The following is a 144,179-nucleotide window of genomic DNA, read 5'->3' as shown; positions in this document are numbered from 1 at the left end:
AACCTTTACATTTAAGTATACTTCTTAACAAATACAAACTATAATTAAGGATTGGTTAAAGTAATCCTTTCAATTTGCAGATGTTGCACATGTTTGGTCCAATTATACAGATTAAGATGACAGCAGGACATTCATGCCACTAGTGTAGAAATTAATTCATGTAATATTTTAAAGGATTGTACTATTTTATACTTGTTAGTTGTAGCCATTACTCAAATTTGCATGATGGTAAGTGCCACGCAAACAAGACAAGCAAAGCTAAACCTGTTTTAGCCTTGTGAGCTAGCTTATTAGATTTCACCTTTAAAAGACAATCCCCAGGATTTAATAAACCCCATGTAGGCACCATGTACAGCCTACACATACTCTATCTATGTATATGGTTATGGTCCCCCCTTGGCAGCATGACATGTATATTAATGAAGGTGTGCTGCCTATGGAGAGCCAAGGAACATGGATATTGAATCAGTGTTGTCTGTTTTTTTAATGCATTTTTGCGCAGTGCAGAGGACAGCAATGCCAAGCTGTGCTCACGTGTAGACAGTGGCCACCTGCCAGACATCTAAAAATAGAAAACAGATGTAATTAATAAGCATAATGACATTTTATGTGCTTTTTTTTATTTGGTGTTTGCATGGTGTGGAGCACAGCTAAACCAAGCAGAGCTCATGCATACATGGCCGACACCTGTCAGGCATCTAAAAATAGAAACTGGATGCAATTTATTTATTTATTGTTGTGTTTAAGCATGTTTGTGTAGTGCAGCACAGTCTTCAGCACTGCTAACAGTTAGCTCAATGGTATATGTGAAGGTATATTGAATTTCTTAATAGCCACATAGCTAAATGGGAAGAGCTACGGATGTATGTGTAGTAGGTTCAAGTTTCAAATACATGGAAGTCAGAAGTTGTCTGTATTTTTGTTTCACACATTATGCACAAAATTTTAAAATATGGCTCCTCTGCACTCTTTGCACCTGTGCCTAAACCTACTAAGCACCACATAAACAAGGTAATGGCTGCCAATGTTTTTGCAGTGCTCAGCTTCACTAAAAGCATGACTGTGCATGTTTGCATGCTGCTCAGCTTTGCTTGGCTGGTTTGCGAGCTGCTAAGCAATGCAGAACTTTTTTTAATGCTGCTCAATGATGTGTAAGGGGTGGGAAACAGCCTATATAAAGTGCTCCAGGCAGGAATTCTGCAGAATCCATTGGAGTTCAATCATCTATAGATATGGCTGGTGTTGTTGGAGAAGGTGTGTGCTTTCAGGTGCAGCAGTGAAGCATTCAGGAGTCTACGGTCATGGTTGGGCTCCTTGTAAAAAATCATGAGGATAGGCTGCTCCAGAGTGATTTCTGGGGCATGGAGTGTAAGGCAGAGGCCTGGGATCAGCTGGACAGAAAACTCACTAGTATTACTGGTATCCCCTGCATAAGTGATAGGTGTCGCCACCACTATGACAACCTGAAAAGACAAAAGGGGAACCTTCGACACCTGGGTCCAAGAAGTGAGGACAGGGAATGCCCCACAAGTATGTAAGTACATTTTACTCTGTTTTGCCAATATGCAATCTGAATCTCTGCAAAACTTGTATGCATAATGGTGTGCTTCTCTCCCAACAACTTCAGCTGAGAGGGCTCTCAATGTTTAGTCTCATGCCAGGTGCCTGGCCAGGTTGCACTGTGAGTGTGGTGAGTATGGATGTATTATGCTAACTGTAGTGCAATAAGCAAGAAAGAGTAAAGTATTAACTGCAATAAAGCATATACAAGAAAGTCTGTAGTGCAATAAAGTCTGAATTAGAGCTGTATTGAAATAAATGTAGAATTAGAGGTGTAATGCAATAAATGAATAACAACAACTATAGTTCAATAAAAACAAGAAACAATGCCAATAACAGCAAGGAAAATGGGGTACATCAGGATTGTCTTGTCATAACATTGCAGCACAGCTGTAAGCACTGAGTTTGTAAGGTAAGGTTGCTGCAGTCAAGTATAACACTGTAATAGCTGTAGAATGCAAATCTAATGGCTGCAAACTGTATTGCTTAAATCATAGTACTGTTCAAGGCTTTCTCTAGGCCCAGACATGTCACATAACACTCTGTCTTTCACAGATGTCAGGCAATAAAGGTATATGGGTGAGGTAGCCTACTCTATGGCCAGATATTGTGTATGTGGATGTCACAGATATTGCAAACCAATAACAATAATATGTGTTCACCTGTATTGTTGAAAGTGAAATGAAGCTGTAGTACTATATGTAGTCTAGTTGTATACCATATATGTGTGTTCTATTAGCAATGCAGTCTAGTAAAACACTGTAACAGTACCCGAGAGTCCTGTAACATGTATTACACAATTCATAGTATGTTTCCAGGTGGTCTCCAGGTAAGTATCAGTCACCCTGTACTCAGCAGTGCCTCAGTCTATTAAATTCCTTGTACACTGTACATTTTGCCACACACAATCCTAGGTCTGAATCCAGTGCTATGTAGTACTGCATTTTCAGTATTAGGACCGTAATGCTCACAATTTCTCTATCCCCAAGAACACAAAAATGTGATGGGTGGATTAGCCTATATTATGTGCAGATATTGTGTTTATATCTTACAGAATGTTGCACTCAATAGCAGGAATGTCTGTATCAGCATTGTTGATTCAGAAATAAAACTGTAATCCCAGTATGGCTGTATCTCTTGCTTGTCCATAGTATGCTGCTGTAGTCAATTATTAAATTATTTGCAGATGTTCCCTGCAGTCCCAGCTAGTGGGCTCTACTCCCATGCCTGCCAACTAAGACATGACGACTGTCTAGTGTAATTACTGTACACAAACATGCCTCTAAAGTGTCAACATTTCTCGTAATGTAATTAGAACTGACTAATCCATCTGTCACATGTTTAACAGATAAATTATTACCTGGAATGTAATGTATTACTAAATCCATTTACAGAACACCCTGGTAGTTATATAAGTCCATATTATGTGAACCCATTCTGAGTAGTTCTGTACCTGCATTTGTTAGTGCTTGGCCCTTATTCTTTCATGTTATCAGCTTGAGAGGTATGTACATGTTACAACAGCTGTAAGAGAATTTTATTCACTGTAATCACAGCTGTCAGTACACACCTGTAGAAGTATGCATGACCAGTGTTGTCATGGATATCATCTGTAATGTCACTAATGGAATGTTTTTCTCTGGCTCTCTTCCTGTCGATATTATGTCAGTGTAATGGCATTACAGCGAATGCTGTTTCGCTGACACATATAGGCCAAACTCCAAAATGAGTAAAAGCTCAGTCAGCAATTTTTTTCTCAGAGAAAACAATGCTTGGCCTGAGCCATGACATTGCTTTTTAGGTTCATAGGTTCATAGGTAGGTACTAGGCTATCTGCCTGAGGGCATTTGTAAGCCTAGCCAGAGTGTGTCGGCTTTTGCCACCCCATTGATTAATTAACTGAGCCTCTGTCAAGAAGAGCCAATGAAGTGATCCCAGGGGTGTATTTTCTGTTACCCATCCACTCGTCAAGGTTTCTCTTAAAGAGTGTTAGTGAGGAGCTCTGCCTAATGTAGTTAGGAATTTTGTTCCAAAGCATGGGGAGTCTCTGTGACAGGAATCTATCCCTCCAGCATGCTCTATTTATTGTTGTGGCAAGGTTTAGCTCACTAGAGTGAGTGGCTCGCAGTGACTTGGATTTCTTTAGGTGGAGCATGTCCATCAATTCTGAGTTGGGCATGGCTTTGTAAGTCAGGCAGAGATCACCTCTGAGTAAGCGATATGCGACTGAGTACAGCTTGAATTTTTCCAGTTGGGCTGCACAGGACATATGTTTGAGGTCAGTAATCCTCTTGGTGAGGTACTTTTGTGGTCTTTCCAGCTGTTGGAAGTGTCTTGTGAGGTACATCCCAAACGGGGCATTGCACTCTATGATGGGTCTGATGAATGACGAGTAGAGGGACACTATAATCTCTTTATTTCTAGATGTGAACCCTTTAGTAATTAGATGGGCTACATAAAAGGATTTCCTAATTACTTTGGCAATATGATTGTCAAAGGAGAGATTACTATCTACCTGGGTCCCCAGATCTCTTATTACCTCTTCTGTATTAAGGGGGCTGCCATCTATGTGGTAATTCATGCGTGTTTTGTTTTTCCCAAACAGGATGACTATGCATTTTTTTGGCATTTAGTTTGAGACCATGACGTTGACACCAGGTGTGCGTCTCAGTAAGGCCCTTTTGGAGAATGTCCGTGTCAGCTGGAGAGTCAACTATGGCTCCCAGTTTGCAGTCATTGGCAAACTTGGTTAGCCATAGTCCTCCTGTGTTTTCCTGTACTTCTGAGAAGTATATGTCGAACAGTATGGGTCCCAGGAACGAGCCTTGTGGGACACCACTTGTGACTGGTTTAGAGTCGGACCTGGATCCCGCTAATTTTACCATGTGAGTTCTGTCTGTAAGCCAGTTGGCAGCCCATCTCATGACGTAGGGGTTTATGTTCAGGCTGGTGAGTTTTTCTATAATTCCAGAGTGGGGAATGGTGTCAAAAGCCTTGGTGAGGTCAAGGTAGGCTGTGTGAACTACCTTCCCCTCATCTATGGCCTTGGTAACTGTCTCAAAGATGTCAACCAGGTTTAGTAGGCATGATCTGCCCTTAACAAAGCCGAACTGGGTTGGGTCAAGTGTTTGGAGGTTCCCAATGCCTTTGTTAATGAGTTCCATGATGATGCACTCCATAGCCTTGCAGACCAGGCTAGTCAGGCTTATGGGGTGATAGTTACCAGGGTCAGTTGTGGCCCCTCCTTTGTGGAGTGGAATAATTGTTGCTGTGAGCCATTCTATGGGCACATAGCCTGTGGAGAGGTTGAGGTTGAACAGTGTGTTTAGGTGGGGGGTTAGTTTGTTCTGTAGTTCGTGCAAGACGCAGCTTGGGACACCATCTGGCCCCATTGACGCTGTGCTTTTGGCTTTTGATAGGGCTGCTTTCACCTGTGCGTCTGTGATTTCTGGGACACTACACTTTTGTGGTATTGTTGTGGGCCCTTTTGGGGGTGAGAAAGAGGTGAAGTTTTCACTGAATCTATCTGCCAGGATGTTGGCAATATCAGTGGGTTCAGTATATTTTGTGCTATTTTGCACTAGCTCAGAGCATATCTGCGAGTTGCCACTTAGATTCTTGACATACCTAAAGAAGGCTTTGTGGTTATCTTTTGAATTCTTGTCTATTTTTCATTTGAAGTTAGCCTTGGAAGATTTTATGAGGGACCTTAGTTTCTTACTGATACTGATCAGGGATGTCTTTCCTTCTTGGGATTCGCTTTTTTTCTGAACTAGTTTCCTCCTTCTATTGTATAGCCTGTTTATGGCAGGGGTCCACCAGACTGGTTTCTTTCTCTTAGGGGAGTGAGTCTTGGTTTTACTAGGGATGGCATGATCCATGCATTCTTGTAGGTGCTCATAGAGTGCATTTGTAAAGGTTCCTGCATCTTGGACACTGTTATCCTTTAGTGTGGGGGCTGTGAAACTTACCACCTTTTTCTTAAGTAAGGTGAAGTTTGCTATAGAAAAGTTTTTCACTTTGGTTTCCTTGGTTGGAGGTAGTGGTGTGTTGTGGACATCCAGAGTGATTAGTTTATGGTCTGATCTAACCAGTGACGGGTTGACCTCCAGTGTGGAACACCTGTCGCCCATGTTGGTGATGACCAGGTCCAATATGTTTTCACCTCTGGTAGGGGAGTTTACCAGCTGATCCAGGGCATTTGAGTTGATAAATTCCAGGAAGCGCTGGACCTGGGAGTTTGTACTTGAGTTGTTTTCCCAGTTAAACATTAGGGTAATTGAAACTGCCCAATATCAGGGTGTTCGGTAGGACCTTCATGTTTTCCAGTGTCTCCAGAAAGGCAGAGTGGTGGTCCTGGGTCATGGAGGGTGATCTGTAGCAGGCCAAAATTTGCATTGCAGATTTGCCTGATTTTAGTTGCACATGGATGATCTTGGAGGTATCATGCTGCGCTACTAACCTGGAGGTGTAGGTATCCTTGATGAATATGGATACACCCCCTAATTTTGTGTTTCGGTCCATGTTCTGTGGCCGAAATGTGTAGTATGAGTTGTAGCCCGGTAGTGCTGGGGTGCTCTGTGGAGCCTTGAACCAGGATTCAGTTACTGCACAGATGTCAACGTTCTCCATACTGAGGAGTGCTTTGAGCACGTGCATTTTGAGATTTAAACTCCTGCCGTTGAGTAGCATAACCCACATTTTTTTAGTTGTGCTGTTTATGGAGGTGGGTTTGACTTTTGAGCCTTGCCTAAAAAAGGCACTATGGGGGCAGCAAGAGCCTTGGCCAGTATTCGAAAGCCTAGGGGTGACAGGTGCAAGCCTTCTCTTGCAAAGCAATGAGGCTTGTCGAGCATGTCGTCCCAGTCTGACAGACACTGGATCCCCTTTGAATGACACCAGAAGCTTAGCCAATTGTTGAAATTGATCATTTTTTTCTTTATACTGCGGTATCATTCTTGTTGAGGGCAGGATGCTACTCAGAGTCAGGGTCATACCTGCCTGGGCTACATGATCAGAGAGCTCTTCCATGTCTCTTTTCATGTAGTCCAGGGAGGTACATCTCAGGTCATTCACACCAACATGAACAATGTCAGAGTCATATTTGTACTTGTTCTGGAGTGACCTGAGTGCTTGTGTTATGTGGCAGATTCTGGCTCCCGACATGCAGCTAACAGTAACCTTCTCCTTGTCCAGCCTAGTCAGTGGGACATCAGTGTGCCTGACTATAGAGTCGCCTATTACTAGTGTGTTAGGTATATTATTTCGCCTTAAGGGCTGTGATTGTGTGGCACACTGATTTTGTGTTTTATGTGTTGTCTGGTTTGTAACGGGAGGTGCAGGTTTTTGGGTGTCTGCTTTGGAGGTCTGTGATGCTTTTGCAGGTTTTTATTTAGAGCCTCTGAGTATGATTTTGTGTATTTATGTGTATTTTTTGCCAGTGCTGGTTTAGTATGTCTATGTAAGGCTGGAGGTGTGGTGCAAGTGTTAACCTTCTCCTCATGACTGCCTGTTCCAGTCTTGGGTGGAGAGAGCTTAGCCTCCAATTTAGCTATATAATTGCATCTCTTGCATATGTTAATGTTTTGTGGTAGGAGAGGGTTGTCTGTGTATATGAAGCAGTTGTAACATTGCCTCAGGATACCCAGGCTCACCAGCTGGACTGGAGAGTATACCTGAAATTGCCCTTTGGTCATGCCTGAATAGTAGGATGAGCTGCTTAGTCACTTGGTTGGTGAGGGGTGAATAATGAGCCTTGCCCTGCTGGGCAATCAAGTGTTGGGGTATATTAGTGCTTGCTATTAGGTCTGAGCAAGAGCTGGACTGTGGGATGCTTTTTAAATGCTTAGGTTGAGAGTTAGACTACTTTCTAGGGAAAAACTGAAGAGGAGACTAGGATGAGCTGGGAAAAATTTAGCCCTAAAAAAACTTCACGAACAAATGTAGACCAACCAAGAAAAAAATCCAGAACACACCCGTGGAGACAATAATTCAACTGCAGCAAGGTAATGGTAACAAGCAGGTTTAATACCAACACGAATCCTTCACAGAACAACTTGATGACAAGCGCTTTCGCCTGGACAATTCCAGGCTTTTTCAAGTCAGAGCAAACAAAGCAAACTGGAAAAACAGTGCTTAAATAGCTGAGTCACATGCTGAATTTAATTGGTACTTGGAAAGCAATTAAAAAGTAATTAGAAAGCATTTCAAGATGATGAAAAATTCAGTCTTGATAAAGCTCTTTAAAAACACATAGTGTTCAGTGTAACATATTCTAACACTCCTGATAGTATATACACTATACAAAATAAAGTAAAAAGATCATGTAGTGTGCAAATTATACATTTTCTGATAAATATTCCCTATCTGCATTAAAAACATCCAAGACTACAACTTGTATATAAAAAGAAATACCAAAACATAAATATGTATCAACAAGCTATAAACAAGCAAATAAGTACTGTTTGCATGTAAAAAGAGCACAACTATGCTTGGAAAATGTAATAAGAACTGTTGGTAAAGCATAAATATGCTAACAGCAAGTACTAAAAACATTATAAAAATACAGACTATAATCTAGCTCGTCTGAGCCTGAGAACTGGTCCTATGCTTAGCGTCTCGTTCATGCCAGGCATGCTGCCAGCATCAAGCCTCAGCTGCCAGATTAATTCCCTGACTTCAAGGTGGACTCCCAGTCCCCCTCTATTGCTGGGATGGACTTGTTCAAGCACCATGAAAGTTAACTTAAAATTGGGACAACTGAGGAGTGTTTATAGAATCGTTACTATCTTTCTTTTGTCTATATCATAGATATGTTCATATATCGCTTTCTAAACTCCTTTCAGTTTTCCCTATGTAAACACCAGGTCAAGCAACACCAATGTATACTACTCCTTTCGTGTTGCAAGTGTGATGACCATGTGGTTTCAAATTGACACTCGTGCTTTTAAATATAACTGACTGTTGTTGATTATAAAGAGCATTGTTTGCACATGCCACATTTAAAAGTACCATTCCTTTGTTTGGTGGTCGTACAAGTAGTGCTATGTTTTTGTTCAAAAACTTCTTTTAAATTACGGCCTCTTTTTCTAACAAAGGATGGTTTCTTAGAAATCAAATTCTTAAATTCATCATTGGTTTGTAATACAAACCAAAACTTCATAATTGTATTTTCTATCTCCCTTGAATTCTCTGAGTAAGTATAAATGAACTGACTCTGGTTCTCTTGGGTTTGTGTGTTGGGAATCATAGGGTTAAAAACCACAGCCTCCTTATTCCCAAATAATGGTGTGTATGCAGAATCCCTTTTACTAAGTATTTCATGGATGAGATTATTCACCAAGTAGTCTGGATAACCTCTATCTGCAAACATCACCTTAAGGTTGTTGGCTTCATCAATAAAATCAGATAACCTGCTACACATACGGGATGCTCTGATAAGCAAGCCTTTAACTATCCCTTTCTTTTGTTGAAAAGGGTGCTGGCTATTAAAATGTAGCAGGGAATTGGAGAATGAGGGTTTTCTATAAACTTTAGAATACAGTTCACCTGTTTGAGCATCTCTCAAGATTGCTACATCTAGATAATGAAGTTCATTCTCATTAATTTCATGGGTAAAGGATAGAAAATCAGTAGAAGAGTTAATATGCTCCAAAACCCTGTCACTTGTTCTCTAGTGCCATCCCAGATGATACATATATCATCAAGTAACGCAATAAAAGTAATATATTGTGCCCAAGTGGACTGGAATATAAACTCGTGCTCCCATCTGTGCAATACCGTGTTGGCACGGTGGCACAGGAAGCACCATAGCCACTCCTTTTGTTTGTTTAAACAATTCCCCATTGAAAAACACATAGCTATTATTTAGAACAATGTAGAGCATATCAGAAATTAAGTTAATGATGTTACTACTGAGACTAGTTTCAAACCTAAGAAAATCAGTAAACCATTCAACCCCAACAGTATGAGGTATGCTGGGGAATAGGTCTTTAATGTCCACAGTGATCATCAAAGAAGAATTAAGGCATTTTTCTTTTGGGAAAAGTTTGAGGAACTCCCAGGAATCTTTTATCACATGGGTCATAGCCAGGGTGTGCTTTTTAGTAACAAAATCTATAAATTTGGAAATGGGTTCCGTGACCCCCCCCGCGCCTGAGACAATTGGTCTAAACGGCAACGGATTAATATTTTTATGAGTTTTGGGGATTCCAAAAATAATAGGAACCCTGGGTTTGTTAACTAAAAGAAAATTGTACAATTGCTCATTAATGACACCTTGTAATAAGTGATCGTATAATGTGTATTTGATCTTGGCTACAGCTATATTGTACTCATTGCGGGATATGAGACAATACTGCTGGTCGTTGTGTAGCATGTTGTGTATGATTTCTTCATAAGTGTGGTCATACATAAGTACCACACCACCGCCCTTGTCGGTTTCATGACCTGGCGTGTTCCTTGGAACACGTCAGGATCATGAAACCGACAAGCGTGTGGTACTATATGACCACACTTATGAAGAAATCATACACAACATGCTACAACGACCAGCAGTATTGTCTCATCCCGCAATGAGTACAATATAGCTGTAGCCAAGATCAAATACACATTATACGATCACTTATTACAAGGTGTCATTAATGAGCAATTGTACAATTTTCTTTAGTTAACAAACCCAGGGTTCCTATTATTTTGAATCCCCAAAACTCATAAAAATTAATCCGTTGCGTTAGACCAATTGTCTCAGGCGCGGGGGTCACGGAACCCATTTCCAAATTTATAGATTTTGTTACTAAAAGCACACCCTGTGATAAAAGATTCCTGGGAGTTCTCAAACTTTTCCCAAAAAAATGCCTTAATTCTTCTTTGATGATCACTGTGGACATTAAAGACCTATTCCTAGCATACCCCATACTGGTGGGGTTGAATGGTTTACTGATTTTCTTAGGTTTGAAACTAGTCTCAGTAGTAACATCATTAACTTAATTTCTGATATGCTCTACATTGTTCTAAATAATAGCTATGTGTTTTCAATGGGGAATTGTTTAAACAAACAAAAGGAGTGGCCATGGTGCTTCCTGTGCCACCGCCAACACGGTATTGCACAGATGGGAGCACAGTTTATATTCCAGTCCACTTGGGCACAATATATTACTTTTATTGCCGTATTTGGATGATATATGTATCATCTGGGATGGCACTAGAGAACAAGTGACAGGGTTTTGGAGCATATTAACTCTTCTACTGATTTTCTATCCTTACCCATGAAATTAATGAGAATGAACTTCATTATCTAGATGTAGCAATCTTGAGAGATGCTCAAACAGGTGAACTGTATTCTAAAGTTTATAGAAAACCCTCATTCTCCAATTCCTGCTACATTTTAATAGCCAGCACTTTTCAACAAAAGAAAGGGATAGTTAAAGGCTTGCTTATCAGAGCATCCATGTGTAGCAGGTTATCTGATTTTATTGATGAAACCAACAACCTTAAGGTGATGTTTGCAGATAGAGGTTATCCAGACTATGGTGAATAATCTCATCCATGAAATACTTAGTAAAAGGATTCTGCATACACACCATTATTTGGGAATAAGGAGGCTGTGGTTTTAACGCTATGATTCCCAACACACTAACCCAAGAGAACCAGAGTCAGTTCATTTATACTTACTCAGAGAATTCAAGGAGACAGAAAATACAATTATGAAGTTTTGGTTTGTATTACAAACCAATGATGAATTTAAGAATTTGATTTCAAGAAACCATCCTTTGTTAGAAAGAGGCCGTTTAAAAGAAGTTTTTGAACAAAACATAGCACTACTTGCACTCACCAAACAAAGGAATGGTACTTTTAAATGTGGCATGTGCAAACAATGCTCTTTATAATCAACAACAGTCAGTTATATTTAAAAGCACGGTGTCAATTTGAAACCACATGGTCATCACACTTGCAACACGAAGGAGTAGTATACATTGGTGTTGCTTGACCTGCTTTACATAGGAAACTGAAAGGAGTTTAGAAAGCGTATATGAACATATCTATGATATAGACAAAAAGAAAGATAGTAACGCATTCTATAAACACTCCTCAGTTGTCCCAATTTTAAGTTAACTTTCATGGTGCTTGAACAAGTCCATCCCAGCAATAGAGGGGGACTGGGAGTCCACCTTGGAAGTCAGGGAATTAATCTGGCAGCTGAGGCTTGATGCTGGCAGCATGCCTGGCATGAACGTTAAGCATAGGACCAGTTCTCAGGCTCAGACGAGCTAGATTATAGTCTGTATTTTTATAATGTTTTTTAGTACTTGCTGTTAGCATATTTATGCTTTACCAACAGTTCTTATTACATTTTCCAAGCATAGTTGTGCTCTTTTACATGTAAACAGTACTTATTTGCTTGTTTATAGCTTGTTGATACATATTTATGTTTTGGTATTTCTTTTATACAAGTTGTAGTCTTGGATGTTTTAATGCAGATAGGGAATATTTATCAGAAAATGTATAATTTGCACACTACATGATCTTTTACTTTATTTTGTATAGTGTATATACTATCAGGAGTGTTAGAATATGTTACACTGAACACTATGTGTTTTAAAGAGCTTTATCAAGACTGAATTTTCATCATCTTGAAATGCTTTCTAATTACTTTTTAATTGCTTTCCAAGTACCAATTAAATTCAGCATGTGACTCAGCTATTTAAGCACTGTTTTTCCAGTTTGCTTTGTTTGCTCTGACTTGAAAAAGCCTGGAATTGTCCAGGCGAAAGCGCTTGTCATCAAGTTGTTCTGTGAAGGATTCGTGTTGGTATTAAACCTGCTTGTTACCATTACCTTGCTGCAGTTGAATTATTGTCTCCACGGGTGTGTTCTAAAAATTTAGCCCTAGCTAACCAGCGCTGCCAGGATGTGCAAAACCATGCAAACATGGTTTTTACAGCAGGGAAATGAAAGAGATAGAAATTAGCCCAAAATGGCCTACAAACTACTAACTTCTGGGCTGGAACCACTCTTCCAGGGACAGATGGCTGCTCAAAGCTCCCTCTCTCACAGGTGAACAGAGAAACCTCCCTCTATCTAAGTAAGGTATGGGCAACTCAGAAAATTGTAACACAGCTCTGAATTCAGCACTAGCCTGAAAACTGGACTATACTAGCTTAGAAAGGTGGGAAACAAGGAAACATTTTTTTTTGAAAAGATAAGGCAAAAACAGTAGAAAATACACTTAAAACAGCTTTAAATGACTACAAACAGTAAAAAATACACTTAAAACAGCTTTAGATGACTACAAGCAATCAGAAAAGGCTTTTAAACAAATTACCAAATTAACCAGTAAAAAATCTCAAAACTAAGCCCTGTTCCTGTAGTCTTCAATCAGACAAGTTCTAACTGCACACTCTTGCCACTGGGGTGCAGGGGAACCTCCTCCAAAAATGAAGGCCTGGATTAATGCTCAAGTTATGCAAACAAAGCTATATTCAGCAGGCCTGGATCTAGTCTATGCTACAGCAAACAAGGCACACCAATTTCAGTAAGAAACAGTTCAAATTTGCAGGCACTATAAGCCTTTAACCAGAAATTCCCAGATCAGAAGGGCAGAGTCCAGCCTCTCCTCCCACAAGAGTGCAGACCACAAACCTTCTTAATGTAACATAACTGGCCTGAAGCCCAAGTGCTTAAACCAGAACTAATACACTTTTAGAATAACAGACACTGAGCCTTCAATCAGCAGTTCCCAACTTAGAAGGATGTAAGCTACCTGTCCTGTCACAACAGTGCAGACCACAAACTGTCTTAATGTAAAACAACTGGTCTGAAGCCCAAGTGCTTAAACCAAAAGGCTTAGAATGATAGCTACACTTTAATCAGGTAATTATCAAGCAGTAATAAATACAATTGAATACTTTTAAGAAGGCCTGGATTAGTGCTCAAGTTATGTGAACAGAGCTAGATTCAGCAGGCCTGGATCTACTCTATGCTACAGCAAACAAGGCACACCAATTTCAGTAAGAAACAGTTCAAATAAGCAGGTACTATAAGCCTTTAACCAGAAATTCTCACCTCATTAGGGCAGAGTCCAGCCTCTCCTCCCACAAGAGTGTAGACCACAAACCTTCTTAATGTAAAATAACTGGCCTGAAGCCCACGTGCTTAAACCAGAACTAATACACTTTTAGAATAACAGACACTGAGCCTTCAATCAGCAGTTCCCAACTTAAAAGGATGTAAGCTACCTGACCTGCCACAACAGTGCAGACCACACAACTGGTCTGAAGCCCAAGTGCTTAAACCAAAAGGCTTAGAATGATAGTTACACAAAGCAGTAATAAATACAATTGAGTACTTTTAAGATGATGCAAAAGCAAAATAAAGTAATAAAGTAGGAAGAAACACAAATACAGTAAAAGCAGATGCAAAAAGTGAAACATTTTTTTTTGAGTGAGCAAATGAGATGGGCCCAGGAGGAGTATCCAAATGCAAATTTACAAGAGGGGCAGGCAGTTTCAAAGCCACCAAGATTAACGCCAAAACAAAAGCAGGGAGGGTGGGTGGGAGACTAACTGAAAAAAACAGAGCCACAACTTCCAGCTAGATAATATTCAATGCAACACAAATAAATCAATTTAAATGTTGTATTATTTGAAAAAAGTGCAGATAAAGATTTACTTAAATTCACTTATACGTCCAGTTGATTGCATGTAGGTCTTAGCTGGCCAAAGCTCAGAGTTTAAGCAGAAAATAATCCAAAATGTACCACTTATATAAGGCAGAAACCAAATAACAATGAAGTGAACTACCCCCACTTATCACTGGCTATGCAGAATTCTAACAAGCATTACATAATATAGACCCCTCTCCCCACCCCACATCTTAATTTATTCATTATTGTAATGTAATGTATTATTATGATTTAATATTAACATATGTTGTTAAACTATATTTTAGAAAATATGGTTGATTATTATCTTTTATTATGATTTAATATTAACATATTTTATTTATTTATTTTATTTTATTTTACATTTGTTAACCGGGCTAGTCTAGCTGGATATAAGTCCATTTTCAGAAGAGGCCCCGGGAGAAAAGCTCCAAACATGAACAGTGACAAAGTTAACAATGCATAGAAACATAAAGAATCACACTACAGGGTAGTATTAGTCTAAAAGCAGTTATAATAATAAATTTATAAACTATAACAATTTTAGTAAAAATTATACTAAATAATTATACAAAACACAGTAGAAGGTATGAGCAAGTCTCAGGTAGGGGAAGAGAACATAAATGTTATTCTCATAAATCAAAGAAAGAGTAGTAACTAGTTTTGGAGACATAGGTTACAGGAGTAGGGATAGGGGTAAGAGTAAAAGTGAAGAAAATATCAGTCTGGGTTAGCGCATGGACAAAGCCAATGAGTTTTCAGATGTTCTTTAAGATGTTTTTTAAAAAGAGAAGTAGAAGCAAGGGTAAATAATTCTGAAGGAAGCAAATTCCAGATTTTTCCTGCAGTGTTTGAGAAGAGTGAATCCCCAGCTTTGTTGTTAGCTTTATTTGAGGAAACTAGAAGCTTATTAGCAGAGTGTAGTGTGGCCAGATTTGTATATGGTGTAATTAGATTAGTGAGGATAGGGGTGTTGTTAGGGTGGTATAGGATCTTTTGAGTAATAAGTAATTGTTGACAGAGTATATGGTTTTGCAATTCTAGCCATCCTAGTTGTTTGAGGTTAAGGCAGTGGTGAGTTTTAAAGGGGGAGCATGTGATGAATCTAGCTATGCTATTATAACAGGTGGAGAGTTTACAGAGGTTGTTTTTGGATAGGTTAGTATATATAACAGAGGCATAGAAAAGAGTGGAAATGAGGTGGGTTTGGGCAATAGTTTTCCTTGCAGAAGGGGTAAGGAAGGGTTTGATTCTATAGAGGGTGCCAAGTTTTTTGTTAACAGACTTTATAGTGGAGTTGATGTGTTCATCATAGCTGAGACGATTATCAATTGTTACACCTAGTAGGCGGGTTGGGGTATCTGGGGTAATGTTGGTACCATTGTTAGAGGTTATAGAGGAGAAAGGAGTAGGTGATTTGTGAGTAGGGGTAAAAAGCAGTAGTTTTGTTTTTTTGGGATTCAGGAGGAGGCAGTGTTGAATAAACCAGTTTTCAACATTTTGAAAAACAGTTTGGGTAAGGGAGTGGAGAGAGGCTATATTCTTGGCTGTACAGATTAAGTTGGAGTCATCAGCGTATTGAATGCAGGTGGCTTGAGGTATGTTCATGTGTAAATTGTTAATAAATAAAGAAAAGAGTAAGGGACCTAGGATAGAGTCCTGGGGTACTCCAGTATTAACTGGGAGTAGAGAAGACAGATTGTTCTGCCAAAGTACTGCTTGCTGTCTGTTTTCCAGATAAGACCTAAACCATTGTATAGCTTGAGGAGCAAGAGAATGAATATTTAGTTTGTCTAGCAGTAAGTTATGGTTAACCATATCGAAGGCTTTTGACAGGTCAATAAATAGTGCAGAGGAAAAAGAGTTGTTACGATCTTTATATAGAGTCGGTAAAGGATAAGAGGGCAGTCGATGTGTTATGGAATGGCCTAAAGCCATGTTGGCAGTTTTCAAGTAGGTTATTTTGTAGTAAGTGGTTAAGTAGTTGTTTGTGAATACATTTTTCCATAATCTTAGCTAAAGGGGTAAAACAATGGAGCGAAAGTTATAAAGCTCAGTAGAAGGTCCACCTTTGTGTAGAGGGATGATGTGGGATATCTTCCACAGAGCAGGGATTTTGCCTTCTGAGATAGTTCTCTTAATAAGGATAGAGATGGGATAGGCTATGGCTTTTGTGACTATTTGTAGGTATTCAGATGGGAGACGGTCAGCAGAAGGGGTGCAAGGTTTCAGTTTTTGAAGTAGCTTACAGATGAGGGATGTAGATACAGGTTGTATTTGAAAGGTAGGCAATGAAGTATTGCAGGTATTTGGTTGGGAAATAGTGAAAGGTGGTAAAGAATCGGCAAGGGTTTGAATGGCTTCTGTAAAGTAGTTATTAAAGGCATCAGGGATCTGGTTGGAGTTATTATGGTTGAAACCAGTTGGGTCTGGAGTAGTGGTGTGGCCTGGCTGAAGACGTTTGTTTATTCCAGACCAAAATTTTTGTGGAGTTTGTTGGCTGGTTTGTTGTAGTTGAAGGTAGAAGTCTTTTTTGTCTCTAAGAATGTCCTTCTTGGTGGCATTTCTTAGCTGTTTATAGTGAAGGTGGTTTGTTGGACATTTGGTAGCTTTCCATTTAGCCCAGATTTTATTTCTGAGGAGTATCTTTTGCCTAGTTTGTTTTGTGAGCCATGGGGCAGATTTGGTTCTTATTCTAGTAGAGCGATAAGATGCATGGCAGTTGAGGATTTGAAGAAAGTTAGTATTAAAGTAGGTAACGGATTCATCAAGTTCTAGATGGGTTAGTGGTGACCAGTCACATGCTTGCAATTCGGTTAGGAAGCTGTCTGGATTAAAGAATTTTTTTAAGTGGGATGTTTTGAGGTTATGAGTAGTTGGAATATGGACTTTTTGTCTAATGTAGGTAAGCGTATGGTCACTGATATCGTCGGGAAGGGTTCCTGGAGTATCAGTTTCAGGGTGGATATTAATAAGGATCCAATCCAGAGTAGTTTCCTTGTTGCTAGGTTTGTGGATTCTTGTAGGAGTTGTTATTAATTGTGAGAAACCAAAGAGGTTTATGTGATTGGTAGGATTTAGAGAACTGCAAGTGGACCATTCTATGTTAAAGTCAACTAGTACAATGGTCTCCTGGGACAGTTGGGTAGAGAGGTGACTGAGTAGGTTCTCAAGAATATTGGTATTATTACCAGGGGGTAGATACATGCAAATTAGATAGATAGATTTGAAGTTATTGATTTGGAGTTTGGTGGTTAGGATTTCAGATTTGGTGGAAAATGATGGAAGCACATTAATGGGAGAAATTTGGAGGTTAGATTTATAGAGAATGGCTATACCTCCACCTTTTTGATTTTACGGTCATTTCTAAGGATATTATAGCCAGGAGGGGTAATTTCCTGGTCTAGAGTAGATGGTTTTAGCCAAGTTTCTGTAAGACATAGTATGTCAAATGAGTGCGCATCAAGGAGAGCATGCAGATGGGAAATTTTATTGTTAATACTTCTAATGTTAAGGTGAGCTATCAAGAGGGAGTTACATGGTTTAGTTAGTGTAGAAACTATATGCAATGCTAAATTGGTTGGGTTATTGGTGTAGTTAGTATTGGGGCCAGGGTTTGGATGAATATCACCATCTAGGTGGGGGTGTTGCTGGGGGTATTGTAGAGATTTAAGGAGCTAATAGAGGTTATTAAAAGTCTTTTTGGTGGAGAAGTAGATAATGTGGGTTGCTCTGTGAAATTTTGGTAGCATATAGTTGGAGTTACAGGTTATGTTACTGTGGTTAAGGGAGAAGATGAAAGAAGATGTTAAAGTTTGACAGATGTAATGGTTTTGTTCAGGGAGAGAAAGATATTCAAAGGAGGTGAGTGAGTAAGGTATGGTAAGACAATCTATTATGGTAGTAAAGAGTAGTATGTTTGTGAAAATATTTTTATTTGTCGGGGCCATGGTAAAAAGAAGGTTTAATTAGGGAATAGTTTGTGTAAGTAGGTGTTGTAGAAAGAAGAATAGAGTTACGGAAGAGATTGAGCAGGGTATACAATAAGCAGGTAAGAAATTAGAGGAGGTTTAGATAAGAGGTAGAACTGGGAAGTAACTTAGTGTAGTGGATGGTTAGTAAGGGCAGGAAGTGGTTCAAAAGAGAGTTAAGTAGTACTATTTAGGAGAGAGAGCTATGGAGGTGGCCTGGTGATGATGTGGTAAGTGATAGGATAAGATAGAAAGGGGAGTGGTTAGTGAAGTATAAGTCTAAGACCACTGGGGGTGGGTGGGAATTGGGGGTAGGGTAAGGGGGCGGAGTGAGCCAGCAGGGTGAACAGAGCGGGTAGAAACAGGCAATGGAGCAGCTAGAGGAGAAACAATCAGTCAGCAGAGTTGAATACTGAAGGTAAGTTAAGTAAGCCTAAAGTGGGAAGGAGCAGAGATAAGTATGGAGTCTATTAGAAAACAGGGGGAGTGTAGCATGTTAGAATAAAGGGTACAGTGTGAAGTTTCAGAGTAGTTCAAGGTCATAGAAGTATAGAGTAAAACAATCAGAATAACAAAGGGGTAAGCAGGAGAAATATTAGAAGGGATAGGGGTGCCACCTACTGGGCAAAGCTAGAATTACAAGCAAATACAGTAAGGGGGTAGGCTTATTGCCAGATTAGGGAAGGGAGAAAAGCTAGTAAGAGGGGCACTAAGAGGTGGTGTAGGAGTTTTGTGCACAAGGTAGCTAGTGGGGGGGTAAAAGGCTGCTGGCTGACCGGGCTCAGAGCATGCTTTAGAACCCCTGAAGCAACAGTGGATGGTAGTATGTTTTACAGGCAGGACATAGATAGCATACTTTCTTATTTCCTTGAGAGAGGGAGCAGGGAGTAGAGGCTGAGAGATGAAACCACAGATATTTGTTGGATGGGTCCTTTGTCACCAGGTAGGTAGGTTCTCAGAAAATTATAGACTGGAACAGCACAGTGAAGAGCAGGGTATTTCTTATTTCCTTGAGAGAGGGAACAGGGAGTAGAGGCTGAGAGATTAAACCATGGTTATTTGTTGGACGGGTCCTTTGTCACCAGGTAGGTATGTTCTCAGGAAATTATAGACTGGAACAGCACAGTGAAGAGCAGGGTATTTCTTATTTTCTTGAGAGAGGGAGCAGGGAGTAGAGGCTGAGAGATGAAACCACAGTTATTTGTTGGACGGGTCCTTTGTCACCAGGTAGGTAGGTTCTCAGAAAATTATAGACTGGAACAACACAGTGAAGAGCAGGGTATTTCTTATTTCCTTGAGAGAGGGAGCAGGGAGTAGAGGCTGAGAGATGAAACCACGGTTATTTGTTGGATGGGTCCTTTGTCACCAGGAAGGTAGGTTCTCAGAAAATTATAGACTGGAACAGCACAGTGAAGAGCAGGGTATTTCTTATTTCCTTGAGAGAGGGAGCAGGGAGTAGAGGCTAAGAGATGAAACCACAGTTATTTGTTGGATGGGTCCTTTGTCACCAGGTAGGTAGGTTCTCAGAAAATTATAGACAGGAACAGCACAGTGAAGAGCAGGGTATTTCTTATTTCCTTGAGAGAGGGAGCAGGGTGTAGAGTCTGAGAGATGAAACCACGGTTATTTGTTGGATGGGTACTTTGTCACCAGGTAGGTAGGTTATCAGAAAATTATAGACTGGAACAGCACAGTGAAGAGCAGGGTACAGAGGGAAAAGACACTGGGCTAGGAGCGGACAGCAGCTAGGGGCAATACTAGGGTATTAAAGATTATTTTGTTCAACTATATTTTGGAAAATGTGGTTGATTATTACTATGTTTTATTATGATTCAATATTCACATATTTTGTTAAACTGTTTTGTTGGCTGTATGGTTTACTTCAAACTGGCATGCTGTTACCATACTAACTGTTATCATTGCATTATGTTGTGTTACACATAATATGCATTAATAAGTATTTGGAGGAATAAATATGATGTTCCATTCTGTTAATACTAACAATGGTTTGGTTGTTACTAACTGTGACATATTGCTTTACTTCATGTACCACAGCAAGTCAAGGTAGGCTGGTTCTGGCTCATTCCCCCTACCTTGCCTCAACCGGCTATGGAACCAGGTCCCAGGACATCTGGGACCCAGACTGTGGTGCCCTCTCTGCTGCCCCTGCACTACCTGTGGCATCGGGTAATACCTCCCTAGGGGACGAGGCCCAGGCCCCTTCTTGGAGCAGTGGCAGAGGGACAGTGGTCACCCATGATGAGCTACCAGTTCTGGTGTGCAGGATAGTCCACAGTGGCTATGACCACCACCTGCACTGGATTGAGGGCATGGTGGCCAACCTGGTGGAGTAACATTGCCCTGGTACCCAACCTCCAGCACGGCCACCCTTGGGGCAGTGAAGGAGCAATGCTGATAGTCCCATGGGTGGGGACATGAGTTATGCTACTGTCATCTAGAGGCACATGGCATTTGGATTCCACAACACCTTCCCTGTCAACGGTGTTAACCCCCATGTGTCATGCACTGCAGCTGTCTTGTCTATCTTGTCTGTTTATAAATGCATCCAGACCTACCCAACTTACCCCCCACATGTACTGATGTCCGTTCCCCAACATTCCACTCTCACCTTAAAAAATGAGCACCTGTCCCAAAAAAATATATTGTCCCATACATAGCTCTCCATTTTGCACACATGTCCACTGGACACACATAATTCGGTCCAATTGGCTTGACAATGTAGTTATTTTGTTCTCACCTCTCTCTGTGGGGTTTGAGAATCCAAATTCATTTACAAATCTGTCAAAGTGCACAGTTGTTGCTGTACAAGAAATGGATAGCTATGGTTCTTTTCTACAAACTTCCTGCACATTCTTCCCTGCTTTTCAGTATGTTTTCCCCCCCTGTTTTCCCCCATTTCACCACTTTCCTATCACCTTTTCTTTATATTTTAGCACAGAGCTCCACAGTGTGCCACTTCATGCAACTTCGCCTAACTGAGCTAAACAGAACTATAATGAGTAGATGAGGTTTTAACATTGTAGGTCACATGTACAAAATAAACATATCTGCCATGTTTCGAACCCAAGCCCATCCCACCTGCAGCACACTGCATTAAGCCACCACACAACTCTTAATTAAAACAGGTGGTTTAAACAAAACATAGTAATTGCTAATTACAGTCATTAGGCATGTTTCAGTGGAGCTTCACGCTGCACCACACTGCGCAAACTGGAATAAACAGTAATGGAAAAATGGGAGTGTGCCTTGGATTCTTGTGCAATAGTACACCACTAGGCAGCCAAACGCATGATAATGGATGTAACTGAGGCCTGTGATAGGAGGTAAATGTGTCCTTTTATCAGCAGCATGTAGAAAGTCACCTGCTAAGGCATAAATAGCAAAATACATGTTCAACTGGGATGCTGGTGCAGAAATACATCCATATAAAGCCATGCACATACTGATGGATGTAGAAAATGTTTGTCACAGACTGCATGTGTGCACATATATCTTGCAAGTACACCTGCTGTAGCAGTGACTTAGTAGCTCAGTTTGTTAAATGACTTGCCTACAGTACATTTTGCCACACACATGCCTGGGTTCAAATCCAGTGTTGTGCTGCATTTCAATTACATTATTGTGAAGATAGCAATTAATGGATCACTAATGCATTCTTTATCCACACAAAGCATTGCAAATTAAATAACTGCTTTTCAGTGAATGAAGTCACAGGCCTGCAGGTAGGGACACACTTCACATATCTGTATAAAAGTACTATATGTGGCCTAGTACTCCGTTATTGACATATTTGCCTAACATACGTACCTTAAACACATGCCTTAACTGGCCCTCACCCTAGCACTGCTTCTACAACAAGGCTGACACAGCTGACACAGATACAACTATAGCTTGTTGTCTACCAAAGTGCTCACACTCTCTGCCTATATCTACTACCTGAAGCAGTAGCTGCAGCCTGTGGTACACACAGCTCTATGTAATGGTTTCTGCTATAGACCTACCCTCTGTGACAATGTAGTCTCCTCACCTCAGTAGTGTCCATCTCAATAGCTAGGAAAGGGGCCTAGGTCTACATGAAGGCCTCATATATTGTGCAGTGTTTGCATGTCATCGGCTAATGATAGTCCAGTTCAGCTGCTTTGGCTGCAATTAGCATTTCAGCACCATAGAATGGTTTAGAGGTAATCACCTGCTGATGGGAAGCATGTTTAAAAGTCAGGCAACTGGCTATGGGGAGCCATTCTGTATGAGACCTTACCCACACAGAGCATGCCTTTGTGAAACTTTACCAGACACACAGTTCAAAAGAAGAGGTGTTGGCCACAGTGGTGCAGCGGTTAACATTGTTGCTTCCCACCAAGAGGCTTTCTGGTTTGATTCTCAGCTAGAGAGATTTCTGTGTGGAGTCTGCATGTCCTCCCTGTGGTCGAGTGAGTAGGTGTGTGTGTGTGTGTGTGTGTGTGTGTGTGTGTGTGTGTGTGTGTGTGTGTGTGTGTGTTTGTGTGTGCCTTCTGTGAAGGTTGGGTACCAGGCTGGCAACTCAACACCATAAAAACTTCACTGCCAATCAATCTGTGGACTGGTGATCTGCTGTGGTGACTCCTAACTGGGAAAAGCCAAAAGACATTGCTTGCTTTTACAGTTCAACAGAAAAGTACTGCACTCTAGCAGGTATGTAACTGTTTTTGTCTATAACAGGATTCAGATGGGAGGATAGAGGTTTGGGGAATAGGGATTACAGCAGTAAGCCAGTAATAGACCTGTAGTAATGACATGTCAATGATATCCTGCTGATTTACACCTACAGGGGACATACAAAACATCATTGTGGCATTGTCTTTTGTCAGTGTGGCACACTTGTGTCAAACTGTCCCTATATAGTGGCTGTTATAGCACACTGCTATTTGTCTAGCACTGCTTCTATGACATATTATTGTGTGGTTGGCCTTAGGGGACACTCCACAGTGTACTGGAGTGTTGGGTGTATGATCATACAGCAGAAGCTGTCATGGCACACAGGGAAATACCTTGGTGATGGTACTATCTCAGTTGTATCCACACATGTAGTATGTTGTCATACTGTGGATTATTAAATAAAAAAGAACCACACTGCCAGGTAAAGCACCCTCCTCAAAACGTAACAATAGCAAGCAAAAAAAGTGACGAGTGCACCATGGACCGTAGTACAGTTCAAAAGTGAGATGAATAAATCCAGATAATCTTCTTGATAGATAAAATCCACTTTTATTGTAGACAAATAAAAGCTGCAGCAAATAGTAAGCGCTTTCGCGTTGTTACCCAACGCTTCATCAGACATAAAAGAACTAAAAAACCCACCCTTTATAAACACCTGTGTGTTGTGATGTCACAAAACCCTTAAAGAACTAGACATGTAAATACACAATTCTTCATTAAAACACAGTTCTGGTTAAAAAGAAAACATCAAATGTCTATATACAAGGTGCTTGTGGATCAATGCTTCAGGGGTCTTGAAGCCAAGAAAGGCTTAATGGTAAGCCTTTCATTAAGCCCAAACCTATGGGCTTGTAGCTTCACGATCCATGTACCTTCCCTTTCTTCAATCCTGTTTTTTACATTACCTAACCTTCCATCAGTATTAACCATTTCAAGGACCAAGAATCTAAATGTGTGATCATCACCTAGGTCCACTATGTGTTTAGCCAGTGCATTCAATACATTTCTTCTAGTTATTGCATATATATGTTCCCTAACGCGTTCCCGTAGTGATCTGCTGGTCACCCCTACGTAAAATTTCCTACATGTTTGGCAATCAGCTAAATATATCAGATTGGTAGATTTGCAAGTGGCATGATGTTTGAATGTGTATAAACTATTAGTTTCGGGGTGTGTGTAAGTATGAGTGTTAGCTATGTGTCTACATTGATTACAAGATTGGCAAGCAAAAGTGCCGGATTTCATGTCCTTATGCACTGGAACGTGTGTTTTGTCATAACAAAGTAACCTATTTAATGAAAGCATATTCTTATAGGCTATTCTGGGTCTGGTGTCAACTAACGATCTAATGTTGTCATCTATCATAAGTAAGTTCCAGTGTTTGTTGAGAATCTTAGTGACATGACTATTCTTGTTCGTGTAGGGAATGACAATCCTGTTGGTATTGCGTGAATCTGTGCATACCGGTTGGGAATGCTGTGCTGTAGATCTATGAATGATCGGAGCTCCCTCATTGGTTCTACTGGAATCACATTCTGAAATTGCATGAAACACTGATTTCCTGTTGTAACCCCTAGATATGAAGTTGTTAGCTAAATCAATTTTCTGTTGATGAAATGCTGCATTTGTGGAAGTCAATCTAGAAGCCCTAATGGTTTGATTCTTCACAATGTTCCTATAAATGTGTTGAGGGTGCATACTTTCACGGTGTAATAAATTGTTCTTCCAGCAGTCCTTCCTGAAAAGTTCAGTGTCAAAACCTTGATTGTTCTTAATAATTCTCACATCTAAGAAATCAATCTTATCATAAGAATGAGTGCAATCAAAACTCAAAAAATCAGTTGAAGCATTCAAATAGCTAACAAACTCAAAAAGTTGTTCAACGGTTCCTCCCCATATGAGGAACACGTCATCCACAAACCTATTGTAAAACTTTAGAAGGTTAAGAAATTCAGAGTTACTGTTGAACACAAACGAACGTTCCCAATGCGCCAACACCAAGTTTGCATAAGCGTTGGCACATGGAGTGCCCATCGCTACACCCTTAACTTGTAAATAATAGTTGTTGTGATAACATAGCACATTATTCTCAAGGGTTATCTCAAGTAAAGATATACATCTATCAATCATATGCGAAGTTAGCTTACTTTGTGTGAGGATGGCTCTAATGTATTCTGTGCCTATATCATTGGGAATGGATGTAAATAATGATTTTACATCTAAAGTTGCCAGTATACATTCATCACGGGAAGGAAAAGAACGGTCAAAAACTGCTAAATTCTCTAAAAAATTAGTAGTATCTTTCAAAATATATGTAAAATCTGAGACAATGGGTTTCAGTGTCTTATCAAGATAGATCGAAAGGGGCTCAGTAAGCCAGCCTCGACTAGACACTATAGGACGCAAAGGAGGATCAACTCCATCCTTGTGTATTTTGGGTAGGCCCCTGAATGATGGTACTAAAGGCTTATCTATTAACAAATAAGAATATAAATCATTGTCAATGATATTGGTCAACATCAAGTCATAAAGCAATGCATGAACATCTTTGATGAGATTGTTTAAATTATATTTTGGTAAAGGTAAATATGTCTCATTATCAGAAAGCATGGATTGCATCTTCGCAATATACACAGAAGTGTCCATTACAATGACTGCTCCTCCTTTGTCCGCTTGTCTAATGACAATGGCCTCATTGCCTCTTAACCCATTTAAGGCCTGTTTTTCATCGGGTGTCAAATTAAAAAACTGTGGTTTGGCATTCGTATCATTGTAAAGTTTAAACAAGTCATTCTCCACGGCTTGCTCAAAAGCTTACAAAATCGGATGCTGTTGAGGTACGAACGTGGATGGCTTTCTGAAGGGTGTAAAAATGTTAATAGATCGATCATCACGTTCGCCATATAACAACATAAGAGCTAAATTTCTTGTAAATAGCTTGACATCCACAATGATGTCAGTGACATCATTGCAACATGAAGGGATAAAACCAAGTCCCTTATTTAGGACTGAAATTTCAAACATACTTAAAGTATAATTAGAGATATTTATAACTAAGTTGTTAACAGTGGCGTCTTCTGTAGAAAAACTAAGTTCATTTATGTTTTCGATTGCCATACCTTTTTTACCGATGGCGTATTGTCTTCCACATGTTTCCTTTTGTTTGTTCTTGCTTGCGGTGACCAAGTTCTCTTTTCGTGGGGTCTGTAAGGTAGAGGAAAAGAAGAAAGACCCTCACCCAAGCCGAATATATCGTCCTCGGCTTGGATTACAAAAGAATCAATGGAGAGCTGCTTGTTACGCATGTCGCTCCCTTTGCTTCTCACGGAATTATCCTTCTCAGGATGTGTCACGTTATCAAGGTTAGAATCAATGTGTACCTGGGCCTCAATCGTAACAGCATTGGGACGGGAAGCCGTTGTCTTCTTAGATGTTTCAATTGTATTGTTGAACGTCTCGACTGTGGTAGCCATTACTGAATCCACATGCACTGCTTCATCTGATGATGTCAGCGGTGTGGGAGTGGTCAACTCCACTCTAGGTCGTTGCTCAGTGACCGTTGGTGGTTTTCGCAAACTATCCGATGATTTTTGTGGATTATCTGATCTCATATTAAAGTTGTCCCTGGGCCAGGAAAAAACTTGGGATTTACTAAAATCAAGAAAATCCCTTTGTAACTTACGTTTTTTCTCGTGGAGGCATTTGATGTCTAAAGAGGATATCATGTGTTTCAAATCGTTGAGCAACGTATTCAGGTGCTCAGTGCTTAACAACACAGTTAGTTCTTTGTATACAGCTTGAATATCATTCTTCAGTTCACTTATAGAAACATCATAATGTTCTAGTAGTATACGTATATATGAGAAGCTAGTTTCAATGTTGCATTTCTGCCATTTGGCTAAAAGTCTCGGTTGTGAATCACCGAAAGTCGGCATTTTAAGCACTCTTAGACCTCTGGGGACCAGTTTAAATTTGAGGCACGCTTCCATGTGTAATTTCTGCCATTGGACATTACGTAGTTTGTGGATTATGCCATTTGTGTGCAAGCAGTGGACAGTGACGATCATTTTGTCCTTGCTGTATGTGTACATAGTGGACATCCGTGTATCTGCTTCTGTGATGTGTTCCCCTTGTGCTGTCTTTTAGGAATAATGTACCACAGATGAAACCTAGTTTCTTAGATACAGAGAATGAGATAATCTTGCAAGGACTAAGGCACCATCATGACATCCTGTTATCCAGGGGGAGACATAATAGGCAATAGCTGGCTGCATTGTCTGTGATGTTAATGCCATGGCCCAGCAGGGCAGGACATATGAGCAGGTTCGACACCGGAGAACAGATATGATTAATGTTGTATGTTGGCAGGCAGCGGATATAGCCAGAGATTGTTCTGTCACTGGTGGAGGACCTGCAGTGGAGCAACAACTCTCGGCAATTGAGGAATTCCAGTCATACCTAGGCACATGCGGCAGCTCTCAGGCATCCATCACACCATACATCAAGGAGGAGGGTGCCACAGTTTCCACAGGTGAGGAGTGTGCAGACAAGCTTAGTGTGATCAGCACTGTAATACTGTAGCAGTCAGTGTGTCAGGCTGCAGATAATTTTATGTGCGGGTCAGGTTTTTGTTCTTTGCAGGGGGTGTAACCTCAGGTATACACTCATACACAGAGTGGGACCAATACAACAAGTAACACAGTAGCTACTGTAAATGTGACATATATGGAGATATTACCTTATTGTGCTGCAACATGCAGTGGCACTGACATTACCCCCACTCAACTTTTCACAGATCCATCAGGTATTGTCCAAGGCTGTGATCCTGCTCCTGGTAAGAATGACACTTGTTTTGTTAAGCAACAGTTATGGCCTAGTATGGTTAAGGGCCAGAATAATGCCCTATGTACATTTAATTATGTGTGCAGACAGCATAGGATGTTTTTAAATGGCAGTCTGGAAGAGGTACCTAAGATTTTAAGAAGTGGCAGTCACAGGAGTGTAGTTCAACAAACAGATACACTTTGGCAGTTACAGGTAAGAGCAGATAAGGCTCTTGGTTTAAATGAGGCAAGGAATTCAAAATGCCTTTTAAAATACAACAGGTTGAAAATAAATAAATTGGGAAGTGAAATGTGTATTTCCATATAATTGTGAAGAGAGTTGTACTAGGTTTTATGTATTATTTTTCAATTATAGTGTCATACTGAGTAAGGAAAAGGTAAGTTTGACTTGATTTACTTCAACTGATGGTTATAAAGGTCCTGAGTTGAATTTGAATTGTGTTCTGAGGTACTGCTTTGTGGACGAAGGTGGGGAAGGAATTTGTTTGACTGCTAATCCAGTTGTGAGTCTTTTTTTGTTATGAGTCTTGGATGGTTTTCATACACAGTAGTGTAGGTATTAATGTACTGCTTTTTTCATTCTTATTGCAGGTGACAGTGGGGGTTGGTGTCTGTCCCCTACACAACCTGATGTCAGGGTCTCCTCAGACACTGATGATGATGATGGTGGCCACAATGAGGCACAGGTGGGGGTGTTTGGGGCTGAATCTGTCCCAGAGGTAGATGTCACTCTTCTGCCCCCATTGTCACTGAACACAGTCTATATGCCCACACATACCCCATCCCCAGAGGCCACAGATATTGGAAAGTCAGAGGGTGGAGGCATTGAACAGGTAAGTGTGGCAGCTATGGCTCCAGCGAGTGTAGACACTGGCCATAACCAGAGAGCTAATGAGGTTCCACACAGGTGGATTGACAGGGGTGCTTGTAGAAGGCCTGCTGTCTGTCCACCACCTGTTGCAGGTGTCACATCACAGATCTCCCGGTGCATGTTTTGGGCAGTCATGGAGGTACAGGCATGTTCTGAACAGAACACCAGGTGTATGCTTAGGGTTATGGATGCCACACAGTCTGACATCAGTGACAGCCTCCACCCTGAATTGGTTCATTGATGCAGTGGACAGACAGTGGTCTGAGACAGTGTCTGTCTTAGACTGCGCATTGTCTGTGCTGGAACATGTGGCTGAAGTTGAGTGTTAGACCTGTGGAAGTAGATCAGCAACACCATCTGCTGAGAGTTCACGTGACCATGCACACTCACACTCCTGTAGTGACAGTACATCCAGCAATACAGAGGGGAGTGTACTGTCCACACCATGAAGTGGGAGGCCATGAGATCATGGTCCTGGGTGGTCCTGTGGGGGACACGTTCCCAGCAGATACCAGTTATTGTCAGGTACTAGCACCGCTTCTGACCTTGGGCATGGAGATACCAGTGCAACTCATGGCAGAGCCATTTCCCATGTTCAGGGCCAGAGATGGAGAACTGTCAACTCTACCATGTACAGTCCAAAGCTGTCCAACATACACAAGTGTAGAGCTAGCTCTGAGCTTGACTATGTACATGCACACATACACACACACACACACACACACACACACACACACACACACACACACACACACACACACACACACATAAAACTGTCAAATACATCTCACCTACAGGCACACACAACATCTATCCATGGTCCATCTTACATGCTCCCCCTGACTCACACACATGCTCTCTACTGTTTGTGCCAGCCTAGGCCTCCTGCATCCTCACAAAACACCCTGTGCAAGTGATGATACCTGTGCCACATCCCTGTCATCCTTGACATCAATTCAGGGAAAGTAAGCTATGGGTTGGATAAACAGGGTGATTTTATTACTTAAAATGTACTTGTGTAATGCAGTGTTGGTTCTCCATGCCACTTGTAGTGGTTAATGAGAGATACTGTGTGCTGGCAGTTGTCATGTGCATGCCATATACATTTGTGTATCTTATGTGGTTCTTATGTAAAATGTTGCTGAATTGACTGTATAGTTACACAATGACATATATGTCATGAGCCTGATTATGTTTCTGTTACAGGAGTCTGTTGGAATAACCTATGGGCACATAATGGAAATAAAGCAGCATAGGATGGCATGTCAGCAGAGAGAACAAATGTCATCGGCAAGGTACAGCACTATAACAGCCAAGCTACATAGGTTCATATGTGTATAACAGTCTAACAAGGGCAATGTTGGCATTCAGCTTACTCATGCATCCCTAATCTGTGAGAAGATCTGCCACCCTTCATAAGTGCCGCCAGGGTTTTGATGGCAATAATGCATCTACATATATCCTGTGTCCAGTGCCAGCAGTTGCCAAGCAAAAGTTATGATTGTTGTGTTCTGCATCCCAATGTGTAACCTGCAAATGATGTGTGTGTGTGTCACAGCAGATGAGTGCATGACATGCATGGGGGGGCCTGTTTAATGTAGAGTATACTGCCTGTGTTACATACTTGTCTCAACAGCATGTAGTATGCATACCTCACTGATGTTTTTGGTGTGTAGCACAGGTGGCACATGTGTTAGTCCTGCATGGATACATGGGAGGTACACAGTGGGAACTGACACCTCCCTGTATGGAGCCATATACATCCCCTCCAAAAGATTTTAGAGACAGACTGCACATGTACATTCCTGACATGGACTCTATAGGAAATGTTCCCTACAATGTGCATTGGTGTACCTTGGTATCTGTGTGGCTGCTACAGTTGTATGACAGGCCTGTGTACATGACATGGCAAGGGTACCATCGCACACAATGATAGCTGTGAAGACTGCCATATTCAGTATACCAGTGCCAGTCTGGTGAGCTATTGCTCACACCATTGTATGTCTCTCCTCATGCAGGATAACACCGTGCATATGTATGCTGTTGATTGTGTGATGAGTAGTCACTATCTAGCTGGCAACTTGTGTGTCTCACTGGACTAGGGATATTAGCATGGGTGATGCTATGATGGTTTAAATCGAGAAGTATTCACATTATTTGCATGTGAGGTATTATTATGTTGATGTTTCCACAGACTGTCAGTCTGTGTGTGGTGTAACATTATGAACCTCTGTCACAGTTGGGAGGGTGGCCTAATGGTAAAGATGTTTGCCTTACAAGCACAAGGTACAGGGTTTGAGTCTCTCAAAGGATAATTGGCTAGGCTTAAAATGGTTCGCAAGGGCAGTTAGCCTAGTACTAATATATGAACCTATGAATTACATCAGACTGCTGGAGAATGCCATGGACATTTTGAGTGAAGTGCAGTACTACAGAAATAGGGACAGATGTCAGTGTCTGTAACACACAAAATCCTGGACTGGAGTGCAAGTAGGTGTGGGCTGGAGTCACTTTATAACTACTGACAGTCCTACTGGTCATGCCCATACACTTAGTTAAACTGAGAGTAACCCTGTTGCCCCTTGATCAAAATGACTGCTTATGTATAGATATATACATACATACATACATGTATACATATCTGTCTGTCATTATCTCTCTCTCTCTCTCTCACATACATAGTATATCACTATGTATTTTCAAATAGATATATATCTTTATATATATATCTATGTGTATATATATATATATATATATATATATATATATATATATATATATATATACATACATATAGGTCTAGGACACATGCTCGACTAGCATATGTCTGAATCAGAAAACATTGAATACACATACATGAAAGCACTTAACATCGAAAAGCTTCCGTGTATGTGGAGTTAAAAAAAAAAATCTACATTTCTGCAGGGGGGCTTTGCCACCCTGCACCCCCCACACCCCCCCTACTTTATTATTCTCACTCTGAGATCGCACTACAGTGGGGAAAATGGAATTTTCCCTTACCCGCACTGTAGTCTGATCTACAAAACAGGCCCACATACATGGAAGCACTTGTCAATGTTAAGCGCTTTCGTGTATGTGTGTTCTATGTTTTGTGATTCGGACATATGCTAGTCATATATATATATATTTGTGTGTGTGTGTGTGTGTGTGTGTGTGTGTGTGTGTGTGTGTGTGTGTGTGTGTGTGTGTGTGTGTGTGTGTGTGTGAGTGTGTGCATCTCCCTGCCAAACAACTGAGACTCCCTCATTGGCTATCAAACTGCGATGATTATGGACTTTGTGGCCCTGTAAGTTACTGCTGACTTCCAAACTGCTGTCTTCTACAAGGCCTGATGATATCTACCTTAAAAGTACCAGCTGCCATTGTAGTGCCAGTCTTAAGCCATGGCACATACAATAAGTATTGTGATGTGTAGTATATAAGACTAGATAGGTGGGGATTCTAATCTCACTTCAGAGCACTTTGTGTGTGTGTGTGTGTGTGTGTGTGTGTGTGTGTGTGTGTGTGTGTGTGTGTGTGTGTGTGTGTGTGTGTGTGTGTGTGTGTATCCCTCTGCTGTCAACTGCAATAGTTGCAATACTTCACACAAACCATACTATCACTAGCTAAACAACACAACCCCCTCCCCCACAACCCACACCTTCAACTAGTAATCTCCCCACTGCCTTCTCTTTTTCTCCTGTACCTACCTCCAACATAAAAAAAAAACTCTTAACTAAACTTAAGCCCACCAAATTAGCAGTAGACAACCTCCCAAGTGAATACCTACAAATCGCAGCTGATGCTCTGGCCTACCCAGTATCCATTTTGATTACCCGATCTCTGTCAGAAAGTTATGGTCCCACACTGTGGAAATTATCACATATAATTCCCCTCCACAAAGGCGGACCCTCCACAGAACTAACCAATTACCGCCCCATAGCTATTCTCTCTCCACTCTCCAAAATACTAGAGAGATGCATACACTCTCAGGTCTCAGACTACCTCCTCACTGACAAACTCCTTTCCAATACTCAGCATGGTTTCCGACCAAACCATAGCACCGCTACTTCCTTACTCACCTTTACTAACACTATCCTTCAGCATAAAAACAATGGCTATCTCTCCTCTGCTACTTTCCTATACCTGTCTAAAGCATTTGACATGGTCCCACACAAACAACTTATCTCTGTCCTCAATAACCTATCCTTCTCTATATCAACTGGTTTCAGAGTTACCTGTCTGACCGCCAACAATCCGTTGTATGGCAGAATGACATATCTCCCCAACTACCTGTCTCCAAAGGGGTTCCCCAAGGATCCATCCTTGGACCCCTACTCTTCTCTGTTTTCACCAATAATCTAGCCTCTGCCACCAAACATGGCACACTCATACAATACACAGATGACTCAACCATCATCTGCTCAGCCCAGTCCCTACCCAAACTGCAAAAAGTCACACAGGAAGACTTTTCCTCTGTTGAAACTTGGCTATCTGATGCCCAATTAACACTCAACCCAAACAAAACTAAACTACTCATCTTCCAAACCACCAAGCATACTCAAAACAACTCTCACTTTAACATCACAGCAAAAGACAACACCACTATATACCCAACTGTACACACCAAATTGCTAGGAGTGGAAATAGACAATAAACTAAAATTTGACATTCACATATCCATGACCATAAAAAAAGTCCACAAAAAACTAGGAGCGTTATACAGAAATAAGCAACTTCTCACCAAAGCAGCAAAGATTTCAGTAGCAAATTCCCACCTTATCTCCACCCTACTTTATGCCTCTCCAATATATACCAATCTAAGGCAACGCAATCTAAACAAGCTAGAGACCTGCTACAACAAAATCACCAAATTCGCCACAGGGGCATCCTACCATAGTCACCACTGTCTCTCACTTGCTGAACTGGGCTGGCTTGAACTCCCTCACCTCCTTCAATGGTATCAACTCTCACATGCCCACAAGCTAGTAAACCATCCACTAAATGTCATATCCCTCCAGAATCTACTCCAACCCTATTGCACCACCAGACCACTAAGATCCAGCAACAAAAAACACTTGCAGATCACTAAAGCCAATAACTCTGCTGGTGGAGCACTATTCTCTTGCACCATAGCCAAATTATGGAACTCCCTCCCACCCACAATTACCTCCGTACCATCATGCACCCACTTCAAACTTTACTAAAAGTGCACCTAAAAACATACTGGCTATGCCCTTGCAACTCCCACTCTAAAATCACCCACCCCATCCAACCACTACCTTTCTTTCCACTCCACTAACTACCTTGATTATAGCAAGCACAGATCCGCATAAGCCTAGTACTTATTATACAGCAGGAACTTCTTATTTTAACATTTGTTAATGCCTGTTATGTACTTCACAGATAAAGATTCTAGTTGTCTACTGATGTACTATGCTCTTCATTTGTAAATATGTTGTAAGTAATTGCTATGTTATATTGTTAATCGCTATGTAATCCAATGTAACTACTGTCTGTTTATTTTAACTGTGGAGCTTTCCTCCCCGGGCCTCCGCTGAAAGTGGACCTACGTCCAGTCGGACACTCCCGGTCAACAAATGTAAATAAAATAAATAAATAGTTATGTACTTTCTGGCCCTGTAAGTTACTGCTGGTTTCAAAACTGCCCTTTTCTACCTGATGATGTCATCAACCTTAAGAGTACCAATTGCCATAACAGTATTAGACTTAAGCTGTGGCACATGTGATAAGTACTGTGATCTATAGTGTGCAAGACTTGATATGTAGCGGTTTTAATCTTACTCCAGGCCATCTGGTGTGTGTGTGTGTGTGTGTGTGTGTGTGTGTGTGTGTGTGTGTGTGTGTGTGTGTGTGTGTGTGTGTGTGTGTGTGCGTGTGTGTGTGTGTGTGTGTATTGTGATCTATAGTGTGTAAGACTAGATAGGTAGGGGTTTTAATCTTACTCTAGGCCTTTTGGTATGCATATATGTCTACATGGAAGAAATATGATCACCTCATTAACTTAGGAAAAAGGTAGGGTTTTGTAGACTTTTATTTGTAGCAGGTGATGTGGCCCTCCAAATGCCTGAACACAACTAGGCCTGCTGATGTCATCAAACATAATATGTCCTAAACCGATAGTGCTATCAGATATGAGGTGTGTTGCATGCATCATGTACTGTCACCTGTAGTGTGTACCATTGCATAGGTAAGTATTCTAATCTACATACAGCCAACTTGCACTCTGTGTGTGCCATGCAACATCCTGTAAGCAGTAATTGGAAGTGGTGCTATTCTCAATGTAGCCATGTTTGTGTGTGTGGCTGTTAGAGAATTTTACATCAGCTTATGGCACCATAGGACGTTTGAACTTCACTAGTATAATGGTCATACAACCATCACAATTGTAAATAACTGTATACTCTTATTTATAAGATCAGCACATATTGCCCCAGTCCAAGAGGGACACAGGGAGAAGCCCTGTGGTGAAATGACAGTTGCCCAGCCAGTCATACAGATGGCATGTGCTGAGTTGCACTGAGGTGCTCTGCTTGCCATTAGCCAGGGTTCTGTTTCAAAGGTGTCTTAAAGTCTGCTAGACAAATCTTTCCCACCAGCATGTTTTACTAACATCACATACTAGGTTAATGTACTTAGATTGATTACTCCATCTCCTATGCCACCTGCAGATATGCAGCATTTACAATTAAGCAGGGTTACACATTGCCCTGTATGAAAGGCAGAGATCATCTCTGAGTAGTCTTTATGCCACAGGTTGTAGCGACACTCATTTATGATGATCCTCGTTGAACACATGCTGAAAACCTGAAGTTCCCTTGTGAGGGACCATGCTGTTGGGTACAAGTGACAGTACTGCTCGGAAACGCCATTGCACTCAGATATTGGCTTGCTGAGGGAAGAGGGGAAGAGTACATGGAGGTTATGAGTATGCCAATTACAGGTGATTGTGCCTTCAGCTCTGACATATGATTCTCTTCATGCCACTGGGGGGGGGGGGTATGTTGATCTCAGGCACATTAGGTGTAAACGTTTGTGGCCAGGTCTGTGTGCCCAGTTCCTTCACTAGTGAGTACGTACATCACATGTTGTGACTGATGTGCTACTTACCAGGTACATAGGTGGTAGTGATGGAAATTATACTACATATATATTTGCAAGGAGTTTATGACCATTACTATGTCAACAAGCATTTAATCATGAATATCATCTTATAGGTATTGATATAACTCACATACACCATGTGTGCTCACAGTTTTCAGGCATCAGCCAACATTGTTAGCCACAGGCATTCAGTATTCACTTGTATCATAGTTAAATGGATTCCAAGCAGTAGAGGACCCAGGAATGAACCTTGTTGAACACTCATGCTTACAGATCAGCTATTGGAGGAGGATGTCTTTATGTTGAGTATGTGTGCCATCAATGGGCTACTTTTTGACCCCCACAATGATAGTTGAATGGGGGATATAGTTTGATGGCTTGGCTCAATCCAGGGGGTTGGATGCTCTGATGTTCCCTCACCCAGGTCCTTGGTGACTGCTTGGGAAATGTCCACCATGTTTAACAGCCATGATCCCCCTGTCAGACATCCTTACTGTGTACAGTAAACTGAGTGTAGATCACATATATGTGTGCTGATCAGCTCCATGATGATCACCCCTATAGCCATACAGATATGGATACTCAGGCAAAGAGGTCTATAGTTCTGGTGGTCAGTGCATGCACCATCCCTGTGCAAGGGTATAACAGTTGTCATTGTCCAGTCAGCTGGGGTGCAGCCACTGGTTTCAGTATGATTGCAAGATGTTCCCAATGGTGTTAGTAATCCTTGTCAGATTCCATGTAGTATGCAGCCTGGGATAGTAGCATGTCCAAACGATGCTGAGTATCCTTCATAGAGAGGCAATTCATGACCTTCTCTGTAGATATGGAAGTTATGGGACAGGTTGTAGGAATGTCATGTGTCATGTGGTGGGGACAGGGGAGTGAATCTGACACAGAACCTGTAGGACTACAGGTTAGCTATGAGTACGGACCCATCTAAGATGCATTGTGGGGGTGTCAGTAGCCTTGATTGACCGGTACTCCAAATCTCAGGGGTGAGAGATGAACACCATCACTGGTGAATTATTGATGTCTGTTGAGCAAGTCATCCCAGGCAGACATATAGTAGATCCCCTGACAATGACACCACATGCTAAGGAAATTATTGACTTCCATCAATTTATCTGTGTATGGAGCCATCATCCTAGGTGAGGGTCAACTGCAGCTGAAAGCTATGCACATACTAACGAAAGACACGGACTGGCTAAGCACATTCATGTGTCTGCATACAGGCTGGTGATGTATGTCCCTAGTCATATACACCTGCAGGAACTATGATGTCAACATTATGTGAACTGATATTCCTTGATTTGCAGCAATGTGGTAAGGCCTATTGTTGCAACCCACAGACAGCTGTCTGTGATCTTTCCCATATGTAACCACTTGACACAGACATTAATGTGTCTCACAATGTAATCACCTTTGACTAAGAGGTGTGGTTTTGTGTTTTGCCTTGGGTGTTTGGCTGGTGAGAGTGTGGTGCATGCAGTATTATGTGTACTGTACACTGCAGAGGCAGGATTTTCTGAGCTGTCTGTTTGGCAATGTGTCTGGTAAGGAACTGCACACATACAGGTGTGTATGATGTGGGTGTAGGTGGTGCAGTATGTGAGCTGTGCATGTTGGCATTATGCTCATTGGCATATGTAATGACTGCTGCTAGAGAAAACATGGCAGCTAGGTTTGAAATGCAGTCACATCTGTCGTACATTGTGTTTGTGTGTCATAGGAGTAGAGGGTGAGGACTCTCCCAACATCTCAGGAGCAGGTCCTGCAAAGGTAGGGTCATGCTGCCACACCCTCGGGGTTGACAGCCTGATATACAGTGTTTGTAGGCATACCTTGCAGTGAAGATGTGGATGCCCATGCATGCATACAGGACTTGTTCAACTTTGCTGACATTACGTTGACCTCGCAAGTGTACAATGCCTGTCAAGCAACTAGACAGCACACTGGTTGTTGTGTGACATGATGTAAGACCACAGACATGTGTTGTACAGTATGACATGCCTAGAACATGTGGCAGGTGATCACATGTTGGTCAAAGGTGGCCTGTCTGCTGCAATAGGCCTCACAGCCATGTTATACAGACATCCTCCAGTAATCTGTTGAAGGATAGGATGCATGACTAGCTGTGAAATTGTCACCTATGATGGCTCACCACCAGTGTACTGATTGTTAAAGCAAGACTTGACATCTGTGTCACTGGTCATTGTACATTATATTGTGGCACTACAGCAGTGCTACTAATCCCCATCTTGTCAGTTCCTTAGTGACATACCACCAACCCTGGAACAGATGGCTTAGGACATGCAAAAGCCAAATGAGTGCCCAGGTTGCTAATCAAGGCATCTACCTGGAAAAGGGTATGTGAAGCCTACACAGCCTTTCCTGATGTGGGACAGCTATGTGGATGAACAAACAGGCTGTGTCCTGCTTGTCATCATGGGCTTCTTCATAACGTTTTGCATGTGATGACAGAAAATGTATTGGAGCATGGTATCCTATGTGAGAGTGTTGGTGAGACCAGCAGCAGTAGTTACTAGCCACCCGCAATTCCGTGGACTTCCATGCTTAACACAGTCTTCACAAGGTAATTATGTCCTTCCAGTACACACCATTTGGGTAGTGGCCACCTGCAAAATATCTATGTAAAACCCCCAACTTACCAGGATATACATATTACACTTCCCTAACATGTTTGTCTGTGCTCTGTATAGACACCTTGGATGATTATTTTCTTGGAACATGCTGGCAGCAACTGCAATACCTAGTTACACAAAGAACAACTAGCATGTAGTGCCAAGCAGTGTCCCCAGATCTCTGAGCCATGTGACATGAAATGCCATGAAAGGAGTTAGCATAGATATGAGCACTAACACTGCCATACACCTACTGACACTGGACCACACACTGTTTGTTATGCTGAAGGTCAAATCATGCCTACCACCTCTAACCAGTGGACCCCATTGAGTGTTACACTATGCAATGGATGATGGAAATATTACATTCTCTACCTACCATGGCCTGACAAGGTGTTTGACAATATTAGGCCAGCAGGACTTGCTGGAAACTGTGTAGGTTATCTACAGAGTATTATGTCAGCTGGTGGATAGGCAAGTGTCTGACAGTCATAGCATTGGGAGGCCTATGCTGCAATGATGCCAGTCACCAGTGGATTTCCCCAGACATCATTAATGGTGTACCCCTTCTAGCCATTCTCTCTTGGCAGTCACAGCCACTGTCAGTGACGTCTGACTGACTGCATTACAGGTGATTGCATATCAGGAGCTGTCACTGAATCCCACACAGAAGTTGAACCAACAGTTATCCAGGACAGCCTAAGACACACATTCAGTTGTTCAAGACCACTGGTTCAGACCCAAAAGTATTTTATTTTCTAGCACCTCAGTAGAAAACCTTCCAGGAGTTACAAATTTCAACTAAAAATGTGCTACCTCTTATACAAAAAACACAAAATCAATCAATAATACAATCAAACAATTAAATAAAATACTTCCAATTAACCTCTCCATTCAGTACCATAGGGACCAAAGTATCATATTTAAGAATAAAGACAGACTCTTTGTATAACATTTTTTCTTTCAAAAATAATTTCATCATCATTTTCAACAAATACTTGCTCTAAAATATAGCGTTGAAGCACAGAAAAATCACTGCCGTGTACATCTCTAAAATGATATGCCAAAATCTTGTCTTCCTTTTGATTTTTTATGTCCCTGATATGTTCCATCAACCTCACTTTAATACTTCTTTTTGTTTCACCAATTTAAAAGAAACCACACAAACATCTTAAGGCATAAATAACCCCCTTGCTGTTGCATGAAAAACTTCTCCTTGGTACATATTTGATTTTATTCACATTTTCAAAGGAACATATTATATATTTGTAAATAGAACAACTGTTGCATTTATAAGTGCCCATAGATGTTGGACAAGCACTTGTTACTTTTTGGTAAGAGAAAAATTTCCATGAACAAGCATGTCCTTTAAACTTCTTCCCCATTTGTATGACATCATAAAATGCTTACTCAAACTTTTACTCAAATCCCCATCTTTGTGGAGAAAATTCCAATAATATCTTACAATACTACTAACGTCTTCACTTTGAATGTTATATGTGTTAACAAAATACATTTGTTCATTCTTGTTTTCACCATTCTCTCTACACCCCCCATTGACCCAAAACCTGTCACTAACATTATTTTTTGATTTTAAAACAAAACGTTTTTGCTTAGCTTCTTCTATTGCTTTCCTACTATAACCTCTATTATAAAACATAATGGAAGTATTGTATATTTATTCCAACAAATTTGTCTCAACATTACATATTCTAGATAATCTAAAAAATTCACCATATGGCAAAGATGATAGAACATGGGGGTGGGGGTGAAAACTAGTAGCATACAGGTACAGGCTTCCATCTACAAATTTCCTATGTACCCCAGAACAAATTTTGCCACTATCCAAACCCTTAAGTGTCAGATCTAGATAAGAGACCTGGGTTCCATATTGTAGCCCATCAAAAGACAAATTGAATGTATTTTGTTGTAAATCAGCAACAAACTGCAACATTTCACTCTTGCCCCCTTCATATACAAAAATTAAATCATCTATAAAACAAAAATAATATTTCACATAATTCCTAACAAAAATACATTCATACAAACAAACTAATTCAAAATAAGCCATGAATAAGTTTGCATACATAGGGGCAAATGGTGCCCCCATGGCTGTTCCCTGTTTTTGCCTAAACATTTCATTATTATATGTAAAAATTATTACTTAAACAAAAATAAGTCAAATCAATCAAATAATTTGTTAAGGGGCTATCCCCAAAAAAATACATTATAGCATGAAGTCCATCCTTATGTTGGATTGATGTATATAAACGTTTAACATCCAACATTATCCAGTACATATTTTTATTCCACTTAACATGAGAAATCTTATCCAAAAAATCAAAACTATCCTTAATATACGATGGAATTTTCAAGACATACAGTAAAAAATATTAAGTAACAAAAGTCCAACTCCATGTAAGAAATATTTGCAAGCTGAAATAATGGGACATCCTGGTGAATTATTCGTGTCTTTGTGCAATTTAGGCAGACAGAAATATGAACATAACATTCACTGTTAAATCTTTTACGTTCTTCATCATCTGTAAAATACCCTAGCCTCACACCTTTTTGTAGCAGTTCTTGAAACTTAGTTATAGCTTGTTTATAACTTTTTATGTCACTATTTTCATATACATCTTTATTTTGTAAATGCTCCAAGCACATTTTGTGGTACTGATGAAAATGCATTGCTACTATTTTATGTCCCTTATCCGATGGCTTTATAATTAAATCCCTTCTTTCTTGCAGTTCTTTTAGGGATTTCCACTCCCTTAATGTCAAATTATAACAAATATTGTTCTTACTATATAAAAACTTATCATACATTTCATTCATGGCAAATTTTAACATTGAATTAAAATGTATAATTTTTTCATTAGAATAGGGGAGAATATATCTGCTTTTCATAGGCACAACAGAAGTGTCAGTAGAACAATAAGCATTATTTTCCACATATTCCATGGACATTTTCAAATCTGAACAACAAGAATGAAAACTTTCTTCCATAGAAACATCAGCACATGGTAACTTAACATCACATATAAAATTCAAAGTGAATAACTTAGTAGTATTGTAAGATATTGGAATTTTCTCCACAAGGATGGGGATTTGAGTAAAATTTTAAGTAAGCACCTTATGATGTCATACAAACAGGGAAGACGTTTAAAGGACATGCTTGTTCATAGAAATTGTGTCTTACCAAAAAGTAGCTTAAGTGTTTGTCCAACATCTATGGGCACTTATACATGCAACAGTTATTCTATTTGCAAATATATAATATGTTCCTTTGAATATGTGAATAAAATCAAATATGTACCAAGGGGATGTTTTTCATGTAACAGCAAGGGGGTAATTTATGCCTTAAGATGCTTGTGTGGTTTCTTTTATATTGGTGAAACAAGAAGTTTTAAAGTGAGGCTAATGGAACATATCAGGGACAAAATATCAAAAGGAAGACAAGATTTTGGCATGTCATTTTAGAGATGTACATGACAGTGATTTGTCTATGCTTCAAGGTTGTATTTTAGAGCAAGTATTTGTTGAAAATGATGATAAAATTCTTTTGAAAGAAAAACTGTTATACAAAGAGTGTGTCTTTATTCTTAAATAATATGATACTTTGGTCCCTATGGGACTGAATGGAGAGGTTAATTGGAAGTTTTTTTATTTAATTGTTTGATTGTATTATTGATTGCTTGAGTTTGTATTTTTTGTATAAAAGGTAACACATTTTTAGCTGAATTTTGTAGCTCCTGGAAGATTTTTTACTGAGGCGCTAGAGAATAAAATACTTTTGGGTCTGAACCAGTGGTCTTGATCTTCTTATTGTTGCTAGTTGTATGGACACATTCAGTTATTGCCTGAACACTGACAAATATTAAATGCCAACAACTGCACAATACTGTCCTTTGGAAAGTCATCCACCCCTGGGATATATAGTAGTGTCCAGACACCACACACAGTTGAGCCATTACTCATGGACTTATGGACACAGAAAGTAATGTAGGCTTTGACTGTCACTGGTCAGTAAGATGTGGAGATACATTCAGTGTTGTACAACTGAAACAGAAAGATATGTGATGTAACTCCTAGACTGTCATTGCTATACTGAATGTAGCACTCATCACACCTATCATTGTGTACAATGGCACCTTTACCATGTCACTACATGGGCATATCTAACAACTGTTGCAGCCACACAGGTTGCATGGTACACCAATACACATTGCAGATAACATGTCCTATGGAGTCTGTGTCAAGACCGTACATGTGTATTCTGTCTCATAAATGCTTTGGAGGGGATGTGTATGGCTGCTATACAGGGAGGTGTCAGATCCCACTGTGTACCTCCAGTGTATCCATGACATGACAGGACTAACACATGTCTTACCTGTTCTACACACCTACACTGTCACTGTGGTATAAATAGTACATGCTGGAGTGACAGGTATGTAACACAGACAGTACACTCTATATGTTACAGGCACCCCATGCATGTGAAGAACACATCTGCTGTGACACACATCATGTTCAGGTTACGCAATGGGATGCAGAACAAGGCAATCATAACTGTTGTTGGACAATGTCTGAGTCATTTCCAACACCACAGCTTGTAGCTCCCAAAACCCTGGGGGCACTGATCAAGGGTATCAGACCTTTTCACAGATTAGGGATGCACATATATGCTGAATGATGCCATTGTCCTTGTTAGCCTGTTTATACATATAAATGGAGCCATGCACCTATAGTGCTGTACCTTGCTGAAGACATATTTCTTCTGTGCTGACATTCTATCCTGTGCTGTGGCATATATGGCTTTATTGCTGCTGTGTATCCATAGATGTCCCCAACAGAATACTGAAATAGAAACAGGTCCATAACACACCTTTCATTTTGTAAGTATACAGCCATTACAACATCATACAACAAAAGGTACACAAAATTATGTGGCTTACTCATTACAAATGTGAACATACAGTGTCTGACAGTAACCACTACAAATGGCATGGTAAAACAACAATGCATTACACAACTACATGTTGATTTATATAGTCACCCTGTGCATCAAACACATAGCTTCATTTCCCTGCATCGATGACGAGGATGACAGGGATGTGGCACAGGTATCAGCACTGGCACAGAGTGTTCTGTGGGGCTGCAGGAGGTCTAGGCTGACCCAAAAGGTTGACAGCATGTGTATGAATCAGGAAGAGAAGCAGGCAAGATGGACCCTGGAAACTGTACCATATGTGTCTGTAGGTGACCTACATTTGACAGTGGTATGTGAGTGTATATGTGTATACAGTCAAGCTCAGTGTTAGCCCTACATGTGTGTATGTTGGACAGCTTTGAACCATGCATGGTAGAGCTGACAGTTCACTGTCTCAGGCCCTAGACACAAGAACTGGCTCTGCCAGGAGTTGCCATGGCTCTTCCATGCCCAGGGTCAGAAGTGGTACTAGTACCTGACAGCGACTACTGTCTGCTTGTACTGTGTCCTCCATGGGAATACCCAGCCATGAGCCCATGGCTTGCCACATCTTGGTGTGGACAGCGCACTCCCCCTCTGTAGCCCTGGATGTTCTGCCACTATAGGAGAGTGATTGTGCATGCCCACATGGACTCTCATCAGATGGGGGTTGCTGACCTACGTCCATGAGGCTGACACTCAACTCCAATCACATGTTCCAGCACAGACACTGTGCGTTCCAAGAACAATACTGTCTCAGCCCACCTTCTTTCCACTGCATCAGTGAACCTACCCAGGGTGTCACCAGTGTGGTGGAGGCAGTCACAGATGTCAGACTGTGCTGCATCCATAACCTTGATCATACATCTGGAGTTCCTTTCAGAATGTGCCTGTGCCTGCATGACAGCCTGAAACATACCTGAGTGAACAGTGATGTGAAAACTGCAACAGGTGGTGGAAGGACAGCAGGCCTCCTATGGGCACCCCTATCAATCCACCTGTGTGGAACCTTGCCATATGTCTGACTATGGCCAGTGTCTACACTCACTGGAGCCATAGTTGTCACACTTTCTTGTTCAATGACCCTGCCCTCTGACTGTCTAATATCTGTGGCTTCTGAGGAATAGGTATGTGTAGGCAAACTGTGTGCATTGACAATGAGTGGGAGAACAGTGATGTCAACCTCTGGGACAAATTTAGCCCATGAGGCCCCCACCTGTGCCTCACTGTGGCCACCATCATCACCAGAGTCTGAGGAGACACTGACATCAGGTTGTGTAGGAAATAGGGACCAACCCACCGGTCACCTGTGATAAGAAAGAAAAAAGCAGTACATTAATACTTGCATGTTCTGCAGTACTATGTTGCAATATATGTACAGCTCTATACACTGTTTGTACTATTACAGACTTGTTGAAACCCCAACCTCATATAGTAGGACAAAAGGACATTACTTTTAACACAAACAACTGTAGTTAGTTGTAAATAAAAGCTCTTTACACAGCAATCTCATCAGTAACAATGAGGTGTACTCTTGACATCTGGGAAGACTCTGCAATGTCCTGCCAATACTGTCACATCTATCAGTGTGGTCACACCTACAAGGCATACATATGACTCTATCATTTGTACAGTCAGAAAACATCTGTGCAGTTGGTAATCATGTTCACAGTACATCAATCCTGGCAGCAGGCCCGGGATGACACTTTAGGGATTACATTGCTGTAGACCTCCATCTATAACAAAACAGTGTTGTGCTTACCAGGAACAAGACCACAGGCTTTTCTGATACCTGATGGACCTGTGAAAAGTTGAGGGAGAGGTAATGTCAGTACCACTGCATGTTGCACCACAACAAGGTAATAGATCCATATATCTCACATTTACAGTAGCTACTGTGTTAATTGTTATATCACTCAACATCTGAGCATGAAAGTCAAACTGCAGTTCAACCCTCCCCCCCAAAGAAAAAAGACCTGACACCCATGTAAAAGTATGTGTACCTGGGCACACTGAATGTTACAGTATTGCAATGATGATCAAACTAAGCTTACCTGCATGCTCCGCTGCTGTGGAAACTGTGGCACCCACATCCATGATGTACAGAGTGATGGATGCCTGGGAGTTGCCATGTGTGCCTTGGTTCACCAGGAATTCCTCAGTGGCTGAGAGATGTTGTTCTGCTGCAAGCCCTCCACCAGTGATACCATGACTTCTGGCTACATCTGCTGCTCTTCTGCATGCAGCATGGATCATGTCTGTTGCATGGTGTCAAATCTGCTAATATGTCCTACTCTGATGACCTGTGGCATTCATGTCATGGACAAGGTCAGCCCACAATGCTGCCTGCTGTTACCAGTTTTGTCTCCACCTGGACAGTAGGAGTTCATGGTTTTGCCATAACATCATTCTCCGAATCGGTGAAAGGTGCACTGTGTCTTGGGTACATGTTTCCTGAAAGACAACAGAATGGGAACACGTCAGGATCACACACGTGGAAGTTCACTATGTAGAGATACAGCAAGAACAGAATGGCTGGCAGTATCAACTGCTTAATCAGACATGTCATATTCCACATTATGCAAATCTAATACGCATGTGGATACAACTAAGATACTAGCAATAGTCAGCTATTCTTGTGTGTGCCATGAGAAATGCTGCTGTATGATCATGCACCCAACACTGGTGTCTATTATAGTGTGCCCCCTAGTGATAATATGTCAAAACAACAGTGCCAAACAAATAGCAGTATGCTATTACAACCACTATAAAGGGACGGTCTCACTAGACCAGTGTGCCACATTGACAAAGAAATTCCACTCTTGATGTATTTTACATCTTCTGTAGGTGTAACAAATCTGGAGATGAATGACAAGTCATTTTCACAGTTATATGAAAGGCTTAATGTTCTAATCCCTATTGCCTATAAGTATATTCACACATCTGCATCCTGTTGTAAATAAAAGGTTACATACCTACTGGAGTGCAAAACTCCTCTGTTGATATGTGGTGATATTTAAGTTTTTGCAAATGTGTGTTCTGTGTGCAGAAAGTCTAATACAGAATGGTTCCCCATAGCCAGCAAGTTTGCCTTTTAACATGCTTCTCATTAGCAGGTGATTGCCTCTTAACCAATCTGTGGTTCTGAAATACTAATTGCAGCCAACACCTGATTTGCACTATCATCAGCCAATGACATGCAACCACTGCACAAGATATAAGGCTTTCATCTAGATTAGAAGCCTGTTCTGATATGTTGTGCTGGACATTACTGGGCTGAGGAGGCTATGTCATCACAGACTACTTTTACATAGTGATGTGTGTGCTATAGGCTGCAGCTTCTGCTGCAGGTAATAGGCACCAACAGAGAGAATGAACACTTTGGAGGACAACAAGCTGTAGATGTAACTGTGGGAGCTGTGCCAGCCTTGTTGTAGAGGCATAGCCAGGCTGAGGGTACCCATTCCACTCCAATTAAGGTAAGTATGTTAGGCAATGATATCATTAACAAAGTACAAGGCAACATGTTTGTGGTGTCCTTGAGCAACTTAAGGGGTAAATATAACATTATGTCTACTGTATGGGCAACTGTCAGGCCATGTGTTACAGTCTGGTACTCATTTGGAACATGTATGCTGGCAGTCCTTGTTACAAGTAGGGGCTTCATATGTGTATGTTAGTTGTGCAGCTGTGCTAATCTACATTGTGAGTTTGAAAGGATTGTGTCCTACACTCTGATATTAGTGGGCCTCATTTGCATTACCTGAGTTAAAACATTCTGTAAATGCATATTAATGCATGATGTGACACTGTATGCACTTATAGTTTTGCTATAGGAATATGTGAAGTGTGTTCCTATCTGCAGGCTTGTGACTTCCATCAGTGAAAAGCAGACATTTCATTTGAAATGCATTGTGTGGATAAAGACTGCTTGACTCAGTCATCAATTGCTGACTTCACAGTAATGTAATTTAAATGCTACACACGAATGGATTTGAACCAAGTACTGTGTGTGGCAAAATATACTACTGGGTCACTGTTATAACAGGTATATTTGCAAGATAAAAGTACACATATATAGGCTGTGACATACTTTTTTTTACAACCATCATTATGTGTGTTGCTTTATATGGATGTATTTCTGCACCAGAGTCCCAGTTGAACATGTATTTTGCCAGTAATGCCTTAGTATGTGCATTTGTAAATGTTGCAGATAAAAGGGGACATTTACCTGCTATTAGAGACCTCACTAACATCCATTATTCTGTATTTGGCTGTCTAGGTACACTCCCAATTTTTCCATTACCCTTTAAGCAAGTTTGTGCGATGCGGCACAATGTGCAGCTCCATTGAAACATGCTTAATGACTGTAACTTACAACTACTATGTTTTGCTTAAACCACATATTGTACTTAATAGCTGTGTGGTGTGGCACATTGATGCAGTAATCTGCATTTGCGAAGGCCTTGGGTTCAAAATAAGGAATGGGTGTTTATTTTGTACTTGTTTATTATCATTTAAAACACATATATCAATATAGCTCAATTTAACTGAGCTTAGCGAAGCTGAATGATGTTATGTGCTGTGCAGCATTGCACAAAAAATATATAAAGAAAACAAAAATGGGGAGATAGGAAAGTGGTGAAATGGGGTGGAAGCAGGGGGAAAACATAGTGAAAGGCAGGCAGACATATGCAGGAAGGTTGTAGGAAAGAACCATAGCTTTCCATTTCTTGTACAGCAACAAGTGTGCACTTTGACAGAATTTGTAGATGACTTTGGATGGTCGCCCCCAGAGATAGGGGGGAGGACAACATAATTGCATTGTTAAGCCAACTGGACCAAATTATGTGTGTCCAGTGGAAATGTGTGGGAAATGGAGAGCTATGTATGAGGTGATTATTGTTTGGGACAGGTGCCCATTTTTTTAAGGTGAGAGTGTAATATTGGGGAAGGTACATAGGTAAGTGTGGGGGAGGTAAGTTGGGTAGGTGAGGAAGCTTTTGTAGACAGACAAGACAGATAAGAGAGCATACAGGGGTGGTGTGTGACACAAGAGCTGGGTGAACACCTAGTAGGGGGAGGGTGTTGTGGAATCTCAGTCCAATTTGCCTCCACAAGGTAGCAGCATGACTCACATCCTCACCCATGGGACTGTCAGCACTCTTCCATCACTGCTCCACCAGGGTGGTCAGCAGGGTCTCCATCTGATGCAGGCATCATCCCAACCCATGGTAGACGATCCCATGCATGAAACCTGGCAGTTTGTCATGGGTGACAACTCCCAGAGGGGGGCCTGATCCAGTCCCATGGGGTAGTACTACCCAATGCCACAGGTAGTGCAGGGGCAGCAGACCGGGCACCACCAGGCTGTGTTCCTGACATGCTGTGACCTGGTGCCATGGTCAGAGGAGGCAAGGTATGCAGATCATGGGAAACCGTCTGACCTTGACACACTATAGTAAATAAGTTAAGGTTAGTAATAACCAAACCAATGTTAGTATTAACAAAATGGAACATAATATTTATTAATCCAAATACATATTAAGGTATATTATGTGTAACACAACATTAAGTAACATAACAGTAAGTATGTTAACAGCAAACCAGTAAGAATTAAACCATAAGGCCAACAAAACAGTTTAACAAAATATGTTAATATTAAATCATAATAATAAATAACAATAATAAATTAAAGAAGATAAGGAGTGGAGAAAGAGAGAAAAACATACCATTTGTTACCTCACAGTTAATATTACTACACATAGTACTACTACATACTTTTACAGGTGTGCAGTGTCAGTTATGAGTACAGTGAGTACAATTCTTCTATAACTGATGTAGCACATACATAAAGTACAGTTGTTTACACTTACCATAAATGCAGATGTTCGAGTGTATTCACTGTTGCAGTCATCACATTTGGGTTATCCCTGCCAAGGTAGCCCTCGGCTGGACATGATACCAGAGACTTAGTATTTCTGCATCAGTTGCTGTGGCTTGAGGACTGACATCAGGTTTTCAGTGGTATAAGTAAGGCAGCTGACACCATTAAATCAGTTTTTCTTGCCCTAACTTGTCAGGATCCCCCAAGGTAGGAGGCCAGGTTCTGATGGAAGAACCACACCAGTGGAAAATAAATACCAATATGTCCTTTGTAAGGAAAGGAAAACAACAAGGAAAAATGGTAACAAAAGGAGAAAGAGAAAAAAGGGTGATGGAGGGAGGGAAACCAGGACTGCAACAGTGAATACACCCAAACAGCTACATTTATAGTAAGTGTACAGAACTGTACTATGTTCTTCATGTTTCACTCTTGCAGTCATCACATTTAGGTAGATTCCCAAAGCTGAGGAAATGGGTGGAGGCAGTCAAGGAAGCTAGGGGCTGGCTAGAATGCCCTGCAAGATTGCAGAGGCAAACCCTTCCCTGGATTTGGAGAAGAGTGGCAAGTGGTAATGCTTGGTAAAAGTGTGAACAGATGGCCAGGTGGCAACCTCCAGGATGTCCCTGGTGGAGACTCTTCTGAGGAAAGCTGCAGAGGTGGAGGCTTCTCTGTTGGAGTGTGTCCTGACCCCCTTGGAGGGAGACTTACCATGCTGTTTGTAGCAGAAATGGATGCAGTGTGCTATCCATATGGAAATAGTTTACTTGGAGATGGCTTTGCCTTCTGCCCCTCTAGCAAAGCTAACCAGATAGTATCTGAGCTGTCTGTGCACATCTATAGAGTGAATAATCCTTTCCCCCTTGTTCTGGGGATTAGGAAAGAAGGTGGGAAAATAAATGGATTGGTTGAGAGCCACACTGGACATCACCTTGGACATAAAGGATGGGTTAGTTCTGAGGGATACCCAGTCTGCATGGAAGACGATGAAGGGTTCCACAGCCATCAGTGCTTACAGCTCAGAGACTCTTCTGGCTGAAGTGGTGGCCAGAAGGAAGGCTGTATTCCAGGAGAGAAATTTTAGCTCTGCAGAAGAAGCTGGTTTGAAAGGAGGCAAGGTGAGATTTTCCAAGACAAAGTTAAAGTCCTAAGCTGGTGTTGGTGCCCTTCTGGGGGGTCTCAAGTTGCTAGCCACTCTGAGGAATGATTTGATCAAAGGGTGTGAGAAAAGGGGCTGCTCAGTGGGAAAATGAGCACAATTTGCAAAGGCATGAATTTTTATAGAGGAGAAAGAGAGGCAACTGTGTAGTAGGTCAGCGAAGTAATCCAGGATGAGAGGGATAGAGGGCTGTGCCGTATTGGCCCCCTTAGCCTGGATCCAGGTGCAGAACCTTTTCCATTTATCTGCATATGACTTTCTGGTGCTAGGGCATCTGGCCTCATGGATAACATCCAGAATCTGTTTACTGAGGATGGCAGATTGGTTTGGGGTTAGGGAATAAACCAAGCTGCCAAACTGAGTGTCTGCAATTGTGGATGCATGAATTCCCCTTTTCTCTGAGTTAGGAGGTTTGGAATCTGAGGAAGATGCCATGGAGGCAGTGGGGACAGACTGTGCAGCAAGGGGTACCAGTGCTGTTGGGGCCAGTCTGGAGCTATAAGACTGGTCCTTGGTTTTTCCTCCCTTATTTTGAGCAACACCCTGGGGATGAGAGGTAGGGGAGGAAAGGCATAGACAGAGAGGTTGACCCAGGGGAAGGACAGGGCATCCACTTTCCAACCCATGCAATGATGCTCCCTGGTGCAGAATTTACTGAGCTGATTGTTGGTGTGGGAGGCAAAGAAGTTGACCTTCAGGGCTCCCCATTTCTGAGTTATTAGGAAGAAGGTACTTCTGTTGGGCTGCCACTCATGTGGGTCCAAACGGTATCTGCTTAATTGGTTTGCCAGGGAGTTGAGAGAGCCTGGTAGGTATTGTGCTAACAAGTGTAGTTGCATGGAAAAGGCTGTGAGCCAAAGGGTCATGGCCAGCCTGCCTAGAGATTAGGAATGAGTCCCTCCCTGCTTGTTGATGTACCACATCACAGTGGTGTTGTCTGTTTTGATCAGGGAAACCCCTGGAGAGGGAAGGAGATTGAAAACTATCAAGGCATGCTGCACAGCCATCATCTCTTTTTAATTAATGGGCAGGGGTATTTGCTGTGGGCTCCATTGGCCCTGTATGCACTTGCCGTCCAGGTGTGCACCCCAAGCATAGTCTGATGCATCTGTGGTGAGGGTCTGGGTGGCAGGGTGTGGGGAGAAGGGCAGTTCCTTATTGTGGGAGCATGCTGTTGCCCACCAAAGAAATTTCTTTCTGAGGCAAGGAATTATAAGTAGAAGAGTTTCCAGGTCTTGAGAGTGTTGACTCCAAAGGCTCTTTAGGTACCATTGAAGTTTCCTCATATGCTGTCTGGCATATGGAATGAGGAGTATGCAAGATGCCATGAACCCCAGAGCTTGCAGGATTTTCCTTGCAGAAAGCTGGGGTCTGGTGGCCAGTTGAGAGAAGTAGGCTGGCAGGAAAATTTGTTTCTCTGGTGTAAGGTATGCCATCTGGAATACTGTGTCCAGACTTGCTCCCAGGAAGATTATCCTTTGGGTGGGCACCTATTTTGATTTCTTTTCATTGATTATGTACCCTAGGGAGGTTAGTAGGCTCTTTACAAATGCCAGGTGTTTGAGCAGCTTTTCCTGGCTGTCTGCCTGAATAGGGCAGTCATCTAACTAGGGATAAATTTGAATATTTCTTTGTCTGCAAAAGGCAATGACCGGAGCCAGGCATTTTGTGAAAATTGTGGGAACAGTAGATAAGCCAATGGTAAGCACAGAGAACTGAAAGTGTTGAGATCCTGCCCTGAAGTGGAGATATTTTCTGCATGATTCCCTGATAAGAATGTGGAGGTAAGCCTTTTTTGGATCCAGGGTGGCTAGCCAAGCGTCCTTGGAGATCATGGGTAGCAGCTGCTGTTGGGTGAGCATTTTTAATTTTGGAATCACCAGGAAGTTGTTTAGAATGGATAGATTGAGGATGGAGTGCCAGGCTCCCTCTTTTCTGGGCACTAGAAAAAGTCTGGAGTAGAAGCCTTGGCCTATCTGTTCTGCAGGAACATGCTCTATTGCTCTCAAAGAGAGCAGGGAATGGATTTGCTTTTGAGCCTCTGCCCACTGATTTGGTGTTAGATCTGGGAATCCTTTTGGGGTTGGAAGGGTGTGTAAGGAGAATTTGTATCCCTCAGACACAATGTTCAGAACCCATTTGTCCTTGGTAATGGTGACCCAGGTGCTTGAGGGAAAGGAGAGTTTTCCTCCTAGGTGTAAGTGAAGGTGGGCAGAGGGGAGGTCAGGAGGAGGTGAGTCATTGTGAGTTCTTACAATAAGGGGGTGTCTTAGAACTCCCTGGTTTTGAAGTGCAGGTAGTCCACTGCTTAGATCTTTGCATTCGCTGGGGCTGCTGTCTGGGCGGTCTGTTTCCATGGGGCCTAGGCTGGGTCTGTTTACTCAGAGCAGGAAAGGACCAGTGCTTGGAGAAAAAAATGCCTGCTGAACTTAGGGGGATGGACCTGTACGAAATCTTTAACTGTTTGCATAGATTTTGCTTTTTCTTCCATCTTTTTTAAGACCTCTTCTGCCTTAGTGCCAAATAAGTTATCTTTGTGCAAGGGGGCATCCAACAATTTAGATTTGACATGGTTTGGCAGGGGCTGTTCCCTAAGCCATGCATGCCTTCTAATGACAGATCCAGTGACTGCTGCCCTGCAAGAGGCTTCTAGGGCATCAAAACCACAGTGCAAAGTGTGTTTAGTTACTTGACTTGCAGAATGTATTAAGTCTTGTAAATCTTTAGATTCTGCCCAAGCAGAAAAGGAAGGCATTTTTTGTTTAAGGAGTTCCATGGTCTGTTGATGAAATTTAAGCATATGGAACTGACAATTTAGTGCCCTGATAGCAAGAGCAGCTGAAGTGTATACTTTTTTACCCCATCTGTCCAGTGCTCGGGAATTCCTGTCAAGGGGGTTGGATTCTTAGCAGAGATTGTTTTAATCCCTTTTGGCCCTTGAGAAATGACTTCAGGGTCAGCTGCTGGATTTTTAAAAAGATGTTTGTGTGAGTCAGGGACTTTGTAGTATCTGTCTGGTTTTCTGGGAGCAGGAGGTAGGGCATCAGGAGTCAAGCTGGATTCAATGAAAAATCATCCACCACACCCAGGACTGGGGGGATGGCGAAGGGTCTGTGTAGTGGAAGATCTAGGAATTCCCTGAGTCTCTTTTTAGACTGAGGTTAGTCCTGGATCTTCCATTGGAAATGCTCCCTTAAAGTATGCAGGGTTTCCCCAAAGGAAATATCCTCTGGGGAGAGGCTGAATGAATGGATTCCTCTGCATCAGAATCCTCAAAAGTGGAGAGGGGTTGCATGTCTTCGTAGTCAGATGCATCAGATTCATCTGACTATTGTTCAGACAAAACTATTGGGGACAGATCTCTTTTCCTTTTTAAGGGGGTAGCTTGGCTTCCCCTGATCAGCATGATAAGGTTATCCACCATTTTAAGCATTTGAGATTGAGGCAAGATAGCAGGCGCCTGAGTGTGGGTAGTTGGTTTCTTGGGTGTGGTTCAAACCCTGGGCCTAAGGAACTCAATTGTTTTCAAAAGAATGGTAGTCGCAAAAGAAGATGTCGGTTTGTGTCGAGATTCAGAGGTGTGAAAGACTTCCTCAGAAGCCGGTGCCTGCTCAGCGACTCTGGACCCATCCAAGGTAGAGATGACCACAGGATCCTTAGAAGAAGAAGAGTTTTGCGGCATATTGCACTCTGAAAGGGTCTCAGTAGCGGCCTGCATATCAACTGAAGTGGGCAACAGGGGTTGTGATAGTGCCTCACCGAGTACCAGAAGACTGATGACTAGCTTAACGGAAGCATCGTCGGAAGGTTTGGACCTGTGCGGTCTATCTCTGTCTTTATCTTTATGTTTATTTCAGAAGATCTGCTGTTGGATGGCTTACCGAAGCCATATCAGAATTCAAGGACTGTAAATGAAAATATCTGGCTCAATAAGGGCCCGACAATGGATAGTTCTTGCATTTAAACAAAGCACAGAAGTGACAACAGGGGACATCTTGGTTTGGGCCTAGACAAGTGATGCAGTAAGAGTGGAAGTCTCAGTGTGGTATTTGCTTTCCACAGGTGAGAAAATTATTAACTTTTTCTGACATCAGTTAGTGCAAGAAAAAAGGATCCCCAATGGGGTACTTAGCTTTAGAAGACTTCAGCATCAATTCGGAAATGAAAACTCAGGTACAGGCTGACCAGCACTCATGCAAACTGCTTCTGCTTCAGGCTCCAAGGCAAAAAAGACTGATGTAATGGCGTCAGCTGCCTTACTTTATACCATTGATGACCTGACGTCTGTCCTCAAATGACAGAAACCGACACAGAAATACTAAGTCTTTGGTATTCGGGCCGGTCGAAGGCTACCCTGGCAGGGATAACCCAAATTTGATGACTGCAACAGTGAAACACAAAGAACATCTCTCAAGCTGTTAGCATGGGACAGTATGGGCGAAGAACTAACAAATACAGGTACAGAACTACACAGAACAATTTCATCTAATGTGGACTTACATAACTACCAAGGTGTTCTGTAAATGGATTAGAAAATATATTGCATTCCAAGTAATCATTTATCTGGTAATCATGGAACAGACAGATTAGGCAGCTCTAATTACATTACAAAAATCATGACAGTTGAGAGGTATGTTTGTGTACATTAAGTAAACTAGACAGCTTTAGTTGGCAGGCAAGGGAGTGGAACCCAAAAGCTGTGACTCGAGGGGACATTTGCAAATAATGTAACAATTTACTGCAGCAACTTAGTACAGACATGCAATGAATACAGCCCTACTGCAAATATTAAGACAGATTTATTTAGGAAAACACAATGCTGCTTAACACTTTATTGGTACTGGTGTTTATTATCTGTGAAGTCTAAGTAGAAAATGGTAGTGAGATGCCAACCACGAAAGAGAAATATCAAGATGTCCAATATAAATCACTTGTAACTAGTCAAAAAGACTCTGGCGATTCAGAAAATATCCAAAACTTTTATTGAATGAACAAAAGATGAGCGCTTTCGCGTGGTCCGTCCACGCTTCATCAGATAGTATTTACTGAACAGCTGTTGTGTTTATATACATCCGCTAAGCGCGGGAAACTTTTTAATTAATTGAAATAAAATAATTCTTTTTAAAACCTTCATTTAAAATAGCGCTTGTTTCACAAACATTATTTATGACAAAAATAAAATTAAAAAATCTCTTTCTTATTTAAATATTCACTAATGAAAAATATGCGAATGGTATAAATGAAATCATGTTATTTTAAGAATATATGTATATATTCATTCTGTTAAAATCTCATATAGTACTGATTATACGGAAAAAATAATAATTGTATCTACATGTATTACTAACTAAACCATCATACAAATCTATATGAATAAAATATATGAAAAATGATGTTATAATAAACACAGACAAATCATTCATACAATTTATAAAAAATATATATATATAGATAAAACAGTACCATGAGTGTTTAATGATACTGTTAATCATATCAGTTGTAAACAAATTTCATATCTAAACAACTATATTTCTCAAATTGATCAACTTTGTATAGAGATATACTTATAATTAGTTATATATTAATCTATGAAATTAATAATAACTCACATTAAGATATATATTTCATAAATATTTATGTTACTGTATGAAGCCCAGAGCTGTATAGAAAACAAACATAAATATGTATGTATTTTAAAATGACACTGTTATACATGTTAAAATAGATATATGTACGTTAAACAATTAAATGTGAAACATGCATTTATAATCAAAATATGCGCTATAATTCACATAAATATATAATGCGTATAAAGCAGTCACTTCCTGGATATCAATACTGGTTTGATGGATAAATAATTATTTATACCTGGAGGTATATGCACACCTAATCTTAATATCCAGTTTAACTCTATAAGTGCTAGATCATTCTCTGAGTCACCACCTCTGGCATTCTGTGGTAGCACTTGCAAAACTCTAAAGCAAAATGAGTGAGTAGAAAACTCAATAACATGTTTGGCTAGGGCGTTAGTTTCCACAGCCTTACGAATGTCATACAAGTGATTATATATGCGTTCTTGTAACCTCCTCTTGGTTAGCCCTACATAAAATGCCTGGCATGTTGTGCAGGTGGCAAGATAGGCTAAGTTACGTGTATTACAGCTGGCATAAAAGTGTGGTCTAAAAACATAATCAGTACACGGATGCTTGAAAAATTGTGTTTTAGTTATATATTCACATCTATTACAATTGTAGCATGGAAATGTGCCTTTGTTCATAGATTGAATGCTATTCATTGCATTACCTTCCCCATCCGTCATAATGTGATGATCACCACATAAAATTCTTTTAAGATTCCTGCTGTTTTTGTAAAGAAATCTGGGATATTTGCCAACAATATCTTTAGTCTGTGGATCGATAGTTAAAATATGCCAATTATCCTGGATAATCTGCTGTATGTTTTTTTATATCACTAGTGTATGTAATGGTGTATTTAATATGATCACCAATTCTATCATCCCTTTTATAATTATTAAAATAATGCTTGACATGACCTGCATTTATATTTTCCTTTTCTGCAGGTATCCTATCTCCTAAGACCTCTTGTTTAATATTTTTAACCATTCTGGGGTCATAGCCTCTATTAATGAATAAATTTTCCAAGGAATGGGCCTCTTTCCATAGATCTTCAGTTTTGCTACAAAGTCTAAATATCCTTATAAACTGACTTTTCACTATGCCATGGAAAGTATGTCTCGGATGCATACTATCAAATGTCAATATTGCGTTTTTCCAAACCGGTTTCCTGTACAGTGTTGAAACAATTTTGCCCTCTGGTGTTAGACTAAGTGTAACATCAAGAAAGTTTATTTCCTTTGTGGAAGTTTCTTTAGTGAAACGTAAAAATGTAGTAGTTGTTTCTAAATATTGTAAGAATGTTTCAAACAATTCCAAGGTACCCTCCCAAATAATTATAATGTTGTCCACAAAACGCCTATAAAATTTAATAAACTTGAATTTCTCATTGTTGAAGAGATATAACTTTTCCCACCAAAGGACTACCAAGTTGGCGTAAGTATTTGCACAGGGGGTGCCCATGGCTACCCCCCATTTTTGCAAATAATAAGTATCGCCAAACATGAAGGCATTGTTCACAAGCACTAGTTCTAGAAGTTGGCATACTAGAATAATACTATCATTAGAAAAAGTAGTCTCCTTAGTTAAAAGTTCTCTTATATAGTCCATGCCAATGTCATTCGGTATTGATGTAAATAAATTCTTTACATCCATTGTTATGAGTATGTTCTGTTGCCTACTACCTAGTTCTAGCTTTTCTATGCTACTAAGTAAATCATAAGTATCCTTAAGTATAGTAGGAAATTGATTTACCACTGGTCTCAAAGTATCTTCTATAAATATAGAGACGTGTGCTGTTATCCAATTCTCCCCTGATACAATGGGTCTAAGGGGAACGGGATACACTTCTTTGTGAATTTTGGGTATCCCTTTGATTATCGGTACAGTGGGATGTTCTATATTCAGAAATTCAAAAACTTTTTGGCTTATCTGGCAACACATGAGGAGGTCATAAAGAACATCTTTTACTGTTCTTACAATGTAAATTACTTCTTTTGATGTTATAAGGGTATATGTGTCAACTCCTGACAACATATCAAGCATGCTAGTAGTGTATTCCTGACTATCTAAAACTACCACTCCCCCTCCCTTATCAGCAGGTTTTACAACTATTTGTGAATTCTGTTTAAGTTCACTTAAAGAACGGGCTTCTGCTGGTGTAAGGTTATAAAATCTTCCTTTCTTAGTTGTGTTGTTAAACAAATGATAATATTGATTTTCACAAGCCCTTAAAAAACATTCAATGTGTGATGGCATAGTCGGAATGTAAACACTTCTGATTCTATAGCGTGCAGTTTCCTGCTCATTACTAATGCCAGTATCAAATAGCAGTTTTAAACACAATTTCCTGCAAAATAGTCTAAAATCAATTAACGTATCTGTTAATACAGCAGGAGTCGCTGGGATGAAGCTAAGTCCTCTATTCAGGACGCTAACACTAGGTTCATCCAATACAAAGCAAGAAAAATTAAAAAGCAAGCTGGAAGTCAGTTCTTTTTTCTTCTGTTTTGTGCGTACTGTTCCGCTGAGTATTTCCTCTTGCGGGAGTCCCTGCTGTGAGACCGCCCTCTTGCTTGATGTGTAAACTGCCGTTTTTGATACGGTAAAAAAGTTACTGAAGATGGTAATGCACTAGAAGTGTTCTTAGGAATAGCTCCAGCAGCTGGGGCTAATGAATGAGTGAAAAATGCTTCCTGATTAGGAGGAGGTGTGTCAACAATTGTTACTTCAGTGTTATTAGCTCCCGAAGAAGCTGACATGGTTGCTTCTCTATGGAACATAGATGCAGGCATCTGAAGTGAAGGTTGAACAACAATATGAGTATCTGCTGTCTGTTTAATTTTAGCAGTAGTTGATATTTCCGACTGTGATGGTAAAGTCAGAGAGTGAGATACTTGGTGTCTGGGCCAAACAAATACTTGGCCCTTTTGAAAATCATTGTAATCACGTAGTAGTTTCTTTTGTTTAGTGACTCTTAGTCTGTCACTAAACGCATTCACTTGGGAAAATACATGGTTGATTTTATCTATGCAATATTCTGAAGCAAAACGTTTTAATAACTGTTTATGTATCAAGTCCGTTTTATTTCTCAGTTCTGTCTCCAGAGGTGAAAAATAATTTAGCATCAATTTGGCATAGCTAAATCCCAGTTCTATATTCAAGTCTTGCCACTGTTTAAGTAATTCAGGATGTGAGTCCCCATAGATAGGCATGCAGAACACCCGCATGCCTCTGGGGACTACTTTAAAATGAATGCACGCCTCTAGATGTAACCTTTGCCAGGCGTATCTTTGAAGCTGATATAAATTGTCTTCTAAGGATTTCAGTAAAGGATAAAAATCAGAAAGGTTCTCACCATTTTCACTTGGACGGGTTCGTCCTGTTTCACTTGTTAAGTCCAGAGACAATAAAGGGTTCTTGTTTAAATGTATGAGTCCATCCCATAACGTGGATGTGTCCCTCGGCTCCAGATCATGGCAAGCAACAGACTCCATCGTGTGCTGGGACTGCCAACCAAAAAGAAACAACAAATGTACAAGAAATAGTCGGCGTCCCTGCTGAATGGTTTTCTCACCAAAAGGCTCCGAAACAGTAGAAAATGGTAGTGAGATGCCAACCACGAAGTGAAGTCTTGATGAAGTCCTAATTTTAATTGGATGAAGGCGCTCAATGATTTTTGGATTTGGGAATAAATTTGAGATCTTATTGTGTCTTTCCTGGTCAGTACATTTTCTTTACATTATTTGTAGTTTTTTTCATATATTGAGCACTTTTTTATTTATAGTTTTTTACTTTACATATCTCTTGGCTCCCCTATACATTTGTTTTCGGGTTCCCCAGTTGTTACATCAGTATTTATTACTTTTTTTCTAAGACTTGGAAATTAAAGTTATGTTTACTGCAGTTTATTGTACATCATTAAATGGTTATGAAAACCATATCACTTACCTTGGATTCCCGACTCCGATATCTGCATTACCCACCATTGCCTTGGAAATTTATTAATTTATTGCATTGTTTGTAATGCTTTGATATTGTGTTCCTATGGGGTGTGTTTCAACAGGGTAAGTATCTGTTTAATACATCCTTCCTGCACTGTCTACAGTCACCTGCATTTCAGTGTACATTCCTTCCATTTATTCATTGCCCTTTCTTTCCGTGGTCACTTTCAGTCTTTTTGTTGTCCAAGTTTCCAACTATTTGACTCTGCTGTACATTATAAATGCTTCTATTCCCTTCATTTTTGCAGCATTTCACTTCTAAGTTACTCTAACCCCCTGATGCACCATCTGCTCATCTCCTTATTACTCTCCTTTGTCCGTCTCTGCTTCAACTTCTTTCTCTGGTTTTCTGCCTAAATTGCCCATGGGACACATTTCTCATTCATCCATTCCTTTGATATGACTATTTCACCCCCTTCCCCCACCATCTTGTCTTTTTTCTGATCTCCTTTTGTTTGTCTTTATGATTTATTTATTTCCTGCTCATCTCTTTTACTGGTGTGCAGTCCCTTTGCATTTCCTGTTCTTGTCTGCTTCCCTGCAGGAGTTTCATCATCTGACATTGCACATCTCACCAGTGTCCCTACATCACCTCTCCAATGTCTAAGATTGCTCTCTAAGTCCATGTCTTGGTGATAATTCAGATTTTTACTACCTGGGTTGGTTAGCCAAATGTGATACCTCTGTTTAAACTTTTGAACATCCCTCATAATGTGCAGCCTGAACCATTCTCCTTCCTGCTCTATTTCCAGAATTGCAGGGTATTTCAACAATGTAGCAGCTCCATTCAGTCATACTTCATTTAACACTTCCAGCATAGCTTTCATTCTCTTACACAGTGTTTCTGAGTAATCCTTCCCCAACATTATGAATATCCCTGCAAATAGGATAATGTTAAGTCTTTTTGCTTGATTTAATAGTTCATTTTTACAGCATTGGAACGGAAACTTGCCAAAACATGTCCAGGTCTGCTTTCTGCTGCTGCTTGCTTCCATCCTATTTTGTGTTCCTCTCTGTTAATGTTTCTTGGTTTTCTAGTATCACCAATCTCCCATGTAATAGCTGAATTACAAATTACTCCAGTTCACTGTTGCACATGTTCTCTTGATGTCCAATTATACTGATAATACATCTTGAACAATTTTCAAGATCATCCATATTTTTTCCTTTACTTTTTATTATGTCTGTTAGTTCTTGTGTTCTGTGAATCTGTTTTTCTGCAGCTCAGCTTTAATTTCTACTTTGCCTCCATCCAGATCTTTCAGTTTCCATGTAACCTTTCCACTTCTGTTTGTTGCTGTTCTATTGCTTGTTTTAAGAAGCTCACATCCCATTCCTGGCTACTGTGATTTCTTTTCCAAAATAAAAATGCACAGTTGTTGCTCCTTATTTGTAACTTTAAAAGCAGCATCTGTTTATCCTTTTTTCCTGCAATTTGTTTACAAGTGAGAGGGACTTAAATGTGAAAAAAATAAAATAAATAATTGTATTCTTGACTTTTGCTACATAATCTTAGTATAAAGAGTCTCCTACTGAGTTGTTACATTTGTTGACATTGAGTAAGGATTTGTTAGCTGAGAGAGATCTCTTTGTGGAGAGAGGCATTTTGTGCTTGAGAAGTACACTTAAATTCAAACCAGCTCACAAAGCTGATTTGAGGTTCTTAGCAAGGAAAAATGCTTTACTTATTGCTTTGATGTCTAACAGGTGATTATTAGAATTAAAAGCAATTATGATGAGTAATCTCTACCTAATTTTTAACAAAGACAGGATATCTTTCCAAACAGATCCTACTTTAATGCCTAAAGTTATTTCAGAGTTTATTTCAAGCCAGACTATTAGTCTAAGTCAAAGTCAAAGTAAACTTTATTGTCATTCAGATCAAAAAATGCAATGTATCACTGGATGAAATTTTGTTACTTAAGTCTTGTGTGCATTGAAAACAGTTTTCACAAGAGGGTGAAAAGGAAGCATATAATGGAAGAAATACTAGACAGTACAGATATAAATGCAACATCGATAACTTGTCCACTACTATTTGTAAGATAGGACAGCAGCATAGCATAATTCACAGTTCCCGTAATTGTGGAAGTAATAATTTAGTTCAGATTGCATAACTTAGATAAATATAATCATTTCATTCTATGTTAGTAAAGACAATCATATTGCTCTTATGATGTTCTCACAAACTGAGGGAGTGTTGACATTGTTAAGGTTAGTTGTTCAACAGTCTGGTCACTTGTGGAAAGAAACTATTCCTGGATCTTGATGTTAATCTTACAGTCTTCTTTCCTGAGCCAAAGAACAAAGGAGAAAGGATTATTTACTCCTGGGATGGACACAAGCAGTTAAGCTACTACCTAGACAAACCTTGACCTTTCAGGAAGTTGACCAGCTGTTTTGTCTCCAGTGAAGGTAAGAGGAAATGACAACCAATGACAAAGTTGACTGCTTCTAGATAGCTGTCTTATGCTATTAGTTCTTGTTGTACTCTCCACAATAAGACTCTTTCAGGCAAGGTTAAAACACATTCAACAAAGGTATTGACTTTTTCTGTGGCTTTCTGGAAAGGAGTGGACTAGGACTTTTCTAGAAGTAGCGACATGATCCTCTGTACATACTCTTACAAAACATTATAAAATGGATTCCTTTTCAAGGTCCGAAACAGGCTTTGCTGGAGTCTCAGGTATTGGTCTTCTCTCGCTTCTCCTACTCCTGCCAAATTAATTGTAAAGCATTGAACTGGAAAACCTACAGAGATACAGAATACTACTCCTAAACATGTTCTACATTGACCAACTCAAAACCCTGTCACTATACTCAATATTCTTCAAGACTGAGTGACCTGAGTTTGTCATATAATGCATCCTCTGACCCAATATGAATAGATTTACTGCACATCAGCAAGTCAAATGGCATCAGGAATACTCTGTTTAGGCATCTTTACTTCTTCAGCAACATCAACAGTATGGTTTAAAGGGACAGCAATATCTTGCGGAGGATACTGCTGCTCTGGAACAGACTCCCTGTTCACATAAAACAACGTTCATCCCTGTCCATATTCAAGTACAACTTGAATATGAATGGGAAACAGAAACTGTACCCTAGGACTGCCCCCTGTGCTACTGAAGGACAGAGGCAGCTCCTTAATTCTTTTTCCCAAATATGGGACTCCTCAAATTATCAAGGGTGTGGGTGTGTGATATAAGAAAGGAACTGTAGAAGTCATTGGACTTGAACCTATGCGACTGTTTTCCCCCTGTGCAACCCTAGTACCTAGGATATCTTGAACTTCTGAGATGAGATAATATTTTCCATAGTTTATTTCCTCCTTGCAGTCTATATACTGGGTGTGTTGTTTTATCTTCTCTCAGAAAACATTTACTAATATCTCATGTCCCAGACTCCCACCTCACTCTGTAGTTTGTTTCTGTTCAGTTTGATTTTCAGTCTTACAGGATCTCAAGACTTTGTATATATAAATGTATATCTGCTGCCAGTCTTTGCACATTTTGATGGGGTTTGCAGCTTTTTATTGCTTTCCTCTTTTCACCTAGTTTGCTTACCTAGTTGGTACTTAGTAATTTTAATTCAGTTTAACACAGACTACATACTCTCACATCCAATCAGTTGATATGAGTTTAGTTTTATAAGCAGGATTTTATTCACTAAGTCTTCTTCTCATAGGTTCATAGGTTCACAGGTGTTATGCCTCTCAGCTTCTTATCACAAGAAATCTGGACACCAAAAACAATGTGGGGGACAATGGCACAAAGGACAGATTTTAAATACTGCTCTTATAAACTTAGAAAGTTGCAAGAAAAACTTGTTTTATGTTTGCATGCATTTTCTGAAGGACATGAAGTTGAAAACTCAAATGTATGTCATTATTCAATGATTTCAATCCTTTGTGATTTGCCAGAAAACCACAAATATTATGAGTTACAGACCAAAAATATGAGGCAAAAATCATGAAATTCTGCAGGAATCTGGAAAGTTGAGAGGAATGATAGGTGTATACTAGGCTAAGCCATGTAACCAAAATGTGACCTGCAAATTTGATTTATATAGGGGTGATTTACTGACTGCCTTTGTTCAGAGGAGACATAGGAGCCAGATCAAGAGTGAATTTCCAATTACCCAGCCATTAGTCCAAGTTGCATTTAAATAGGGATAGGAAGGAGCTCTTCTTCACATGGATGGGAGCCTGTTTCTGAGAATGAGTATTATTTGAGAAACATATTTGTCTCTCCAACCTGTCCTTTTTATGTCACAAGCAAAATTTAGATCTTTTAATCTAGTAGTTCTGATACTCTTTGTTTTGTGGATGTGCACAAGGTTTATCAAAACCGGGTCCAGGGTTGCCTTGTATGACAGGCAAATATCACCTCTCAGAAGTCTGTATGACACTGAGTAAAGAAACAGGACTTTCAGGTGATCAGCATAGGACATTGTGTTTACTCCCTGTATTCATTTTGCAAGGAACCTCTGTGGATTTTCCAGTTGCTGCATGTGTCTGGTCAGGTAAATAATGAAGGGAGCATTATACTCTATGATGGGTCTGATGAGGGCTGAGTACAGTAGTAAGGAACCTCTGTGGATCTACATGCCGTGTCCTCACTTATAAGTTGAGCAGCATAGAAGGATTTTCTTACTACCCTGGACACATGTTTGTCAAAGGCTACATTACTATCTACATTAGTTTACAGCTCCTTGACTAATAAATCAACTTTTTAGGTGTTTTATTGATGATGTAGTTACCTGGGGTGGCACACTTCCCAAACGTTAGTGTGACAATATTAGATATTGTTATCTATGCTAGCATGACTGGTTAAAGTTTTGTAAATAAGTGTAAATAATTGTAAATCACCCTGTGTTACATATGCCAGCATGAATAGCTATAATTTTGTAAATAAGTTTATGTCTTTTGATTATCACTGCGATTTATGCAAGATGCTTGAATGTCAAACAGTGTTCTCCTGGTTGACCAATTCTACATGTTTTTTTTTTTTAAAGAGAATTCTGAATGTATATTATGCAAGAGTCAGCTGGCCTAGATGTGATCTCACTGTGTGCTAGAGCTGGAGAATAGAATCTTCACTGCAGCTGTTAGTTTACATTTCAAAGTCAGATATGAGAGAACAGAATTCTCATAGCAGCTTCCTGTTACTTTAAAAAAATCTGCTATAAAAGCAGGTTCTGAGTCAGTTGTTCAGTTGTTTTCCAGAGCTGATCAGCAGTAGTCCAGTTGTTCCCAGAGTAGTTGTTCCAGTCACTGAGGACAGACAACAGCCTGGAGTGTGGACATAATTCCTCATCTTGCTTTGCAAAACTAAAAATATAATCTTGCCTTGCTGAGTCATTTAGATTAGATAGGGATAATAATTCTTCAGTTAATCAGGAAACTACAGCTAGTTAGTTACAGGTTTTCTAAAATCAGTGTGAAATCTATTCTACGGTGTTGTTTTCATATTTCCTGTGGTGAAACTCTGTTGTTTAATGGAATCAGTTAATTAGTATTTACATGTTTTAAATTGTTTATTTTTTATTACATATTTTACTACCTCTCATTGTGGTTGGTTATTTAGTGAATATTTTTAATAACTTGAGAGTGTTTATGCTTATTGTGATAACACCAGGGCCACTCCAAAAAGCCTTACTGCTTGGGTTACATGTTACCATTTCTATCAATAACTATTTTACCCAATATAATTGAACACCCCTTTAGAATGGTATTGTGGTATCTGACTGTTGGCAGCTGTGACATTGTAATTTGGGCAAAGATCATATCATGTAAATCTGTGCAAATCGTTCCTGAGTGTGTGCACATGTGTGAATATCAGACATTCAAGGGTGAGTGTATCAGATACCTAGAACTGGGACATAGTGTTCTGCAGTGGCTGATGTGGAGACTCATTTGGGGACCTGGAGTGAAGCATATAGTCCAGTCCCAGGTTTGGAGCCTGTTCCTAGTGTACTCTTACAGGAAATCATGTATTTCTATCCATGCTTTTAGTGACACTCCCGTACTAGAGACAGTGGTAAGGATTGAGGCTCCTTAGTTACTGCCCCTGGGTAAAGAGTGCTTGTCAAAGTTACCATAATACATTTTCTGGTATTGAGGTTTAAGCCATGGCTTTAGCACCAAACATTTGTCTGTATTACACCTTGTTGAATTGTGTTCTCATCTTGGGGGGATTCAATGACTGCTCTTGGTTTGCAATCATCAACAAACTTTGTTAGCAAGATGCCTTTGACATTCACTTTGACATCTGAGAAGTAGATACCAAAGAGGGCTGGGTCTAGCACAGATCCCTGGGAGACTCCACCAGTCACTTGCCTCTTTATGGAGGTGGCCTCACTAATTCTAACTTCCTGGGTCCTATCAGTAAGCCAGCTAGCTATCCAGCGTGTTATAAAGGCTTTTATGCCTAGTTCCCTGAGTTTGTTGACAATGCCCGAGTAGGGTATTGTACCAAATGCTTTAGCTAGATGTAGCTAGGTGGTATGCACCATTTCCCCCTCATCCATTTCCTTATTGACCTTTTCAAAGAAGTCCACCAGATTCAAAAGCATAACCTTCCTTTGACAAAGCCAAACTGGGATGGATCCAGTGTCTGGAAGTTTCATATGTCCTTGTTGATAATGTCCTTGATAAATGTTTCCATGGCTTTGCAAATAAGACTAGACAGACTACTGAGTCTGTAATTTCCAGGATTTGTTGACGATCCTCCCTTATGAAGAGGTCTGACCATTGCAGTCTTCAATTCATGTGGCACAAAGCCTATTTTAAGACTATAATTAAATAATTACTGTAGGGGTCCTGTTCAATCATACTTTAGACTATTTAGGAGGCATCCTGGGAAGTTATTGGGGGGCCACTCAGAACATGTTCTTGGAGTTAGACAGTGCAGCCAACACATGCTCTCTAGTTATAGTTGGAGGGGTTATGTTTGAGGGTATTTTTGGAGGGATGTTTGGGCCTGAGAGGGGGATAAAGTTGGAACTGAATTTGTATACTAACAGGTTCACTATATTGCCAAGCTCAGTGAATGTGGCACCACTGACCACCAGTCCAGCACATTGCTGTGTGCTGCTCTTGAGGTTTCTGGCATAACTGTAGAAGGTCCTATGGTTATCTTTTATCTGGGAGGCTACCTTAACCACAAAGATGGCTTTGATTGACCTTATTATCCCTCTTAGTTGTCTATTTACTTTGATGAGAGATTTTTTTTTCTTTATTGGAACTATCTTACTGATTTTTGCCATATTTTTTTTCCTTTTGTTGTATACACTGTTTAATTTGGGATGTCACCAGGGTGATTTGTTTCTGGGGCTTGTCCTAGACTTACTTCTTGTAGGTAAAGCAACCTTTATGTAGCCATTAACATAGTTCTACAGAGTTTCTGAGAGCTGGTTTGTCCTTGGGGTTTGGATTGGCATTGAATTTTAACAAACATTTGCCTTATTATAGTTCCTTTTACTGGTCTTAATGAGATTAAAGAGTTGATTTTGATTTTGAAGGACAGTGTTTTATGATTCAACCTTAACATGGAGGACAGGACATTGCAGGTGTGTAGCATTCTCCTATATTTGTGAGCAGGAGGTCCACTATGTTGGCGCCTCTAGTGGGCATATTTACTATGTTTTATATATATATATATATATATATATATATATATATATATATATATATATATATATATATATATATATATATTGTTTATTGGCAACAACCAAACCTGGGTGGCTCTGATCACATCTCCATAAAACTAATACCAACTTACAAACCTCTCTTGATCAGAGATAAGCCCACGGTGAAACAAATTAAGGTCTGAAATGAAGGAGCCATGGAAAGTCTCAGGAACTGCTTTGAAACCACAGATGGAAGTCTTCAGGGAAGCAAACACAGTGAACAATCTGGTGAACATTGGCAAATATACTGAAACAACTCTGGCTCTTATATCCAAATGTGTGGAGGATTTAATGAAAGTAAGAGCCAACCAAAAACCATGGCTAAACAGCAAGGTGTATGAGTTGCTGAGGTCAAGAAACACTGCTTGTAGGGCAAAGGATAAGAAGGGTCCAAGTGTGGCAAGAGGTAATCTAAAAAATGGTATCAAGGAGGCCAACAGGGAGCATGGAAAGAGGATACAAGGATGCTTCAAGGATGTGAAAGACAAAAGAAGCCTATGACATGGTATTCAACAGCTGACTACAAGACCAAGTCAGCTCAGTGCGATGATAGCACTGAATGTCTGGACAATCTAAATACATTCTATGGCAGATTTGAAGAGAAAAACAACCTGGAGGCTGTAAAACTTCTTAACAACCAAAAGGAGGCAGTACTCAACTTCAGTGTTATGGATGTAAGGAGCCAACTGAGAAAAGAGAACCCAGAAAGGCTGCTGGCCCTAATAACATTCTGGGGAAAGTATTGAAAGGTTGTGCTGACCAACTGAGCATAGTCCTGCTGGACATCCTCAATACTTTGCTTGTCTAGGAAAAAGTACCAGCATGCTTCAAAGTTACCAAGATAATCCCTCTGCCCAAAAAAGCCAACCTCCACCTCCCTAAATGATTACAGGCCAGTGGCCCTTACATCAACTGTAATGAAATGCTTCAAAAGACTGGTTAAAAGGCATTTGACTACAGTACTACCCCAATCCTTTGATCCACTGCAGTTTGCCTACTAATCAAACAGATCAACTGCTGATACCATTTCGGTGACACTTCACCTCACATTGGAGCATCTTGAAGAGAAGAGCAACTATGCCAGGCTTTGTTCATAGATTTCAGCTCGGCATTCAATACAGTGATTCCAATGCAACTTATAGAAAACCTAATCAACCTTGGCATAAATAAAGGGCTGTGCAACTGGATCTTTGATTTCCTGACTGGAAGACCACAAAGGACCTGTGCTGGTAACAGCAATTCAAGGAGTATTACAATCAACACTGGAGTACCCCATGGTTGTGTGCTGAGTCCTCTACTGTTCACAGTTCTTATCCATGACTGCTCTGTGAAAGCTAGCAACAACCACATCATCAAATTCGCAGATGACACCACAGTGGTGGGACTCATAAGTGGTGATGATGACAGTGTTGTATAGGAATGAAATCAACTCCCTGATTGAATGGTGCAATAACAAAACTTTGGACCTGAATATCAATAAAACAAAAGACTTCAGAGCTCTGCTATGCACCTTCCCCTCGAGATCAATAGTAAAGAAATGGAGAAAGTCCAAACTACAAAGTTTCTGGGGGTACATATATCAGAGGATCTTTTCTTGGAGTGCAAACACAGGCCAGCTAATTAAAAAAGTCCACCAGTGACTACAGTTCCTAAGAAGGCTGAGAAAAGCAAAGCTCTCTATCATCATCACCATCTTCTTTCAGCTGCTCCCATTAGAGGTCACCACAGCGGATCATCTGTTTCCATTTCTTCATGTCCTCTGCATCTTGTTCTGTCACACCAACCACCTGCATGTCCTCTCTCACCACATCCATAAACCTTATCTTAGGCCTTCCTCTTTTCCTGTTACCTGGTAGCTTCATCCTTAGCATCTTTTTCCCAATATACCCAGCATCCCTCCTCAGCACATGTCCAAACCAACATAATCTTGCCTCTCTGGCTTTGTCTCCAAACCTTCCAACCTGGGCTGACCCTCTAATATACTTATTCCTAATGCTGTCCACCCACGTCACACCCAGTGCAAATCTTAACATCTTTAACTCTGCCACATCCAGCTCCAACTCCTGCCTTTTTTGTCAATGCCACTGTCTCCAACCCATATAACATAGCTGGTCTCACTACCCTCTTGTAGACCTTCCCTTTCACTCTTACTGGTACTCGTCTGTCACAAATTAATCCTGACACTCTTCTCCACCCACTCCATCCTGCCTGTACTCTCTTCTTCACCTCTCTTCCACACTCACCGTTACTTTGAACTATTGATCCCAAGTATTTAAACTCATCCACCTTCACCACCTCTACTCCTTACATCCTCACCATTCCTCTATCCTCCCTCTCATTCCCACACATATATTCTGTCTTAGTCCTGCTGACCTTCATTCCTCTTCTCTCTAGAGCATATTTCCATCTCTCCAGGGTCTCCTCCACCTGTTTCCCACTCTCACTACAGATCACAATGTCATCTGCAAACATCATAGTCCACGGGGACTCCTGTCTGATCTCGTCTGTCAACCTGTCCATCACCATTGCAAATAAGAAAGGGCTCAGAGCTGATCCTTGATGTAACCCCATCTCCACCTTAAACGCATCTGTCACTCCCACCGCAGACCTCACCGCTGTCACACTACCCTCGCACATATCCTGTACCACTCTTACATACTTCTCTGACACTCCCAAATTCCTCATACAATACTACAACTCCTCTCTAGACACCCTGTCATATGCTTTCTCTAAGTCTATAAAAACACAATGCAACTCCTTTTGTCCTTCTCTGTACTTCTCCATCAACACTCTCACAGCAAACATCGCATCTGTAGTGCTCTTTCCCGGCATGAAACCATACTGCTGATCACTAATCATCACGTCCCTTCTTAACCTAGCTTCCACTATTCTTTCCCATAACTTCATGCTGTGACTGATCAATTTAATCCCTCTGTAGTTACTACAGCTCTGCACATCACCCTTATTCTTAAAAATCGGTACCAAAACACTTTTTCTCCATTCCTCAGGCATCCTCTCACTTTCCAAGATTTCATTAAACAATCTGGTTAAAAACACCACTGCCATTTCACCTAAACACCTCCATGCTTCCACAGGTATGTCATCTGGACCAACAGCCTTTTCATTCTTCAACCTCTTCATAGCTATCCTTACTTCCTCCTTGCTAATACGTTGTACTTCATGATTCACTATCCCCACATCATCCAACCTTCTCTCCCTCTTATTCTCTTCATTCATCAACCCCTCAAAGTACTCTTTCCATCTCCTCAACACTCTCTCCTCACTTGTGAGTATGTTTCCCTCATTATCCTTTATCACCTTTACCTGCTGCACATCTTTCCTAGCTTGGTCCCTCTATCTAGCCAATCGGTACAGGTCCTTTTCTCTCTCCTTAGTGTCCAACCTTTCATACAACTCTTCATATGCCTTATCCTTAGCCTTCGCCACCTCTCTCTTTGCCATGCACCTCATCTCCTTATACTCCTGTCTACTTTCTTCATCTCTCTGACAATCCCACTTCTTCTTTGACAACCTCTTTCTCTGTATACTCTTCTGTACTTCCTCATTCCACTACCATGTCTCCTTGTCATCCTTCTTCTGTCCTGATGTCATACCAAGCACCTTTTGAGCCATCTCCCTTACTAGCTCTGCTGTAGTTACCCAGCTATTTGGTAACTCTTCACTGCCACCCAGTGCCTGTCTAACTCATCCCTGAACGCCACATCACAATTACCCTTTTCCATTTTCCACCATTTGATCCTTGGTGCTGCACTCACACTCCTCCTCCTCTTCTTGATCACCAACGTCATCCTACAAACCACCATCCTATGCTGCCTAACTACACTTTCCCCAGTCACCACTTTATCGTCTCCAATCTCCTTCAAACTTGCCCTCCTACATAAGGTATAATCCACCTGTGTGCATCTTCCTCCACTCTTATATGTCACCCTATGCTCCTCCCTCTTATTAAAATACATATTCACCACAGCCATGTCCATCCTTTTTGCAAAATCCACTACCATCTGACCTTCTGCATTCCTTTGCTTAACACCATACCTACCCATCACTTCCTCATCCCCTCTGTTCCCTTCACCAACATGCCCATTGAAATCTGCTCAAATCACCACTCTCTCACCCTTGGGTACAGTCATCACCACTTCATCCAACTCACTTCAAAATTTTTCTTTCTCATCCATCGCACACCCAACTTGTGGAGCATATGCACTAACAACATTTATCATTACACCATCAATTTCCAGCTTCATAAACATCACTCTATCCGACACTCTTTTCACCTCCAAAACACTCCTAGCATACTGTTCCTTCAGGATAACCCCTACGCCATTTCTCCTCCCATTCACACCATGATAAAACAATTTGAACCCACCTCCGATACACCTTGCCTTACTCCCCTTCCATCTGGTCCCTTGCACACACAATACCCCAACCATTCTTTTGTCCATCATATGAGCTAGCTATCTCCCTATACCAGTCATACTGCCAACATTCAAAGTTCCAACCCTCACTACCACATTCCTAGCCTTTCTCCTCTCTTCCTGCCTTCAGCCATGCCTTCCACCTCTTCTCCTCCTTCGGTCAACAGTAGCCCAATTTCCACCAGCACCCTGTTGGCTAACAGTACTGGTGGCGGTTATTGTTAACCCGGGCCTCAACCGATCCAGTATGGAAATATTTACTGGTGTCCACATTAATTATTTGGTGAAGTTTTAAGCTGGATGGCCTTCCTGATGCAACCTTCCCCATTTATCCAGGCTTGGGACCAGTACAAAGAAATGCACTGGCTTGTGCATCCCCAGTGGCTGGGTTAAAAGCAAAGCTCTCTATAAATGCTCAGTTGCTGGTGATAATGCTCTTGATGGCTCCTCTGTAGAAGGTATTTAGAGCATTTATAAAAAGCAAAACTCTCTATAAATGCTCTAAATACCTTCTACAGAGGAGTCATCGAGAGCATTATCACCAGCAACTGCACTGTATGGTTCGATAACAGCACAATGGCAGAAAGGAAGAAACTGCAAAGAATAATAACAGCAGAAACGATCATGGGCACTAGTCTTCCTACCTGACAGGAGCTTGTTGAAATGAGATGTAAAAAGAGGTCCCGCAAGACACTGAGTGACACTTCTCATCCATTGTATGGTTGGTTCACTAAACCTGCTTCTGGTAGGAGGTTACAGAGTATCGCTGCAGGACCTCCAGATTCATGAACAGTTTTTATCCAACTGAAATAAAACTCATTAGTGCAGATGTAAATCTGGATGTATCAAAACTATAACTGACTGTTACTCTGTCATTGTTTTTCTTTTTTCTTTCCATACAGTAATTCTATATGTTTATTGCATACTAAAATTAATATATTCACATTCAAGTGTAATTCCAATCACTGCCTTATGTGCAATATCACCCAGTCTCATCTCTGTGTATAGTGTACTTTTCTTTTCATGTGTTAATCATTTACTAATCAGTGTTGTCCAGTGTACAAGCATGTGCATCAGCTACCTCAATATTTACTTTTGTACTATACTTATTGTTTATTCTTTAATACCTATCATGTCTATCTTTGTGTGTTTGTTTTCTCCTGTAAAAGAGCTGACACTTGAAAGTCTGTTTAGGTGTCTTAAATGAAAACAACGTTTCTCTGAATCTTTGAATTATTGAATCTATTTGGTCAAGGGTATTTGCATTTATGAAGTCCAGGAACCTCTGTGCCTATAGATTTGAGGCCATGTAGAATTCCCAATATATAGAGGGGAAATAAAAGTTTCCCATGAGTAGGATGTCAGGTTGGATGGTAAATGTTTTCAGTAGGTTGATGTATGTATTCTGAGCTTTTTGGGACACGGAAAGTGACCTATAGCTGGCTAGGACATGGTATGGGTTTTTTTCTATGGTTATCTGTACAGGGAGGAACTCCAGCACGTGATTGCTATTTGACCAAGCTACAGGTGTGCTTGTTACTGATATATACTGAGACACCTCTACCTTTAGCCCTTGTCTGTGCAGTTACTGGTCTGGAAGTGTGGAAGGCACTGAAACCTTGCACTGCTGGTGTACTCTCTGCCACATTAAACTATGTTTTGGTGATTGCACAGATGTCTATATACTTGATGTGAGGAGGGTTTGGAGGGAGTGTAAGGTTTTTGTTTCAGCTCCTGACCTTGAGCAGTAACACTCTGAGGTTCAGTTAAGTTGATTTTACTATGTCAATAGGTTTGTCAATTTCACCTTGCCTAAAAAAAAGGCACTATGGGTGTGATTAAAGTTTTAGCAAGTATTTGAAAGCCTAGAGAGGAAAGGTACAGACCATCCTTAGCAAAGCAACATGGTCTGTTATGTTAACCATGTCCTCCCAAGCTGAAAAATACCTAGATTGACACCAGAAAGACAGCCATTTGTTGAAATCAATCATTCTTTTCTGTTCATGTTGTAGCATCATGCTCAGTGATGGTACTACGCCGCTAAATGCTAGACTCACACCAGTCTGAGACACACAGTCTGAAAGGTCCATGTCTCTCTTCATATAGGCCAAGGAGGTACATCTCGGGTCATTTACACCTACATGGACTATAATGGAATCATAGTGGTACCTGTAGCATAACGACTTAAGTGCATACATGATTTGGTGAATCCTGGCTCCAGATAAGCAACTAAGAGTTATCATCTCCTTGTTTAGTTTGGTTAGACAAGCATCAGTGTCTTACAATGGAGGCAGCTATGATGAGAGTGTTGGAAAGTGTGTTTGCTTACCTTTATTATTGTTTAATGTTTTGGGCTCCACTGAGAGTGACAGTATGTGTGGTGTTTTTTTTCTGAGTGCCTTTGGACTTGCTGAGGCATAGTTTTGACAATGGGTGGTCTAAGCAATCTTTGTTGTTTAGCAAGATTGCTTTTACGTGCCTCAGCATATATTAGTCTATATATATGTGTGTGTGTGTGTATTGTGTGGTATGTGAGGTGGGTGTTGTGTACGTAGCTTCAACAACTTGATGTGCACTGGTTTGCAAGAGGTTAACCTCCAGTGTCATTGCATAAGTACACCTCTCGAGTACTGTGTCGGCTTTTTTAAGGATTAAGTGGTTGTCAGTAAACATGAGACAGTTATTATATTATCTCAGGATGCCCATATCCACTGAGCTGGCTACAGAGAAGTTAGAAAATTGCATCTCCATAGTGTTCAGTCCTTTGATTTTTGAGTTAAAAGGGGGTGGTGTATTGGGTTTAGAATGCTATTAAGGGTGTTTACACCATGCCATCTACTCAGGCCATCACTTATACAATGACATCTACATAGACCTAGGCAATTTTTCCAACCTATGTGTGGGTCTATCATCTCATCCATTTGATTTGATGAAGCCCAACACTTGGGAAAAGCTGATAGCCTCTCCACCATGACCAAGCCACACAATTCTTTTCTTTCCAAATCCAGGTACTAGAATCAGTTTCCATGACATTTACGATCCCTTTCTTATCTCCCATATTCTCCTCTTCAGACAGATTCTGACATCTCCACTACCATCATCACAACCTGACTGACATGTGTATCACATTTTTGAACTTAGGGGTGGGAAGTTACTTGGCATTGAAAATGCTGGATTGCAATTTGAGTTTAGCTCTCTTAAGTTAAGAAATACAGTTAAGAAACCCTGTTACTCAAGCATGAACATTGATCTGAAGAAGTCTATAGCCCCCGAAAATTGTCCAGTAAGCAAAACACTTATCTTTCACCTTAGTGGCTCCATAAAAATTTCTTTTAGTTCATCTGAACTGTGTTTTTATTTATTTTTATTCATTTAGTGATATAGCCATCTAAGGCTTACTGCAGAACATTAGGCGCTATCAGCTGTTTTTTTCTGTTTTTTTTCCTTCTTAATAAAATGAAAAATTGGTAGCTGTCTCAACAAAAAGCAATATCGCCTTTTCCCTGCCAAGTAACTTCCTTTACAGTTGTTCTTCACTGTGTTCCTCTGTTTGCTCTATCCCATTTCTGCCTGCACTATCTTCCAATTTCCTCTCCATTTATATAGTTAAATGACTCTACATTTCTGTGATGCCACTGTATAGACTGTCTCCAATGCCCTATTGTAACTATGGAAAACTTCATTACACATGCAAATGCACATAGTAATCAGCATGTCACCTGTTGACGCTATGCCAATTCTCATGCACACTTAATCATCTTCATGCCACATCATGCTAAAGTCTCTGTGCTATATACCATTACATGATGGCATTATGCTTTTTTTCTGAATACTCCTGACAAGAGACATACTCAAGTTTGGTGCTATTGTGATCTGTGATCCTAGAAACCTGAAAAAGCCTAGAACTAAAATGCAAGATGCACCTGTCAATAAAGGGAAAGTGGCAATAGACTATATAGACTGTATTATGTTGAATAGAGTAATCCTGTCTATGAATGGTTTTATCCATATTAAACATTTGTTTTCTAATGGAAAAAACTATTGTTAATAGCTTTGGAAGAATGTTTTTTCCCTTGTTTTTTTTTTTTTTTCAGAATTTGTGTAGTGGAAGAAAAAAAGCATTTTTGATCCAAAAGTGTCTATGTGATCTTCAGCTGAAATCCTTTGAGGATAAAACCATTCCAACAACATTTGAAGAAAAACTGTAAGTGGCTGAAAAGTTTAGTTTTAGAGCAGATGACACAAAACTGTCCAAGGGAGGTTGTAGAAATATGAGTAGAAAAGTCAGACATTGAAGAAATAAACGACCGTTTCAGAGTTCTGAGCAGAGGTTTCAAAGGAGAAATAATAGGTCACAGCAATAAGGCAAATCAAATATAACCACAAAAATGACAACGTGATGCTCGAGTGTGCAAACATAAGACAAAAAACCTACAAGTACATGCTGTGATCAGAAAAATAAGGTAGGAGGGATGTTTGGACATGTGATCTTCACTTGCCTGAAATATATATATATATATATAAAATAAACAGATTTAATTTAATAATTATTATGTACAGCTTGGCAGATGCTTTTGCTTAACTAGTTTGGGACAGACTCACTACCTAGCATTTTAGAAGTTTATCTTTTAATTTTTGTATGCCAGTTATCTGTGAAGAGGACTGAAGTTCAAAAAGTGAGTCCTACCCTTTATATCTCTATATGTGGTATGTACAGATAACCTGCATTATGCTTTGTTAGCATGCTGTCTTAATCAAGCCTGATATTATTAAATCCAGCATAAAACAATTTATGATGTTGCTTAACTTCCCAGTAAAGAATACCATGCCCTTCATCCCTACATTTCATATATGAAATTGTGTGATCATGCCATCAAAAGAAAACAACTTTAAAAATCAGTAGAATGCTATTTTCTTATACTTAACTTAGTGCCATACAGAGCTTTAGTTTTCTGGAAGGCCCCTTATGCTTTCTGTAAAAATAATCAGAAAAGAAGAAGGATATACTTCATGACATATTTTCTTGGTTTGTCTTTTTGCCTGCTTTGCTCTGAGCAATACTTTGTCAGTGCTGCAGGTATGTCTTGAAGAAGGTAAAGAAATAAAAAACACACAAATTGGTAGGATACTACTAGAATAATGGGGCTCTTTGCCAAGTGCCTTAGAAGGCAAACACAGGGATTGCCCAAAAGATGTGACGGCAAAGAGATCATACACTAATTAGGGGAGACAGACCCATCAGAAAAGAAAAAAAAATGCAGGCACCTTAAAAATCAACAGCACCTACTACATTCCCAGTAATTAACCTTGGTTCATACTTTTGCTTGTAAATGTTTTGATTGCTAATGACTACTGCAGAAATTAAATGTGCAATCTTTTTGATAGACAATCATTTACCTCAGTCTTTTCTTACTTTCCAGATTATTAAAAGGATACATTCCACACCTAAAAAGTATGTGATAGATATATCATATTCCCTTTTTCTTACATTAAACTTGCTTTCCCTTTGTGTGTGAGCTCCAATAAGCAGCACTTTTTTGCTGCAAGCCCATTAATCACAGTATGCTGGATATAATGTATACACATAATACAAAGCCTGAAAATGCACTCAGAGGAACTGCGAATAATTTTATAACTTTATAATTACTGTGTAGATGTTAGTTGAGTATGCTTTCCATCCAGACTCCACTAAAGGCTTTGTGTTTGCTGTGTCAGAAGTTCTTGCTTCACCACTTGGCTTATTCTTTCCTCCCAGTGACCGTTCAGCCCAGTAGTGATACATGACTTCTGAACTTTATCATGCTAACAATGCTTTCTTAATATTGGCTTTCTTAATATTGGAGAGTTATGGATAAGGGGACCAATTAGAATTTCCTGTCTAGTTTGCTGTTATGAAATGGCATGAAGCCAAATTTCAGAGGAAATAAGGTGGTATTGTGTCAGTAGTTACAGCTTCAATTGGTAACTAGAGACAGTGATTACTAGGTGCACCATGCTATTTCTGAAAAGCTGATATCCACAAATGTGTGATGGGCAAAAACATTGAAACAGTCAATGAAATCTAGATTTTTCCCTGAAGATATATACATACATGTGCACAAGCACAAACACACACAAAAACCATTGATCTTTTGATGTAATATTCATTTCTGCCTCTGTTCTCTGGGACAGGTAATGTTTCAATTCATTATCCTTCCACTCAAGGTTTGGAAGCATAAAGTCCCTAGAGGCTTGAGTTCTTCTTCAGGATACTTTCAATATGGTAAATGCAGCCTAGAACCTGGACAGGTCTGTGAAATGTACCACTGCTCATCAGTACTGGCTCTGCAATCTGTATAACAAATATGCTTAGTGAAATAGAGTTCAAACTTTAAGATTTAATGACTCAGTCATATTAGGTCACATTTGTATAATGTAACTAATCTTTGGTCCTCTTTCTGACTGATAAAAATCCATACAGCCTTGTTCTAAAGCTGCTGCTCAGTTTTGTTGGAGCTTTTGAAATGCCGGCTGTACAGCAATGAAAAGATGTCTCTCACAATGTAGAGCAATGCTAATGATATGGAAAAATTTTCCAGATTCATGGAGGATGAATGTCTGAAGATCAAAGTACACAATGGCATTTTACCAGTACAGCTAGATGCATGGTTAGTTTGAAGAGACAGATTAGACTACAACTAGTAGTGTCTACATGGAAATGTGGGTGGCTCAGTGTTGAAGGATTGATTTTTTTAATGTAAATTTACTCAACAGGATATGATCAGCAGTGTCTCATTTCAGAGCAACATGGAACAATTAGATGTTAGGGTGGTCTGCTCAAAATTTCAGTATATGCAAGTGAAGACCAAAAGAATTAAGCCAGTAGCACAGGATGATGCTTGCTAACAGTTCATAACCTTATAGTATGCTGTTAAATAAGACATGCCTAATTTCAGGAAACATGCTGTTGTAGTTGTTGTAACAAAACTAGAAAACAAAAGACAAAACCAGGAGTTACCAAATCATTTATGAATATTAGGACAGCTTTCCAAATGTCACATATAGTCATATATATATATTGTGATAAAGTATAATGAGGCAAAGTGGGAGTTGAAAAGACTGAAAGAGTTTAATAGATATGCAAAAATAGAAGCAAAATCAGGAAGACATTAGTTCATTGAAATGAAGAGTGAAAGTTTTCTATCAGGAAACGTTTTTCTGTCTAGAAAGCTACAGAGGGAAATGTGATTGTTCTGGGAATAAACAACCACTGAAAATTGGTGTTCTGTATTCAGAAGGAAACTGAGAAACCTTGTTAATTACTTCTTTGAGATAAATAAAACTAGTAAGCAGGCAGACTGAGTCCTTGCATTGTTCTGGGGAACAGAAGGTTTAATTAGTTAAATCATTTACTTGCGGCAGGAAAGCTACTTCGGAGAGGTTAGGTCTGGGAAGTATCTGAGTGCTAAATGGTAAATATCTGTGAACTAATATGTATCACAGACCATATGAAATGTATGTCTGAAGTGAGAAGAAAGTTACATATTATGCTGTTAGGAAGAAACAAATGAGAGAGAAAGAGACACACACACACACACACACACACACACACACACACACACACACACACACACACACACACAGCAAAAGCTCTAATCTTGTAGCAAGTTCAGCAATCTGCATTACAAACATGAAGCAATTTTCTTTGTCTCTGTATTTGCTTCAGATACAGACTCTACAGTGAAAAGCTTCCGTTTGGCTTCCTATTCTCAGGCATGTAACAATAGAGTACAATCCTATGAAACACAGCAGCTGTTTTTCAATATGTAATTGTTACTCTTTTTTTCAACAACAAACCATAAATGCATTTACAATAAAGAATATATGGACAATATAAAAAACAACAATATAACATAATCACAGTAACATTGTTTATCTAATGAGTACACACTTCTGTAATGAGAGTTATTTATAAAATGTCCACACAGTCATCTTAGAAGCATTTTTCATATAGTTGTAATAGTGATGTGTCTCTAGAATATATACTATTTTATCTAGCTTTTTTATCCAATGCCCAATTCAACATATAGCCTCTCAGTTTTATTCAAATCCCAATATAAATGAGTCAGTAAAGTCTGAATTCTAGTTTTTTCTCCACCTCCTTTAGTTTATAATAGTGTTCAACCCTTCTGATCAGTTTTAAATATTTTACATGTAAACTTTCTATTTTATCATGTGCAACATTTTTCATTTCTAGTCAACACCTCCTTTTCTCATCTTATTGTGCCTTTCTCTGTTCCAGTCCTAAAGCTTCCCATGACCAGATTATAGGTTTTCCAAATATTTCTGCCTAGCCTTCAGATGCTTAACTTAATCTCTTTTATACCCTTCTACAGTCCCAAAACATATGTGTTATCCCTTTATCCTCCACTCCACATCTCCAAAGGGCAGCTGTTTGTATTGTTTTAACTAGGGATGGTGGTGAATGCAACAAAATATATGTTTGTAAGCTAAACCCTCTGTGATATTCTGGGGACATATCACATATAGTAGACAATGCAGGCAAAATGGTCCAAAAAAAGCTAATGTGACTATCTGAAAAATGCTTCTAAGATGACCATGTGGACTTGTGGACTGACGTGGAAGTGATGAGCTTATTCCCCAGGAGAAGTGGTAACTTTTTCATAAATGTTCTGGCAACAGAAACTTTTTCATGAGTACTGTTGGGTGTACACACTAATGCGCAATTGATCCTTTGTGAATATTGTGCTTGCAAAGTAGTAATGACCAGTGATGAGTTTAGTAACCCAGAAGAAAAAAATGTTAATGAAACTACAGACACTTAGTAAAGTGGATAAGGAAAATGGCTATACAGATAGTTGTCAAATGTTTGACTGATGAAATTAGGCAGTCCTGAATCTTAATGAAATTTCTGAGTTGTTGGTAAGAAAGGCAAAATTTTGATCCACCCAGAAAAGAAATTTGTTGAGCTGTGTTTTAACAGAAAGTTAAATCCACCATCCAGACCTCTCCTCTTGGGTTCTGGTAGGTCCTTGCTTTCTAATTTGAGTTATTTGAACGTTACTACGACTCCTAATACAGCTGCTTTGTTTGGTAATGTTGAAAGCAGCTGCCGTAGTAGCAATAATATTACCAGTAATATTAATTAATAGTAGCAATAATACTGAAAATGAACTAGTTAATACTGAGTGGGGAGCCACGAATGTTATACCAAATCTACAGGAATGGCTCAATACCCCGGCTTTTTTCAGCGGCAGCAACAACCAGCTGAGCGGAATACCACTAAATAACGACAATGGCATTGTAAATAAGCTAAAGGAGTTTGACTTCAGTCTTTTGAAATACAGGAAATTGCAACTTGAAGTTGCTTACTTTCAGGAATGTCTGCAAAGGTGCCATATCCCTAAGGGATTGAGATAGTGGTGCTACCCTATGGGACTAGTTAAATATTCAGTCTTTCATCATGACTTACTGGGATTCTTTGACAAACAGGGTCTATAGTTTTTGGAAGCTCTTATTAAACATTATTCTTTGCAAATGGAAAATTTGAAAAATGACTTGAATAAAATGGAGACTGACATTAAGTCTAATATCTACTTACCCTTGGTATAAGTTTGAATTTAGCTGCATATTTTGCAGTATTGACAGCACTATTCAGAAATTGAGGGAAACAAAAATTAAGAAACTTGGGAGAGATCTAAAAGAATATCTAAATGGTAAAGCATATCCACCTCCCCCACCTTCACAAATCTGGTGTAATGCCAAACCTGCAGGGGCCATTGGGCATAATAACTCTATAAGTGAGAACCCTGAAGGTGAATAATGAGGCCGATGATGGTAATGGAGGGTCGGCCAACTAGAATGGTAGACTGAGGAAACAAGTAGAATTTCCAAACTCAAACCAATCATCACAGAATCAGGGTTTTCACAATGGCTAGGGCTGGCAACAAACCCAACAACAGGGAACAAAGAAGAACCAATGATCGAGAAAACAAACCCAGAGACAGAGATAACAGCTTCGGAACGGACACCAGCAAATATAGATAAAGGTGGAGGGGTTACCATCCACATGAATAAAGAAGGTGACTTTAAAATTTACATTCTTACTGCGAAACCTGTGAGACCAGAATTAATAGAGGTCTTAGCACATGAGCTTTCCTTTGTACCTACAAAAAGAGCAGACATTTCTAGAACTCTAACTAATTTAAAAATATATTTATGTAAACTGAATTTACATCTTCTTTTGGGTAGTAACTCCTTAACAACAAGTGAACATAGAATTTCGAATCTGTTTAACCCCCCACTGCATGCAACCCTGGGTATTTTTGAGAAACTTTGTGAAATGGATTTTAGAAATGTTTTATCCAGGGCTACTTATAAACAACATGATAATTGCAATATTCCCAAATACAGGACCTTATTGAACTAAACTTTTTTAACATACGTGTCATGTGACTTGACAAGGGTGAGGGTTAGATTTTCATGGAAGAAAATTGTTACAATTTGAGGATGTCAACTATGCTAGACAGTGAAGCATATGAAAAAGTTACTATTAATGAAGTAAATAGGGGATTTTTGAAAATTAAGAATACCATCAATGACTTGTTTTCGGAAGGTAAAATTAGCCTTGACACAAGTAACTATTTACTAATGGCTGCCCCTTTAACACCTGTAATATTTGGAATCTCCAGAATCCATAAAAATTTGGACCCCCCCCCCACTAAGGCCTATTGTGGATGGAAGAAATAATATCACATACGCCTGTGCCAAAATGGTAGATGGGATGCTAAAGAAATAGCTGGTTACTGAATACCAGATTTGTAAGGACTCCTGGGTTTTTTTACAGGCATTAAATGAAGTAGAACACAATCCAGAATATGATTTCTTGACAATAGACATCAAAGACCTATATACCGCTATACCACAGACCTTGGGTATTAGTTGGGTAAGGGAATTTCTGACAGAGAAAGGTGTTGATGGTAATGAACTGAATTTGATAGAAGACTTGTTAGAACTGATTTTGGAAAATAATTTCTTCCTATTTAACAAGAATTATTATTTGCAGAAAAGTGGAGTTGCCATGGGGTCACCCTGTAGGGGCAACTTCGCAAATAGTGTCATGGCTTTTTGGGAAAAGAAATTTCTATTTCCCAATGCCACTTTCAAGAACAATGTGAGATGGTAAACAGGCTTTTTAGATGACATGTTTTTGTTAATAAAAGGGAATTTAGAGACATTTAACAAATTGCTAGAGGAAATGTCGAATATGACATCCTTTTTACAATTCACTTTCCAATTTGACAAGCATGAAATGGCCTATTTAGATGTGAAATTGAATAAAGCCAACATTAATAGTAGGTACATAGCCCATATATACAGAAAACCTACATATTCCAATGATTTTCTTCATTTTACCAGCAATCACCCTATATATCAAAAGAGGGCTGTGGTGAACGTGCAGCTCATGAGAGCTGCTAGAATGAATTCTCTTAACCAGGATTTTGATAGTGAATGTCAAACATTGAGGAATATGTTTATTAAACGGGGCTATCCACCTCACTTCTTGGATGATATCCTAGTGGAAGTGGAGAGGAAGCAAATGACAAGTCACTTCACACCTATTCTAAATAGGAATATATTTGAAGTTAATATAGACATGGACAGTAGTATAATAAATTTAAACCTTAGGGTGGAAAATGAATTTAATGTTAGCTTTATAACAACCTTTTCGAAGGATGCAAGTGCTTTCAGAAGGATTTTAAACAAAAATTGGGCCCTTATAAATGAAGATGTAACCCTTAAGTCTAAACTAATGGTTAAACCTAAAATAACATATCAAAGAGGACCCAATATTAAAACTATCTTACAAAGGAATTTAAAACCCTATATACCTAATAAAGGCATGACAAAATGTGGTAGAGGCCCCTATTGCAAGTTCCTCCAGACAACAACGTGTACTGTCTTGGATGAACAGTATACTCTGGAGGGTAGATTTGATTGTAACACCAAAGGGGTAGTTTACCTAGCGCAGTGTCAATCATGTATCTGTTTCTATGTAGGGAAAACAGACTTTAAACAGAGAATTTATGAACATCAGTATAGCATAAACAAACAAAATAGTACAAATGCCTTGGCTAGGCATATTATGGATGAACCCAATCATAAGTTTAAATATTTGATCATTGAGCAGGTAGTACCTAATATTAGGGGGGGGCCCGTGGACTCTGAAATTATAAGAACATGAGCTCTTATGGCAACTAAGACTAAATGCACCCTCATACCCCGGACTAAATGACTACTGCTCTCTGAAATGTATTTTAAAATTGAAGTCACTATTGAGATGAACATAGAACAAAAATGAAAATATATGTATGCTACTTTTCATTATTGCTTATTTATCTACATATATATATATATATATATATATATATATATATATATATATTTATTTTTGTATTAATGTGAATAATATCACATACATTTACTATAACTGATTTTAATAAGGAAGTAAAAATCACATGGTATTTTTTAGGGTGGGTTTGTGATGTAATTTACTGAGAAATGCATTTAAGCACTTACTTGTACACCTTTTACTTCTCTGATGAAGTTCATTTAATTTATGTGAATGAAAGTGCTCACATTAAAAGGTTTTTATTCAACATATACAATCTATTGGATTCATTTTATGCTACAAGGTGCTTTGAACTCCTGCTACAAGATTTTGTTTAAAAGAAAGTTAAAGTTGCAGTAAAGAAAATATTTTGGGTGCTTGAGCATTGATGTTTAAACCTAGTATAGATAGAATATAAGAAGTCTAGAAGTCAGGTGCACTAGGAAGAAAAGTCTACATTGACAGTGTTTGTTCCATACATCTGAATGAACTATTTCTGAAGATGTAAGTGTCCAGCCTGTTGGGAAGGAAAAAGCAAAAAAAAAATGAATTATGTGCAATGTGTAAAAACAAATCAGTTATAGGGGTTGGAATTATACTTATTATATATTATATATTCATTATACTTTAGAAGGTTGTTTTGAACATTATCTGAAATGCTTCTCCCTAATGAGCAGTATTCAGAAAACTGTGGTAACCTATATGAGAAGTATAAACAAAGTGTCCTAAGTACCCTTGATAAAACTGAGGAACTGCTATAACTGTATAAAGAAAAAAAAGTAATAATAAAGCAACCCTTAAAGCACTATTAACTCATTCATTAATGTCCCTTAAGAAGATCCTCATGGCTGTGAGAATGTTTGCTGTGAGAAGAAATTACCTGTTGGTGAAATTTTCTGTAAAGATGAAACTTGGTATGAAGTACAAAGGTTGACAGAGGCAAAGTTGTGTTGTCACCACAAATAACTGAGCAAATAACTGCTGGTAAGATAAGCTGAAGAGCAGAATTTGCTTCTAATACTAGAGACTGCTATCTTAAACTAAGAGTAAATGAAAACGGTAATATAGGCCTGTTCAGAAGTCATGAGTATAAAAAAGTGACAAACCAACAGCAACAGGAAAATATATGCAGATACATGGCAGCATTGAGGCCATGCAGTCTGCCAAGCTAAAAAGACAGATTGTGAAAGAAGAAATAAAAAAGTAATTTTTTCCAGGGCTTTAAAGTTTTGCAAGAAAAGGTCAGGATACTTGCTGAGAATGGTAATTCCAGTTCTGAGTATAAAAAGAAAATGGAACAAATAAGTGTTCAGATGTAGATGAAAAATGTTGATGCAATTTTTGAATAAGCAGAGTTTCAAATAGATGTGATGCCCTTAAAAAGAGGAGATCAGTACGTTAAAACAAAGTGCAAAGACTGAAAATGTAAAACTGACAAGACAGCTAAGGGGTGTTGCCCCAAATCACATAAAATCAACAGTAAAACTGGAACAGATGACTTCTGAATCAAACTAAAATGACAAGGGGGTTTGAAAGGTTGTTGGTTAACCTGAATAAGCAGAGTTTCTGGAAGCAAACACTAAATTTGATCAACATGAGCTATCATTTGCAACATATCCAGATTTAGTACAAGAAAATCATACTGATGTGATCATCCTGCAAAAGTACAATGATTCCTTCAAGCAGAAGGAAACAATCTTGCAGAGAGAACAACATTACTATAGAATAAAGTTGCAAACACAGAATTTGCAGAAATGAGGTTTGGAACAGACCATTTTGTCCAGGGGTATCTTCAAGATGGGGTGGTTAGAGTAGTAGGATTTGGAAAGCTAGGGGCAGGATAGGGTTAAATAGGAATGGATGAGGTTTGGGAGGAAGTGAGGTAGGGGTAGGGAGGGGCTCAAAGGATGTTAGGCAAGTGTAATTGGAATGGGAGTCACATTGTGGTGTGAACTTGATATACTGCAGATTCACGTCCTGATGACCGGTGGGTCCTTTTGTCAGGTAGGCCTTGGTTTGGTGGTGGGCATGAGGAGCTGAGTACCTAGGGTATAGGATGTGGTCATGTGTTCTGCTTTTTATATGGTATACTGTTTAGTTGGTGGTGGGGTCTGTTGTCTTGCTGGGTAATTAACATTCTGCTGATCCTGCTTTGGATGTCTTTCACAGGCTTTGGGTTGCGAGTTGTTGGGCAGTATGGTGGTTGGTCACTGTCAAGTAAAATCATATAGTTTCACATGACAAAATTTTAGCAGCTGTCTGACATGTTTCAGTACTTGCCCTTTTTTCTTTAGAAATGAATTATATATGCTGGATTAGATTTTGAATTCCATTTTATAGTAATTACATTTTTGACCAGTGGTAGCATTAAACTTAACAAGGCTTGATGTTGGAGCAATTCAGATCATATACCCCAGCTCAAAAGAATCCTTTTTGATTTTAATACATTCACAGCTGACTGTATTTCTTTACATATCTGACTGGAAGTTAAACAATTATGCAACTTTTCTAACTATTATTTAAAATAATTAAAATGAGTGGTCGACAGCTAGCTTCCTGTTGTTGCATAACATGTCAACAATTGTATTTTACTGTTTTAGATCCACAGTTTGTTGAAGTGCAACAATCTCATATGTGAAATGTGTGTTGTACAATCCAGAGTAATCAGTTAGTTTTGAAATGGTCTCAAGAGTTTCATGAAATGGGTTCATAACAAACCGAAGCCAACCTACTAAAGGTGAGAAGTCTGCAGCAGACAAGCCTGCATAGAGCTTGTCAGGTTTCACAACACTTGCGAGTGGCTAGGTACACAGGTCCAGCTGGAGTTGGTGGTTAAAGGTGGACTGTTTCTCTCCCACTCTTATCAAGTGGATGACACTGGTCAGGATGAGTAAAGTGAGGAGGACGATATTGTTTTTCTTTTTTCCACTGGCTGTGAGTTCTACAGAGGGTGCTGTGCACATGTGCATTGTAGTGTTGTGGTTGGAGAGCAAAAAAAAAAAAAACCTTTTGTGGCTATTCAGAGAAGTAGTATGGATAATAGTATAAAATATTCGGAATAAATCAGGCCCACGAGTACTGCTTGACTTACAAGATTGGTATGGTGGCATCTTTTGTAGGTAAACATGGGCCCCGTTTATCTTTTAAATGTAGAGTAATGAAAGTTTATTCAGTCGTCATAACACAGACGAGAATGGTATGAAAGCATTATTTATCTCCAATACGACTCTTCCTCATAGTTGTTCAAAGCTTGGATGTTTGGTTGCCATCTTGCTAATGATGGGTTTTGTGACCTTCAGGTTTGTTTCATTTTAAGATGTGGGCTTGGGCATTAAAATGGTGAGTGGCTTTCTGTATTGGGAAGGGGTTGCAAATTTCAGTTGGCTGTGCTGGTTGGCGTGCTTGCATCACAATCTCTGATGGTTAAAGGGGAAGAGGGATGGCATGCTTTCCTGTTTGGGCTTTGTTGTACTTAGGCACAATGTTGTGGTTAGGAGGGAGTTCACTGGGTCATTGGTTATTTAACCGCTTGCGGTACAAGTGTGTGCTGTGCCTGTCAGTGCTATGTTTGTTTTAATTATTTTGATGCTAGGTCTTTTGGGCCCACACTGCTGCATGTTTCCTCGATGTGCAGGGTGGAGCAAGCATTTCCAGCTAGTGCCTTCTGTTGACTTTGTGGGATGAGATATGGGTAGTCTGCCTGGGGCTTGGAAGGACAGGCAGCCAATGTTCAATGGCAAAAAAAAAAGAAAAAAAAAGGATAATAGTGGAAGTGCATTACTGGTGCTTTTCCCCTTGGGTTGTGGCTTGGTTTTGTGTTGTGAGCTGTTTGTGCAGTCAGATCCTGGGGGAAATTGACTTGCTTTAGTGGTTGTCATTGTTTTGGATCCATGGTGGTGGGTGTTAGTGCCGAGTGTTCATGGTGTTATATCTGAGGGTTTACTGTACTTTCTGTCACCACTGGCCATCTTGTTGCAATTTGTGACTAGTTCAGGTGATTGTTTTATGGTGGTGGTAGCTATCCAGGGGTCTTTCTGTGGACTGTGAAGTTTTTTGGGGGCTATGAAGCTCCTGGGTTGAAGGTGTAGTGCGTATATGCACCTTTACTGGGACATTTATACCTGTCACTTTCAAGAAACACATAGTTTTGTTTAGACCTTTTTTCATCAGGGATTTGAGAGGGATTGGCAGGTGTTGTTGTGACTTTGCAGTAAATGGACATTTATGCCTTGTGGATCGCTATATGGTGGTTCTAGCTGCAGTTCAGAAGAGGCATGCCAGGATCTGTAAGAGCAGTTAAGGCATTTTGCAGGCTTTTATCACTTTTGTTGTTACTGCACAATGTCTGGGAGACATACGTTTTATGTTACTGTGTTATCTTATGCTGTTAAAATTACAGAGCATGGGAAATGGGTAATAATAACTACATCAATATTGTTTACTGCATTTAAAGTGAATGCATGCCTTGTAACCATGTTTTGTCTTGTGGCTCATGTAATGGGTTTATGAATCAGGTATTTACCTGCTACAGAAATAAAATAAATTTATGCCATATAAATCTGTCACATATCAATCAGCTCATGGATAGGAAATTTATAAGTGCAATAGCAAATCTGTCCCTATTTTTGGATCCTTGTTTCCCTTTGTCATGTCTTAACTATCCTATGACCTTCTAATGCCAAAAAAAAGCTAGGTAAACAGAGGAGGTATTTGGGATTGCTGCAGCTTGTATTAATTCATTAAGTGATCCTTGTTAGAAGTAAAGCCAGCACATTTTAATTATACTATGACCTTACTGGCTGAAGATGTTGGTAAGCCGTTAGTATGTCTTGCTCATTTTTCCTATTTGTTCCACAATTCAAATGCTAGTGTTCTTCATTTTGGAAATGGAAGGCTGAGAGCTAGCCAATGGGCAATGTAGTACATTTGAGTTCAGACTTTGAATATTTTAGAGGGGGTATGTTAAAGCAAATCCTGTTGTGCTGGCAATTTATAAGCCATAAGAGTAGTGCTTGGTATGTTTGGTGGAAAGGGGGGTTCCATTGTGGATGTGGTTTTAGGCTGGGCCATTGTCAGTTGGGCAAAGCACATAGTATTAGCTTCCCTGGACCCCTGTCTAGCAGGGCGACTGACGTGTTTCTCGGGATGAATTACTATCTCCCATCCAGTCTATTGCAGAGTCTGGGGAGTCTCAGGGTCAGGAATTTATCCCTCCAGCATGTTTTGTTCATTGTGATGACAAGGTTTAGATCCATGAAGTGTATGGCTCTGGGGATTGGGATTTCTTTTAAGTGTAGCATGTTCAACAGCTTTGGTGGTCTGAAATTGCAAAGTTACCCGGGTTGTGGAAAGGGATAGGTCCTTTCAGGTGTGGGGTTTATTTTTAGTATATTCCACTGGTAGCTCAATTTATCTTGTTTATGTGATAGGATCATAGGAAGCATTGCTTCAGTTATGGCTGCTTTGTCATAGATGGGAGTGTCAGTGGTACATTCCTTTACGGGTTGGTAGGATAGGTTGTCCTTGAAGATGTCTTGGACTGTGTTATGTATTTTGATGTTTTACATGTCTTTTTCTTTCTTGCAGATGGGGTCTTGGAACGCTGCGGTTGTAATTTGGAATAGGTGGGTATAAGGTGGAGCCTTCTCGTTCCTATTAGAGGGTTTAATTTTGTCCTTTTCTTTGTAGATGATGGTGTGCCAAGTGCCAGTGGTGAGATACAGTGAATTTGCAGATGATCATGCTTTGGTGTTGATTAAGCGGTTGGGTCATTGGGTGAGTAATCAGAAATGGATAAGTGAAAAGGCAAGCACAGTGATCCGGAAGAAAAGACTCGTGACTGTCCAGGATGATAGAGCACAACCAACTTTGTTTACTCTAGAATAAGTATTAATGTTTTATGACCTCATTTGATTTACAGGATAATTTACAATCCATGGTAGAATTAGGAGTTCTATTATTTATACATCATGGGATGCAGTGGTGCAGTGATTTGTGTCATTTCACAGCTGAAGGTTCTCCGGTTTGGTTCTCTGCTGGGGGCCAGTTTTGTGGGCTTTGCGTGCCCTCCGTCCATTTGTGTGGGTTTCGCTGGGTACTCCTGGGTTTTCCTTCCATGCTGCTAAGTTGCTAGTTACTTAATATTGGATATATTTGTACGGGAAGACATATAGATTACATACATTAGATGGTTGTGATAGTGAGAATGGTTTTGAGGCATGTTTAAATTTGGATGCATGTTTAATTGGAAGTCCTGATCACTTGGGTGGGCACATTCAGGTCACAGATAGAGTGCTGAGTTAGTAACAGTCAGTGTCCTGATGGAAATGAACTTGAAAGGTAATGGTTTTTGTTTTGTGAATGTTTTGAGTGCTGGAGAGGCTATAGGGTAGTAGGTGATTTTATTCAATGGTCATTAAGGCGCATTACAGTTGGGGCAGTGGTGATATTTGCAGATGTAGGTCATGTTTATTTTGACCAGTTTGAGTGGTTTACTTTGGTTATAGTTGGTGTAGTTTATCAGTTTTGTTGCTTGTAGCTTAATTCTTTTGATAAGCCCTTGTGGGAGATGGATAGGGTGGGTTATAGGGATTTGTATTTTGATTATCTGTTTATAGGTGTGGGGTTTGGGGGTGTATTTGTGGCATTTGTTATGGCTGTGGTTAGTCATTACAGAAAGGTGAGGGCCAGCAAGGGCAAGGATGGTTCTTAGGTGCTACTCTCATATTGGATAGCTGGAGGGATGACAGGAAGGTTTGTGAACTATGATAAGGCTGCTGTTAAGGTTGGTTGGCGATTGCTCTTGTCTAGTTTTAGGGGGTATTGGGTTAACATCAGGGAGGAATTAAGGGTTTACTTTCAGTCCTTTGGCCTGTTTGTCACTTTGGCTATGTATGTGATAAGGTTTATAAGCTGGAGGGTTGAGTCAGTGGTGGGTGAGGGAGAATGACGGGACATGGAGTATTTATTTTACTTTTGATGTTTGTGTTAGCTGGTGTAGGAGGTTTATTGGGGTTGTTGGGGGATTAAGGTTTGTTTTAGTTGCCAATATGGAACTTACAGGGCTGATGGTGGTTGGGCTCCTAACAATGCCATGATGGTTGTTTAATCATTTCATGTTATAAAGACTAGTTGGCTTAATGTCTGGATTGGTACTGCACCTGCGTTACAGAGATCTCATTGGTATGATGGTATGCAATTGGGTTTAATAACGAAATAGTACAGCTTGTTTTGTTGAGTTGCTAGCATGCCTTGATGACTGTTGAGCTGTTTTATTGCTTGTAAGAGATAGTGTGATGGCAGAATTGCTAGACAACAGAAGTTTAATGATACTATTTTGGTTGGTAGTGATTGGGAGTTATTAAAAATTGTTATTGCTCTGGCATTAAGGAGAGCTCATTTGGTTATTACTGGATTGGGTGGTAAATGGGGTTGCAATGTGGTATGATGGCATGTAGTTGATTCTGCGTGTTTTTTATAATGCCCTTGAAGTCATTGTGGAGCTGCTATTGCTCTTGAAGTGAGGATTATTTAGCTCATGTGCAGTACATTGATAGGTTATCTTAGCATAGGTGAAAGGTCAGTGTTTTGTTTTCAGTTGTTTCAGTAACTATTTTGTTATGTAATAGGGTTTCTACCTACCTTGGGTAGTGGGGACGGAGTACACCGAATGATGTTTGGATGGATGCTGTAATGGTTTTTAGTTTGTTGGAAGTGTGCTGCAGAGAGGGCGAACAGCCTGTTCAGGCTGGTGGGTGGACAAGAGGGGCTTTCCATCTTCTGTTCCCCCTCTGGTGCTGGATGGTCAATGCAATGGGTTTGGAAAGGAAAGTGAGCGGGTACGCTGCTTGAGTACATAAGTAAGTGGAGGAAGCTGCTTATTTGGTTGATAGTATAATGCAATAAATGGTAATGAAAGTGAGCAGGTACACTGCTTCATAAGTAAGTGAGTGGAGGTATGGACGCTGCATACTGATCAGAATGAGCAGGTTTACGCAGTCCTGTCCTAAGATAATTTTACATGGATGTTATTTCACCTGTATCATGTTTGGTTGAAATTAATGAATATTGATTAACATTTATGTTTATGGAAATTTAATAAAGGTCATCAAATGTCATTCGATGCAATGTGTTTCTTGAAGGGGACCTGGGCAAATACACTTGCCAGAGTTATAACCCACAGACAGAAACAGAAACAGAACATGCCACATAGGAGAAATGTGCATTGTTTCTGAGATATACTTGATGTATATACGTATATGATATGGAATATAGTCCAGTTAGGGAATCTAAACTAAAAGACTCACCATCTGAGTATGATGTCATTTATTCTCAAAAAGAGCTGCAGGTGTCCATGTGAAAACATAAAATGGTGAAAAGAGCAAGAACTCAAGGGACTGTACATGCTACAATCTTTGACTGCAATGCAAAGTCAAACACTCCTTGGAGCATTAAAAGCAGCTTTTACCAATAAAAACTACTGTGTGTGAACAAAGCAAAGCAAGATGTGAAGAAGGCAACTGCCAAAAGCACTTACCACTTATATTTGTCTTCATTCTGAGCTTTTATAGTTTTTTATAGATGTTATTGTTGGAGTCTGTTAAACTAGCTTTTAACCATAACCGTGGTGGCACAGCTTTACTTTATTTACACACGTTTGGCAACTAGAAGGGAAAAATATTTCTGTAAATCAGAAGCTGAAAAAGTATCACTATGATACAGCATGGGAAGTAAAATGCAACTAGTATAGAACTGTCCCACGGTAGGGAAACCATGCTTTATGTTAGGAAGGGTAAAATATATCAAAGCATACAGCAACTGCAGAAGCATTTTATGTTGCAATGAAGACAGTGTTAGACTAAATTCCAGTTTGGAGGATAACAATACAAAGACGAGTTCTCAGCTAGAAAAAGGAAAATAAGACAGCAGGAATTTAAACTTGAATTTGATCGAACTAACTTCTACTCTCCAAGAACTACAGAAAAATCAGGCAGTGTATAATGCACTTAATCAGCATGATCTGAGGAGATGTCTTGTGCTAATGGACATCATAACCAAAATGACTCCTTCTATGACATGTTTAAAAATTCTTCAATCAGCAAATGTAGCAGAATAATCAGAGCAGCTCAGTAAATCTGAAATCAAGAAGAGTAACTTTGGGAATGACTTACAGGAAGCTATGCACCATCTTCAGTAAGAACAGCAGTGTTTTAAGTCTATTACTTGTATTCTCAGATGCACAATGTTCTTAAGATGGAGAATGAAGTGTTATTTATTTATTTATTTACATTTGTTTACCGGGAAATTCCAACTGGACGCAGGTCCTTTTTCAGCGGATGCCCGGGGAGAAAAGCTCCACATCATATACATGATAAATACAGATACAAGTTGCAGCAATAGTAAACAACATTACAGGTTGTTGGCTTTAATACAATAACAAGATATTAATTATCAACAGTATATACAGTAAATGTTGCAACTTAAGATAGTTTCTTGTTGTTTATAATATTAGTAACAAAGTTGTCAGACAAGATGTTAAAGTATGTAAAGACAACTAGCTATTTCTGACTGTGGTTAGTAATGGCGGTGATATAGTTGAGTTAAGAGTCTAGGTTGGGGGGGTAAGGGTGGGGGTGTTAGTCTGGATTACAACAAGGACAAAGCCAGTGCATATTTAAGTGGAATTTGAGTGCAGTCTTGAAAAGGCTGCTGGAAGGTAGAGTAGTTATAGAGGGTGGAAGATTGTTCCAAAGTTTAGATATGGTACATGAAAATATGGCTTCTCCTGCTGAGTTTTTGGGTTTGATAACAGTGAGTTGATTTTTGTTGCTTGATCTTAGGGGCCTAGTGGGGTGATAGGGTTGGAGAAGGGTTTGAAGGGAAGGGATATTAAGGGGATGGTTTATAAGTTTATGAGTGAGGATGAGTTGATTAAAGTGAAGGAGTTGTGGGAGTTCTAGCCAGTTTAGTTATTTAAGGGAGATACAATGATGGCTGCGGTAGGAGGTTCCAGTGGCAAATTTAGCAGTTTTGTTGTAACAAGTATCCAGCTTGTGTAGGTCTGTCTGTTTAAGGTTGATTAGCTGGGAATTGGCTATGGAGATTCTAGCCACCTTGGATATAATGCACCAAGTTTCTTGTGAACTTTTTTTATTGTGAGAGATATGTGGGTGTCAAATCTAAGTTTGTTGTCTATCTCCTCACCAAGTAATTTTGTGTGTTCTGATGGAAAGATGATGGTATTGTCTTTGGCAAGAATGTTGAAGTGGGTTTTTTTTTGGGTGGCTTTGGAAGGTTGGAACAGGAGAAGTTTTTTCTTACTTGGGTTGAGTAGGAGCTGAGCATTGATTAGCCAGCTTTCTACAGAAGAGAATGATTCCTGTGTGATTTGTTGTAATTCTGGTAGAGTGGGGGCAGAGCAGATGAGAGTAGAGTCATCTGCGTACTGTATAAGAGATGTTTGTGTGGTGGCAGTATGTAGGTTGTTAGTGAAACGTGAGAATAGCAGAGGGAAAAGGATAGACCCTTGGGGAACTCCGAGAGTAAATGGGAGGTGAGATGATAGGTTATCGTCCCAGATTACTGATTGCTGGCATCTGTGTATATAGCTGTGGGACCAGTTTCAGGCTGATTGTGAGAAGGAGAGGTTGGGGAGAGTAGAGAGTAGTATCTCATGAGATACCATGTCAAAGCCCTTTGAGAAATCTAGAAATACAGCAGTAGAGAAGAGGCCATTGTTTTTCTGATGAAGCATAGTGTTGGTGAAGGAGAGCAGAGCAGAGGTAGTGCTGTGATATGGCCTGAAACCATGTTGGGTTTTGGACAGGAGATTACTAGCTAGGAGGTAGTTGGAGACCTGGGTGCTGATACATTTTTCAAGTATGTTGGAGACAGAGGAGAGGATAGCAATGGGACAGTAATTTTAGAGGTCGGTGGAGGGGGTGCCTTTGTGGAGGGAAATGATGTGGGATATTTTCCATATCGAGGGAACATAGCCTTCTGTTATGGAATGGTTGATTAGAACTGAAATTGGGTAGGCTAGTTTATCAGCTGCAATTTTCAAATATTCAGAGGGGAGGTTGTCAGCTGCGAGTTTGGTGGATTTAAGTTTTGACAATAGTCTTTTTATGTTGGAGGTAGGTACTGAGGTGAAGAAGAAGTTATCCAAGCTAGTAAAGAGAAAATAAGCTGCAATGGAAAATAAAGTTCAGCAAAGTGTTCAACCAGAGAAAAAAGTGCTAGTGTAAAACATTGTGACTCTTTATAAGTGCCTGAGAGACATAAACAAGAGGAACAAATCAGTTCCACGCATCTAGAAAACAATGCAGCATCAAGAATCAAGGTCAGATTACTCTGAGTGCTATCTCTAGCCCTGTGCATAGGAAGGATGTATTCTATGACATGGTATTGCCTGGACTTCTTGAGGTAAAGTAACCTGGCAAGTCAGAAAGACGTGGTGACAACAGAGCTGCCATATGAAGTACATGAAAAGGACAATACAGTAACTATTCAGTGGAGGAATGGTAAGTTATTATTTTCGGCTAAAATCTGGGAGTAGTTCTAACATAAAAGTAACTGCTACAGAAGAATCTTTGCAGCCTAATGAAAATGTTCATAGACTGCATAGACTAAATGTTAGAAGTGGTATGAATTTAAACATTTTTCTTGGGACGCTCTCAGCTTGTGTGTGATTCTGTGTAAAGTAATATGAAAAACATATTTAAGTAAATGCATAATATTTTGAACCATATGTTTCAGTCAGTGCACAAAGTTGTAAGTTCTATGTTAAACACACATAGTAATGTTAATTCTATGCATAATGCTGGGGCAGATTTTATTCAAATTATTTGCCAAGGAAATATGTGGAAAGTGAGAAAGAGTGAAGAAAACTGTGAACAGGGAAAGACAGCACAGTGTCAAAGAAGGTAAATAATGTTAGACCCTATAAGTCTGTATCCTTTGAGGTCAAGGATCACACACCAGGGTGCTTGTGGGACTGAGCTGAGTTTAAAACAGACTAGAATTGAGGAATCTCAAATATGCCTACAAGGTAATGACAGTGTCATTGGATGGCTGACAGAAGCATTCAACTCAGAGGAATGAATTATTGTCCCTGGGAAAAAAAAATGGGCCCAAAATTGTTTGTCAGTAAAAGCACAGAGATGCGAAAGTTCATGGATTGTGTCTATATTAAGGCTAACCCTTACACTAGATCAACCAGCCTTGGTGATATGGCTTTCGCTTATACCTTCAGTCAGATAACTCTACATCTGTGATTGGGGGGCGGGGGGGGTCATATGATATAGTGACGTATAATCGGGACATTAAAGTGGGAGATGAAAAAGTTGAAAGGCTTAAACCTCAATATTGGCTGTAGCACATTACAAGACAATTAATTTAGTCCTAGAGGATAACCATGACACTTGCATTCAAGCACAGATACATGAATTAAAATAATTTTAGAATGCATGAGAGGGGGAGAGGAAGTGAGAGGAGGTTAGTTCCCTGCAGAGAAGGTTAGAAGGATTCTTCATGGACCTATATACTCCCCTCAGAGCTGAAGAGGAAAGTGAATGTGGTTTGGAAGAGATGAACCACAGAATGTTAGTGTTCTGACTTCAGCAGGAGATCCTCAGGAAGTGAATGTGGTTTGGAAGAGAAGAACCACAGAATGTTAGTGTTTTGACTTAAGCAGGAGATCCTCATGAAGTGAATGTGGTTTGGAAGGGAAGAACTACTGAATGATAGTGTTCTGACTTCAGCGGAAGATCCTCATTATTTAAAAGAAAGAGTAACCAGGTTACACTGGGACACGTAGCACAAGGCTCCATACACATCTCCTTGGACCTTTGTGGTTGTTGGGGGGAATGCCTGTCCACTGTGTATATCATTGTCATGCAAGGATTAAGTTAAGGTTTCTAGTGCTGTTGCATAATTTAGTGAGGCACAATCATGTTTGCTAAGTTACATGATTAAGTATCTGTAGTTGCATTAACTCATTAACATATAAGTTGGTGTGCCACACATCTAGCAGCCTACACATAGCTTGCATTCCAGTGAAGTTTTGAAAAATCAACTTAAAAAGGATAAGATAATCAAAAGTAAATATTTGTGACAAAAAAAAGCTACTAAAACTGTACAAACTGCAATGTTATCAATAAGTTTTCTTTATATTGTTAACAGTCAGTGCATTAATAGTATTTCCTTAAATATTATAATACATTATAAAGCAAACAAACCCAAAATTATATTGTTTGCTAAATTTTCACAATTTCTTATATCTTGAGAACTGTATAACATATAGTATTAAAACATTTTTATTAACCAGACATAAGATTCGCCTTGACAACAAGACATTTTCTCTATATTTACTGAGATATTTAAGAAATATGAAAACATATGCTTAATTGTATAATTAGCACAGAAAATAGCATTGAATCATTACTGAATTTATGGATATAATTTTAGAAAATAATTGTATTTTTTTTTTTTTGAAAGAGAACTGTTCCAACTAGAAATAGGAGTTGCTTTGAGCACAGCATGTGTCCCTGTTTTCATTAATTTAGTTATGATGAGTTGGGAAAGTAAGCTTGTATTCACCCCACCTTTTTTCAACACCATGGCCCATACTTAAAACTATATGGGTGATATTTTTATCCTATGGTTTGATCCACATGGAATTATTCCTGAATTTACTGAGTACTTGGGTCACTCTACCATTTTCTTTAATTACTCATAAGTTTGACACAACAATTAGAAAGATGGAGAGTTGGTTTACATCCAGTATCAACAGGAAACCTACCTTTAGTAATGGTTATCTTCATTTTAACAGTTTCTACCTTATTTCCTTTAAGAAGAGACTGGTCAACGGCCAGTTTATAAGACTTGCAAGGTTGGTTTCCTGCAATGATGTTTATTTTAAAGAAAAAGCAAAACTTGAATGTATGTTTTATGACAGGAAATATCCCAGGAATTTGGTGAAGTGAATTAGTCAGGAATTCACTAAAGCTAGGTAAACTAGGTATAAACCCATTTTAGGGGTTAAATTAACCTGTAGCAACCTGGTAGCTTCCCCAAGTAAAGCAAATTGTGAAAACAACTTTAAGAGGCTCATGCTTTGCAGTACAACAGTGGGCTAAATATACAAAAGACATTATTAAAAACAACTGGAGCACTTTAAGAGTGAACAGCTCAGTTTACAACAGTGTAGGTGAGTACACCAAGTTTGTTTATAAAACAGCAAACAACATTATATTCCTGTTGGAAAAAAAAAGGTTGGTCAAAACAATGAGTTTCGTAGTCCTAAGGGAATGTTTCAATGTGGATCCTGTAATCAATGTTGTTTCATTATGGTGGGGGAACAAGTCAAATTGGATCTAACATTTTACCCTTCTTAGTTTACAAAGGGGACACAGTGGAAATAAATGTTTAGTATTTTGGCCAAGCATCCCACATGCCCCTGCTTTTATGTAGGCAAAACTGAAAAAGCTTCACAAAAACTGACTACTGTCTTTGTGGCCAGCCAATCGAACTTGGGCATCCTGAGGCAATGTAGCAATTGTCTCATGTATACTGATAACCACTTAATCCTGAAACAAAGAAACACAGTATGTGTGAGATATAGTTACACTATAAAAATTGAGACAGGACTCTCACATATTGACAAATCAAATGACAAACAGGCTGTCAGCACATGCACATCCTTGCTCTCACTAAATAAGGTCTTGACACATAAGCGCACATATGCAGAAGTACTCACAAGTAACTTGCCAGAACCTCAGAGGCCTCCCATACACTGCCCCCATAAACCACATGCAAACAACAACAAGTGAACAACAACCTCTACACACAAAAATATACATCACATTGTCTCCACAAGCAAGCCCCTAAGGCAAAACACCAGACATTCAAACATCTTAGTCATAGGAGACTAAATCGTAAGACACATGGATGCCCCCCTCAACAGGCTGGATAAAGTGAGGGTTAAAATCAGGTGCCTGTCAAGAGCCAGACTTCACCAAGTGACACAGGCACTCAGGCCACTCAACTACAAGTATCAGTATGACTGAGTCATGGTCCATGGGGGTCTAAATGACCTGAAATGTACCTCCCCGTCCTATACGAAGACAGACATAATGACCCTTTCTGAATATATGTCACAGTCTGGTATGCATCTCCCATTGAGCAGCACTCTACCCTCACCAATAATGATGCCACAATACAAATGGAAAATGATTGACTTTAAATAATTGGTTTAGCTACTGGTGTCATTAAAAGGGGATCCAGTATTTTGTCAGCCTGAGATGACATGATTGACAGACCACGCTGCTTTGCCAGAAATGGTCTGCACCTGTCACTGCTAAGCTTTTGAATAATGGCCAAGGCTTTAGCCACCCCCATGGTGCCACACCATCAGACCTACCAACATAACAATTTTTCTAATGCCAAGTTGAAGGTACTACTAATCAATGCAAGGAGTCTAAACAAGAAAATGGTCTCCCTGAAAGCTCTCCTCACCCTGAAAAATGCTGATGACTGTGGGGTTACATGACATGGTTCAAGGCTGTGGAAAGCACCCCAGCAGTGCAAGGCTACAATGCCTATCACCACATTCAAATCACCCTCTGAAAAGGAAAAAATGAAAGTAGGAGGTGTTTCCATTTTATATAAAAAAAACAATCACACCTCTAATTGTTCAAGCAGGATGTCTCGCTTGAGCTACTCCATGTCCAGCTGACCATAGGCAAAATCCCACACCATATCAACACTTGCTACAGGTCTCCAAACATGAACCATGAATCATGGAAACCACTCCATATAACTGACGTTACTCGAATCACTTACCATTCAGCCCAACACACTACTCATGGGTGATTTTAACTACCCTCTCCATAAACTGGGAAGCATACATGACCACTTACACTCAGGCTCAGAGATTCCTGGACTTTGTCAATGCAAATGCTCTGGAACAGCTGGTATGCACTCACACTAGGGGCTCAGATCTCCTTGACATAGTACTTACAAACATGGTGGAGTGTTGCACTCCACCCCTCCCCCCAGTATCACGTCCTCATTGTTAACATCTGGTCATAAATCGGTCTCCTTTGAAACAAATGTAATGGTAGAACCACCATCAAACCCTAAAACCCTACAGAATTTTTCCAAGGCAAATTACCTTCTATTAAGTGATAGCACAGGTAAGTTTAAAGCACCCCAACCCCCAAAACATAGAGGCCTATGCAGACGTATATAAAAATGCCCTGTACAACCCCTTAAAGAAGTGCATAGAAATGGCAGTACCTGACCAAATTAAACCCATGTCTAGCTGGAAAAACAAGTCATCCTGGTGTATCCCTGGAATAAATAGACTATACAACAGAAGGAAAAAAAATCCTGTCTAGAAGTAAGTGAAAGGATGCACAATGGAGGAAAAAAAATCCCTCATTAGTCTCAACAGGCAAATCAAGGAGCTAGTCAAGTCGTCAAAAGCTAAATACAGGACTAAGATAGCCTCCCAAGCAACAGATAACCACAAACCCTTTTTTATTTATGCTCAAAATCTTAAGGGAAACACTCAATAATATGCTGAGTTGGCTACAGCTGGCACTATCTATACTCAGTTGGAAGAAATAGCAAACCTGCTCACCACTAAAGCTGGTTAACAATGCCATAGGAAATCTCCAGACTCTAGACCCAACCAAGTTTGGCTTCATCAAGGGCAGGTCCTGCCTGCTCATTGTGGTGCACTTCTTTGAGAAGGTCAACAAGGCCATGAATGAAGGTAAGACAGTGCATACTATCTACCTTGACCTGGCCAAGGCATTGGACACAGTACTCCACTCAGGTATTTTAGATAAGCTCACAACATTGGGCATAAACCTCTACCTCATGATGGATAGCCAAATGGCTCACAGAGAGAACACATGTGGTTAGAGTGGGGGAATCTATATCTAGCAAGAGGACAGTCACCAGTGGAGTGCTACAGAGATCAGTGTTGGGCCCCCTCCTGTTTGGGATATACTTCTCAGATGTCAATGCAAATGTAAATGACCTTTGGCTGGCCAGGTTTGCTGATGATTGCAAGTTGGGAGCAATCACTGACTCCCCAAACAATGTTGATATCCTACAGAGAGGTCTGTTGCAGACTAATGATTGGTGTCAGAGCCACGACCTCAAACTAAATGCAGAGAAATGCATAATAATACCCTTTGGAATATTAAATATCCCTGTAAATTACAATGTTGACAGCACACCCCTAAGAGTGTACCCAGTGGTGAGATTTCTGCATACTCAGATAGTAATCTGAACTTTGACAACTATGTGTCCACAGTGGTGAGGAAATCCTTGTATGTGGTTCATAGTACCACTGTTTTTGGCTCTCATCAGACCAGTAATTGAGTACAGTGCAGCTTTTGGTATGTACCTTGCCAGGCACCTGCAACAGTTGGAGCATCCTCAGAGGTTTCTCACCAAATAAATACAGGGTATAACCAACATGCCATATGTGGGCTGATTAAAAGCCCTATCACTGTTTTAAATTTTCCTACCAATTACTTAGGGGTGATTTGTACCTGATGTACAAGACAGTCTTTGACTCAAATGCAGATTTCTGACATGAATAGATCATGCTGGAGAGGAATGTAACCAGTTAGTCACCAATGAATATACCACAACTGTAAGAAATTACAACCATCGAAGTGGGGGCCTTTGCACCCCATGCTGGCATGTGGGGGGGCTTCACCCCCCAACTTAAATATATCAACTCTGAGATCACACTACAGCGTTGAAAGGGAAAAGTTCACCATGGTGGCCAAATGGTCACTTTCCCAGACAGGAAAGACAATGTTCCGGGACTTCATGCATCTGGAGTTATGACATTTTGGTCTCACCATTTTCAGAGTCGATGAAGTGGGCAGCAATTTTCTAAAGGTAAACCATAAGAGCAAGTAGGATGATGAGCAATGATATAAAACTTAAAGACGAGTTTAGTTGTATCATAGAGTTATTTCTTAATAGGGGTTACAACAAGGAACATTTAGAAGAAATAGAAAAATAATGTTTTAGTAAGCGGAATAGTTTATATTCTCCTATACTAAATCAACCACTCATCAGCCAGAAAGGTGGCTTGGATGGAAAAAAGGGAGAGAGAAAATTAGTGTGTAGTCTTGATATGGCAGTTGATAGTTCCAGCATATGGGCTATTATGCAAAACAGTTGGAATGTTTTGGAAGGGAATAAAGACTTGTATAAAGTTGCTGGAACAATGCCTAATTTCATTTATAAAAATAATGTTAATTAAAAAAAACTGTATTATAAAAGGACAACATAGCTATTACCCCATGTTATTTTCTCACTGATAGGTCCAAGGGAATGTTTAAATGTGGGGAATGCAATGTCTGCCACTATATTTTGGAAGAACCCTATGTGTTTTGAAATAATTTATTTTACACTTTGACAATTCCAGGTAGATTTTGTTGCAAAACCAGAAGGGTTATTTATATTAGTCTATGTTCTGGATGTTCTGCCTTTTACACAGGAATGAGTCTATGTTCTGGATGTTCTGCCTTTTACACAGGAATGACCACCAGGGCACTTTATGCATCTATATAGTATTAAAAAGAAAGATGTCAAGAATGCCCTTTTTAAGCACACCCTGGAATGTGATAAATATAAGAAGTTTCTTTTTTCTATTATTAAGCAAGGTCATGTAGAGTATAGAGGGGGAGACTTCAGGAATTTCTTGGAGCAAAAGAAAACCTTATGACAGTTAAAATTAAGTACAGATAGGGCTCCTGGCCTGAATGATATGATTAATATTGTGTTTTTTTCTTAAATGCAGGAGGATACATTTAAATAAATATTAGAATATTTCATTATATGTTTTTTATATACTCGGACACATTTTTATGTATTATTTTTAACAACATAAGTATTTTTAGCAAATGTGCATTGTATTTCATTAGTGTTAATTAGTTAATCGTTTATTTGAACTGTAGCTCTTATATAAAGGAGTGTGCTTAGTGATTGTGTTTTTTTCTGATGAAGTCTGAAGATGAAAGTGTTGAATAAAGGTTTTGTATGCTAAAAGTCTGTGCATTCTTGCTGGTTAGGCGAAAATGTGGCTCTTTTGGCTTTCTAGATAATGTGTTTTACTAGTGTAATGGAAGATGAATGCTTTTGTATTAATAAAGCATTTGCCTTAAAATATATTTTTTCTGTTTTTTAACTAAGAACATTATACTCTAACATACAATGAAATGCCTTAAAACTGTTGCTATGAGAAAATTAAACAATTAGAATTGGTGGTGGCATTCAGAATTTTTGCTTTGTTTATGGCTTTAGATGTCTTACAAATTTGGGTTTCAAGTAGCTTACATTAAAGTTGTATATGATATTCTGGTGGGAAACTGTGAACTTTTGTCATGGAGTCGTTTTCTTGTTAAGCAATCCATGATGGGAGCAAGATGGTGTGTTGAGTTTTCCAGCTAACATGTGTGCAGACATTATTGGTGCCTGATATGCTTTTGGGGACAAATTACATTGTGCGGGTTCCTGTGTGGATGATGGGGTACTCTCTGTGTTGGTGATGGTAATGTTGAAGAGCTGGTTAGTCTCGCTTTCCTTTTTTGTTGTGGCTTGTGTTTTTATTAGTTGAATTGGAGTGATGAGTCATTTTGTTGGACACTTGGTCAGTTGGGTTTGTTTAAGATAAGATCTGACTACTCTATGTGTTGAGAGCAGTGTAATGGTATGTGACTTATTACAAGCTATGAAATGGAAGTGTGTTAAGGCCTTATAAACAGTTAAAAAAAAAAAAAAAAAAGGCAAAGAGTGCTGCTTACCTAGTTCCCCGTCATATTCATGAGCTGGATTAAGGGCTATGCTTCATGGAGACACTCATATTACACAAAATAACATGTTCAAGTCATCATCAAATGACATGTATTTTGCAGCCGGCATTTTAAAGGTATATGGTCTTATTTAAAACATAAGTTCAGCATATCAGAATTAAATATTTTGGGAATCAAATGCTTCATCTCATATAGCAGAATGTACTCTATATAAGCAAAGGTGACTGGAAATGTTATGAAAGATAATATGAGCTAAACCTATTAAATCATAATCAGTCATCCATGATGAATTATGCAATAAGAATTGACATTGCACTACAAGATATGTATAGATATAGCAAGAAACCACTTCATTTTCATAATTAATTGTAAATGAAACACACATATTAACTAATATTACAATTACACATTGTTCCATTTTTTTAAAAAGATATTATTTAGTAATTTTATGATTTATGCAAGTTATTATAAATCTCATCCAAATATATTTATTTCTTTTAGTGCATAAGTTAATACTGGTGCATAAGTTAATACTGATATATTTAACTTTTACTGCTGACAGTTAATTCATATCTATAGTGCACATTCTGATAGTTTACACTGAGTATATGTTAAGTTCCTACAAGGCTGGTTAAGCTAAGATCTTTGATAGATTGTATCATGTAATAAAATCTGGTAGACTGATGATTTTACTAAATAAGCTTGAGAGCCTACGTAGGGTTATTTATATATATATATATATATATATATATATATATATATATATATATATATAGTTATATAGTAGAGTGATTGTGTGTGTTTGTGCAGAGCATGGTGTGTGTGTGTGTGTGTGTGTGTGTGTGTGTGTGTGTGTAGTAAAACCGCAAAATTCAAAACCTCTGGCATTCAAGGTTTTGAATTTCGCTGTTTTTAGTTTTCGTTGTTATGTGGATTTGGCTTCTTGGGTTCGAGATACTGAATTTCGAGATTTCAATATTTCGAGCTTCTGAAGTGAATCCATATATATATATATATATATATATATATATATATATATATATATATATATATAAAATGTTTGATGTGTTAATTCATTAATTAATTAATTACTGTGATGTGGGCCTCCTTCTTTTTATATATTAAAAACAACAGTTATGCTGAAAAATATAAGAGATATGTTTTCTCTAAAATGTGCTATTTGTTAAATATCTTATAAAGATAATAGAAATGTTTACTAATTTTGCATATGTCAATAGACAGAGTTTAGCATCAAGCAAATCCTGCAAGCCTCCACAAAATACTAACTCTAGAGCTCTGTAAATGACATTAATAACCTTTATTTATGTTAATAATAGTTGGTGAGGTTGCAGTTATTCATATAATCTAAACCAGATATAAGTGTTATTAATATTATTCATGTTTCCTATTGTTTTTGCTTTTTAAATTGCAGCTGTGAACAATATGAGAAGAATATATTATAAGAAAATGTTGTTAGACATGTAATTACAATATGATCAATTGCTCCAAATAATTTAAAATAAATTTCATAGGTCTTGAATTTGTTAATATTAACTTTACTTATTAGTTCATCTAAATAATAAAGTTTTCTTTTCACAATAGTCACTAGTAGTATCAGAAAGACTAAAACTGATATTGGAGATGGGGTGGTATGTGTGGATAGATTTGCTATTCAAACAAGGAGTCTTAAACTCCATGATGGGTGAAGGTTACAAGTTATGTTTTTTATCCATTAATTTGTTCTGCATTTCAAATATGGTGTCTATTACTTATATTAATCTGTACTTTTCTAGTACTGCTGAAAATATTATACATAAGGTTACACATGAGCAATTCTAGTCATATAAAGAAATAGGCTAATTCAAATGAATTACTTAGATGCAAGCTTGTTCTTTATACTACATGGCAAATACTGCAACTGTATTTCTATTAATGTTATTCATTTAAATGATGGATGCAAAAGGGGTAGTATAAATACATTTTTAAAGCTATTTAATGTACAAATTATCTTTTTGCAGGAAACACATTTAATTCAGAAAGATACCAATAGACAACACAAATCATACTCTATTCTCAGTTGTTCTCAATATAAAGAGAAAAGAAGGGGATTTGCAATTTTATGGAATAATTCTATACCAATAGCTAGAAATTTAAACACATATAAACATAAAAATGGAATGTTTTATTCAGTAACATTAATAATACATAGGAAAATGTATACTTTTGCAAATATTTACTGGATACATGGGATCAGAGTTAAAACTGTTGAATAACAACTAAAAGAAGTAATTTCAAACTCAAAAGTTAGTCAAATTTTGTCAAGAGATTTTAATTGTATATTGAGTGATAAAGATTATAGTGCTACTAATAAATGTAGGAAACCCATAGCGGCCAAGGCCAAATTTCTTGAATTATATAATATGAAAGATATCAATGAATATTCATATCCAAATTCTTTATTCTTTATTCATTATTCTTATAGACATGGTACACAATCTAAAATTGACAGGGTCTATATTTTAATTGTCTTAGTCACCAGTTTGGGGAGAGTTAAAGTAATTTCATGCCCCTTGTCTGATCATAATGCTATTCCATTTAAAATTAAGTAAAAAGTAATAATTCACATTTCTTAGAAGAATACCAGCATGCATAACTAAACTAAAAGCATTTAAATAATGGTTTATATGTAAAATTCAGAAATATATTGATTTAAATAGTAATGGAGAAGTTATATATATATATATATATATATATATATATATATATATATATATGGATCTAGGACTTTTGATCGAAAGATCAAATGTCCGAATCCATTATCACTGAACATACTTTACTGAAAGTGCTTTCACCAAAAAAGTGCTTACGGTAAAGTATGTTTAAAAAAAACCAACAACATTAAACCTACTTCTATGCAGGGGGAAAGACCCCTGCACCCTCATGTGGGGAGCTGTGCCCCCACACCCCCCCTACTTTAATATTCTCACTCCGATGTCACACAACAGTGGGGAAAAGGGAATTTCCCTTATCCGCTCCGTAGTATGACAGGCACAACGAGCCTACTTCGGTGAACAGCACTTTCGGTTAAGTATGCTCTGTAATTTCTGCTTTGGTGGAAAGTGCATTCGGGGATCTGTACAAATCCCATATATATATATATATATATATATATATATATATATATATATATATATATATATATATGCATATATACATATACAGATATATTTATATATATATATATATATCTATATATATATATATATGGACCGCTTTAAAAGCTGTTGGTACAATATTAAGATAAATCAATGGGCTAAAGATCTAAAGATAGTACAAGAAGAAATATATAAGTTGATGCTTAAAATATAAAAGTGTAATGAACACTTAATGGATGATTATAAGAAATTAAATGCAAAATACTTAGAGATTTTACAACATAAAACTTTAATAAATTTAGAAAAAATTTAAATGCAATCTTATTCATTAAATTTTAAAAACGTACATAAATTACCAACTAGTTTTAAAGCTATTAGTTAATCTAATCTACCAAAGAGATTTCTAAACCAAATAGCAATAAGAAGTTTACAAGTTTAGAGGGAATATTAGATGTTTTCAGAAATTACTTTGACAAAATTAACCAAGCCAACACAATAGTAGCACAAAAAAAATTTAAATATTTCGTAAAAAAAAATATCCATAATAACTTAACAACAGAAGAGTTTCAATTAATTGGCACATCTATATCCATGTGTGAACTTAAAGATCAAGTTAATAAATTAAAAATGAATAAAGCACCAGGTGATAATGGTATTATGCCAGAATTATATACACTGATGCCTATGGAAGAGCTATTAATACTATTAAAGGTATACTTTCTTGTTAGAGATTTGAATAACGTTCCTCCTTCTTGGAAATACACCCTTATATCCCCTATTATAAAAACAGATAAAGACCCAACAAAATGTTCTTTTTGTCAACCAATTTCTTTATTAAATTTTGATTTTATATTTTTCTGGCAATATATGCACATAGAATTAAAAATATTCTCCTCTTATTCACAAATGAAAATCAAGCTGGATTTATAATAAATAGTCATTCATATGATAATATTAGAAGAATGATTACAATAATTGATTATGCTGATATCACAAAAGAAAAGCTGACCTTGGTCAGTATAGAGATTAACAGAGCTTTTGATTCAGTTAATTGGATATACTTGCTAAGCACTTTAGAATAATTAAACTTTCCCAATAATTATATACAACGTATTAAGCACCTTTATGACAAATCATATATTAAATTGGTTCATACATCTCTAAGTCAATTAAGATTCTAAAGACATTAAACAGAGATGTCTATTATCACAGTTATTATTTGTATTACTTATGCAAATTATATTAGATCTAATAAATATATTAAAGGCTTTTGAATAAATGATAAAATTAGCACAGCACAGAAATTCATGTTTTTGCAAATGGTGTTATACTAACTCAATGTGATTGTAAATGATCTCTTTAAGCTTTATTTAATTCAATTACAGTATCTGAGAAAAATGTCAGGACTTAGTTTTAATGATACTGAAACAAATACAGATATTCTCCTTATAATAACATGCATGAATAGAAGAAAGGTATAAAAAAATTCAAAAAGACAAAAAAATACTTAAGTATCACTCTGACAGATGAAATTGAAGACATAATTTCACTTAATTATAATAGTATACCAACATCCATAAAACAAGTTATTAAGAAATAGAATACATTATTTTTTACTACAGAAGATAGATTATCCTTGATTAAAATGATTATCTTTTCAAGAATATTGTATATAATACAATATCTCTACTTCCTTCTAAAGAATATGAAAAATAAATATTTTTTCTTCTCTTAAAATGTCTTTTGTTTAATAAAAAAACTAAACTGGCACTAGATTATCATATAAGGGAATGGATAGAAGATGGTATATGACTCCAGATTTGGAAATGTATATATTATCTTCTATCATCAAAACAATAACACTATGGCTAAATCCTAATTATTTTGCTAGATGGAAAGAAATACATGAAAGCATCTATCTAAATTCAAAATATGCAGTTTCAATACATCATAATCAAATATTAAGCAATAAATGTCAATGGTTGTTAAAAGAATACTTTACTGAAGGTAAAAGTAAGTGAATAAACTCTTACTGTATCAGTGACTTATTAATTTTATTCAAAATTTTGTTAATAAAAATCCTGAATATAAAGCATGTTTTTTGTAATATTCCCCACTGCATTTGCAATCTATTAACTTTCTTAATATGTTAAATCTAAAAAAATGAAAGTTTAATCTTTTGGCAACAGCTGATAAATAAAAAGAATGTATACTCAATAGATATTAATAAATATATGTGGTTAGATATACAAACTTGCAGACAATTTATATTTAGTGCATTTATCAATAAAAGGGCAGGGTTGACCATTAAGCCCAGTATCTGTGAGGTGTGTATGTCAGAGGTCTCTTACCTGAGACAGAGTGGGAAGCAGTAATATTAGGCCAGAACCTGCAAAAGTGGAAGCTATTTAGGTGTGGCTTACCTCTGTTAGCAAAAAGCAGGTGAGGGCATTCTTGGGGACAGTGGGGTACTATAGAAAGTTAATTCCCAATTATAATACAATAGCTGTTTCCATCACAGACCTGAATAGGAAAAACAATCAGATAAGGTAGTGTGGACCCCAGCCTGCAAGCAGGCATTCCAAAAGCTTAAAGGGGCTTTGAGAGGACCCCCTGTGTTAGCCTGTCCAGATTACAGCAATGCCAATACAGATGACTCTCAAAACAGAGTATAGGTTACTGTGTTCCCAGACAGCCCCATTTCTCTCAAGTGTTTTTCTGGGGTCATTTGAAAAACTAACTTGAGTCTTCAAAGGGAGGGAGAGATGTGACGATGTGAGATACTGCCATCTGAGCTAGGGAGAATAGGGCAATGCATGTGTAACATATGTCAGCACAGTTCGCTGGAATTTTGTAAATAATTTTGTATCATTTGACTATCACACTAACTTGTACAGATGTTTGTGTTAAAAATGTATCAACAGCATTATTGTAACTGATTAAATGTTTATGTTTAAACAAAGAATTCTGGAAGGGAAGAGTAGAGGTTTTTGAAATTATTCTATAAATTTCAAATACTGCAACAGATCTTAGCAAAGCTCTGAATGTGCATTGTACCAGAGTCAGGTGATCAGATGGGTTTACAATCAAAATCTCAAATACCGTTATGAGAAGTTTGATAATCGAAAGGCAGTTTTCAAAGTTATCATAATGGCAATTCAAGATATGTTGATCCTGCAACAGCAAATGCTAGTGTGCTTTTACTGTTGTGAGAATGACATTTTGATTGTAGATTGCATTACAGTGGAGATCAGGCACTTTGCCCTTTGCCTCAGTTTAGTGCGATCTTGGAGTTGTAAGGGAGAGGGTGTGGGGACACAACCTCCCACATGGGGTGTGCAGAGAAGGTTACTCCCCTGCCAAATGAGAGTAGACACTCACCAGAAGTCAAGGTACATTTTGATAATGTTGATAATGCCAATATTGAACAGTCTGTGTTTTGAAGGTGTCAGACTTGTGATTGTTCGATGTTGTCATTTTTGGCATTTTCATTCCTGTAAGTCATCACTCATGGAATTGTTGTCAACACTTTGACAGTAAACCAATCAAATGTGATGCCATTCTATAACCAGCACTGAGAGGCTGGAATTCACACAATAGCCTGTTTTTTTTTTTTTTGGAACCTGATATAAAAAGATATGACAATTATCACAGTTAGTTTAGTTCAGTTGAGTTGAGTTCAGTCTGTTATATGCTCATAACTTTGCCTTGTAGAAGTAAGTATCTCAACTTATAATCTTTGTCTTGCTGTATTAATTAAGTTAGGTAGGGAACAGTTATTCTTTAGACAGTCAGGCAATACAGTGAGATCAATTAAGTAGTGTTTTTCTGCATCTGTTTGAATCTGTTAACTGTGTTATTTTTATTTCTCCTGTGATTGAAACTCTGTTGTTTATTGTACTTAGATATTTAGTATTCTCATGTTTTCTATTTTATTATTTATTAAATATTTTATACCTTTCATTGTGTCTGGTCATTTAGAGAATACTTTTAAAATCTTGCATGTACTTGTGCTTATTTTAGTGATGCCTTGGCCACTCTGAATAGCCTGGTTACTTTGGTTACACTCTACCAATTAAATTATCATTGATTTTACTCAGTATAATTGGATACCCTTGAAAGATCCTGACAGTGGTTGACTGGTGGCAGTGAGGTTACCTTATAGTCTGGGCATTAGGGCTACAGCTTGTAAATTTGTACCAGCCTTTCCCACAAGCGTGTGTGTGTGTAAAAATCAAATACCCAGGTGTGGGTGTGCCAGCAACTTGGAACTGGGCCATAGTACACTAAATTGAGTCTAGTTTAGGATCTGGAGAGACAGAGAGTCCAGCCCCAGGTCTGGAGCATGTTCCCTGTTTGCTCTTGGGAGAATTTGTGCTTGATGCAGAGAACTGCATTTAAAATACTGTGTAAGTTCATTTCTGTTCATAGTGACTGTCTCTCACCAGTGTCGGTGATAAGGACTGAGGCTCCTTGATTGCTGGCTCGGGGTAAAGAGAGGCCATCACATGGAATATTGTCAAAAGCCTTAGCAAGGTAAAGTTAAGCAGTATGCGCTGCACTGTGATGCATTCATCATGTACTGTGGTTACCTCTTCAGTGAATACCACAAGATTTTAAAGGCAAGACCATTAACAAACCCATATTGTCCTTATTTAACAGTAGTAGGTCTCCTGTGTAATTCTGTATAAATTCTACTATGACTGTCAACATGGTTTGACATAGAATAATAGGTTAATTGGATGAAAATTATTTGGACCTATTGCAACTCCATATCTGGGAACTGGTAGCATGTTGCCATGAATCAGGGATATGTACACATGCAACATTTTGTGTAATATAATTAATAGTGGTTTAGTTACATTTTCCTTAAACCTATGTAGGAAATCACCAGGTGCGTTGCATGATCCCATGGAACTTGAGTTTATAATTTTACTTCTGACAGTAGTCATCTTGTTTGTAGTTACATAAGGGATGACTCCTCTTGTCTCTAGCACACTGGCATATTCTTCCCATTGTGTGGTGTTTGCAAAAAGGTTCTTCTGCAAGTACATTTGTTATAGCCTTTGTCTGACTGGTTATTTTATATTTATTAATTGTTTGTTTGTGTCTTTTGGCTTTTCCCGGTTAGGGGTCACCACAGTGGAACTCCGGTCTGCTAACGATTGGCAGTAGATTTTTTACGTACTGGCTTGCCGGGCCTAACGCACAACCTTCAATGAAGGAATGCCCATTCACGCATGTCGCTACACAGAAGACGCTCTAACTGGGAATCGAACGGGCAACGTCTAACTGTGAGGTGAAAATGCTACCGCATCACCACCACTAATATGCCATAATCATGATTTTGTCTTTCAATTTCCTGCTGTATATAAAGTTACTTATAATGCACACCTGACTGAACTGTCATTGAATTCAATAGGTACCCCTTTATGTCTCCTATCTGTAATACTTTTTATATGTATATTGTACTAATTTGTGAAAACTGATACAATCATGTATATTTCTACTCTTCGACTTATGATCTGAGTCATGGGTGAAAGGGTCTATTGGACCAGACAACCAAATGATTTAGCAAATGAATAAATTAAATAAAGAAATGAATAAAATATCTTATGATTTCTTTTAACCTTTGACACCAAGTTGAGCTCATAGTTACAGGTAGAAGATTTGGCAAAAAAGACATTAGTTTATATACTTCATTTAATTTATGTTTTATAACTAGGGTATTTTATTGAAGTCTAAATAACTTTTTATATGCTGCATATGTTACTTAATTTAAGATTTCATTAGATGATTTTATTAACTTTACTATTATTTCTCTGTCCTAGTGGTATGCATTCTTAAATGCAGAGTTATTATTACTAGGGCAATCTTTGATAATGTCCTGAGTACACTGATTTTGTTATTAAGGTTGACATCCTGGTCTGTTATAATGTGATTGTCATTTATTACCTCTTAATTTCCATTACTAGTATCTAGAGAAGTTTATTTATTTATGATTGGTTGATTCTAATTGTACACTTTGGCTGATGTTCAGGTTAAAATAAAAAAAAAATCTTTTATCACAACTAGAAAAGGTTCTGAAATTGTTCTACAACCTGAATGTTCAGGTTGGTAACACTGGTGGTAAGAATGAACAGGTTTTACATGACGTGAACACACCCACAGGACCAAACAGACAAATGAGGGACAGACAAATGGAGGACTGACTGATGACATCCAGTACACCTCAGAGCTCACAGACTGACATGAGAGAGCACCAGAATCCTTCCCAGCCGTAATACAACCCACTTATATCACCAGAACCCAGTACGTATAAACAGGAATTAACATTACAGCAATTACAACTATAACCAGAGATACAGCCCACCAAGGTTCCAGAGAGAAGAAGCAAACTACGATCGGAACCCACAGAGGGAGGACCAGAACAACTGGAGGGTGAAGCAGTGGACAGGGGTGAGAGAGTTGAGGTACCTGGGGAGCAACAATTTCTGCCCATCAGGGCCAAGAGCCTGCAGACAGAATTAGCCCTCAGGATCTGGAATCATTGGAAGAAATCACTGACAGCAGTTGAAGAAAAAGTGCTTAACAGAGGACTTACATGTATACCTCACAGAAGGAGCAATGAGACACAGACCATCACTGATTTAAAAATGTACATGAGGAAGTTGAATTTGAAACTTTTCTTTCACAAGAAAAACAACATGGATGAAGATAAAGAAAAAATTTAAATTCCCAGTAATTTTTGCCCCCACTGCATCCCACACTTGCAGCCTTTGAGACAAAATGTGGGCTCTCAAAACACCAAAATTCAAGTTTAATATTTCAAAGGATGAGATATTAGCACTTAACAATTTGAGCAATGATAGAACAAGATGTGTTATGAGGGCAGGCAAGGGTGGAGGCATAGTTACAGATACTGACAGTTATATAATGAAAACAGAAAACATGATGAACACATCTGAGTTTTATTCTAAATGTTCCCTTAAGTAGTTTAAAACTCCGTATGTATTATTGAAAGATAAGCTAAGCCCAATGCTTAATAAAGAACTTATTAGTGAAAACTTTTTTGAGTATTTAAACACTCCTCACCCTCACCCCATGTTACCTTGTTTTTCAGGATTCCCAAACCTCATAAAAATAGGGAAGATCCACCTTATAGACCGGTTATTACAAGTGGAGGCTCCATATCAGAGGCCACTGCCATATGTACGTAGATTTTAGTCTACAACCTCTTGCTGAAAATAACTCATCTTTTATTTTAGATTCACGTGATTTTTTAAGAAAAATCAAAGAAGTGTATGTGAATGAACAAAGGATGCTGATAACTATTGATGTTAAAGCCCTATACACTCTGTTACCACACATGTACTGTACTGAAGCAATTGAAGCTACAGATGCTTATAACAGAAATAACAATGCTACACAAGGGCAAACTGAATGTTTGGGAAAGCTAATAGACTCGGTTTTGAGTTACAGTTTTTTCAGTTTCAATGGCCAGGCTTACAGAAAAGTGACAGGGACAGCCATGGTTGCAGCTATGGCCCCTAGCCTGGCCAATGTAGCCTTAGGCAAGTGGTAGGAGGAATTTGTGTTGCAGTGAATACCAGAGATTTATGACGAGCTACCTTCACTTTATTGATGATGTATTTATTGTCTGGCAAGGTGAGAAATCTAAACTCACTGAGTTTATCCTCTACATCAGTAACTCTACCACCTTCCTGAAATTTACCACTTCCATCAGCTCAGAGGCAGTGCAGTTTCTTGATATGACTGTCAGTATTGATAAAGACAGTGTAAGATTAATTAGTAATTTATACAAAAAACCAACAAGAGAGAACTACTTACTTCACAGAGACAGTATGCATCCAGTAAAAACTAAGCACAATGTAATAAAAATCACAAGGCTACAGATTAACATGCATTATCACAGATTTGGTCCCTTTCTCAAAAATATGAATGATTTTGTAAATGATTTCTTAACCAGAGGAGATGAATCAAACATGTTACATATGATCCCGGATCCCATTAGAGATTCTAAAACTAACATTGACCCTATGTGGAATAGCTCTTTTGGTAGAATTATGCAAAGAGGCCAGCCTAATCCAAAAGTAGAGGAAAGTAAACACAGTTGCATTCTAACTTACACCTGTGATTTCACTACAATTAAAGCCATTATTAAGGAAAACTGGGCCATGCTCACTGACAATCAGCAGCTTGTATGGGTTTTAGGAAAACAGCCTAGTTTTGTACATAAAAAGACTAGAAGAATACATAGCTATGAAGAAAAGAAAATTAAAGAACACTAGGCTGACATGGGCCACTTGATGGAATGCGACTCATTTGAGTACCCATATCTTAAAAAGATGGTGACATTTTCGGCAGATAGTAACTGTAATACTGAAAAATGTGTATATAGGGCCAAGTGTAATGACTGTCCTGCATTTTATGTGGGTAAGACTATGAATAAACTGTAAAGGAGGATTTCAGGTTATTTTTCTGACATCGGAAGCAACTGCCAGAGGAACGCCTTATCCATACACTTACTAGAACACCCCAGATATTCTGGTTTTAAATTTATCATTCTGGACTATGCGGAGATGTATGAGCTTGAAACGGATGTCAATGATATTTTGGACAAAAAAGTATTATGCTGGCCACTGAAATTAAATGCATTCAGAAAACCAGGATCTAACTACCATTGCTCTGTAAAGAGTGTGTTGAATTTATGTAAGCTGCCACACAATCTGTAAAGATTTTTTTAGGGTATTTGTGAGGAAATATTTTTATATACTAAAGGTACCAAACATACTAAAAAATAATTAAAAAATGATGCGTAGAATGTGTATAAACATATATATATATATATATATATATATATATATATATATATATATATATATGTGTGTGTGTGTGTGTGTGTGTGTGTGTATAGATAGATAGATAGATAGATAGATAGATAGATAGATAGATAGATAGATGGGTCTACTTTGTGTCACTGAATCTCATTTCACTGAATTTCATTTCACCCCGACCACTTTGCGCTGAAAACACAAATTACTGAAAACTCATTTCACTGAACTGAACTTAGTATATATGGCACTGTATAGAGTACTGTAAGGCAAGCAAAAGGTATATGCCCTTTTCTCCACTGTAGTGCAATCCTTGAGTTCGTATATATAGTTATTAGGGTGGGGGGCTGTGGGGGGGGGGTGGCAGGCATAGCCCCCACCTTGTTTGTTTTATATTGTATTTGGCCAAAAACTTCAAAGCAATACATTTTAAACAATAGACATGCATAGTTGGAACACCAATGACTAACTCTCTCCAGAAGACAATATCTACTCAAACTAAGTGAGAGGCTACACACACCACACACCCCAATTTGGGGGACTGTGCCCCCCATACTCTCCTAACTATATATACTAACTCCAGGATTGCACTACAGTGGAGAAAGGGGATATTCTTTTTTCTTGGCTTACAGTACTCTACACAGTGCCATATACACCTGGAGTTCAGTGAAATGACATTCAGAGAAATGAGTTTTCAGTAATTTGAGTTTTCAGTGAAGTGGTTGGGGTGAAATGAAATTCAGTGAAACGAGATTCAAAGAAACAAAGTAGACCCACATAGATATATATATATATATATATATATATATATATATATATATATATATATTCTGATTTGATTAAATTTAATACACTCTTGCATCACATCAGAGATGTAAATGGCAGATTCAAAACACACATTTTTTATGCCCCTATTACCATAATTTTTGGTATAATTCCCCCATTTAGCATACTGGTGCACGCTCATGCATACACCTGCACACATTTATATATTACTAGTTTACTTCATCCTCTGTTTTCTGTATTTTGTGTGTGTTTTTCTACTGGTTTTCATTGTGTAAACTGTTTTGGGGGCTGTAAATATGAAAACTTTCACAACGTCTTTCTTTCTCTCAACTGGACTGACATTTTTTCTGAGCTGTAAATAACTTAGTTTTTATGCAAACTAATACATATGAATGGATGCTTTTTAGATATTATCACACAGATATTTATATTTATAATATTCTAAGTAGATAGTGTTTATGATTAGATAGCTCTGTGTGTGCTTTCTTGTTATCTATCTAGTTAGCCCTTTCTGCTTATCTACTTGTGTATATGATTTTAGTTCTTGTCACAGACCTGATGAAGGCGTTATTACATTAGTTAGCCGAAAACTGTTTCAGTTAAAACTAAGTCTTTTTATATGTATGTTATGCGTTTCTGAATGCCTGATTCTGGAATATGGGTTGAAAATAGATAGGTAGTATTTTCCTTAAAGGACCACTACGGGCAAATGATGAAGAAAACATATATTTTTTATCTTGCCATGATTTACTACACCTCCCAAAGCTGCCTTCAGCAAAATAAGTACTCATTCCTAATTTTATTTTGTTTTTACTCTTGTCTGCCCTCATGGGGGCAGACATGGTGATTCCTTTGGAAAGCTAAATCTGTCCTATAATGCAGACTGTGAGGACAAATAGCCCTACCATTTGTTGTCAGACTAGACTTCCATTCACTTTAGCGTTGCCACCCCTCCGTTTTTTTTCCGGAGTGCCCGGAAATCAGTAGGGCACTCCGGTTCTCCGGTTCTTGCACTCAGAGTCCAGAAATAGCGACGTCAGGCTTGTCAGCGCGTATTAAAAAAAAAAAAAAAAAACATTCCCATCTTGGACTCTCGTTGATTGGCTGCTTGCTGCAGACGAGGCTCGTGCAGCAAGCAGCCAATCAACACGTAGCGTTACTAGTCAAAGCCCTGCAAAGCCCGCGAAAATTTATGAATATAAAGCGGCGCTTCAGCTTCAGTTTTTACCTTTTACTTTTGTACAAAGGGTGCTTTAAGATCTGAAATTCTTGCTTGGATGTCGTCTTCAGTGGATTGCCTGCTGCCTGGAAGCCCTGCCTGCTTCCTGGAAGTCCTGCCTGCTGCCTGGACGCCCTGCCTGGAAGCCCTGCTGCCTGGAAGGATTGCCTTAGCCCTGCTGCTTGCCTTGCTTGCTGGAGTCTTGCCCTGGCTGGAGGATAAGTGCTGTGGACTGGGTGCTGGTGTGTTCCCCTGCTTGCTGGCCCTTTAGCTGCCTGTTCTCTTCTGCTGCTGAGAGCTTGTTTTAGTAGCCCTGCTGCTGATTTTTCTGGAGGTAAGTGGATTTTTTTTAATGGATTAATTCTTTGGAATTAAGGTAGATTTTCAAAGATTAGTGTGACAAGGGGAATGAAATATTGCCAGCACAGCTACTAGTGAATTTTTTAAATATTAAATTTATATTAATTCACTAGCTGTGCTGGCACTATCTCATTCATTAATGGTGACAAGATGTGTGTAACTGTATCTAGATGTTCAACATGTGGTGATTAACTAGAACAGTTTCTAATATGGTTTTGGACTTAGTTGCAGTGAATATATAATGACTTCATGATTTGTATAAGATGCTTGGACTGTAGATCTGTCTTTCTAGTCTGTCATCACCGTGATGTTTACCTTGACCTGTGTTTCTTCCTAGGGTGTCTTTCTAGGGTGTACAGTCTTCATAGTATAGTGAGGCTTAAATGTAGCTTTTTTGTCTAGTTTGTCATCACAACTGTTTACCTTTTATCTGTGTTTTCTAGGGTATACCGTCTATACCAAAGCTTAGCTCATTGGATGTTACAGTGAATATATGATTACATGATTTGTATAGGATGCTTGGACTGTAGAACTGTCTTTTCTAGTCTGTCATCACCGTGATGTTTACCTTGACCTGTATTTCTTCCTAGGGTGTCTTTCTAGGGTGTACAGTCTTTGTAGTATAGTGAGGCTTAAATGTAGCTTTTTTGTCTAGTTTGTCATCACAACTGTTTACCTTTTATCTGTGTTTTCTAGGGTATACCGTCTATACCAAAGCTTAGCTCATTTGATGTTACAGTGAATATATGATTACATGATTTGTATAGGATGCTTGGACTGTAGAACTGTCTTTTCTAGTCTGTCATCACCGTGATGTTTACCTTGACCTGTGTTTCTTCCTAGGGTGTCTATGTCGTACAGTCTTCATATTATAGTGAGGCTTAAATGTAGCTTTTTGTCTGGTTTGTCATCACAACTGTTTACCTTTTATCTGTGTTTTCTAGGGTATACTGTCTATATACCAAGGCTTAGTTCGTTTGATGTTACAGTGAATATATGACTACATGATTTGTATAGGATGCTTGGACTGAGGTCTTCACTTGGCCACTATGCTCAACTCTATCTGTGCCAGTGGGAGGTGGTGGTGGGGATCTGGAGTGGAAAAGGGGAGAAACCAGCCCCACGTTGACTACTGTATGTGATATTAAAGACTTATGCTGAAGGGTGCTAGAGTAAAGGGGTGTGGCTATTAAAGGGAATGGGTGTGGCTTGATTGTGCATGGGGCGGGGCTTGTTTGTCAGGAAATGGCACAGTAGAAAGGTGGCAACCCTAATTCACTTGCAATGGAACTCCTGAAAAAACTGCCAAGTTTGAGAGTCTGCAGCTCATGTGTCATTGGCTGATATTAGGGTTGCCACCTTTCTACTGTGCCATTTCCTGACAAACAAGCCCCGCCCCATGCACAATCAAGCCACACCCATTCTGTTTAATAGCCACACCCCTTTACTCTAGCACCCTTCAGCATAAGTCTTTAATATCACATACAGTTACCAATAAGTAGAAAAATGTGCAACGAGTCAAAAGTAAATTAAAAAAACTTTATTTAGCAATACTTCAAAAGGTTCACTACATACAACAGTACATCACACACAAGCATGGGAAAACTAAGCCCAAGTCTCATATCACAGGTAGTACTAAAATGGAAATACAATTAGATATTAAAAACACCAGTTCATTCAAAGCAGTACATTAAGGGTTCACCACACACAATAGTAAAAGAAAAACAACTGTTTAAAGTATCTTCAGTTTTGCTAGAAATCATTGCTTATACTTGAAGCTATATTTGGCATTTGATCTAGCAGCCTCAAGTAATGGCTGGTTATTTCTCACAAATGAATAAAATTGCGAACAACTCATGTTAAAGTTTAGCTTGACCTGCAACTCTGCCTTCACAAGTGACACAAGCATTCTGTTTCTTACATCAGTCCACGCATTCCCCATAAGTGAAATAACCCTTTCCACAAAGCTATTGCTGGGGGGGATTGAAAGAGCAAACTGCACCAGTCTGTAAAGTGGCTTGCAGTCTGGAGCTTTACTAAAAGAAGTCACCCAGCGATCACTTACAGATGCCTCTGTCATCTGTAACAGGGCTGGCAATGCAGCAGTTAAAGTACAGTAGTCTGAGTAAAGTGCTTCAATGTCCACATCCAATTTGAAGAGGTCTGCAACTGTACGCAGTTCTGGCCAAGTTACAGGATGTTGGAGGCTGAGGACCTGCATAGCTTTAAAGGGACTATTATCATAGTCAAACCACTTCTGTAGGTAACAAAGTGCTTTACTGTAAAAATCACAGAAGGTCCTACAGACCTGCTGTGCGACAGCTGGAGTAAAGTGCTGTAAGGCAGATGAAACTTTAGTACCAAATAACTGGTCATCTAGCCTTCTCTGCAACTCATCTTTTAGATTTTTCATCATGGTGTACAACTCTGGAGCAGAGAGAGTGTTACTTTCAAGTTTTGCTATAGACTTGTGGAATACCTGCAGGATGTAGTGCATGAAATGTATGTAGCACTCTGCCTCAGACACATCCCCACTGATGCCATCCTCATCGGCCTCCACAAATTTCCAGATAAGGGGGTGACAGTCCTCAGGCCCTTGACTAATAAAATAACTTTTAATAGCAGGCCAACATTCTACCAGCCTTGCCACAGCTGGGAACAAAGACAGCCACCTTGTTACAACATGTTGCATTATTTCCTTAAAGTCCTGGTCTAGGAAAGAATAGAAGCCTTTCAACAGTGCCATTTTTTAGCAGATGCTGAAAACTCACTATGTACTTTCAAAACCAGAGTCTCCACATCAAACTTTGCAAGGACCTTGCTTGCATGCTTGGCACAGTTATGTATTACATGGCATAAACAGTTTGCTGCAATGATGTGAGGCACCTCAGATTTCAAACTTTTAAAAACAGACCTGTGCTTTCCATAATTGACTGAGGCATTGTCTGCAGCATAGCTAGCAACGTTTTGTACTTTGAGTCCTTTATGCACAAGGATGTCCTTTATTCTAGTAAAGATACATTCAGAACTTTTGTTATGATCCTCATAGAAATCAAGGAGTTTCTGTTGTGTGCCATGGGTGTGAGTAAAGTACTGAATAACTAAAGGGAACATTTTTCTGTTCCCTTTATTGGATGCATCTGATCCCACTGAGAAATAGGAATTGCCAAGTTCCTGCAGAAGGAGCTCCTCTGAATGAGGTGCAAGAACATTCATGACAATACTCTCAGATTTTGTCTTCCCACAGATGAATTTCGAAGCCAAAGTAGAATCAGGGAAGACTGTTGGTGCCAGCTTACCTCCACAATCTATGGATACATATGAGTGACCATATTTCACTCCATGATAGTCACTTCAGCTGCAGTGACTTTGGAAGCTTCACTGGTTACACTACGTGGCTGAATAAACGTGGTCATTACGAGGTTCTGCCTCTGGAGCTGAAGGCTTTGATGATGTTTGTCTGACTTCTGATGGCTTTTCAATGCCTTTTCCCCATCCCATTTTACAGTGAAAGTTGTTCCACAGGATGTGCACTTTGCCATGGCATCTGCATTTGGAACAGGTCGCACCCACGAGTAGCTTTGCTCCCACACCTTATTATAACTGCAGAAAAACCTCTTAGGAGACGCGCTTTCAGCCTCTTTTTGATGATCCATTGACCTTTTCCTGAACATGATTCCTGTAGGATCCTTGCTCAACACTACAATAAACCAAAACAGCTATTAATAGAAAATCAAAACACTTGTGACCAACACCAGTGCCTGGTGGGGCCTGTGTCAGTCAGTAGCCACTAGCCAGAGTTCACATTCACATGTGAATCTCCAGACTTTCACACCCTAGTAATACCAAGTTGGTATAGGGAAAAAAAAATGAGACTCCTCATGAAAAATTACAGTGAAGGTAAAGCAATGAAAGGCAGAAGCAACTCCTGTCTGAGGGACTTTCTGCAGCTGTTACACATGAACCTGGTGTGACAGCAGAATATGCACAGAAGGCATTCAACTGTGTGTAAAACACATGGGTCAGACACTACAGCAATGCACCAAATTAAGACCCTCTACTTTTATGTAGAACCCAGTGCAAACGTTATCCAGCTGAGTCTGAACACAGCAAGAAAGTTCAGGCATACTGTGGACTGACAAGATAAAGATAAAATACATGGCAGCTCAGCAATCATACCCTCTGGCTACAATTGTAATAACTTGCATAAAGACAAACAGGACATAGTGTGGGCCGACACAATGATAAACATGAAATATGTAACTCAGCAATCATAATACCCTCTGGCTGCAACAGTAATAACTTGCATAATGATAAGAGACCGTATGGGCAGACATAAAGGCAATTCCGTAGCCCCACAATTCCAGATGCAACACCCCATATTAAGTGCAATTTGTCTTAAAAGCACAGAGACTAGTCAACTTGGGGCTGGTTTCTCCCCTTTTCCACTCCAGATCCTCACCACCACCTCCTCCCACTGGCACAGTTAGAGTTGAGCATAGTGGCCAAGTGAAGACCTCCAGCACCCTATTTATCAAACAGTGCTTTGGGCCCCTGCTAAAGCAGTTGAGACACACTTGAGGTCTGATTTATATACACAAGGGAAAGGCTGGCCCAAGTTTACTAACTATGCCCCCCTTTTCCCCAGACTACAACATAATCAGCCAGCTACTCCTTATAAGCAACTTTAAGGCCCTAACAAAGTGTGTTCAGTCTTACTGTGCAATAGTAATAAACATTGCTAGTTTGACCGATGCCAAGGTAGTGGCCCAGTGTCACTAAATAAATATTTAAGTAGTCTCAAAACTTAAATATCTACACAACAAAATGTTAGAAAATATCCCATGTATATTCACTGTAACAAGCTCAAAACCACATGAGATATTTCACATTGACAGTCCCAAAGAAAAGCAACTACATTAAGCCTTGCTATATATCCAAGACACCTAGGAAGAAAAACAGGTCAAGGTAAACATCACGGTGATGATAGACTAGAAAAGACAGTTCTACAGTCCAAGCATCCTATACAAATCATGTAGTCATATATTCACTGTAACATCAAATGAGCTAAGCTTTGGTATAGACGGTATACCCTAGAAAACACAGATAAAAGGTAAACAGTTGTGATGACAAACTAGACAAAAAGCTACATTTAAGCCTCACTATAATACGAAGACTGTACACCCTAGAAAGATACCCTAGGAAGAAACACAGGTCAAGGTAAACATCACGGTGATGATAGACTAGAAAAGACAGTTCCACAGTCCAAGCATCCTATACAAATCATGTAGTCATATATTCACTGTAACATCAAATGAGCTAAGCTTTGGTATAGACGGTATACCCTAGAAAACACAGATAAAAGGTAAACAGTTGTGATGACAAACTAGACAAAAAGCTACATTTAAGCCTCACTATAATACGAATACTGTACACCCTAGAAAGACACCCTAGGAAGAAACACAGGTCAAGGTAAACATCACGGTGATGACAGACTAGAAAAGACAGTTCTACAGTTCAAGCATCCTATACAAATCATGTAGTCATATATTCACTGTAACATCAAATGAACTAAGCTTTGGTATAGACGGTATACCCTAGAAGAAACAGATAAAAGGTAAACAGTTGTGATGACAAACTAGACAAAAAGCTACATTTAAGCCTCACTATAATATGAAGACTGTACGACATAGACACCCTAGGAAGAAACACAGGTCAAGGTAAACATCACAGTGATGACAGACTAGAAAAGACAGATCTACAGTTCAAGCATCTTATACAAATCATGAAGTCATTATATATTCACTGCAACCAAGTCCAAAACCATATTAGAAACTGTTCTAGTTAATCACCATATGTTGAACATCTAGATACAGTTACACACATCTTGTCACCATCAATGAATAAGATAGTGCCAGCAGAGCTAGTGAATTAATATAAATGTAATATTTAAAAAATTCACTAGTAGCTGTGCTGGCAATATTTCATTCCCCTTGTCACACTAATCTTTGAAAATCTACCTTAATTCCAAAGAATTCATCCATTAAAAAAATTCCACTTACCTCCAGAAAAATCAGCAGCAGGGCTACTTAAACAAGCTCTCAGCGGCAGAAGAGAACAGGCAGCTAAAGGGCCAGCAAGCAGGGGAACACAACACCACCCAGTCGGCCAGTCCACAGCACTTCTCCAGGGCAAGACTCCAGCAAGCAAGGCAAGCAGCAGGGCTAGGAAATCCTTCCAGGGAGCAGGGCTAGGGCAATCCTTCCAGGCAGCAGGGCTAGGGCAATCCTTCCAGGCAGCAGGGCTAGGGCAATCCTTCCAGGCAGCAGGGCTAGGGCAATCCTTCCAGGCAGCAGCAGCAAACGAACCAGCAATCCACCGAAGACATCCAAGAAATTTCAGATCTTAAGCACCTTTTACAGTAGAGAGTAAAAGGTAAAATTAGTAGCTGAAGCGCCGCTTTTTATGCAGTAATTTTCGCGGGCTTTGCAGGGATTTGACTTGCAATTCTACATGTTGATTGGCTGCTTGCTGCACGAGCCTCGTCTGCAGCAAGCAGCCAATCAACCGAGAGTCCAAGACGGGAATGTTAATTTTTTTTTTTTTTACCATACGCGCTGACGAGCCTGACGCCGCTTTTCCGCCATTTCCGGACTCTGGGAGCAAGAACTGGAGAACCGGAGTGCCCTACTGATTTCCGGGCACTCCTGAAAAAAAACGGAGGGGTGGCAACGCTAGCTGGTATGTGCTGAGTTTTACAAATGTTGTTCCTACTGACGTGCTACACATTCACTGAAAGAAACTTGCAAAAGTGTCAACAAATTACGGAGATAAAAAAAGACTTTTCACAAGGAGCAGTTTTGCAAGTTTCAGTTCCTGGCCAGGTTACTCCTCCCATCTCCCCTCCTTCAGTGGGCTACAGTCTCACATTTCCAGCGTTGCTAGATTCAACTATTTAGTCAGCTTTGCATGACAATAGAAATAAAAAAATAGCCTGGCGTGCCACTAAAACTGTTCCCTTGTATGTCTCTTCACTTCTGAATAGCAATTCCCAAGAATAAAAAAAAAAAAGCAAACTCATCAGTCCAGAGTTTAGGCTAGTCTATCCATTTTTTAAAATGTGCACAGTAAAATATTTAACTATAAATGCATTTTGGCTGCTGACATGGTTATCTTTACATAGTTATTCTCTTATAGTATAACCTGAACTTATGGTATTTAATGATACATTTTACAACAGTTCTCAGTTTCTTAACAATGACCTCCCAAGCCTCTGATGTGACCTAGTACTTTCTTACTATTGTTTTATGTAGTTTGTCTTAGTTGTATACTTGTAGTGTGTTTCTCATCCTCTCAGCAACAGACTCCTGGAGAAGCATATACTTGTATTGAAAGAGTACCAGCAGCTGTAGCAGTGATACCACACTCCAAAACAATGCACTCAAACATAGTACTGACAAACACAAGGGAATGTATATGTCTGAATTAAGCAGTGATGAAATTGCTAGGGACTTCACTGAGCAAAATTTTACTCTTAATTTCTCCATTTCATAATGCATAACATTCGCACCACACTTACAAAGGCACACCTCCACATTCCACAAACACAGCAACCCACACCCACACAACTGCTATGGTTTCTCCCTTCAGTTATTGCAAGCCAAGAATAACACTTTTTAATAAGGATACCTACCGGACAAGTCTGCATAGCACACTTGGTCTACCTGCATCATCGCAGCTCGGGTCCACCCCCCCCCCCAGCAACTGCAACATTGCCAGATAAAGCCACTGCTACGGTCCAATTTCTCCTTACTGTTATTGCAAGCCAAGAATAACACTTTTTAATAAGGATACCTACCAGACAAGTCTGCATAGCACACTTGGTCTATCTGCATCATTGCAGCTCGGTCCCCCCCAGCAGCTGCAACATTGCCAGATAAAGCCACTGCTTCTGTCCAGTTTCTCCCTACAGTTATTGCAAGCCAAGAATAACACTTTTTAATAAGGATACCTACCAGACAAGTCTGCATAGGTGACTGGATATTTACATTTCTTGTTATTAGCAGATGTGGTCCTTAACAGTTATGTTTTAAACATTGTGACTGGTTATTTACATTTCCTTTTACAGCACATTTGTTACTTTTACTAGTTATTTTTTAAACATTGTTTTGGCCGGCATGCACACCTGCAAGGCCCCCCCCCAGGCAACTATAGCTTTGTCTATTGCCACTGGGTGGCTTAACTTAACAATATACTTACTGTATCTTGTCCCAAATAGATCTGCCTCCACACTGAATACTTGTAAAGTAAGGCAAGTACCATTTACTTGGTGTATTTGTCCCCAGATATATTTACCTTCCTTTGTATTACTTGCACACCAAGGCCTTAAAGTAGTGTTTCTGCAACTAACTGCTTACACTCCTAATTTCCTGCTTCGACCTCTTCCTTGCTTACAATTACATTACAGCTCCAAGGCTTCCACTTCTTATGCTGATTACTTTTCTTTGCAGTTATCTGTGAGGGGGCAGGCCAGATCTCTACCGGCTTTTTCTGGTTATACCTTCCCCCATTTTGTATCTCCCTCCTCCCCCATGCACATTAACTAGTCTATATTAGTGGGTCTCCTTGAGTGGCGCCCTTTTGAAAGTTATCTTTTGGCCTGCTTATGGTGAGGAAGCTTCCCCAGACCTTTTTCAGTGTGACTGCATCAATATAGGTAAATTTAACTAGTACAATACAGCCAAACAGACACATTTGGTGTAAACAAAAACAAGTGGAATGACACATTTGGTGTACAAAGAAAAGAAACAAGTAAGCCCATTGATATAATTGGAGTTAGTGTTAGCCCCGCTGCGCTCGGGTTCACTCCGCTCCCCTCCCTGCTTCCTATTCCCACCCGCCCCCACTAGTGCTACATTTCAACTGAACTTAGTCACGCCCATCATGCTAACCACCAATCACTGAATCTGCCCCACCCCTGTACCCATTTCCTTCTCGTCCACTATTCCACATCCTGTAAAACACAGTCTTCCATCTAACTACCTTACAATCACAAACAACACCCACCCCATCCCAAGCAGATCTCTCACTCATGACCAAACCCAACCAAAAAATGTCCAAACTACCCAAACCCACATACATACATACACCTCTTACTATTGCTCCTAGGTGTATCCACACTCCCACTGCTAACTTCTATCACCAACCACCAAAAACAACTTAATTTTATCCATATACCAAGAAAAACTACTTCCACTGACATAACTACAACACACCCTTTTACCCAACTTGTCCCACATCACTACCAAACCTTCTTTATTCACCACTATGCACACAGATTACAGCCATCACACTACCAGTCTCAAACAACTATAAAGAACTTTAAGACCCTAAGCAAACTACTCAATCTCTATTTTTACCTCAGAACCTAACTCATTAGCTGAGGTGATATACACCCAAACCCAGGCCCTGAAAATCTAGAAGCCCCAACCCTCAACCTGAATGATACCCTACTCCACCAAGACAAATCCACGCTCCTCATTTTAAATTTAAATGTTAGGCATACTAAACAAAGTCCACGACCTTCATGCACTACTCTCCTTTTATCAACCTGAGATAGTCATACTAACAGAGACTTGGCTTAAACCAGGCAACCACAACAATGAAATCACTCCACCAGGTTACAATATAATTTGTAGTGATAGAATAGTTAAAAAAGGGGGGGTCGTTGCTGTAGTGTATAAATCTCACATTATCCTTGAGAAAGTAGACATAACAACCCTAGACCTCATAAAGTTGAACTCACTCTAACAAAACTAAAACTTAATGATAATAAATGCATCAACATCATAGGATGCTACATCCTTCCAGGCAACAATATCCCCATTACAGAAAAACTCCTAGAATGGATATCTAACTCCCTCCCCCAGGAAAACATAGTATTAGGAGACCTTAATACTGACTGGCAAAACTGTTTCAGACATAAGCCACTCTCCCATATTAACCTACATGGCCTAACCCAACTCATCACTTCCCCCCACAAGAACAGACAAGAGAACCAAACATCAATCCACTATAGACTGGATACTCGTATCCCACCCATCACTGATATGCCTAGCAGGGTGTCTACCAGACACCAAGTAGTTACCAAGCCACATTCTTACTCGGATCAAAATCACCACAACTGACCCAAATATCTACATGCCTAATTAGGAACAAAAAACACTTTAACTGCTTCAACTTTATAAATGACCTAAAAATGTGCAACTGGACCCCCCTAAAAAACTTACCTCTTGATGAAGCTGTACTATATTTCAATACTACCTTTTTAAGCACCCTTAATCATCACACCCCCTCCAGAACAACAAGAATTAAAACTAAGTATGCCCCCTGGTTAGCCCAAGAACCAAAATCCCTCCTCAAAAAAAAGAAACAAGGCCTGGACCAACTACCTAAACAGTAAATCCCAATTGAACAAACAAATATATGTTGCACCACATAAAGCCAAAAAACTCACCAAAACAGACAAAACATTTTGCTACCAAAAAGTTAGAGGATAAGCACAGGAACAACCCACAAAAATTCTGGGCAGCAATTAACTCTATTCTACAACCAGGTAAAGCAACTACCCCAACCCCAAAAATAGATGATAACCAAAAAGATATCCCCACACAATTTAATAAATACTTTACGGAAACCATCCAAACCCTTACAAACAACCAGCCCTATGACAACATCCCCATCCCTGCAAATCCACCCCACACCCCCAACTAACAATTGCCTCAAGTTTAGCTTCCACCCAGAACCAACCAAATCCATTGAAAAACGACTCTGCAAGCTTAAACCAACGTCTCTTGCTGCAGGTAAATTACCCACTGAATACCTCCTGCTGGCTGCAGAAGCCATATCATATCCTGTCTCCATCCTAAATAACAAGTCCATTTCCGAGTGTATAGTACCCAAGCTATGGAAAATATCACATATCATCCCTCTACATAAAGGGGGAACCTCCCTGGAACTCAGTAACTACCGCCCTATAGCCATACTACCCCCTTTATCTAAAATTTTAGAGAGGGTAATACACAAGCAACTAATGAAATATCTCCTAGAAAATAATCTAAAAGCAACACAACAACATGACTTTAGACCCTTCCATAGCACCTCCACCGCACTAATAGAATTCACCAACATTGTCAATACTTACAGAAACGATGGACTCCTTGTATCTGCCACCTTCCTTGACTTGTCCAAAGCATTCAATATGGTTAACCACAATAAACTCCTTCTTTCACTAGCAACTCTAAACCTTACCACCCCTGCCATCTCCTGGTTCAAAAACTACCTAGAGGGAAGGAAACAAGCTGTTATGTGGAAAAACTAACTCTCCCCCTCCCTACCAGTCTCCCTAGGAGTACTCCAAGGCTCCATCCTGAAGTCAACTCCTCGTTGGTCAGATTCGACCATAAGCTTATCACCCTAGATATCCACATCCCACCCTCACCCCTCATTAAGGAAACCACAGTAAAACATTTCTCCATTGCCAACTTTATGCTTCTTAAGACAGAAGTGGCCAACTTCATGACACCCATGGAGATGGACAATACAGTTATTACTGCTGAATCCTACACAAATGCACTCTACAGGCACTTACATGAGGGCATGGATCATGCTATGCCAAACAGAACCAAGAAGCTATCCTCTAAAAAAAAGGAAGCCAATCTGGTGGTCCCCTGCCATAGACAAACTGTACAACAGTAGGAAGAAACTGTTGCAAAAGAGAGTAAACTCCCATGAGTGGTGGAGCTCCCTGGTCAGCCTCAGTAAGAAGCTGAGATCCTTTATAACCGCCTCCAAAGCTAGCCACGAAAACAAAATCGCCACTGATTCTAAGGACAACTACAAAGCATTCTATAGCTATGTCAAGAATCTCAATGGCAACACCCAGATCTGCTCTGAGTTACAGCACAACGGCACAAAAATTACAGAACCAACTGATATTGCCAACATCCTGGCAGATAGGTTTAGTGCTAACTTTACCCCCCTTTCACCCTCTAAAGGGCCCATATCTGCACAGGAAGAATGCAGAGTCCCTGTAATCACAACTACACAGGTAAAAGCTGCACTCTTTAAAGCCAAAAACACAGAATCCATGGGACTGGACAACATTCCAGGCTGTGTTTTACACAAACTTCAGAATGAACTGGCTCGCCAAAACTGATCCCGGGAACTATCGCCCTATTAACCTGATGAGCCTGGTCTGCAAGGCCATGGAATGCATTATCATGGAACTCATAAACAAAGACATTTGTAACCTCCAAACTATGGACCCCACCCAGTTCAGGTTTGTGAAAGGCAGATCATGCCTCCTGAACCTAATCGATTTTTTTGAGGCAGTCACCAAAGCCGTAGATGAGGGTAAGGTGGTTCACACAGCCTATCTTGACCTCACCAAGGCTTTTGACACCATCCCCCATTCTAGAATTATAGCTAAACTCACTAAACTAGGTATAAAGCCCTATGTCACAAGATGGGCTGCCAACTGGCTCACTGACAGAACCCGCACTGTAAAAGTTGCTGACTCCAAATCTGACTTCAAACCAGTGACAAGTGGAGTACCACAAGGTTCAGTCCTGGGACCTCTCCTGTTTGGTATCTACTTCTCTGAAGTACAGGCTAACACAGAAGGCCTCTAGCTAATGATGTACGCAGATGACTACAAACTAGGAGCCATAGTCGAGTCCCCAAATGATGTGGACATCAGTCGTAAGAAGGTAGGAAGGGCCTCACTGAGACAGATGTCTGGTGTCAGAGCCATGGCCTCAAGCTCAATGCCAAAAAGTGCATTGTCATCCCCTTTGGTAAAAACTCTGTACCCATGAACTACCACATAGGCAGCAGTCTACTTAACACCGAATGTGTGATAAGAAGCCTTGGGACCCAGGTGGACAGTAGTCTCCTTTGATAATCAGATCGCCACAGTACTCAGGAAGTCCTTCTACGTGGCAAACCTCATCACAAAAGGGTTCTCATCCAGGAAAAAAAGAGGTCAGTGTCCCCCTCTACTCGACATTCATTAGACCCATTATAGAGTACAAAGCCCCTTTTGGAATGTACCTCACAAGACATCTGCAGCAGCTGGAAAGGCCACAGAACTATCTCGCAAAGAGGATTACTTGCCTCAAACAGATGCCCTTCACTGACCATCTCAAAACACTCCAGCTTTACTCGGTAGCATATCGCCTACTCCGAGGTGATTTCTGCCTAACATATAAAGCTATGTCAAACCCAGAGCTGTTGGACATGCTACACCGAAAGAAATCCCAGTGCCTCCGAGATACATGCTCTAGGGACCTAAACCTTGTCACCGCAATAAACAGGACATGCTGGAAGGATAGATTCCTGTCCCAGAGACTTCCCATACTCTGTAACAAGCTACCCATCTATGTTAAGTAAATTTTGTCATTAGCAGTCTTCAAGAAAAATCTTTGAGTGGATGGGAAATAGGAAATATGCCCCGGGAATCACTTCTGTGGCTCTACTCGACAGTGGCACAGGAAAATAACTTTCTTGGGTGGCATAAGCCAGGGAACCTTGTTGGCTAGGCTTACTTAGGCCCTTAGGCCGATAGCCTAGTAACTACCTATGAACCTATTATTAGACTAAATACAATATTATGTAGCATTGAAATGTGCTGACATTATAAGGGTGACCGTTCATTATTTACCCATAAAGCAAATGTCAGAGTGGAAAAGTTCAAATAGTGGATAAAGAGGAGGAGGGGAAGAGAAGAAAGAGTGAGAAAAAGTATTTGTTAGAAGTAATAATTAGGGTAGATATGGGAGGCAGGAGAAAAAATGAGTAAAAGTAACATTACAAGTAAGAGAAACGAAACCAAGGAAAAGAATAAATAACATGGACAACAAGATTTACTGTGTGTGTGTGTGTGTGTGTGTGTGTGTGTGTGTGTGTGTGTGTGTGTGTGTGTGTGTGTGGTATAAAAGAACTATAAAGCAAATCTGCACTGATACCTGCGTGTTGCCCTGCTGAGGGGGACACTTGTGCAAGTGCAATGGACTGGCTTCAGTAGGAAGGGATGGCCGCATACCTGTCAACAACATAGAACAAGAAATCTGGACCAGGTCATAAATAATAGGGGACCAAAGGCCCATAAATTGGGACAATTTATAAATATTGCACTTACAAACTTAGAAAGTTGATGAACAGGTTTTGCATTTGAATGAATTTTCTTAAGGATATGAAGTCTGAAAATCAAATGCCTGTCAATTTTCTGACTTCAGTGTTCAATGATTTGCCAGTGATTTGACAGAAAACTGCAATTTTATGAAAAACAGACAAAAAATCTGGACTTTCTGCAAAAATCTGTACTGTTGAGAGATATGGATGGGAGTCTTGAACCAACACCCATCAATCATTTTCATTTGTGTGCCAAAGCCATTACAGCAGTGTTTTGCAGAGAGGTGAGAAAAACCTTAAATTTGACTGGTATGTTTATTTTATTTTACATTTGCTGACTGGGAGAGTCCAACTGGATTACAAGCCCATTTTTCAGTGGAGGCCTGGGGAGAAAAGCTCCAAGAGAACATTTTTTTTACAAAACATAGTTTTAAGGACAGACTTTTGACATACAATTTCCATTGAAGAGACTTTGACATACATATTAACTAACAGATAGGATACATTCGTTCTCATCAATATAATAAATTTTAGAAGATATTCCTAAGTTTAGGATTCCTGTGATAGATTTACTATCAGAGTAAAAGCAGATAGATGTAGAATAAGGCTCTGAGAGAGCAGATGATGCTCGCTATAGTTGAGAAGGATAAATTGATTCACTATATGTCTTTGCCTGGTTTTAGTTGAGAAGGATACCAAATTGATTTACCATATGTCTTCTCCAGGTTTTAGTTGCTTATGGAAAGCACAGCATTGCTGGGGTAGTTTTCCCTAACTCCTGGAGAGATGGGATGAGCAGTAGATTAACAGTCGTAAGTGGGTACAGTACTATGATTGGTTGGCTTAGAAGAGTTACTTAAGTTAGGTGAAGTGTTCTAATGAGACATTAGCCAGGGGGGATACAGGAGCACAGATGATTATTCAAAAAGCGAGTTTTAACAAGTTTCTTGAGCTGTGATGGGGATTTGTTGTCAGTTATGTGTGCAGGAAGGGAGTTCCAGGTTTTTGCTATACAGTGGCTGTAGACAGACTTACCAGCTTCATTGTTATATTTGGTTACTTTGAGGAAGTTTTGTGTGCTAGACCTCAAGGGCCTGATGTATAGGGTTGCAAAAGATTTTGTAGGGCTGGAGTGTTTTCAGAGTTATGTATTACTTTGTGGGCTAGTGACAGTTGATTGAGTTGAAGTAGTAGTGGTAGTTCTAGCCAACTGAGTTTTTTTATGTATTCACAGTGATGTGTTCTGATGGGAGAGGTTGTAGCGAATTTGGTTATCTTATTATAACAACTATCAGGTTTGTTTAGGTCAGATTTGTGGAGATTTGTAAGCACAGGGGAGGCATAAAGTAGGGTGGATAGTAGGTGAGTCCTCACTACTGTAGTTTTGGAGTGGTCAGTGAGGAATTTTTTATTGTGATACAGTAGGCCAAATTTTGTATGTACTTTTTTATGGTTACAGAAATATGTAGGTAAAATCTAAGATGATTATCTATTTCAACCCCTAATAGTTTAGTATGATTTGTGGGGGTGATTGTGGTCTTGATAAAGGAGGAGATGAAGAAAGTATCAGTGGGAGGTGTGGCTCTGTGGGAGCTAAAGAGTACTAGCTTTGTTTTACTTGGGTTCAGAATGAGCCTTTGGTTTGTAATCCAAGTTTCTGTTAGGGAAAAGCATTCTTGTGTTAGGGAGTGAAGGATGTCAATTGATTTGGCTGCGCATATTATGGTGGTATCATCTGCATATTGCACTATTGAGGCTTTAGGAATACTGTTTGGGAGCTTATTGGTGAAGAGGGTAAAAAGAAGTGGCCCCAAAATGGAGTCTTGGGGTACTCCTAGGGAGACCGTTAGGGATGGGGAGAGTTGTTTTTTCTACATAACAGCTTGTTTCCTTCCCTCTAGGTAGTTTTTAAACCAGGAGATGGCAGGGGTGGTAAGGTTTAGAGTTGCTAGTGAAAGAAGGAGTTTATTCTGGTTAACCATATCGAATGCTTTGGACAAGTCAAGAAAGGTGGCAGATACAAGGAGTCCATTGTTTCTGTGAGTATTGACAATGTTGGTGAATTCTCTTAGTGCGGTGGAGGTGCTATGGAAGGGTCGAAAGCCATGCTGTTGTGTTGCTTTTAGATTATTTTCTAGGAGATATTTCATTAGTTGCTTGTGTATTACACACTCTAAAATTTTAGATAAAGCGGGTAGTATGGCTATAGGGCGGTAGTTATTGAGTTCCAGGGAGTTTCCCCCTTTATGTAGAGGGATGATATGTGATATTTTCCATAGCTTGGGTACTATGCACTCAGAGATGGACCTGTTAATTAGGATGGAGACAGGATATGATATGGCTTCTGCAGCCAGGTGGAGGTATTCAGCGGGTAATTTACCTGCAGCTAGAGACGTTGGTTTGAGCTTGCGGAGTAGTTTTTCAATGGATTTGGTTGGTTCTGGGTTGAAGCTGAACTTGAGGCAATTGTTAGTTGGGAGTTTGGGGTGGATTTGCAGGGATGGGGATGTTGTCATAGGGTTGGTTGTTTGTAAGGGTCTGGATGGTTTCCATAAAGTATTTATTAAATTGTGTGGGGATGTCTTCTTGGTTATCATCTATTTTTGAGGTTGGGGTAGTTGTTGTTTTACCTGGTTGTAGAATATAGTTAATTGCTGCCCAGAATTTTTGTGGGTTGTTCCTGTGCTTATCCTGTAACTTTTGGTAGCAAGATGTTTTGTCTGTTTTGGTGAGTTTTTTGGCTTTATGTAGTTCAACATATATTTGCTTGTTCAATTGGGGTTTACTGTTTAGGTAGTTGGTCCAGGCCTTGTTTCTTTTTTTGAGGAGGGATTTTGTGTCTGGGGCTAACCAGGGGGCATATTTAGTTTTAATTCTTGTTGTTCTGGAGGGGGCATGATGATTAAGGGAGTTTAAGAAGGTAGTATTGAAATATAGTACAGCTTCATCAAGAGGTAGGTTTTTAAGGGGGGTCCAGTTGCACATTTTTCGGTTGTTTATAAAGTTGAAGCAGTTAAAATGTTTTTTGTTTCTAATTAGGCATGTAGATAGTTGGGTTAGTTGTGGTGATTTTGATCTGAGTAAGAATGTGGCTTGGCAACTACTTGGTGTCTGGTAGACACCCTGCTAGGGGTATCAGTGATGGGTGGGATAAGAGTATCCAATCTAGAGTGGACTGATGTTTGGTTGTCTTGTCTGTTCTTGTGGGGGGAAGTGATGAGTTGGGTTAGGCCATGTAGGTTAATATGGGTGAGTGGCTTATAACTGAAACAGTTTTGCCAGTCAGTACTAAGGTCTCCTAATACTATGCTTTCCTGGGGGAGGGAGTTAGATATACATTCTGGGAGTTTTTCTGTAATGGGGATATTGTTGCCTGGAGGGATGTAGTACCCTATGATGTTGATGCATTTATTATCATTAAGTTTTAGTTTTGTTAGAGTGAGTTCAACTTTATGAAGTCTAGGGTTGTTATGTCTACTTTCTCAAGGATGATGTGAGATTTATTCACTACAGCAACACCCCCCCCCTTTTTTACCTATTCTATCACTACAAATTATATTGTAACCTGGTGGAGTGATTTCATTGTTGTGGTTGCCTGGTTTAAGCCAAGTCTCTGTTAGTATGACTATCTCAGGTTGATAAAAGGAGAGTAGTGCATGAAGGTCATGGACTTTGTTTAGTATACTTAACATTTAAATTTAAAATGAGGAGCATGGATTTGTCTCGGTGGAGTAGGGTATAATTCGGGTTGGGGCTCCTAGATTTTCTGGGCCTGGGTTTGGGTGTATATCACCGCAGCTAATGAGTTAGGTTCTGAGGTAAAAATAGAGTTTGAGTAGTTTGTTTAGGGTCTTAAAGTTCTTTATAGTTGTTTGAGACTGGTAGTGTGATGGCTGTGATCTGTGTGCATAGTTGTGAATAAAGAAGGTTTGCTAGTGATGTGGGACTAGTTGAGTAAAAGGGTGTGTTGTAATAATGTCAGTGGAAGTAGTTTTTCTTGGTATATGGATAAAATTAAGTTGTTTTTGGTGGTTGGTGATAGAAGTTAGTGGGAGTGTGGATACACCTAGGAGCAATAGCAAGAGGTGTATGTATGTGGGTTTGGGTAGTTTGGCCATGGTTTGGTCATGAGTGAGAGATCTGCTTGGGATGGAGTGGGTGTGGTGGATGATGAGAGGTGTTGTTTGTGATTGTAAGGTAGTTAGATGGAAGACTGTGCTTTACAGGATATGGAATAGTGGAAGAGAAGGAAATGGGTACAGGGGTGGGGCAGATTCAGTGATTGGTGGTTAGCATGATGGGCGTGACTAAGTTCAGTTGAAATGTAGCACTAGTGGGGGCGGGTGGGAATAGGAAGCAGGGAAGGGAGCGGAGTGAACCCGAGCGCAGCGGGGCTAACACTAACTCCAATTATATCAATGGGCTTACTTGTTTCTTTTCTTTGTACACCAAATGTATCGTTCCACTTGTTTCTGTTTACACCAAATGTGTCTGTTTGGCTGTATTGTACTAGTTTAATTTACTTATACTGATGCAGTCACACTGAAAAAGGTCTGGGGAAGCTTCCTCACCACAAGCAGGCCAAAAGATAACTTTCAAAAGGGCGCCACTCAAGGAGACCCACTAATATAGACTAGTTAATGTGCATGGGGGAGGAGGGAGTTAGAGGAGGGACATACAAAATGGGGGAAGGTATAACCAGAGAAAGCCGGTAGAGATCTGTCCTGCCCCTTCACAGAAGACTGCAAAGGAAAATAATCAACATAAGAAGTGGAAGCCTTGGAGCTGTAATGTAAGTGTAAGCAAGGAAGAGGTCGAAGCAGGAAATTAGGAGAGTAAGCAGTTAGTTGCAGAAACACTACTTTAAGGCCTTGGTTTGCAAGTAATACAAAGGAAGGTAAATCTATCTGGTGGACAAAATACACCAAGTAAATGGTACTTGGCTTACTTTACAAGTATTCAGTGTGGAGGCAGATCTATTTGGGGCAAGATACATCAAGTATATTGTTAAGTTATGACACCCAGTGGCAATAGACAAAGCTATAGTTGCCTGGGGCAGCCTTGCAGGTGTGCATGCCGGCCAAAACAGTGTTTAAAAAATAACTAGTAAAAGTAACAAATGTGCTGTAAAAGGAAATGTAAATGACCAGTCACAATGTTTAAAACATAACTGTTAAGGACCACATCTGCTAATAACAAGAACTGTAAATATCCAGTCATCTATGCAGACTTGTCTGGTAGGTATCCTTATTAAAAAGTGTTATTCTTGGCTTCCAATGACTGTAGAGAGAAACCAGACCGTAGCAGTGGTTTTATCTGGCAATGTTGCAGTTGCTGGAGGGGGCAAAGCTGCAATGATGCGCTATGCAAACTTGACTGGTAGGTATCTTTATTAAAAAGTGTTATTCTTGGCTTGCAATAACTGTAGGGAGAAACTGGACCATAGCAGTGGTTTTATCTGGCAATGTTGCAGTTGCTGGGGGGGGGGGACCCGAGCTGCGATGATGCGCTATGCAGACTTGTCTGGTAGGTATCTTTATTAAAAAGTGTTATTCTTGGCTTGCAATAACTGTAGGGAGAAACCAGACTGTAGCAGTAGTTTTATCTGACAGTGTTGCAGTTGCTGGGGGGGGGGGGGGGGTGAGCTGCGATGATGCAGGTAGACCAAGTGTGCTATGCAGACTTGTCTGGTAGGTATCCTTATTAAAAAGTGTTATTCTTGGCTTGCAATAACAGTAGGGGGATACCGGACCATAGCAGTGGTTTTATCTGGCAATGTTGCAGTTGCTGGGGTGGGGGTGGGGCCCGAGCTGCGATGATGCAGGTAGACCAAGTGTGCTACGCAGACTTGTCTGGTATGTATCTTTATTAAAAAGTGTTATTCTTGGCTTGCAATAACTGTAGGGAGAAACCGGACCGTAGCAGTGGTTTTATCTGGCAATGTTGCAGTTGCCGGGTGGGGGCCAGAGCTGCAATGATGCAGGTAGACCAAGTGCGCTATGCAGACTTGTCCGGTAGGTATCCTTATTAAATAATGTTGTTCTTGGCTTGCAATAACTGAAGGGAGAAACCGCAGCAGTTGTGTGGGTGTGGGTTGCTGTGTTTGTGGAAGGTGGAGATGTGCCTTTGTAAGTGTGGTGCAAATTTTATGCATTATGAAATGGAGAAATTAAGAGTAAAATTTTGCTCAGTGAAGTCCCTCGCAGTTTCATCACTGCTTGATTCAGACATGTACATTCCCTTGTGTTTGTCAGTACTATGTTTGAGTGCATTGTTTTGGAGTGTGGTATCACTGCTACAGCTGCTGGTACTCTTTCTATACAAGTATATGCTTCTCCAGGAGTCTGTTGCTGAGAGGATGAGAAACACACAACAAATATACAACTAAGACAAACTACATAAAGCAATAGTAAGAAAGTGTTAGGTCACATCAGAGGCTTGGGAGGTCATTGTTAACAAACTGAGAACTGCTGTAAAATTTATCATTAAATACCATAAGTTCAGGTTATACTATAAGAGAATAACTATGTAAAGATAACCATGTCAGCAGCCAAAATGCATTACAAGTTGAATATTTTACTGTGCACATTTTAAAAAATGGATAGACTAGCCTAAACTCTGGACTGATGAGTTTGCTTTTTTTTTTTTTATTCTTGGGAATTGCTATTCAGAAGTGAAGAGACATACAAGGGAACAGTTTTAGTGGCACACCAGGCTATTTTTTTTATTTCTATTGTCATGCAAAGCTGACTAAATAGTTGAATCTAGCAAAGCTGGAAATGTGAGACTGTAGCCCACTGAAGGAGGGGAGATGGGAGGAGTAACCTGGCCAGGAACTGAAACTTGCAAAACTGCTCCTTGTGAAAAGTCTTTTTTATTTCAGTAATTTGCTGACACTTTTGCAAGTTTCTTTCAGTGAATGTGTAGCACATCAGTAGGAACATTTATAAAACTCAGCATATACCAGTCAATGACATATGAGCTGCAGACTCAAACTTGGCAGTTTTTTTTCAGGAGTTACATTGTAAGTGAATGGAAGTCTAGTCTGACAACAAATGGTAGGGCTATTTGTCCTCACAGTCTGCATTATAGGACAGATTTAGCTTTCCAAATGAATCACCATGTCTGCCCCCATGAGGGCAGACAAGAGTAAAAACAAAATAAAATTAGGAATGAGTACTTATTTTGCTGAAGGCAGCTTTGGGAGGTGTAGTAAATCATGGCAAGATAAAAAATATGTTTTCTTCATCATTTGCCCGTAGTGGTCCTTTAAGTAGGATTTAGTTTGATGTAATCAGTAGTAGTGTGTGGGAGGTGGGTACTTGCTATTCTTTAATGCACTTTTACGGCCCTGTTTATATTGTTTGCCTGGAATAGGCTGGTTTAAAATTAAACAATACATGTATTTTCCACACCTACTTCTAATTGTATAAAAGCTGATATTTTTAACATTGTAAAGTATTTCTGATTTTTTTTTGTTACTGAGGATCACTGTTCTGTACAAATAAAGGCTCATTGCTTTGGAACATGAATAACAGCTTGTTGCCTTGGAACACTACCTGGGTTTCATTATTTTTGAAAATTATTGTGACTGAACACATCAATGAAGTTTTAAGACTACAAGTTTTCTATTTTTTATTTTATTTTGCCCTCAACACTCGTCTTGGTGAGGCTGGAACTAAACAGATTCCTGTGCATTGGAACTAGACAGATTCCTGTGCTTATTTGTTTTTTTTTTAATATTTAAATTTTGCTCACTTCCATTTTCCATTAGACAGGCATGGAAACTATTACCTTCTTATAGGTTCATAGGTGTTTACTAGGCTAACAACCACAAGGACCTTTTTAAGTCTAGCCATACATCCCAAATCTCTGACAAATTCTGATACCCTTGATAAGTGTAAGCAGGGGCTTGGGAGATTAAACATTTATAAGCAAGGGCCTGGGGGATGAAACATTTACAGGTTGCCTGAGTCCATTAGACACATGGGTACCAAACCAGGGATGAATTTCCTGTTTCCCATCCAACTGTCCAGGTTGCACTTGAATTGGGTTAGGGAGGAACTCTTCTTCACATCAATGGGGAGAGTGTTCTACAGAATGGGTAATCTCTGGGATATATACCTGTCTCTCCAGCAGGTCCTATTTATATCACAGGCAAGGTTTAAGTCTTTAGAATGGGTAATTCAGGTACTGTTTGTTTTACGGATATACAGGAGGTCCATCAGAGGGAAGTCTGAGAATGCCCTGTATGTCAGACAGAGATCTCCCCTCAAAAGCATGTAGGAGACAGAATACAGGGATAGAGCCTTGAGGCAGTCTGCATAGGACATTTTACTTAAGCTCTGTGTTATTTTAGTGAGAAACCTCTGTGGACATTTCAGTTGTTGGATATGCCTGGTTAGGTACATACAAAGGGGACATTGTACTCAATGATTGGTCTGATGAATGCTGAATACAGTGGAAAAAATGACTTCCTTGGACTTAGATACCATAACTTTGTTTATAAGTTGTGCAACATAGAATGATTTTCACTATCTATGTGTGTCCCTAAGTCCCTGACTACTGTTCAACTCTAAGGGGTGTGTTGTCAATATGATAGTTACCTCGGACAATCTGTCTGAAAAGAGATGACATTTTATGGCAACTTATGAATGAGTTTGCTTGGAACTGTGCAGTGAAGGGTGTGTGTTTGTGTGTGTGTGTGTGTGTGTGTGTGTGTGTGTGTGTGTGTGTGTGTGTGTGTGTGTGTGTGTGTGTGTGTGTGCCTGACAGTAAGAAACTAAAATATGCAACAGGGTGAAAGTGTTTGTGTTTTCATGCATTTCATGGGTACAGCTGTGATATGCATGGGTAGCAGCAGACTGTGTTTTACAGAGCAAGCCTTTACACTGGACTTTATTGGCAAGTTGCTCTGCTATTAGCAACTACTATTAATGTATCCAGCTAGCACTGCTTTGCAGATGTTTATATTACATTTCTAGTTAAATATGAAAATATGCATTCCTTTCAAAGTTATGCAAACATCTGAAAAATGGAGCCACAACTGCAACACTGCTTAGCAGAAAACTGAAGAGCGCATCTTAACAAACAAAATCACATGGTTAATTAATGTCTATCATGGTTACAGATATATTAATACTTGTTGGCATAACTATAGTACTTAATTTTGCATATTATTGAATTACTTGGTCAACATAAAATGACCATTAGGTCTGGCTGACATATTAATATCATCTTTGTGAGAAGGAGTATGTGCTGAATAAATGTATAACATTTTTGTAACATATAGAGTTTTTTAGATGTATACATAGGTTTATAGTTAGGTTGGAAAACTGCAGTCTCAGGACTGTAGCTCAGATGAAAGCTTTCCAGGCAGCAGCTCTGCAGGTGTCAGGAGGTGTGAAACTCCAATTGGGCTAGATTTGATCTTAGAAACTTTAATAGCCTTATATCCCAAACTCAGGAAGCTGAGGTGATACTCCAGGTCATCTTTTTAGAGAGTTGTAAGATAGAGTTTTTTTTTTTTCATTCTGCCCAGCAGCAAAAGCCCTTAGGTACAGTAATTATGATGTTGCAAGTGGAGGATTAAAATATAAATCTTAACAGGAAGGGAATATGAGCAATCTCAAAACAATGCAATTTTTCTTAAATTATTGTTGTCAGACATGTTGGTCATCTGAGGAGGATTCAGAAAATTGTGTGAAGGGGAGATGTGCTTACAGAAACAGGGATATAAATACAAGACCATTTATTTTTGCTTCGATGCAAAATGTAGTTCCTCTTCAAAATATTGTTACTACTAGTTATGTTGGTTAGGCAGTACAGTTTCCTATACTAGACAGCTACAAAAATCACATGGGATCCCATGGGCTGAGAAAACTGTGTGAAGGGAATGTACCTCCAGAAATAAGAAATTCTTGAGCAGGGGTTAATCAGGCCAGAAAACAATATTGTTCCTCTAAAAATAGGGATAGTTGAGAGATCAGAACTTGCAAGCGATGAATATAGGAGCCAAGGGCCCAGAAAAATAGTGTAGTCCTACTAGAGATATCACTTGGGGCAAAGGTAATTGAAAGTAGGTATGTTCAGCCATAGATCTAGATATTTAATGGTAAAAAAAAAAAAAAAAAAAAAAATCTTGTTTTCCCACCTTACTGAACTAGAATAGTCCAGTCTTCAGAGTTTGCTGATCTCTGGGCTTTGGCTTGGTTCCCGTGCTATTCCATATCCTTATTTGGATAAAGGGAAGCTTCCTTGTTCACCAGTGGGAGTGGGGAGCACTGAGCAGCCTATTTGTCCCTAGAGCAGTGGTTCCAGCCAGAAACTTGTAGTCTATTCGCCATTTTGGGTCAATGCCTAGGTCTTTTCAACCCCCTGCTATAAAGCCCGCTTTAGCGCGCTTTGGCGTGATTTAGCGCGGAGTTGCCCATAGAGCACCATCGGGCAGCCGTTAAACAAGGTTAAACTATTTCTGGCTCCGTAAAGTCTGCTCTTCAATTTTTCCCTTAGAACTTCTCTACTTGCAATCTAAACAGTCTATTCTCTATCTCAATAGCTCAGCACTTGCTCCTAAAGCATTTTTATATAGGTAAAGTACTTGTATACTAAACAAAGTACTACATTAGCCTAGAATCCCCTTGAGTACCCATTTCCTATAGGTCCCTTCTGACTCAGTTACACAGCAAACTTTTCACTTTTTCTAGCATGTCGAAGGGTCAGTTGCTAGCGTCCTCTCCTGTTCAGCTGGTGAATCTGGGCATCTTGAGGCAATGTTACAATTGCCTCATGTACGCAGACAACCCACTCCTTCTCCCACAAAACACAAATACATGTGAGAGATGCAACTATATAGCCAAACTGGAGGCTGAGCTCTCTCAACTCAGGACTGGCAAGACCAGACAGGAGGAGAAGGAAACCACGCACACCACAAACCCAGTTTCACATAGAACTATCACAACTGCAAAACAAACACATAAACACACAAAGACATATGTGGAGGCACTGATCACAAATCTACCAAAACTACAGAGGCCTCCAAAGCAGACACCCAAGCAACTGCCACCTCAAGACATAAGACATGCAACACATAGTTCTCAAAGTCAGTGTGCTAAACAGTCACAGCCCTTAAGGCCAAACACAATGCCAGACACACTTGTTATAGGTGACTCCATAGTCAGACACACTGACGTCC

This window comes from Protopterus annectens, chromosome 12.part0 (genome assembly GCF_019279795.1).
Source record: "Protopterus annectens isolate FY-2018-M chromosome 12.part0, PAN1.0, whole genome shotgun sequence".
In the NCBI taxonomy this organism is placed as follows: Eukaryota; Metazoa; Chordata; order Ceratodontiformes; family Protopteridae; genus Protopterus; species Protopterus annectens.
The sequence above is the reverse complement of the archived record's forward strand: the minus strand, read 5'-3'. Positions refer to the sequence as shown.